Genomic DNA, 144,179 nt, shown 5'->3' with positions numbered 1-144,179 from the left:
GCTTTATTGTGAGCGTGTTATATTATAGGTAAAGATACTGACTTTCCAATGGGAGTTTTAACGTTGTTGCCATATAAAACAGGTTTAGTCATTTATGGGAAGCCCAGCCAGGTCCTATCGAAACTATTCATCCTAGATTTTTTCAATACTGTATATGACATTCCAGATGTTATTATCAATAGTAAATAGATAACTAAACAGATAGATAGATAGATAGATAGATAGATAGATAGATAGATAGATAGATAGATAGACAGATAGACAGATAGATAGATGAACAACACCAGCCACAATCCATAGACATGTATGTTTCTTAAAGAGGACCTTTCACGGGTCCGGACATTATCATATAACTAGCTGGCTGTGTAGGGCATAGTGAAGTCATGTTACAGCACTTATTAGTTTCTCTGTGCACCACTCCGCCACTGTGCCCCCTGTACTGGTTTCCCACCTGGTATGTAAATTCATACCATCGGTACAGCGAGAAGGAGACGGACGGGTTTCTCAATGGGCGTCTCCTTCTCCAGTTAAGAGTGTCACAGCCAGGGAGAAGGAAACGCCCTTTGAGAAACAGGACCATCTCCTCCTCACTGTACCGATGGTATGAATTTACATTCTGCAAAGAAAAAAAGGGGGTCAGTCAGCACATCCCAATGCGCAGGTGCACGTTGCTATGGCTGAAAACCCAACATAGAACAAAACATACAATGCAACAGCTCTCTGCAAACCAAATAAAGTACAAAAATGTATTATAATTGCTAATGCTAAGCTTATAAATTTGAGATGCTTGGCAAATACATTTTGTACAAAAATATTTGAGCCCGTCTGCCACACGTCAAGGCGATCTCTGTAAGATGGGAATCTAACACTAAATTTTACCTGTTATGTGCCATGACGGCTACCATACAATACAGGGAATGTAAGTTCCACATGCATGCTGGGCCTGCTTTAATTTCATCATCTTTGGTGCCAAAATGGCCTCAATTATATCCAAGGAATGCAGGTACTAACATGCATGCCGGGCCCACTCCACACCACTCCTGGTGCCAAATGGCCACCAACGAATGCAATTAGAGTCCACCCTATACCTCTCCTTGTGCCAAATGGCTTCCAGTGTGTGAGGGAGAGCAGGCTAAGCTATATACTCACACTAATTAAAATCAGCCTATGGGGCAGACAGGCTAGTCAGGAGTGCACGACTAAGGAGGCAGCCACACCTCCAGTCAAACTGCAAAGAAAAAAAGGGGGGGTCAGTCAGCACAATATGAATTTACATACCAGGTGGGAAATCAATACAGGGGCACAGCAGGTGAACGGAGCGGCACATGGAGAAACTAGTAAGTGCTGTAACATGCCATCAGTATGCCCTACACAGCCAGCTAGTTATATGGTAATGTCCAGACCAGTGAAAGGTCCTCTTTAACGCTTAGAGCCCTGTCAATCAGCAGAATGAAGGGTCTCCTTTAGTCTCATAGCTACAGAGGTCACAGCAGTTGCATTTGCCACTGGACTTCTAAGCACTCCTCCTGAATTATCTGACTGCATTATAGCTAATTATTATTATACGTTAATACGTGTTCAATGCAGTTTTGTATTGTCTAAGACCTGGGACAGCATACAAGTCCCTTACTGTCTCACTTAATAGCCACAATGGTTAAGAGGGAACATTTTTAGTGATGCGACTGAAAGTTAAGGGACTGGCGACAGTTAAAAGAGGCTCAAGGGAGGAGGAGACAAGCTGAACTTTTTGAACATGGGCCTATGAGCCCTTACCTATGCCTCTGGCACCTTTAATTTTTTTTTTATGCAGCTCAGTCCCATTCACTTAAATCTTCATTCTCCTGATAGGTGGGGATCTCAGTTTTTTTTTACCAATCAGACCTTAAAGGGGTTATCCTAAACTATAACAGACCTCCTAAAATAGTCAACCCGCAGTGGGGATCATAGTTTCTGCATTCCATGGCCAGCTCTTCATTCTGCATCCCACTGATCCCTTTTGGCCAAGAACTATTGAGAGGGCTTGATACATCGCAGACTTGATTGAAATAGGTGAGAGCATTGATTTTATATGAATAGAATCTGTTACAGATCTCCACAAAAATTCTAATTACAGCAAATCCAAAACTTTTGTTAATCATCTCATGTGAATCACTCAAAATGATGCCCACCATTTTACAGATCAGAAGACATAGAAGAAGGCATCTGCCACCATTTTTAATTTAGAAAAAATTGACACTAATTTGTTTTTAACCAGGCTGTTTGTTACCACCAGCTTCTATCCGGTTACCCAAAGTCATATATCACTGTCACTTTGACATTACTAACCTTGTATTGGTGTTAAAGAGTTTTAAAGGAATTGGAAAAAGCCCCAGGAGACCCCAGAGTTTTATACAGTAAATGAGTTTTCAGGGCAATTGGGGCACTTTTGATTCAGGTTGAATTGATTCGGACCAAATCATATCTGATGGCCGATTCAACGAATTTTGGGAACTTTACTCATGTCTACAGATATGTTGACTTTAACAGACTTGTGTGTGAATACGTAGATTTCTGAGAAGTCTCATCAATTTAAATACAAGATCCTCCTTCTCCTTTCGGCCCTTTGGGGTTTATTTAGTGTGTGCTTACATCCACTAGATCACATCTATTAATTATATAATTCTAAGATGATCTATGCAGATATCCTATAAGAACTAATTATATTAAGAATATTCTTTAACGTTTTGGAAACCCATGATTCAATTAAAACAATACCCAAGGCCCTATTATACTGCCCAATCTTTTAGCAGTTCGAGCAACGATGGATGATAACTCAACCATTGGCGCTCATTTGCACCGACTTGATTACAAAGGCCAATGCAAACAGAATGTGGGAGGAATGATTGCTCCTTCAGTCATTTCTCCCTCATTCTCTTCTGTTATCTGCAGAACATTCCTAATATTGGACTCTCTCCACCTAACTCAATGCTTGCTCATTTATCGGCTGATCACTGTTCGATTATGCAGGCCATTTATTGGGAACGAGTGTTTGTATGAACGCTCGTTCACGATAATTTCCCTGAAAATTGTGCGGTCTAATAGGGCCTTCACATTTTAGCTCTTAGAAGTAACTATCTCTGAGCTTCTTTTCCAGAACTTGTTTAAAATTGCTACATTATACACTAAACTAATATAAAAATTAACATAACGTATGATTATTATTAGCGTTGAAGCATCCAGCAGATTCAACGCTACATTGTTTCTACTTTAATGATGCATCCTGCATAGCTGCGTCATGCTTCTAAATTGCTATTCATTACCATCAGCAAAAGTTCAAGCTGAAATGTTTTCTTCCCCCTTAAATTTCGACTGGTAATGTATGCTTGTTTCATTAGTGACCACATTTGTACAAAGAAAGATTGTCTCTTTGTTTGTAATTATGTCACCTAGATAATCCTTTCATAGGTTCCATTATCTTGCAGAATGTCTTAAAATTATACATACAGTACATAAAAAGGAAAAAAAAAAGAAAGCCTAGATTGGCTTGTCTTTTGTGACCCACAAAATAATGGTAATAATGAAATGTTTTTAACAAAATTAAAAGCATAAATTGTATGTCTGGCAGAGCACTTCAGTGACGCAGTTGCACTTATTATTCCCTAAAGGTAAAATCATTTTCTCCCTTCATACAATCTATTTTTTTTATATTTCTAGAGCTGCTAATGCCAGATGTGTCTTAACTATTAGGTTTCCAGTAGATATAACACTTTTCTTTAGCATCCTTTTAGATTTCTATATGTCTGTATTTATGTTTGATTGTTAGATTTGATTGTCTGCATTTTCAAAATAAGATATGACAAAAGGAGTGACTGAATAGCAGGGATGGACCGAATACTCTGCCATTGGGGTAGTGGCTAGAGCTTTTCAGATGCATTGAAGTTCAGGATCTGGAAACAAAAATAAGATACAGTACATGAGCTGAACGCTGCTCAAAGTCACTCGGTTCAAGTGCAATATATATATATATTTTTTTTGGTAAGGTGTAACTGTGGAATTAGACCACAGATTAAACTCTATTTTTGAACAATTAAATTGACTAGAAGCAGATGTGTAGCTAAGCTTTTCCAGCCACAAGGGCAAGGCTTCGGCATGGCGCCCCCACTCTGCACTAGCCACTCAAATTTAGTTTAAGAGGGAAAATTTCAACGACACGCATAGCGTTCACATTTTATTTTACACTAAGCCACTCCTCTAACTCTGCCCAATGCATAACTATACTCATCCAGTCCCAAATACCTCATAAAATCTATTATAGGGTACACAGGGGTACCAATACACTTTGCAATAAATAAAAGAACCAATTGGTCCTACCGAATCCAGAGTGCCGCTGGCGTGCCGTCATGATGTCGACTGGATCCGAAACAAGGTCCCTGTGGTGATGAAGCAAAAAGAATATGGAATGATAACTGCCCCTGCGAAATACCTCTGTAAGATCGAGCCATCCCAATGTTTAACAGGTTAATCTAGGGCATTGTGTTCCCCTTAGTGCTACCACACAGTACTAATGCCCACATTGTGTCTCCTTCATAGTAGATATGCCCTCCTTGTGTACCCTCGGTGCAGTTTTGCCCATACTACGACCCACACAGTAGTCATGTCCTCGTTGTGGCCCCTTCACAGTATTAATGCCCCCTCACTTTAGTTATGTCATTCTTATGCCCCCCTTTGGCCCCTAGTGCCTTCCTTAGCTCCATCCTGTTTCCCTGATAATCAGCAAACCCATTATTCCTAGCAGCAGCACGACGTACTCACACACATCGAACTGCTGGCTGTGCAGGAGGCTGATTCCTGGGCTTTTACTGCTCCTATTACATAGCCAGCATTGTGATGTGCGGCTGCTGGGAAGCGCTGGAGACCAGCAGAACAGTGAAGCTGGGAGTAGATGACTTACTGCTTCACCATGTAAACAAACTGCCCGATGGGTGTTCCCCTGAGCCTCTGCACCCTAGTCACATGCCCTGGATGCCCCTCTCACTATGCCCCTTCTTGAAGCTTCATGGACTTTCCATAGGAAGGCAAAGTACTCACATTAGCACTATTCATACAGACAATAAAATGGTTAGCTGTGATAACTGTCCCTAACTCTTTGACCATTTCTGCAGTGTCTCTACTGACCCACTAACACAATGGGATTGTCTCTACACTTAGCATCTTTGCACTTCTTTTTATTCCTCCTCCTAGAGTAACAGAGCATTGCATCCCCGCACCTCTACATTCTACATAAGATCACAGGGTTCCCTTATGGAGCCATGCACTGATTTATCTGCCTCCCCTTGGTACTGGCTGCTTTTATCTATTCCATGGTGGAGCAGGAGGCCATCCTTTACTCGGCCAACTAAGGGTAATCATCATAGACCAGCCAAACTTATACACAGCAATATAATATCCACTTTATGGAAAAAAAATCTCAAAGTATACCGTAAAAATACAATAAAAAATGTACATAAACAACATCCCCAAAAAAGTTAAAAATAGACTATAGTAACAGTGCACTAGCTCCACCCTAGGAGAGAAATCAATTCCACCATTTTACCATGGCCCATGACCATTACTGTCTGTGGCCCAGACCACACACAGTTCACTTCTGACACAAAGGGAATATTCATGGTCCCAAAATAACTGTTTTTTTCTGAAGGTAGAACGTTCCCAACAAAGACCATTTATGGAAAAGTCAGTAGAGAAATAAGAGCCCATACACCTGCCAAATCCATGTACACAAAATCTTGTGGCACAGATTATGGTTCCTTGATAAAGATCCACCAAATTATTTTAGGGGATAATACTATATATTTTAGAACATGGTGTGATGTATCCATCCCACTGCTTGCATTCTATAGGAATCAGTGATAATTAACCTGTGTGTGCTTTTAAAGGGGTTTTCTGGGAATACAATACTATTGACCTATCATCAATATCTGATTGATGGGGGCCCAACTCCTGTCAGCCACACAAACAGCTATTTGAAGATGCAGTGGAACGCCAGTGAGTGTTCTGGACTCTTCTTAAGCCTGCAATATAATGTTTATCATTACATGGTTTATATATGCAGCTAAGTCCCATTCAAGTGAATGGGCTTGGACTGCAATACCAAGTGTAGCCACGATAAAATGTATGGCATTGGGATTGACATGCTGTGAGGAGGTCTCAATGTTCACCATAGTGTTGTGCCCTTTTCAAACAGACGATCAGTGGTGGTGCTGGAAGACAGACCCCCACCAATCAGATATTGTACTACTTAAAATAAAATGATTGGCAAATGAAGGTACAATAGGGGCTCATAGCAGACTATGGGAAGCTAATCATGTGGGGGGTTGAGTCCGCACAACCTGTCTGTAGGTGCATATCACTATGGCGAAATACATATACAAACGAAAAATGCAAATGTGATCGCACTCTGCATCCAGCATTCTGCCCTGCCTCCATGCTGGATGAGACATTGGTGTACATTTTGGCCAAAGCGTAATAAGCCACTCACCGCGTCAAGGTTGTCTCATTTGAGTGGTCCCTAACGCTAGTTCCTACCTGTTTATGGGCCATGACAGCCACACAAAGTCCAGGGAATGCAGGTCAGCATGCAAGCCAAGCACACTCTGCTTTTAACCCCGTCCGGTGCCATTACAGCTTTCATCGGATCCAGGGATGCAAGTACCAACATGCATGCTGAGCCCGCCATATACTTCTCCTGGAGCCAAATGGCTACTGGTAGGTTCTATATAAGCGGGAAGCTAATCATGAATCCATACAGCACAGATATTTAATATTGCAGCTGCATTAAGCCTTATAGTAATTTATAGTACATTTTCTAAAGCAGTCATACGGATTCATCTGTATTCCCATTTTTTTTTACGACAATTTCCAAAAACATATTTTATTGGTCATCCCCAAAGAAAGTGAAGGTTTCAGAGTCATCTTTCCTTTGGTTCAAAATGTTCTGATACTTTTTAACTACACTTGTAACTACTTTGGTTTTGTGATATATTGTGTCCATAATTTATTTTGCCCCTGTATTTTATTATAGTGTGACCAAGACCTCGCAAGACATCGTGTCTCGGATAAGATATATTTGAGCCTGCTATAAATAAATAACTTAATAAACATTTCCATAAGGTTAAAAATGTCAAGCTATGTCAAGCAAAGTCAGGCATGTTTTCTCTACTTCTCATCAAACAACCTGCACAAAACTGCATAATACAACAAAGACAATGGAAATGCTTTGTTTTCCGATTAACATTATTACAAGTTAACATTTCTGAATCCTGAAGTTACAAATAGCCTCTGGTACAAAAAGTATATATCTTCTAAATCTAATTTTCATTAAAGAAAATACCCTCCAATTAAAATTTCTGTAAGAATAATATCATCCATCATGGTTAAATCTTACTTATGAGACACAATTTTTCAACTCATGGTCAAAATGTCAAAAATATGTTTAAAATGTTATTCTCTGGACTAGTGTTAGAGGTATGACCAGGACTCCACTAGTCTTGATGGTCTGGGCACCTAAAGTTGGCACATCCAATCTAACATTTTGAAAAAGCTTAAAATGATGTAGCCTCATTTTTTTAGTTTATTGATTCTAAACTGTCTCTCGTAGTCTATCTATTCTGGTCACTATATGGCACACCAAAAGTGGTGGAAGTCAATGGAAGGTACTGCACAGGGCAGCTAAGACCCACCTTACTTAGACTACCACTTCCCACTGATTGCCACCGGAGAGAAGCAGCAATCTGAGAGTCAAGGTAACAATTTGACTTTATTTTCTGTATAAAAGAAAGCTCTAGGCAGTGCCAGTGGATTTTTTATTTTTATTAAGGTAAATGGGCAGAAACATTTGCAAGACATGCATTTGCATGTGTTTTCAGTTTAGGTATGTCTCAGAAAGGAAAACCAACTTCAAAAATGAAAAAAAATATCCTGAAATATACCAAAAGCAAATATTTGGAGCCATTAAATGTTTTATTTTTTTCAGAGCTGCCCATAACAAAACATGATCAAAGTCTAGTTAAAAAAAATCTTAAAACACAAAAATGGAAGCATAACATTTATGTTAGCTTAACAAAACAGGTTGAAAAATGAGTCACCATGCTTTTAAGTTAAAAAACATTAGAAATCTAAGGTCAAAGTCAATCAAGGTAAAGGCATTCATTACGAAGAATTTTAGTACAATAGGCTCAGAGCGACTAATTTCTTTACTTGTTTCAAAATGTTTATCTATTCAGTTCCTTTCATTACAATGAGAAATAATTTCAATGTTTGAGGATTAAAGAGCATATATTTCAAGACGTCTTTCAAACTTCCCACTTCATAACACATAAAATCATCACAAAAATAAAATGTTTTTCATTTATACGACTATCTACATAAGAAAAAAATTCCAAAATATCTAGTTTTTACACTGGCTCCTGGGGTACACACAAAAGGCTATTTCCTGTTTTCTAAGTTTACTTTTCTGTTTCGTTGTGTAGATTGGGACAAGGTCAGTGTAACGGCACCCCAGGCATAAAAGGGGGTAAAAGCCGTTTAAGAGATATTCCCTTTCCAGATGCAAAGGCAGCTACTAAAGAGGCCAATTGCCCGAACTGGAAACCATATAAATGCTGCATACAACCGAATAGGAAAAAACATATGAAAGGTTTACACTCCTAGCAGTCGGAACTGGCACAGCATACAATCCCCCCAAGAATGAGACCAAGCTCTGTGTTGAGGGTAAAGCAGTGGACAGCCAGAGCTGTGTGTTTATTGTTCTTATATACACATTCTACCACATTAGTACCACCCACAGGGTTTTGTAAAACAACCAGTAACCCCGTGCAATACACTCAGACACTCCCACACAAAATCCTCCCCTCTGCCTGTGATACAATTACCTTACACAATGGGTTAATGTAATTATCACAGGCAGGCGAATACACAGTTTTACACAATGTCTTCTGTCCTGGAGACAATTGGGAAGTAATCCAATTTATCTCCAAGGGCAGAGGCAAAACTCCATTAGCCACATGGTAGCAAAAGACAATAAAAGACATAAGAATATTTAACTGTGCAGCTATTGCATAAAACATAGACATTTAACATATCCCCAGATAGCTCAGGTCTGAGCGCATATTATTAGGTGAATGGCACTCAGACTAAACGAATACAGTAGAATCGCCATGGAGCCAAAGTCTTTCACATAGTCTTTCATTATCCGAATGGGCTCCATGGCATAGTATCTAGGGTATCATTGTGCAAATAGAGCAAGTACCAAATGACCCGGCTTTCATGTCTTTGCAGGGGAAAATCAAGCATTTCAACATGGGGCCATAGTCCAAAGGAAGCAGGCGGGAAACCAGGCTTCTCCAATGCAATGTGGTCTCGTCACAGTCAGCTTCTAGCAGCCTAACTATAGTATAAATATAGGTAAAGTAGAGTATGCACAGTACACACAGATAAGTCCCTGCCATTTTTTTTTCCTTGTAAGGAGGGGCTGTGTTCCATATCTTCCTGGGGTTTGTATGTAGCTTATTAATATTTTTCTGACCATTAACTCTCATCAAAGTGCTATGTCTATCTTAAAAAGTGATGGCAAGGACAAACCTTTGGGACCCCCGCCAATTATGAGAATGCAGAAGCTGCAGCGCCGATTTCAGGAACTGCAACATTCTTTCGAGGACCTTATTCACTTGAATGGGGGGAGCCAGAACTCATCAGTGCAAGGAAAGATTAGTTGGGGTCTCAGAGGTTGGATAGCCACTGATCTTAAAACGATAACGTATCCTAGAGAAATGCTCCTGTTTTCTAACTTTACTTTTCTGCTTTGCTGTGCAGATTGGGACAAGATCAGCAGTGCTCACATTATCATTAGAGAGATGGTGATTTCATGACAGATGGCAGTTCCACTTCTGGCAGCCTAGATATAGTATAAATATAGGTAAAGTAAAGTATACACAATGCACAAAGATAAGTCCCAGCCATTTCATTTTCCCTGTAGGAGGGGCTGTGTTCCATATCTTCCTGGGGAATGCATGTAGCCTATTGATATTTTTCTAACTATGAACTCTTTTCAAGTGGTATGTTTATCTTATAAAGTGATGGCAACAACCAACCTCTGGGACCCCCACCAATTCTGAGAATGCAGGAGCTGCAGTGCTGATTTCAGGAACTGCAGCATTCCTTCGGGGTTCTCATTCACTTGAATGGGGTGAGCCAGAAAGCCTAAGTGCAAGGAAAGATTAGTTGGCGTCTCAGAGGTTAGATAGCAACTGATCATAAAATGATAACATATCCTAGAGAAATTGAATCACTGGTACCTTTAATACCCATTATCTATTTAAATTCTTATGCAGGAAGGTTGTGTGTCTCCAATAAAAAAAAGTGGCCACAACAATAATGCAACTCAACAGTAACAATTACACAAAAAAAATTCGCTCAGTTGCATTAATTAGACTTGATTCTAATTAAATGGGTTGTCTAAGTTAATTCAAAATTTCCCAGAGGTCACCAGGTATTATAAAATAAATAATCGGCCTATACTTACCTGTTTTTGTCCTGATGTTTTTCAGCTCCTCTGACGTTTTCTCGTTCTCTTCTCAGGCTGCAGAGTCCAGTGATTGGCTGCAGCGGTCATGTGCCATGTACCTATATATCATGGTGGCATCCTTGTATACCAACACTGGGAGTTGGAATGGAGATGCGGCACTGAAAACATGTAAAGTGGGAATTTTAGGATGATGACACATTTGGAAGTGACAAATATTTTTTCAGCATCACTCCATCACTAGTTGTTATTTTAAAAAATATGATGAGTTTTATCTTTCTTTTAACTTACATTCATGATATACTATCCACCCTTCAGGTATATATCTCTCACTCCTCAGACGTCAGCTCAGCCACTCAGGGACTGATTTCTCTCTGTCTCTGCCGTTTGGATTGTCTAAGTCTTTCCCTAGACATCTAATCCAACTCTCTTCTATACAACTGTCCTTATATAACAGTCTACCCTTCTGTCTGACTGCCATCTTTTCAACTGACTCTCTCCTGTTCACTGTCACTTTCCTCTCCCTGACCACTACGGTATGGTCACATGCTGGATTTTGAAAATCCACCAACAAAATTCAGAACCCGTGCATGTTTTTGTGCATTTTTCACATTGTTTTTTATGTGCTTTTTAAACATGTTTTTTTTTAAACAGTGGGTGCATTTTCAGCTTGTGGTTTTTGACACCAAAAAAACTGCAAATACCATGCAAAAAAACACACAGACACATTCCCAAATTCCCATTCATTTCAATAGGAGATTTAACGTATATTCCAACCAAAGATAAGGCACGCTGCTTCTTTTTTCAGCACTTCCTTTTCCTATTTATTTCAATGGAAGAGTCAGTGTGGATTCTGACCCAAGGTAGTGCATGCTGCTTCTTTTTTCAATGCTTTCAATGGGAGGTTGTTTTGAGGCATTTTTGGAACTGATTTTGAGGTGGAAATGCTCCAAAATCAGCACCAAAAAATGTGAACTGGCCCTTAGTCTCTTTCCTCATTCTCACTCCCCTTCCACCATGTAATTGCCTCCACATGTCTTCAATCATGCTTTTGCACTCTCCCCCTCGTTGCTAGGGTGACACAAATACTTTACTCCAAACTAGGGGATATCTCCTCCCAAGCTTTTCTATACATTCTGTACCCACACTCGAGTGTATACATTCAGTCACAGATATGTCAGTCAATCCCATATCAACTTATAGACAATAACCTCTATTGATATAAGTGTAATTTTACCCTCTTACACTTGGCAGGGAAGAAACAAGTACTATAGGCTGATTACTTATTGTATAACATTTAATGGCATGAGGGAAATTTTTAACAACCTCTTTGATGAGAATGAAATATTTGCAAGGGTTTACTACAATCTAATGACAAATATTACAAAATTATTTTTCTACTAATATATATATATATATATATATATATAAAGATACTTTATTTTGCATTTATTTATATTTTGTTACTATTATTTAGTTAATACTGGCATACATAAATAATCAAAGAAACAACTAAAATTACACGCCGAATGAGTGGGATATGAGCACAACAAAGCATTGAATACCTAAGTACAATATCTGGTACTAGACAGCTTTGGACTATAGTGCTTTTGAAAAAAACCAAAAACATTATGATGGCCCACCCTACAGCTAAAGTACAGTATTAGCATTTCTTTTTTAACTGCATCATCGCCTCCGCTGTTATTACTGTCCCTCTGGAGCATCATACTCATTAATATCAACCTTTAGTTTATTTCCGCCATTACACCTTTATGTTATTATGAGAGTAATAAAAAGTTTGGGAATTTACTGAGAGTCATTATTGTGGATTTCAGTGTAATAAAAGGAAAACTTTGATTTCACACAGAATATTTTCGATATTATACAAAAAATCATTGAATTTATTTATAACACTTTGCTTTGCTTATCTAGCATCTTTGGGATTAAGTTGCAGTACCGGACACAGCCCATGAGTGGCATCGTTTCTTCAACAAAGCAGACATTATTTTGTAATCTCAATCAACCACTTCACATCTTTATTACACTTACAAAGTACATTTCCCTAAAGTAATAACAATGAGCATAACAACTTGCGTCGCAGGCAGTTACTTAGGGTGATTGATGGAAGAGGACAGGAGGATGTAGAATTGAATGAGGCTGTATTGTGAGGTTTGCTAGGAGAAGTTCAAATAATAAAAAAAAAGGGAATCTGGAGCGCTCACTGGACCGACTAAAGTTAATTAAAAGACAATAAATACAAGTACAGGGTAACGTGTTTCAAAGGGGGTCTCCCTTCTTTATCAGACCCAGTTTTGATATAGGGTCACATGGTTACTTTTTGAACACTTGTTGCGTGTATTATCCCATTCCTTTGACATCACTGCATTATGTTTGTACTGCGGCATCACTGTGTGCATGATTTTTGTGATGTAAGTTCATTTAGTTACAGTAATTGCCTCATTACTTTTTTTAAAAAAGCTTGAGGAGCGTGTTTTCCTACAACCGTGCAACAAAATCGTGCAGAGTGCCACACAAAAAACATGCACTAGGTGCGGTCCATAGCAGGCCCCCCATAAACCTTTCCCAGTCCCTCCGGGCCAAAAGGCTCCTGCAAGGGACCGTGACAAAACAGGTAACCCCCAGCCAAAGCCGAGGTACACCCAGGCAACCCTCAACCGAAGCCGAGGGTACGCCACGTCTCTGGCTCCGGTCTCCAACCTAGGCACCACCCCAGTTGTAGCACGGAGCCTTAACAACTAGGCTGGTCTCTCCCCAAAGGGAGAGACCAAGGGGTTTGGCAGGGGGTGCGGAACCGGGATGGCCACATGCACACACCCTAGACCTCAAGTAAGGGCGCAGTACCCAAGAAATCCTAGTGACACACAACGTGAAAAGTAAACACACAGTGAATTATAAAATTTCCTCGTCTTTTCTGGGCTGAAGCTGAGCAAAGAGTGCGCTCAAAATGTGTGAAAGTGAAGTGCTTGCAAATGTGCCATCACTCAGTGGGCTCCCACCCCCAGTGAGTTCCGGCACCCCAGGGTCAGCACTCCTGGGGTACATCTGCACCTCAGGCTTTCAAACATCTCAGCCCCTGGCTTAGATCCAGCAGAGGCCTTGGCAACCTAGCGAGGGTACCTTTAAACCCAAGCCATACACCCTAGGCTTGCTGTGTGATTCTCTGCTCTATATCCTGGCAGGGCTCTGGCCACCAGGAATCTAAGAACAGATACTACTGTACACTTGATCTTAGCCAAAAAGTTGAGAATTGCCTCATTACTGTGACACTACGACATATATGAGCCTGCATTTTAGCATCACTGTTCGCATTACTGCTGTGCTGTGCCATACATGTGTTCATTAGGAGAAGACACATAGCTCACAGTAGAGAACGGCAACATAAGCGTTTATGTTCTGAATGTTTTGTTCTTCAGTGTTGAAGTTGGTCATCGTTTCATTTGTGGTTAATCACCTGCTAATAACAGTACAGTCCCTTGCCAAGTCTTATGTTTCTTATATATTCCTTTATATATGCTTTTTTTTTCTCAGCTGTAAGTGTGCTGCCAGAGTTATGTATTTTGCATTTTTTAAGCAAAAAAGTGCTAGAAAATGCTTTATTAACATTTTTATAGCCTTTTAAGTGCTTTTAACGTGTTTCCCCATATAATGTGTTTTACCACTTTGTGTTTGTTTAAAGAGGACCTTTCATCTGGCAAAACATTGTAAACTAAGTATCATGATATATACAGCGGCGCCCAGGGATCTCACTGCACTTACTATTATCCCTGGGCGCCGCTCCGTTCTCCTGCTATGCCCTCCGGTATGTTCGGTCACTTGGTTATAGTAGGAGGAGACTGCCCTTGTTCTCCTGGGCGTCTCCTTCTCCTAGGCTGTAGCGCTGGCCAATCGCAGAGCAGAGCTCACAGCCTGGGAGAAAAAAACAGCCTGGGAGAAGGAGACGCCCAGGAGAACAAGGGCAGTCTCCTCCTACTATAACCATGTCCCCTAAGTCTCCGCCTACTATAACCAAGTGACCAAACATACCAGAGGGCATAGCGGGAGAATGGAGCGGCGCCCAGGGGTAATAGTAAGTGCAGTGAGATCCCTGGGTGCCGATGTACATATCATGATACTTAGTTCACAATGTTTTGCCAGATGAAAGGTCCTCTTTAATGCTGTTTTCGTAGGCCTTGCTTTTTTTTTATTTTATAGGAAAGTATGTTAGACCCCCACCACCACCAACCCCTGTAATGTCACTTTATCTGTAGAGCAGTATGGGGAAAATACATTGTACATTACTACAAAAAATGCCATGCAAAAACCCCATTAAAAACACAACACATGTGGGCTCTTGCATTCAAGCAGAGCAAAAAAAAAAAAAAAACTGTTTATGTTTAACCCCTTCTGAACCTTCACCATATAATGTTAGGTGAAAGATCAATCTTTAAACATGGTGCTGGGCAGGTGCCTTAGCTGCTGGGTACCTGCTATTTTACACAGAAGACACCCAAAGGCAATGTCTGTTATTGGCATCTCTAGGGAGCTATGACAGCCTTAAGCCCTGTGATGGATCCGAGGCCCACCACCACAACCTGTGGCAGGTCTCCATAGGAACTTATTGAATGTTAATTCATTCCAGTCTAAGGGAAAAGCAATTAGACACTTGCATGTTAAAGTTCCCTAGGAGGGCTTTAAAGAAATTTAAGAAAAAAGAAAGAAAAAAGTTTATTTTAATAAAAAAATAAAAAAAATTAAATCCCCCCTGTCCCCCATATTAGAAAAAAAATATATAAAATAAACAAAATAAACAATAAAAAATAAAGGTCATTAGTATTGTTCTTTCCCAAAATGCCCTTGCTACGGTATTAAAATCTAAAAATATTTTCACATTGTGAATACATTTTTACAGTGGATGTTATAATGGGGAAAAGGAATCAAAATGGCCAATTCGACTTTTTTCATCCTGTCACCTCCCCAAAAAATTTAATAAAATGGTATCAATAAAAAATTACAGATTGCCCCCCAAAAATGAGTTCTAATACAACTCCATTGACAGATATGGTGATGCAAACAAAAAAAAAAATTATTTCAAAGTTTTTCTTTTTAAGTATTAAAACGCAAAGAAAAACGATGTAAATGTGGTATCATTGTAATCATGCCGATGTGGAGAATAAAAGGTAACAAGTCAGTTGTACCACACATAGAAAACTGTAAAAATAAAACCCATAAAACTATAGTGGAATTGCATTTTTTTTCAAATTCCACTCCATTTGGATTTTTTCCAGCTTCCAATTACATTGTAAGTTATATAAACTGATTCCATTACAAAGTACTACTTGTTCCCCAAAAATAAAAGATAGGGAGCAAAAAAAAAGAAGTCAAAAATCGCCGGGAAAATTTGGAAAATGTCATGCAGTGAAGGCAAAAATGCCAGACCTAGAGCATTGGATATACAAGAAAAGGGAGACAAGTGGAGCGCCAAAGTGTAGAGAATAGATAGATAAAGGAATGACAAGAGGCGACATAAACAACAACCATCACTACTTTTAGGTTTTAGGGAGCTTAAGGTGCCACCCCACAATTCATCCAGACGAAAAGTGAGCGTGGAGAGGCGTCAAGGATAGATTAATTAAAGGATGTAGGTGTGGTATAAAGCCACATGAGTAGAGAATATATAAAATTATATAAAAAGAATTAGCACACCCTTTGTAATGGTGAATTCAATATAGAACAACTGTTGTGGTCTTCATTAAAATAAAATACACACAAACTTGTGTGCTACTAACATCACCAGGGAGGATGGTGCAAGGTAAGTTTTAGACACTTGACACCGGACCCTCCTTCGCCGAGGTCGCCTGTAGAATGGTTGTCCCTTCAACGTCCTATTGATAGATGACCCAGAGGACTTCTCAAGTAATACGAGGTGACTTTTTATAAAAAAAATAGCTCAACGCATTTCGGGGCTTTCAAAAACCCCTTCCTTAGGAGCAAAGCATAGTGCACATACATTCACAGTGTTTTATATATACCCAACACATGAAAACAATTAGGTTGACGTGGTGGGAGGCTAACTTCCGGTCAAATGACACGGAACCGGAAGTGCGTTCCACCCTAGGAAAACTCATACACTCAAATTAAATTAAAATACATCTAGGGATTATTGGGGGATTAGTTGTAGCCCAATATAAACTAATACGAGTACAATATAATAAAAATAAATAATTCATAGGGCCAGAGATTGGAGGAGCGCCTCATACATGTACTTCCGGTCACATGATACCAGAAGCGGGAAGTGCGTTTCACTGGTGGAACGGACCGCGGACGAGGTATTGTTAAGTCCGCCCAGGTTCTGGTCACGTGGTGCTAGAAACTGCATGTGCGTTCCACTGGTGGAACGCACCATGGGTGGACAGGCGTCGGGACCAATCAGGAGGTCCCCAGATTTTCAATGTAATCAGTGTGCTCCACAAGCCGAGCGGAACAAGTCCAGGATGGTGCTGGGATCATTTAAAGACCCATACTGGAGTTGTATAAAATATATATAGAAAATTATAAATCATAAATAAAACTATTGAATAAAAATATGCATGAATATGTGTTTTACATTCAAGTTGAGCCACATAAGATTAACTTATGAAAAAGTATAAATTAAAATTATTTGGGTAAAAACACACAGTGGGTCCATATAAAAATATATAAATATCAAATATAAAAACCTAATATATCAGTGAATATAAATATGAATATACATATTATCAGGTTTAACACTGACAAATGTAAGGTTATGCACATGGGAAGGAAGAATGCAAGTCACCCGTACATACTAAATGGTAAAATACTGGGTATCACTGACATGGAAAAGGACCTAGGAATTTTAGTGAACAGCAAACTAAGCTGCAGAAACCAGTGTCAGGCAGCTGCTGCTAAGACCAATAAGATAATAGGTTGCATCAAAAGGAGCATAGATGCCCATGATGAGAACATAGTCCTACCACTTTACAACTCACTAGTCAGACCACACATGGAGTACTGTGTACAGTTCTGGGCTCCTGTGAACAAGGCAGACATATCAGAGCTGGAGAGGGTAGGGAGGAGGGCAACTAATGTTATAACTGGAATGGGGCAATTACAGTACCCTGAAAGATTACCATCATTAGGGTTATGCACTTTAGAAAAAAAATGACTGAGGGGAGAGCTAATTACTATGTATAAATATATCAGGGGTCAGTACAGAGATCTCTCCCATTATCTATTTATCCCCACTGACTGTGACGACGGGACACCCTCTACAACTGGAGGAAAGAAGGTTTGTACACAAACATAGAAGAGGATTCCTTACGGTAAGATCAGTGAGATTATGGAACTCTCTGCCTGAGGAGGTGGTGATGATGAGTTCACTAAAAGAGTTGAAGAGGAGCCTAGATGTATTTCTGGAGTGTAATAATATTACAGGCTATAGCTACTAGAGATGGGTCCAGGGGCGGGCTGGGCCGGGGGGGCAGGGAAGCAATTGCCCCCCAGGCCGCCCTAAATAAACGGTCTTTAAAAAAAAAAAATTATATTTTTTATTCTTCAGGGCCGCACCGCCGATCACCATAGGAGGCGCGGCCCTGGATGTAATTGCGGCCGTGCTGTGTGCTGTGGGGCAGGGGAGGGAGAGGTGTGTCCCTCACCTGTTCTTCTGATAGGCCGCAGGCACTAATGCCTGCAGCCTATCAGAGGCCGGCTCAGGCAGCGCGATGACGTCATTATCATCGCGACGCCTGAGCCATACCAAAGTTTTGTTCAGGCCAAAAGGGGTAAGGGTGTTAAACCTATAGATCCAGTACATTTCTCTTTTGCAAAGCTGGGAGTAGGATTGGGGAACGAAATCTATGGGGGTCAGTTTTAGGCCAAAAGGGTTGCCCCCATGTACCTCAGAAAAGTGTTTTGACACCCCATGCTTCAAATATTCTCGCTGGATGTTAGAACAATGTTGGTTAAGTCTCTCCCTCACTGTTTGAGTAGTAAAGCCAATATATTGTAACCAACAGGGGCACTCTAACATATACACAACATACCTGGAATTGCAATTCATATTCTGTTTAAGTGGAATGGATTCACCAGTGTTGGAAACAATCACTGTGTCTACATGGTCCGAGATACTGAGACAACATATACAGCGTCTGGAGCCACACTGGAAGGAGCCTGTAGGTAATGCATTGAGATCACTAGTAAGGGAACCCAAATTGTGGCCAGTGTGTTTAGGGCAGGAGGGTGCTAGTATATTTTTCAGGGTGTGGGCCTGTCTATAGGTAATACTAGGTTTAGTGGGGAGTGTTTTGCCAATGATTGGATCTTGACAAAGGATAGACTAATGTTTTTATGTTTTTGAAGGATCAATTTAATGCGGTTATGGAGAGAGTTATACCTAGTAAAGAAGCTGTACTGTATATCCAGTGGTTCAGTTTTGGAAGTGGTTGATCGGGGTTTCAAACAGTCATCCTGACTTTCTTTCAGAATAAGGACACGTATTAAATCTATAGGGTACCCTTTATCTCTCAATTTCTTATGTCATACTGCTAATTGTTTAGCTAGAATCTTGTTATCCGAGCAGTTCCTCCGTCCCCGTTTAATCCAAGTAGCTGTTCGCATCCACTTCCTTAAAGTGTGTGCTTATTATAATTTTGCCTCCTTGGGCCTGAAGATTGAGATCCAAGAAGACTATGGAGGTTGGGTCAGAGTGGGCAGTGAATGATAGATTCCAGTCATTGCAATTCAATTTATGGATGAGAGATGTACTCTCCAAAGGGCTGTCGTTCTGTCCTTCCAAGGGCCCAGATATATTTGAATTGCCTGTTGATTTAAATCAATATATCCGTCATTTTATACTGAAAGACCTCACCCCCAACTCTATGACCACGATCAATATGAACCCTCCAGTGGACGAGACAGATGCTAATGCGGTAGACACCCTAATGGAGGAACTTTTTGATTGTCCTATTCCGTATCAGTTAAAATCCAAATCTACATTCTATCCAATAGAAAACAGGGGACCCCATCGCGAAACATTCTATAATATGGTCCATAATGACCTAAAAGCCCTAGTTGGTCCTGGTCAGGCAGAGACAAAACCAATATGCAATCTAACTGGAGCACAAATAAAGGCCATCTCCTCCCTAAAATCCAATAAAGAAATAGTCATTAAGAACACGAATAAGGGTGGGGGAATCGCCATCCTAGATTCCAATGCCTCTAACAACGAGGCCTTGCGAATCCTATCAGATGAGAACTACTATGTCAAACTTTCAAGTGACCCAGGTGACGACTTCAAAAAGACTGTAGCTTCACTTATTAACAGAGGGTTTGCTGAAAAAATACTTGCGAAAAAGAAACCCAATTCTTTTAAACAGCATTCCCCTCCACACCATATTTCTATTTTTACCCAAAATCCAAAAAACCCTGACCAACCCCCCTGGCCACCCGATCATTTCGGGGGTCGATTCATTGACCTCAAATTTACCTGCATATGTAGACCAGACCCTACAGAGATATGTCAAACATCTAGCGTCTTACTTGAGGGATTTCAGCCACTTCTCAGAGATATCAACTGGGAACCAGGGATGCTGTGGGTTACGCTTGATATATTAGCCCTGTATAGCAATATTCAACACCATTTAGGCATCAGAGCAGTGGAAAATTTCCCTAATGAAGACATGATTTTACCATCTAGTCAAAAAACATTAATCTTAGATTCCATTAATCTCCAAAAGTGGGGAACAGCTATGCGGACTAAGTTCACCCGTCATATGCCAACCTGTTTATGGGAGCTTTTGAATGTAGGGAGGGTCTCCTAGACCATGATGATATCTTCTTTTACAGCCGATTCATCGACAATATCATCTTTATTTGGAGGGGGGAGCCCTCCACCCTGTCCGTACTCTTCCATAAATTGAATTGCAATGACTGGAATCTATAATTCACTGTCCACTCCGACCCAACCTCAATAGTCTTCTTGGATCTCCATCTTCAGGCCCAAGGAGGCAAAATTATAACAAGCACACACTTTAAGAAAGTGGATGCGAACAGCTACTTGGATTTCAGTAGCTGTCATTTCCATAGATGGAAAAAGAACATTCCCTACAGACAAATGAAATGGGTCTGGAGGAACTGTTTGGATAACAAGGTTCTAACTAAACAATTAGCAGTACTACAGAAGAGATTCAGAGATAAGGGGTACCCTAAAGATTTAATACGAGACTCCAGATCCGTATTCTGAAAGAGAGTCAGGACGACTGTTTGAAACCCCGATCAACCACTCCCAAAACGAAACCACTGGATGCACAGTACAACTTCTTTACTAGGTATAACTCTCTCCATAACTTCCTTAAATAGATCCTTCAAAAATATTGGTCTATCCTTTATCAAGATCCAATCATCGGCAAAACACTCCCCATTAAACCTAGTATTACCTATAGAAGGCCCACACCCTGAAAAATATACTAGCACCCTCCTGCCCTAAACACACTGGCCGCAATTTGGGTTCCCTGAATAGTGGTCTTAATGCATTATCTACAGGCTCCTTCCGGTGTGGCTCCAGACGCTGTATGTGTTGTCTCAGTATCTCTTGGAGTGCTCCTGTGGGTTACAATATTTTGGCCGTACTACCCAAACAGTGAGGGAGAGACTTAACCAACATTGTTCTAACATCCATCGAGAATATTTGAAGTATGGGGTGTTAAAACACTTTTCTGAGGTACATGGGGGCAACCCTTTTGGCCTAAAACTGACCCCCATAGATTTGGTTCCCCAATCCTACTCCCAGCTTTGCAAAAGAGAAATGTACTGGATCTATAGGTTTAACACCCTTACCCCTTTTGGCCTGAACAAAACTTTGGAGTATAGCCACTATTATATGGAATAGAAATACAATCCCTTTTTCGAACCAGACATCTTTTCATGATACCAGATAGGAAAGACTTGTGGTGTAGGGAACCTTTTTGGCCTAAAACTGACCCCCATAGATTTGGTTCCCCAATCCTACTCCCAGCTTTGCAAAAGAGAAATGTACTGGATCTATAGGTTTAACACCCTTACCCCTTTTGGCCTGAACGAAACTTTGGAATATAGCCACTATTAAATGGAATGGAAATAAAATCCCTTTTTCCAACCAGACATCTATTCAATCATGATACCAGATAGGAGAGACTTGTAGTGTTGACCCAACAGACCCAACAATATATTATTTCAACAATTCACCATCCCATTTCTGTTGCGATTTTCCACATGATTAATATTATGCCAATTGTCATTTAATCACCCCATTGTCATTCCCAACAAGTTCCAATTACGGAGTGAGAAATACGGGGCAAAAGTGGGAATAAAAAATGGGATTGATGAAGGGGTAACCAGAAAAACATGAACCCCTTCCACACGGTTTTACACCCTTACTTGAATATGTTTATCTACGGGGCACTTATTTAATTAACCCCCCATCATTTATTGATTTATTTTATCCATCAGTTGGACAAATACTTATATACGGTCTGATCTACGTACCAATGTTGGTGGCCATACTCCCTGTCCTTCTAAACCGTTATTTTTCCGGGTAGAACCTCCCTCGCTTCCCATTGTGGAACACAAAGAGTTACACTATTTGGATGATATCCTCCATGTGTTTCATTTTAATTCCCCTTTCCACATCTCCCCTCCCCCCACTTCCAGCAGCCATTAAGTTTAACCATTAAATATGTACAAACAAAATGAAAAAATGGCGTGGAGTTAAACAGGCAGGAATTGCTCAAACCCATATGCAGTTGTGCATGTATATACAGGGGAGAAAATCCTGCACTTGTGCCCCTGTTGTTAATGGCGACCCCTAGCAAAAATGCATATAGTGGAGGATGCATGCAGCGGACTACAAGTACCACAATAAACATCCTACACAAGATAGCGATTATGTGGTTGTGATAACCAATATATCAATATAATATTTGCAAAGACAGTTGCACTCTGCGGTCTTACTAAACCCTCATACTGATGTTAAAATTGAGAGATTAGCCAACATATCCTACTGTGGAGGACATGTCTGAGCCCAAGCACCGCGCCAAGGTTTCTCAAATAGCTCGGGTTCTAACACTCACCTACCTGTGCCATATGGGCAATACCATGGCCCGCTGCGGGCATCCTCCACTGTATACATTTTTGCTGGGGATCGCCATTAGCAACGGGCCACAAGTGCAGGATTTGCTCCCCTGTATATACATGCACAACTGCATTTGGGTTGGAGCACTTCCTGCCTGTTTAACACCACACCATTTTTTCGATTTGCTTCTATATAGACAGGCTTGGAGGTGTATAAACTCCAATTTAAATGAGGCTGTTTTCCATCCACAGGCTACATTTAGGTGCACCTGCGTGTGTGCAAACATGGTATTCTGCAGCCCATTTTTCAGACAAGCAATATTTTGTATTTCTTTTATTCACTATAGCGCTGACATATTCCGCAGCACTTTACTGACATAATCATCACTCGCTGTCTCCAATGGGGCTCAGAATCTAAGTTCCCTATCAAGATGTCTTTGGAGTGTGGTAGGAAACCGGAGTATCCGGAGGAAACCTACACAAACACCAGGAAAACATACGACTAGACAGCGAAAACAGACACATGAGGCAGCACACAGATTAGTCATCAGAACTGAAGTCACCGAATACCTGGTTAAGGGTACATCAACGTGGGATATAATTTACAGCGGAAAAGAAGTCTGCGGCAAAATCTGTATGAGCTACACAAGGATTTTGATGTGGATTTTTTGCGGCAAAGGGTTTTGTCAATTGAGTTTTCTTACTCATCCACTTTGTTGGTACTGTAAAACACTGTGGATTTGTTGCAAGCAAGTCTGCAGCAGCAAATCTGCGACTTTTCAGTCCTTCCTTGTTCAGACCCTAATACTTATTATTATTATTAGTAGTAGTAGTAGAGCCCTAATGTCAAACACTATACAAATTTAAACTGTTTACATACTTTTCTATTTCCACCTTTTTAAAATCCACAGATTTCCAGACCAGCAGGAGTAATAGAGTAAGCACAAAATGTGTGATTTTTTTAAAATGTATTTATACTGTTAGCCTTTCTGCACACACTCCATTTAGATGTAAAAAGTTCTTGCCGTTATTTGTGCTGCACAGAAAACTGTAGCAGTAATTAAGACGGAAGTTTTATGAAAGCCATATTGCCAAGTATTAAACGTAATGATAGCTGTAATAAAGTGATTGCATGTTCAATCTTAACAGTACAAAGTAATCAACACAGAGTCCGTTCTAATTGTAATTTTCCCTATGGCATTTTCTATTGCAAAGATTATGCTGAAAATGATTCTAGTGATATGAAAATGGTCTGCCTTCTTGGAGGAGGTTGTAATTTTCATAGCGGTAAGTAATTATATTATCTTGAGAAGCATGTGTGCATCTTCAATACCCAAAGAAGATAAGCAGAAAACAGCGTGTGGAGAATAATGGGATGCATGGGTCATTTCGCAAAGACATATGATCAAATATATGACAAAATTCAACCATACATATGTACAGTGGATATAAAAAGTCTACACACCCCTGTTAAAATGTAAGGTTTTTGAGCTGTAAAAAAGATAAATCATTTCAGAACTTTTTCCACCTTTAATGTGACCTACAAACTGTACCACTCAATTGAAAAACAAACTGAACTCTTTTAGGTGGAGGGAAGAAAACAAAAAAAATAATAATGTGGTTGCATAAGTGTGCACACCCTCTTATAACTGGGGATGTAGCTGTGTTCGGAATTAAGCAATCACATTCAAAATCATGTTGAATAGGAGTCAGCATACAGCTGCTATTATTTAAAGTGCCTCTGATTAACCCCAAATAAATTTCAGCTGCTCTAGTTGGTCTTTCCTGAAATTTTCTTAGTCACATCCCACAGCAAAAGCCATGGTCCACAGAGAGGTTCCAAAACATCAGAGGCATCTCATTGTTAAAAGGTATCAGTCAGGAGAAGGGTACAAAATAATTTCTAAGGCATTAGATATACCATGGAACACAGTGAAGACAGTCATCATCAAGTGAAGAAAATATGGCACAACAGTGACATTACCAAAAACTGGACGTACCTCCAAAATTGATGAAAAGACAAGAAGAAAATTAGTCTGGGAGGCTACCAAGAGGCCTACAGCAACATTAAAGGAGCTGCAGGAATATCTGGCAAGTACTGGCTGTGTGGTACATGTGACAACAATCTCCCGTATTCTTCATATGTCTGGGCTATGGGGTAGAGTGGCTAGACGAAAGCCTTTTCTTACAAAGAAAAACATCCAAGCCAGGTGTCACGGCGCCGTCTAGGAGGCGGGCACGTCCAGAGTGCGCGCGCATCATCAGTGCGTCCAGCGTCACCCGCGCTCCTGATAATACTATGTGTGCATCTATCTGCATTCATGCTAATGGTTTTAGGGCTGAGCACCGAGCTGATCACTCGGTGCTCGGCTGTGTAGTCTGTGTGAAGTCATGTGACGCTGGCCACGTCACATGACCCCTCTAGCTCCCTATTTAAACAGGCAATCTGCTTGCCACAGATTGCCTGTTATTTAGGTTCCACCTGCGATTTTGTCTTTCCTGGCGTACTGACCCCTTGCTGAACTCCTGACGATCCTCTGCTGACTCCTTTGGTACTTCACGACTCTCCTGGTATTTATGACCCCGGCTTCTCCTGACTATTCCATGCTTGCTCCATTTGTACTTTGTAGATTTCCTGGTATTGACTCGGTCTGTTCACGTTCTGTTGTTTGTCTGTCTGTCATCCCTGCACTTATTCCAAGCTAGGGATTGCCGTCCAGTTGTCCCCTGTCATTAGGACTCGCGAGGCAAGTATGCAGGGCCAGGGGTGAGGGTGGAGCGCAGTGGTCACTTCCCTCCCCCTGTGTGTGTGTGTACGTGACCGTTACAGAATAACAGGCCTACTGAAACCACTGTACCATGAATCCTCTAGTGACCTTGACTGAGCATGTGTCAAACCTGACGCAGATGGTGCAGGAGCTAGGGGAGAAGATTCTTTCCCTAGAAATAGGACAATACGCCACTGCTCCTCAGGCCTCTGGTCCGAACTTGAGCCCTCATATGGAGCCACCGATCAAGCTTTCAGAGCTCTTCTCTGGAGTTCGGAGGAAGTTTCACTCCTTTAATGAGAGCTGTATATTGTATTTTAGTTTACGCCCCTTGTCTTCCGGGTCGGAAAGCCAACGGGTGGGCATTGTTATTTCCCGCTTACAGGGGGATCCCCAGGAGTGGGCCTTTTCTTTACCCCCTGATGCTAGTTGTTTAACCACAGTAGAGGGTTTTTTTCAGGCTCTGGGTACCCTGTATGATGAACCAGACAGGGCCCTGGTAGCCGAAACTGCGCTGAAAGCATTGGTTCAAGGCAACCTCTCTGCGAAGGAGTATTGCACCCAATTTAGAAGGTGGTGTGTTCCCTCAGGGTGGAATGAGCCAGCTGTTAAGTGTCAATTCAGGTCAGGCCTATCTGATAATTTAAAAGACCTACTAGTGAGTTATCAGCTCCCTGAGACTCTTGAGGAGACTATGACCCTAATCAAGTCCGACTCGACCGACGTGTGAGAGAAAGACGACAGGAACGACAGTTCTCTTCTCAGGTACTGGTCCAGTCTGAGGGTTGCACCAGGAGTGGTGTGGAGGTCTCCTCTGAAGAACCTATGCAAATTGGGATGACCAGAGGGGATCAGCGCCGCAGACGTGGGATCTGTTTCTACTGTGGAGATCCTGACTAGAGTTGAGCGAACACCTGGATGTTCGGGTTCGAGAAGTTCGGCCGAACTTCCCGGAAATGTTCGGGTTCGGGATCCGAACCCGATCCGAACTTCGTCCCGAACCCGAACCCCATTGAAGTCAATGGGGACCCGAACTTTTGGGCACTAAAAAGGCTGTAAAACAGCCCAGGAAAGAGCTAGAGGGCTGCAAAAGGCAGCAACATGTAGGTAAATCCCCTGCAAACAAATGTGGATAGGGAAATGAATTAAAATAAAAATAAAAAAAATGAACCAATATCAATTGGACAGAGGTCCCACAGCAGAGAATCTGGCTTCACGTCAGCAGAGAATCAGTCTCTTCATGCCATAGCAAAGAATCTGGCTTCATGTCAGCAGAGAATCAGTCTCTTCATGCCATAGCAGAGAATCTGGCTTCATGTCAGCGCAGAATCAGTCTTCATGTCATAGCAGAGAATCAGGCTTCACGTCACCCACCACTGGAACAGGCCACTGTCACACATTTAGGCCCCGGCACCCAGGCAGAGGAGAGAGGTCCCGTAACAGAGAATCTGGCCTGATGTCAGCACAGAATCTGTCTTCATGTCATAGCAGAGAATCAGGCTTCACGTCACCCACCACTGGAACAGGCCACTGTCACACATTTAGGCCCCGGCACCCAGACAGAGGAGAGAGGTCCAGTAACAGAGAATCTGGCCTTATGTCAGCGCAGAATCTGTATTCATGTCATAGCAGAGAATCAGGCTTCACGTCACCCACCACTGGAACAGGCCACTGTCACACATTTAGGCCCAGGCACCCAGGCAGAGGAGAGAGGTCCCGTAACAGAGAATCTGGCCTTATGTCAGCGCAGAATCTGTATTCATGTCATAGCAGAGAATCAGGCTTCACGTCACCCACCACTGGAACAGGCCACTGTCACATATTTAGGCCCAGGCACCCAGGCAGAGGAGAGAGGTCGCGTAACAGAGAATCTGGCTTCATGTCAGCACAGAATAAGTCTTCATGTCATAGCAGAGAATCAGGCTTCACGTCACCCACCACTGGAACAGGCCACTGTCACACATTTAGGCCCCGGCACCCAGACAGAGGAGAGGTTCATTCAACTTTGGGTTGCCCCGCAATATAATGGTAAAATGAAATTAAAAATAGTATTGAATGAGGAAGTGCCCTGGAGTAGAATAATGTATTGTTAAGGGGAGGTAGTTAATATCTAATCTGCACAAGGGATGGACAGGTCCTGTGGGATCCATGCCTGGTTCATTTTTATGAACGTCAGCTTGTCCACATTGGCTGTAGACAGGCGGCTGCGTTTGTCTGTAATGACGCCCCCTGCCGTGCTGAATACACGTTCAGACAAAACGCTGGCCGCCGGGCAGGCTAGCACCTCCAAGGCATAAAAGGCTAGCTCTGGCCACGTGGACAATTTGGAGACCCAGAAGTTGAATGGGGCCGAACCATCAGTCAGTACGTGGAGGGGTGTGCACAGGTACTGTTCCACCATGTTAGTGAAATGTTGCCTCCTGCTAACACGTTCCATATCAGGTGGTGGTGCAGTTAGCTGTGGCGTGGTGACAAAACTTTTCCACATCTCTGCCATGCTAACCCTGCCCTCAGAGGAGCTGGCCGTGACACAGCTGCGTTGGCGACCTCTTGCTCCTCCTCTGCCTTCGCCTTGGGCTTCCACTGGTTCCCCTGTGACATTTGGGAATGCTCTCAGTAGCGCGTCTACCAACGTGCGCTTGTAGTCGCGCATCTTCTTATCACGCTCCAGTGTAGGAAGTAAGGTGGGCACATTGTCTTTGTACCGGGGATCCAGCAGGGTGGCAACCCAGTATTCCGCACACGTTAAAATGTGGGCAACTCTGCTGTCGTTGCGCAGGCACTGCAGCATGTAGTCGCTCATGTGTGCCAGGCTGCCCAGAGGTAAGGACAAGCTGTCCTCTGTGGGAGGCGTATCGTCATCGTCCTGTGTTTCCCCCCAGCCACGCACCAGTGATGGGCCCGAGCTGCTTTGGGTGCCACCCCGCTGTGAACATGCTTCATCCTCATCCTCCTCCACCTCCTCCTCATCCTCGTCCTCCTCGTCCTCCAGTAGTGGGCCCTGTCTGGCCACATTTGTACCTGGCCTCTGCTGTTGCAAAAAACCTCCCTCTGAGTCACTTTGAAGAGACTGGCCTGAAAGTGCTAAAAATGACCCCTCTTCCTCCTCTTCCTCCTGGGCCACCTCCTCTTCCATCATCGCCCTAAGTGTTTTCTCAAGGAGACATAGAAGTGGTATTGTAACGCTGATAACGGCGTCATCGCCACTGGCCATGTTGGTGGAGTACTCGAAACAGCGCAACAGGGCACACAGGTCTCGCATGGAGGCCCAGTCATTGGTGGTGAAGTGTGTCTGATCCGCAGTGCGACTGACCCGTGCGTGCTGCAGCTGAAACTCCACTATGGCCTGCTGCTGCTCGCACAGTCTGTCCAGCATATGCAAGGTGGAGTTCCACCTGGTGGGTACGTCGCATATGAGGCTGTGAGCGGGAAGGCCGAAGTTACACTGTAGCGCAGACAGGCGAGCAGCGGCAGGGTGTGAACGCCGGAAGCGCGAACAGACGGCCCGCACTATATGCAGCAGCTCTGACATGTCGGGGTAGTTGCGAATGAACTTCTGCACCACCAAATTCAGCACATGCGCCAGGCAAGGGATGTGCGTCAAACCGGCTAGTCCCAGAGCTGCAACGAGATTTCGCCCATTATCGCACACCACCAGGCCGGGCTTGAGGCTCACCGGCAGCAATCACTCATCGGTCTGTTGTTCTATACCCCGCCACAACTCCTGTGCGGTGTGGGGCCTGTCCCCCAAACATATGAGTTTCAGAATGGCCTGCTGACGTTTACCCCGTGCTGTGCTGAAGTTGGTGGTGAAGGTGTGTGGCTGACTGGATGAGCAGGTGGAAGAAGAGGAGGAGGAAGCTGAGTAGGAGGAGGAGGAGACAGGAGGCAAAGAATGTTGCCCTGCGATCCTTGGTGGCGGAAGGACGTGCGCCAAACAGCTCTCCGCCTGGGGCCCAGCCGCCACTACATTTACCCAGTGTGCAGTTAGGGAGATATAGCGTCCCTGGCCGTGCTTACTGGTCCATGTATCTGTGGTTAGGTGGACCTTGCCACAGATGGCGTTGCGCAGTGCACACTTGATTTTATCGGACACTTGTTTGTGCAGGGAAGGCACGGCTCTCTTGGAGAAGTAGTGGCGGCTGGGAACAACATACTGTGGGACAGCAAGTGACATGAGCTGTTTGAAGCTGTGTGTGTCCACCAGCCTAAATGACAGCATTTCATAGGCCAGTAGTTTAGAAATGCTGGCATTCAGGGCCAGGGATCGAGGGTGGCTAGGTGGGAATTTATGCTTTCTTTCAAATGTTTGTGAGATGGAGAGCTGAACGCTGCCGTGTGACATGGTTGAGATGCTTGGTGACGCAGGTGGTGGTGTTGGTGGTACATCCCATATTTGCTGGGCGGCAGGTGCCAACGTTCCTCCAGAGGCGGAGGAAGAGGCCGAGGCGGCGGCAGCAGCAGCAGAAGAGGCCGAGGCGGCGGCAGCAGCAGAAGAGGCCGAGGCGGCAGCAGCAGAAGAGGTAGCAGGGGGAGCCTGAGTGACTTCCTTGTTTTTAAGGTGTTTACTCCACTGCAGTTCATGCTTTGCATGCAGGTGCCTGGTCATGCAGGTTGTGCTAAGGTTCAGAACGTTAATGCCTCGCTTCAGGCTCTGATGGCACAGCGTGCAAACCACTCGGGTCTTGTCGTCAGCACATTGTTTGAAGAAGTGCCATGCCAGGGAACTCCTTGAAGCTGCCTTTGGGGTGCTCGGTCCCAGATGGCGGCGGTCAGTAGCAGGCGGAGTCTCTTGGCGGCGGGTGTTCTGATTTTGCCCACTGCTCCCTCTTTTGCTACGCTGTTGGCTCGGTCTCACCACTGCCTCTTCCTCCGAACTGTGAAAGTCAGTGGCACGACCTTCATTCCATGTGGGGTCTAGGACCTCATCGTCCCCTGCATTGTCTTCCACCCAGTCTTGATCCCTGACCTCCTGTTCAGTCTGCACACTGCAGAAAGACGCAGCAGTTGGCACCTGTGTTTCGTCATCATCAGAGACGTGCTGAGGTGGTATTCCCATGTCCTCATCATCAGGAAAAATAAGTGGTTGTGCGTTAGTGCATTCTATCTCTTCCACCCCTGGGGAAGGGCTAGGTGGATGCCCTTGGGAAACCCTGGCAGCAGAGTCTTCAAACAGCATAAGAGACTGCTGCATAACTTGAGGCTCAGACAGTTTCCCTGATATGCATGGGGGTGATGTGACAGACCGATGGGCTTGGTTTTCATGCGCCATCTGTACGCTTTCTGCAGAAGACTGGGTGGGAGATAATGTGAACGTGCTGGATCCACTGTCGGCCACCCAATTGACTAATGCCTGCACCTGCTCAGGCCCTACCATCCTTAGAACGGCATTGGGCCCCACCAAATATCGCTGTAAATTCTGCTGGCTACTGGGACCTGAGGTAGTTGGTTCACTAGGACGTGTGGCTGTGGCAGAACGGCCACGTCCTCTCCCAGCACCAGAGGGTCCACTAACACCACCACGACCATGTCCACGTCCGCGTCCCTTATTAGATGTTTTCCTCATTGTTCCCGTTCACCACAATTTTGAGAATGGCAAATTTGGGAATGGTTTTTCAACCCAGAAAAAAAGTGTGCTTTTACAGTCACTACAAATAACTTGACCAGCTAAAACAGTACAGATTTGGTTAAATAGAGATGTGAGGCCTGTTTTTTTTTGCGCTGTGTGACAGGTATAGGTTTAATCACAGAATCAGACTTCTATCAGCACGCTAGCGTGTGTCTTAGGTTTTTCTGAATGACACTATCAGTACCTTCAATGTAAGATATTCTTTTTGGGATAGATTTCAAGTAGGCCTCAAATACTAGAAACTAGTTATTTTGAGAATGGCAAATTTGGGAATGGTTTTTCAACCCAGAAAAAAAAGTGTGCTTTTACGGTCACTACAAATAACTTGACCAGCTAAAACAGTACAGATTTGGTTAAATAGAGATGTGAGGCCTGTTTTTTTTGCGCTGTGTGACAGGTATAGGTTTAATCACAGAATGACACTTCTATCAGCACGCTAGCGTGTGTCTTAGGTTTTTCTGAATGACACTATCACTAGCTTCAATGTAAGATATTCTTTTTGGGATAGATTTCAAGTAGGCCTCAAATACCAGAAACTAGTTATTTTGAGAATGGCAAATTTGGGAATGGTTTTTCAACCCAGAAAAAAAAGTGTGCTTTTACGGTCACTACAAATAACTTGACCAGCTAAAACAGTACAGATTTGGTTGAATAGAAATGTCAGGTCTATTTTTTAGGCGCTGGGTGACAGGCTCAACTTGCCCCTGATGTAATATATGGCCAAAAAATAACCACACTGTTAATGGTTAAATGCACTTGGGTGACACAGGCCCAGCCTGCACCGGATGTAGTATATGGCCAAAAAATAATCAGACTGTCGATGGTTAAATGCACTTCGGTGACACAGGCTCAGCCTGCAGCTGATGTAGTATATGGCCAAAAAATAACCAGACTGTTGATGGTTAAATGCACTTCGGTGACACAGGCTCAGCCTGCAGCTGATGTAGGATATAGCACAAAATAACCACACTATCGATGGTTAAATACACTTGGTGATAGCTTGTGCTGGCGCACCACAAGTCACAAAATGGCCGCCGATCACCCCAGAAAAAAAGTGATCTAAAAACGCTCTGGGCAGCCTCAAAAAAGTGAGCAAGTCAATAATAGCACTTCAATGATCCACAGCTGCAGATCGATCACAGAATGAAGTCTTTTGGAGGAGTTAATCTGCCTAATCTCGCCCTAACGTCGTAGCTGCAACCTCTCCCTATACTGATCATAGCAGAGTGACGTGCGGCGCTACGTGACTCCAGCTTAAATAGAGGCTGGGTCACATGCTGCACTGGCCAATCACAGCCATGCCAATAGTAGGCATGGCTGTGATGGCCTCTTGGGGCAAGTAGTATGACGCTTGTTGATTGGCTGCTTTGCAGCCTTTCAAAAAGCGCCAAGAAAGCGCCGAACACCGAACCCGAACCCGGACTTTTACGAAAATGTTCGGGTTCGGGTCCGTGTCACGGACACCCCAAAATTCGGTACAAACCCGAACTATACAGTTCGGGTTCGCTCATCCCTAATCCTGACCATTGGATCAATCAGTGTCCAAAGAGGATCCTTTCTGATAAGGCTTCCAAGACAAGACCACCAAGGGACCAGGTACTCCCTGTTATTACTAAGAGTAAGCTTTTAGTTCCTATAACAATTTCTCTGGGTTCTAATAAGTGGTCGGGTCAGGCCTTTATAGATTCGGGCTCAGCGGCCAGCTTTATTGACCAGGGGTATGCTACTAGACAGGGTATTCCAATTTTTGTTTTACCCACGCCCATCCATATCATGGCCATCGACTCCACTCCCCTGGTGGGGGGTACTGTGAGGTCATGTACCTCAGAGATTTCCTTAGCTGTGGGAGTGTGCCACTTAGAGAAATGTTCCCTGTTAGTCCTAGAGAACTTACCAGTCGAGGTGGTATTGGGGATGCCGTGGCTCCAATTACACAATCCTACGATTGATTGGACCAGAGGGGAACTGGTGAGTTGGGGATCTGAGTGCGGCTCGTGTTTGGCTAGAATATGGGTTGGGTTCTCTGTGGAGACTGAGGTATTACGTGAAGTCATAAAGGAGTATGCTGATGTGTTCTCGTTGTCGTCCACACCTTATGATTGCGCCATAGTCCTGAAGAAGGGGGCAAGGTTTCCTAAGGGGCGTATTTACAATCTTTCCAAACCTGAACGTGAGGCCATGGAAGATTACATTAAGGAGAGTCTCATTAAGGGGCACATTAGACCCTCGGTTTCTCCCATGGGGGCGGGGTTTTTCTTTGTTAAGAAGAAGGATGGTGGTCTTAGACCCTGTATAGATTACCGGAAATTAAATGAGATCACTATCCGGAATACTTACTCCCTCCCATTGATTCCGGATTTATTTAACCAGGTATTAGGGGCGGCCTGGTTTTCTAAGATTGATTTAAGAGAAGCATACAATTTAATCCGAATCAAGGAGGGGGACGAGTGGAAAACAGCATTCAATACCCCGGCTGGTCACTTTGAATATCTCGTTATGCCTTTTGGACTCAGCAATGCCCCGGCTGTGTTCCAAAATTTCATGAACGATATTCTTAGGGAGTTCTTGGGAAAATTTGTCATTGTATATCTCGACGACATTTTGATCTTTTCCACTGATTTTAAGAGTCATGTGTTTCATGTTAGACAGGTGTTGGAGGTGTTGAGAGAGAACCAATTATCTGCTAAACAGGAAAAATGTGTTTTTGGGGTGCAGGAGATTATATTTCTCGGACATGTTCTGACTCCCCATGCCATAAAGATGGATCCTAGCAAGGTTTTAGCGATTAAGGGATGGGTAAGACCATCATCCTTAAAGGCCTTACAACGTTTCCTTGGATTCGCTATTTACTACCGTAAGTTCATAAAGAATTTCTCGGTAATCGCTAGACCACTGACCGACCTCACTAAAAAAGGGGCGGATCTGGAAAATTGGTCTACTGAAGCCTTAGATTCATTTGAAACCCTAAAGGATGCTTTCAGTAGCGCTCCCGTTCTAACCCAGCCAGATCAGGAAAAAACTTTTATCGTGGAGGTGGATGCTTCTGAGGACGGGGCAGGAGCAGTCTTCTCGCAAGGTCCTGCTACCCTCACTAACCTGAGACCTTGTGCTTTTTTTTCCAGAAAGTTTTCCCCCTCTGAGAGAAATTATGACATAGGAAATCGGGAGTTACTGGCCATTAAGTGGGCATTTGAAGAATGGAGACATTTTCTTGAGGGGGCAAAACATTGTGTTACTGTTGTTACCGATCATAAGAACCTAATGTTTCTCGAGTCGGCTAAAAGGTTAAATCCCCATCAGGCTAGATGGGCATTGTTTTTTACTCGCTTTAATTTTTCCATAACTTTCAGACCTGGAAGTAGAAACGTGAAGGCCGACGCACTCTCTCAGAGTTTCTGTGCGTACCAGCCTACAGAGACTCCACCTGAAACCATTTTACCAGCTAAGGTCTTCGTAGCAGCCTTGTCTCAGGACATCACGACTCTCATCAAGGCTGAACAACACCTAGCTCCGCCATCCACTCCTACAGATAAGTTGTTTGTTCCCGTACAGTTTCGTCTCCAACTGCTGGGTGAGTGTCATGACTCTGTTTTTTGTGGACATCCGGGCATTGAGGGCACTAAAGAGCTGGTTTCCAGATCATTCTGGTGGCCTACTTTAACTAGAGACGTCAAGTCTTATGTGTTGGTCTGTGAGGTTTGTGCGAGGTCTAAGACCCCTAGGACTCGCCCGGCTGGAGACCTACGACCCTTACCCATTCCCAGTAAACCCTGGTCTCATATCTCGATGGATTTTATCACTGATCTGCCACCTGCAGAGGGTAAAACTGTGGTTTGGGTAGTGGTCGATAGATTCAGCAAGATGGCTCACTTTATTCCCCTGCCTAAACTCCAGAGTGCGAAGACCCTAGCATCTTTGTTTGTGGAACAAATTGTACGTTTACATGGCATTCCAGAAAATATTGTATCTGACAGGGGTGTGCAGTTTGTGTCCAAGTTTTGGAGGGCCTTCTGTCTGAGATGCCGGATTTCTCTGTCCTTTTCATCTGCTTATCACCCTGAAAGTAATGGACAGACTGAGCGCCTCAATCAGTCGGTGGAACAATTTCTCAGGGAATATGTTGCAGATGATCAACAGTTGTGGGTGAAATACCTTCCATTAGCCGAGTTTGCTCTGAATAACCGTGTTAATTCCTCTGCTGGGGTTTCTCCTTTTTTTTGTAACTATGGCTTTCATCCTCATTTTCTTTCTGGGTCATCCGTCTCCTCCTCTAACCCTGAGTCGGATAGACTCTCCTCTGAACTGTGCACAGTATGGGCTCGGGTTCAATCGAACCTGGAAAAGGCTCAAGATACTCAAAGAGTCAAGGCCAATAGGAGACGTTCCACGGGGGTGAACTTTCAGGTGGGTGATAAGGTGTGGTTGTCCTCTAAAAATCTTTCACTCAAAGTTGCTTCAAGAAAGTTTGCTCCTCGCTTTGTAGGGCCGTACAAAATCGTAGAGGTGATTAATCCTGTATCATTTAGGTTAGAATTGCCCAACTCGTTCCACATTCACGATGTATTTCACAAGTCCCTACTAAAAAAATACATCGAACCTATTGTACCGTCACAAGCCGCGCCTCTGCCTGTTCTGGTTAAGGATTCTGTGGAGTATGTGGTATCTAAAATTGTGGATGTCAGGAGAGTGCGTAATTCCTTGCAGTATCTGGTGCACTGGAAGGGCTATGGACCTGAGGAGAGGTCTTGGGTACCAGCTAGGGAGGTTCATGCCCCTAGACTGGTTAAGAAATTTCATGAGGATCATCCCGAGAAGCCGTCACCTGAGTCCTTGGGTCCGGTGGCCCCGCGTAAAAGGGGGGGTACTGTCACGGCGCCGTCTAGGAGGCGGGCACGTCCAGAGCGCGCGCGCATCATCAGTGCGTCCAGCGTCACCCGCGCTCCTGATAATACTATGTGTGCATCTATCTGCATTCATGCTAATGGTTTTAGAGCTGAGCACCGAGCTGATCACTCGGTGCTCGGCTGTGTAGTCTGTGTGAAGTCATGTGACGCTGGCCACGTCACATGACCCCTCTAGCTCCCTATTTAAACAGGCAATCTGCTGGCCACAGATTGCCTGTTATTTAGGTTCCACCTGCGATTTTGTCTTTCCTGGTGTACTGACCCCCTGCTGAACTCCTGACGATGCTCTGCTGACTCCTTTGGTACTTCACGACTCTCCTGGTATTTATGACCCCGGCTTCTCCTGATTATTCTCTGCTTGCTCCATTTGTACTTTGTAGATTTCCTGGTATTGACTCGGTCCGTTCACGTTCTGTTGTTTGTCTGTCTGTCATCGCTGCACTTATTCCAAGCTAGGGATTGCCGTCCAGTTGTCCCCTGTCATTAGGACTCGCGAGGCAAGTACGCAGGGCCAGGGGTGAGGGTGGAGCGCAGTGGTCACTTCCCTCCCCCCAGTGTGTGTGTGTACGTGACCGTTACACCAGGCTACATTTAACAAAAACACATCTGCAGTCTCCCAAAAGCATGTGGCAAAAGGTGTTATGGTCTGATGAAACCAAGGTTTAACTTTTTGGCCATAATTCCAAAAGATATGTTTGGCGCAAAAACAACACTGCACATCACCAAAAGAACACCATACCCACAGTGAAGCATGGTGGTGGCAGCATCATGCTTTGGGGCTGTTTTTCGTCAGCTAGAACTTGGGCCTTAGTTAAGCTAGAGGGAATTATGAACAGTTCCAAATCCCAGTCAATATTGGCACAAAACCTTCCGGCTTCTGCTAGAAAGCTGGACATGAAGAGGAACTTCATCTTTCAGCATGACAATGACCCAAAGCATACACCCAAATCAACAAAGGAATGGCTTCACCAGAAGAAGATTAAAGTTTTGGAATTGGCCAGCCAGAGCCCAGACCTGAATCCGATTGAAAATCTGTGGGGTGATCTGAAGAGGGCTGTGCACAGGAGATGCCCTTGCAATCTGCCAGATTTTGAGTGTTATTGCAAAGAAGAGTGGGCAAATCTTGCCAAGTCAAAATGTGCCATGCTGATAGACTCATACCCAAATAGACTGAGTGCTTTAATAAAATTAAAAGGTGCTTCAACAAAGTATTCGTTTAAGGGTGTGCACACTTATGCAACCATATTATTTTATTTTTATATGTTTTCCTTCCCTCTACCTAAAAGATTTCAGTTTGTTTTTCAATTGAGTGGTACAGTTTATAGGTCACATTAAAGGTGGAAAAAGTTCTGAAATGATTTATCTTTGTCTCATTTTTTTACATCACAGAAACCTGACATTTTTACAGGGGTGTGTAGACTTTTTATATCCACTGTATAAACCTCACAACTGCATCTTGGTTAAATGGTACTTAGCGCCAAGGTTCATATTAGATGACCTATTCTTGGTATCTACAGAAATTCCTTAAAAGTCTCAATAGGACAACTCCTTTTCAAATTTTATAGTATTTCAAAGGAAGGTGTCGCGCTGCCTCACTTGACTGTGATTCAAAGGACTTGATCAGGATACGATACGACAGCTTTTAGGTGATGCCAAACAACGAGGTTCCACAGGAGGATAATCTCGGTCACAAAACCACCCCTCTGTAGATATAAAGGTGAAGGCACATAGTGAAGGTCCACCAATGTTTCCACCAATGTTTCCAATGGTAATAGCTTTTATTATACTCACAACGGTATAAGATCAATAGGCATAAAATAGAATAAAATCTCCGTGGTTATAACACCGCTCGACCCAGGTTTCGCCACACCAGCTTCATCAGGAGCTCCGACCGAGATTATCCTCCTGTGGAACCTCGTTGTTTGGCATCACCTAAAAGCTGTCGTATCGTATCCTGATCAAGTCCTTTGAATCACAGCCAAGTGAGGCAGTGCGACACCTTCCTTTGAACTGTTTGTTGAATGTGAATAAGCCCGCTTCACACGGTAGTCTGCGATGCCAAAAAAAGAAGAAAACACAGTGGTGAACTCTATCTTTTTTATTTTTCTGTTGTATTTTTTGTTATTTTATTGAAGAAATTTTATAGTAGGGCAACCCTTGACACCCCTCTATTAGCCAAAGAGTAGAGCCACAGCGAATAGCTGCTTACTAGAGTTGAGCGGACACCTGAATGTTCTGGTTCGCCGGTAGAGATGGCCTTGCGGTTCGCCCGGCGGTCGTTTCGCAGCGAACTTTGCGTGTTCACGATTCGCCAAACATGAGAACATATGGAGATATTCGCGCCGCCATATTCTTTTACATTGTGAAGAACTTTGACCCATGACACATCCATCAGGTGGTACAGGACAGCCAATTCAGACATTTCAGCACATGGACATACCCCCTACCTTATAAATAAACCTGAACTGTCCGCCATTTTATATTCAGTGTTTTGCCAGTGTAGGGAGAGGTTGCTGTGTGGAGCAGGTACAGGCTGTTAGGGACACCAAATGCTAGCTTATACGGCCGCAAAAGTCTTTTTAAGGACTGGCATAGGTGTGCTATCGATAGGTGGGATACACAGAGGGGTGTAATATACTTTTATAATGAGTCAAAAACACATGGATCTATATAGTGATCACTTGGAAGTCAGGGGCCTAGGGGCTATGGGCTTACTAGGGCCATTTTTATATAGGGTAAGGTTCTGGACAGGGTCGCTCTTATCAGGGCGGGTGGTCTGTGGTTAGGCTATCAGGGCCAGAATAGCACCCCCCTGTAGGGCAATATCAGGGACAGTTCTTTGCCCACCCTGTCCTTCAATACCACATCATCATCTAGCCCAGGGATAGATATTTTTTGCTTTCCCCCTGGGATTCATCAATGTGCACTGGAATCCCCCGGATTGTGGTAGGAAATATGGTTTCTGATTTGGTGCCACCGAGCACCTGATTTAGTGCCGCCGAGCACTTTTTATTGCCTACCACATCTATGCTTTTTGCTTAACTATAATAATTTAATTTATTTTCATTTTAAGGGGATATCTTTTCCATTCACACGTCCGCAAAATGGGTCTGCATCCGTTCCGCAATTTTGCGGAACGGGTGCAGACCCATTAATTTTCAATGGGGCCGGAATGTGCTGTCCACATCCGCATTTGCGGATCCGCACTTCCGCATCCGTGCTTCCGTTTCCGCCAAAAAATAGAACATGTCCTATTCTTGTCCGCAATTGCAGACAAGATTAGGCATTTTCTATTATAGTGCCGGCGATGTGCGGTCCACAAATTGCGGAATGCACATTGCCGGTGTCCGTGTTTTGCGGATCCGCAAAACACTTACAGACGTGTGAATGGACCCTCATAGTGACATTATTAAAGGTTACGTTTTATCTTTATGTATATTCTAATGGATTGCCTTCCGTGTACAATGTTATAATATACTTTCTATGTTAGAAAGTATATTATAGTGCATTTGTATTGTGCGGCAGTTGTGTGCGCTTCTGCTGCGATACTGCAGGTATATAGAGGGACAAGCGTTATTGGAACAAATAATTTCTACTGGTGTGACCTAAACTTGACCCCGAACCCAGACCCTATTAAAGTCAATGGGGACCCGAACTTAACTTTATTATTCTCCGTTATAACATGGTTATAACGGAAAATAATACTATTAGCTTTTTCATATCTGAGTTTTCACAATCGTGAAAACTCAGATCCGATGGTATATTCTAAAACAGAGGCAGTCCCATGGTGATGGGGACGCTTGAAGTTAAAATATACCATCGGATTGGAGAAAACTCAGATCAGATGGTATATTGTAACACAGAGGCGTTCCCATGGTGATGGGGACGCTTGAAGTTAAAATATTCCATCGGATTGGAGAAAACTCCGATGGTATATTCTAATAGAGGGGCGTTCCCATGGTGATGGGGATCTTCCTCTTTCTCTCCTCCCCCCCCCCCTCTTTTTCTCTCTCTCCCACCTTCTCTCTCTCTCTCTCTCTCTCTCACTCCCTCCTTCTCTTGGATTCCGATGTAAATTTTACAAAATTCAGGTCAAATTTGATTCTTTTAGAATTGATTAATTCTAATTCTCCAAATGGCCTGAAAATTTGTGAATGACTCTCTGACACTTTCCAGTCCAGGTATCAGCAACATTTGGCACTCCAGCTGTGATGAAACTATGACTCCCTGCTGGGAGTTGTAGTTTCACCACATCTGGGGTGCCAAAGGTTGCTGACCCCTGCTATAGTCTCTCACCCTTTTTTTTCTCTCTCTCTCTCTCTCTCTCTCTTTCTCCCCCTCTCCCTCTTTCTCTCTATCTCACTCCTTCCTTCTCTCAGTTTCGGATGCAACCTTTAGAAATTTCAGGTCAAATTAATTATTTTTGATTTGTTCATCTCTAATTGTGAGTATTTCTCCATTTACGCGAAGTGGTCCAATAAATGAGAATAGCGACTTCTTTTCACTGAGGTTTCAATGTATCAACAATAGCTTCAGAAATCAACTTTTAGGATCTAAACTGAATAGTAACCAATTAGTTAAAGCATTGGCTCTAATTGGTTGCTACAGCCCACAAGGCTACTTTATGCAGTTCCGAGGGGGCGGGGCATAAATTTGAGGTATTTAAGAGAAATATATCATATATATTTTACTAATTAAAACCAGATAGTGTTACATTTTCCTTTTTCTAAACTGCTTTTATTTTCTGACTTTAGATTTTTTTAATGCTTTTCTGTACATGATTATGAGGGAAGCCATATTGCACAAGTTGCTGTTGACAGCATTTAGAGGTATGCTTTACAGCAGTCATATACAGCTTAGGTACAATGGACAGGAGATGTTTATTGACTTCTATGGGACTACTATGGGTTGCACTTATGCTCTGTGATCAGTGCAAAAGTCATTGTAGATAAGTTGTGACCATTACCTATTGTGAATAACAGGGCCAATGTTATCTTTCATTGCAGTCCTGCCTGTGATGATAATGTAAGGACTGTTGAGGGGCCATCTCTACAAATCAGAAATTGGCAGCCTGTTATAAGGCTTAGTTCCTGCTGTGAAAAATACTGTATTTTCCTTTTTATTTATTTTATGCACTTATATAGCTACTATATTCCGCAGCGCTTTTACAGACATAAGCATCCAACTGTCCCCAATGGGGCTCACACTCTAAGTTCCCTATCAGTATGTTTTTGGAGTATGGGAGGAATCCTGAGTGCCCGGAAGAAAACCCATGCAAACACAGGGATAACATACAAACTCTATGCAGATGTTGTCCTTGGTCGGATTCGAACCTAAACCTCAGCGTTGCAAGGCACCAGTGCTAACCACTGAGCCACCATGCTGCCCTTTTTTTAATATAAATAATGATACGACACGTTCCCTTTAATAAACATGGAAGACAGTTTATGCACCGCGTCAGGCCTGCAGTGGTTATACATTATACACATACAGAGTGGTCTCATGTTTTTCCTGGAGTGTTCCTTTAAACAATAGATTGCTTCAAGTGTTGTATTTTATTTAACAAGCGGATTTCCAGTTCAAATGAAATATACTGAACGTTTTCGGCATTTAGCCTTCTTCAGAACACTGGAATAATTTACAGACAAAATAGTGCAAAGCATAATATAGTATAATATAATATAACATGATATTGTCACGAGGGTGTCGAGGACCACGCCTGACTCCGTTATACCCGGGGTCAGGAAGTCGCAGCGGTTGGCTGCACGCTCTATTTCAGATAGGGCTGTTTTCCTTATGGTAGCTTTCTGGGTTTGCTTAGCAAACCCTTTTGGCTCACTCAGGGATCCGTAGCTCCTTCTCCTCAGCTGTTCCTTGTCCAGCACTCCCAGACCTCCTTATATTCCTCTCTCACACTTCTCTGGTTGCCAGAGATAGAGCTTCCTGCCTGGACATCTATTCTGACCTTCTGGAGCTGTGTTGCTGCGTTCGCTGGTAGTTGGTCCAGAACGCTACCCTCCGGATCCCTGTTGGACCTTTTTGGTTTATTGTGCTCGCCCACCTGTGTGTATGTGTTTGTATGTTTTGTCTGTCCTCTCCCTGGTGTTTCCCTCTTAGTGATAGTGGTGTGGACTAGCGATCCCACCGGCCTGTTCACTATCCAGGGCTCATATTAGGGAAAGCTAGGGTTTAGGCACGTGATCGCCGCACGGGTGAGGAACCCGTCTAGGGACGTCAGGGCAGTCAGGTGCCAGCCGCAAGGTGAGTTAGGGGTCACCACCTTTCCCTCTCCCTTGGGCAGGGCTTTCCCTGTTTTCCTCCCTGTGCGTGACGTCGGTCATTACATTATCTCTGGCCCTTATTTTGTGTAGGTAAAAAAATAAAAAAATAAATTTTTTTTTTTTTTACCTACTTAGAATCCAGTATGGATCAAATTGCTGCTCTGTCCAAACAATTTCATGGCCTGTCTTTGGAGGTGGTAGGATTGAAGGCGTCGGTCCTCCAGCAACAGCAGCAATTACAACTGACTGCAAGCCCAGCGGTTGCTACTGGTAACCAGGTTGTTGCGGAACCCAAGGTCCCTCTCCCTGACAGATTTTCTGGGGGAAGGGACAAGTTTTTGACATTCCGTGAGGCCTGTAAGTTATATTTTAAACTGCGCCCTTACTCCTCTGGTAATGAAGATCAGCGGGTGGGGGTTGTTATTTCCCTGCTGCAGGGGGATCCGCAGTCCTGGGCGTTCTCTTTACCTACTGATTCCCAGGCTCTTCGGTCAGTGGATGAGTTTTTCGGGGCCTTGGGTCTCATATATGATGACCCTGACCGAGTCGCCCTGGCTGAATCAAGATTACGGAGACTCTTACAAGGAGAGCGGCCGGTAGAGGAGTATTGCTCTGAATTCCGTAGGTGGGCTACGGATACCCAATGGAACGACCCGGCTCTCAGGAGTCAGTTCTGCTCTGGGTTATCCGAAAGGGTTAAGGATGCGCTTGCATTATATGAGACCCCCTTTTCCCTTGATGCGGTTATGTCCCTTTCTATCTGAATAGATAGACGCCTTAGGGACAGGTTGAAAAAACCGGAGCAATTGGTAACCCCTCCCAAGCAGCAGTTAGTCTGTATGGACTTAGACGAGCCTATGCAGCTAGGAGGAACTACTCGTCAGGTCCGTCCTCCTGAGGCTCGCCGTAGGCGTGGGGTTTGTTTTTTTTGTGGGGAGAGGGGTCATTTCATTAATGTCTGTCCTTCTTTCCTCAGAAACAAAAGACCGTCGGAAAAACTACTAACCCCAGGCTGTGTGGAGGATGTCAGCCGGGGGGTATACGTTTCCTCCATACGTACATCGCAATTTGTGTTGCCAGCGGTTATTATTTTTGGTGATAAGACAGAGACTATTTCTTTCTTTCTAGACAGTGGAGCAGGGGTAAATTTGATAGATGCCCATTTTGCCCGCACTTTGGGTTTGTCTCTCTGTACTTTACAGAGACCCATTCCCATATTCGCTATTGATTCTGCTCCCCTGTCTCAGAGAAACCTCACGCACATTGTTCATAATTTACACCTTCGGGTAGGGGACCACCATAACGAGATGCTTTCAGGTTATGTTCTGGAGGGGCTTCCCACTCCGGTAGTGCTGGGTCTTCCCTGGTTGGTAGCGCACAATCCAGTGGTGGATTGGCAGGCCAGGGAGATATTGGAGTGGAGTGAGCAGTGCAGAGAAAATTGCTTAAATAGCAATTGCTTAGTCGCCTCCATAACTACCGTACCTACATTTATTTCAGACTTTGAGGATGTTTTTTCTGAAAAGGGTTGTCAGAAGTTACCACCTCATCGTCCTTATGATTGCCCGGTTAACCTTATTCCCGGCGCAAAATTACCCAAGACCAGGTTATATAATCTTTCGGGTCCAGAGAGACAAGCCATGAAAGATTATATCTCCGAGAGCTTGGCTAAGGGACACATCAGACCCTCTTCTTCACCCGTGGCTGCAGGGTTTTTCTTCGTTCAAAAGAAAGATGGGGGCCTGCGTCCTTGCTTAGATTTTCGCGAATTAAATCAGATAACCATCCGAGACCCATACCCTCTTCCTCTCATTCCTGACCTGTTTAATCAGATTGCGAGTGCTAGGTGGTTCTCCAAACTTGATCTTAGGGGTGCCTACAATCTGATTCGTATTAAGGAGGGGGATGAGTGGAAGACAGCGTTTAACACCCCTGAGGGGCATTATGAAAATCTAGTTATGCCTTTCGGTCTGACCAATGCTCCTGCCGTCTTTCAACATTTCGTTAATGACATTTTTAGTCATCTAATCGGCAGGTTTGTGGTAATATACCTAGATGATATTTTAATTTATTCGTCTGATCTGAAAACACATGAGGTGCATGTCAGACAAGTACTGCAGGTCCTACGGACGAATGAATTATATGCTAAAATTGAAAAATGTGTCTTCGCCGTTCAGGAGATACAATTCCTGGGTTATTTTTTATCTGCGTCAGGTTTCCGTATGGATCCTAGGAAGGTCCAGGCAATTTTAGATTGGGATCTTCCTGAGAACCTCAAAGCACTACAACGGTTCTTGGGCTTCGCGAATTTCTATAGGAAATTCATTAAAAATTATTCACTTATTGTAAAACCGCTTACTGACATGACTAGGAAGGGGACTGATTTTTCTAAATGGTCTGACGCCGCTAAAGTTGCTTTTTCCTCTCTAAAAGAGAGGTTTACCTCAGCACCTGTACTGGTCCAACCTGATGTCTCTCAGCCTTTTATTGTTGAAGTCGATGCGTCAGAGGTGGGAGTGGGGGCGGTGCTGTCTCAGGGTCCGTCTCCTGGCAAATGGCGTCCTTGTGCTTTCTTTTCTAAAAAACTATCTGCAGCAGAAAAGAACTACGATATTGGCAATAGGGAACTATTAGCTATTAAACTGGCATTTGAGGAGTGGCGTCATTTCTTAGAGGGGGCAGTCCACCCCGTCACTGTGATTACGGACCACAAAAATCTTCTGTACCTCGAATCAGCTAAGCGTCTCACCCCTAGACAGGCTAGGTGGTCGCTATTTTTTACCAGGTTTAACTTTGTGATTACCTATCGTCCTGGGGCAAAGAACACCAAGGCTGATGCACTATCTCGTTGTTTCCCTGGAGGGCGTAATGTGAGTGATCCGGTACCCATTCTTCAAAGAGGAGTGGTTGTTTCTGCGGTACACTCTGTTTTGGAGGGGAAGGTGTTAGAGGCCCAGGGGGACGCCCCGGTCTCCTGCCCCTCAGAGAAATTATTTGTACCGTTGAACTTACGTTTCGAATTGTTAAAGGAACATCATAATTCGGCACTTGCTGGGCACCCGGGTAGTAAAGCAACCTTGGAACTATTGTCTCGTCGTTTTTGGTGGCCAAGGTTGCGTCAGGATGTATTGGATTTTGTGTCTTCTTGTTCTACCTGTGCGCGCGCAAAAGTTTCACATACACGTCCTGCAGGGTCTCTATTACCACTCGTCATTCCCAATAGACCGTGGACACATCTGTCAATGGATTTTATCACTGACTTACCTTTGTCTGCAGGTAAAACAGTTATTTTGGTAGTAGTGGACAGGTTTAGCAAAATGGTACACTTCATTGCGTTACCCGCACTACCTAATGCTAAGACTCTTGCTCAGGTATTCGTCAGTGAAATCGTGAAGCTTCACGGGGTTCCCTCCGATGTTGTTTCGGATCGGGGTACCCAGTTTATTTCTAAATTTTGGAAAGCTTTTTGTTCCCGTTTGGGGGTACACTTGTCCTTTTCCTCAGCTTTCCATCCTCAGTCGAATGAACAGACTGAGCGTACCAACCAAAACCTTGAGACATATCTAAGATGTTTTGTGTCTGAAAACCAAGAGTTGTGGTCATCATATTTACCGTTAGCTGAGTTTGCCATAAATAATCGTCGTCAGGAATCCACTGGCAAGTCACCATTTCTTGGTGCATATGGTTTTCATCCCCAATTCTGTACTTTCAAAGAGGGGGGGTCTTCTGGGGTTCCCGAAGAGGAACGGTTTTCGTCATCTCTTTCATCGGTATGGCAGAAGGTGCAAGCTAACTTGAAAAATATGGGAGGTAAATACAAATGCATGGCTGATAAGAGACGGTCGCCAGGTCCAGACCTAGGAGTGAATGACTATGTGTGGTTGTCTACTAGGAATATTAATTTGAAGGTTCCCTCTTGGAAACTGGGTCCTAGGTTTATTGGCCCTTACAAAATTGTAGCCATCATCAACCCCGTGGCTTTTTGCCTGGAGTTACCTCAGACTTTTAAAATTCATAATGTTTTTCATAAGTCGTTACTCAAAAAATATGTTCCACCTCTAGAACCATCACCGCTGCCACCCCCTCCTGTTGTCGTGGATGGTAACCTAGAATTTCAGATATCCAAAATTGTTAATTCTCGTCGGGTCCGCCGCTCTCTTCAATATCTGGTGCATTGGAGAGGTTACGGTCCCGAGGAAAGAATGTGGGTTCCTGCGTCTGAGGTAAACGCCGACAGGTTAGTTCGGGTTTTTCATGCCTCTCATCCTGAGAGACCTGGTCCTGAGTGTCCGGAGGCCCCTCGTAGAGAGGGGGGTACTGTCACGAGGGTGTCGAGGACCACGCCTGACTCCGTTTTACCCGGGGTCAGGAAGTCGCAGCGGTTGGCTGCACGCTCTATTTAAGATAGGGCTGTTTTCCTTATGGTAGCTTTCTGGGTTTGCTTAGCAAACCCTTTTGGCTCACTCAGGGATCCGTAGCTCCTTCTCCTCAGCTGTTCCTTGTCCAGCACTCCCAGACCTCCTTATATTCCTCTCTCACACTTCTCTGGTTGCCAGAGATAGAGCTTCCTGCCTGGACATCTATTCTGACCTTCTGGAGCTGTGTTGCTGCGTTCGCTGGTAGTTGGTCCAGAACGCTACCCTCCGGATCCCTGTTGGACCTTTTTGGTTTATTGTGCTCGCCCACCTGGGTGTATGTGTTTGTATGTTTTGTCTGTCCTCTCCCTGGTGTTTCCCTCTTAGTGATAGTGGTGTGGACTAGCGATCCTACCGGCCTGTTCACTATCCAGGGCTCATATTAGGGAAAGCTAGGGTTTAGGCACGTGATCGCCGCACGGGTGAGGAACCCGTCTAGGGACGTCAGGGCAGTCAGGTGCCAGCCGCAAGGTGAGTTAGGGGTCACCACCTTTCCCTCTCCCTTGGGCAGGGCTTTCCCTGTTTTCCTCCCTGTGCGTGACGTCGGTCATTACAGATATACACCCAATAATCAAATAGAAAATGTTCTAGTCGAAGCATCAAATCGCACAGTGAGTAATCCCGAGAGACCATAAACAATAATAATCTTTATACAGCAATCTGCTTAATGGAGGAGGGGTGTCCTCTGTTGGGTCCAGGTGGTTGGCTGGATAAAATCCATATACATAAGTATCTAGCCGTACGCAAAGGAAGATAATTAGCATATTCACTGTCTGGCATATTCACTGTGTGGGAAAGAGATTCAAAACATAGCATATTAAAACAACGAGGCAACAATATTAGGTGGGGTATCGTCAATAGCAACACATTGTGGTAATATAATGCAGCGATAGGTAACCGGTAGCTGCCTTGTGGGGGTATTATCTGTCGTAGTCGTAGTAAACAATGAACAGCAGAGGAGAAATGCTTACCTGGATGAGCAGCACTGTGTGAAGAAATAAAGGTAAGGTAAAGTACCCACAGCCAGTGGCAAATAGAGTAAAGGAACCAAAAGTGGTCCTGGTATGTTGGGCTCTGTGGAATTTATCAAAGCCACAAAAAATGGTGCACAAAAGTCTCAAATTCTTGCATGTTGATGTTTTGCTCAAACAAATTGTATCGTTTTACACCTTTACATCGCACGCGCCATATTTGAGAAGGGTGGGGGGTAATTAGTGGGAAGGCCATGACCTACATGGCCCAATAGATTTACTCTAATTTAAACCAGAAATGGATGTGAGTCATAGTGAAAATCTACACTAGATCATGTCTTGAGTAGATTTAAATTTCTGGCACACAAATTGCCACAAAGATGCAGCAAATTTATTAAAGGGGCTGTCACATGAAGTCACCTTATTCCCTATCCACAGGATAGGGGATATGTCTAATCTGCAGAGGTCGTCTAATTGCTGGAGTCCCCACTGATTACAAAAATGGGGCCCCATGCTCCCTGTTTGAATGGAAGGACATTCATCTCTATGGCACTGCAAGCACTCGGCTATCTCCGGCAGCTCCATAGAGCTGAATAGAGCAACATGGAGCATTCATAACTACTATTCAAACTGGAAAGAACTGGGCAGCCATTCTCATGATCGGCAGGAGCCCCAACAGTTAGACCCCCACAGATCACTTATGCCCTCTCCTGTGGATAGGGCATAAGTCATCTTCATAGGACAACTCCTTTAAGAGGCCTATATGAAAAAGTCTGAATTGTAGAAATACCTGAATGCTTCCTATATTTTTCATCTTTCATCATTGCTGTTAAAGATTTCAATGCACTCTTCTTTACAGGTCTTTCAAATACAAAGGTCTCCAGTTGTGAGATTCAAGCTCTTTCCATAGTGTCTCTTTCAAATTACCGTCAGTGCCACAGAATTTAAATGGAGTGGCGGCAAGCATTCACCTCGCTTGTGCAGTTGTGAAGGAATGGGAACTTGGGACCCCCTGTTCTATTGATTAGTGGGCATTCTTTGGATTGGTGATAAACTTATATGGGGAGAAAACCACTTCGAATCAAGACTTCACCAGGCCAAATTGAAATTCTGATTTTCCAAAAAGACAATGATCCCAATTTGAGGCAGCTGTTTTGGGGGTCAATACAAAGCATGGTATTGGTTGGCTGGATCAGATGTCTTAATTGCAGCTCAGGGGGGGGTTCCAATGTTATTGAAGAGCATTGCCTAAAAATAAATCTTTATATACACCAACCCAACAAATTCAGATTCACTTTATTTTTTTTAAAGAACTCATGTTACTCTTGTATAAAACTGCTTTCCGCCTTGCTACTCTTCCATGAATCCTATTGTTTCCAAGACTATTTCTTACTGTGAATGAGTCATGAGCACTGACCTTAACTAAGGCTAGAGGTCTGCAGTTCTTTGAAGATAATGTCTTTCACTGTGGTGGCTGGATGGCATTCCAGAGTCCTACATTTTTTTTCAACCTTTTCCATACTGGTATCTCACCTTTTTCATCTAATCTCTTTTGGACCTAAAACCAGCAGTACATATAGCAATGTATTTGAGTAACAAACTTCCTTAACAAATATACAAAAGATTAAAGGGGTTCCACCATGATTAAACATTCATGTAAACTCTTAGATGAAGGCAAAAGCGATCAATTTTTCAGTTTAAATCAAGGAGTGGCTGCAATTGGTCTTCATTATCACACTAGTGTTTGTACTTTTTGGAAGTCCTAGATCTTGACCTATTTTGACTTTGTCCTTGCGTCTGACTGCTGATTCTATTTCTGATATTACCACCTGGTATTGAATCTGCCTGTTATTTGACTCTGTGATTATATCTTGCATTAGTGCTGACATTACATTCTGGTTCTGTGGCTCTGTGGGTATTTGTACCTCTATTTGTTTGGGCCCATGCAATTAGTTAAATTAGGGACTGTCGACCAGTTGGGGACCATAATTTATGATGGATTTCCAAGTAGGTAGGGATTATGGTGTGGTACAGGGCTTTACTTTTCCCTAGCTAACATGACATCTCCTGTGTATACATATTGCTGTTATATACTTGTTATAGCTCTCCGGTATTTATTTGAATCCCTATGACAACATCCACCTAATTTGTCAAGTGCTTGTGAGAAGAAGCCCCTTTTAATGTACTTATTGTCTGCCTGCACAATAGCAGGAATCATCTGCTTCCCAGATATAAGCTGACTGAGCATGATAGACCACTGGCACTGGACTCATTAGGTGAATATTCTAAGAGAGAATCAAAAGAACAGCAGAGGGTGTCATAATAAGTATGTAATGGCAATATCTAGACACAGGAAAAAATATATATTATTAGAGAGCCTCATATGCTTGTTGCAACTATTAGCCGTTCAGAGGCAGCTCTAGACTTTGTGAGGCCTTAGGCGAAACTCGAACATGAGGCCCCCACGAACACAAGATATGCAAGCGCTAATAAAGATTAACTACAAACAAAAACACTTGGTATAGTATCCTTAGTCTGTCTATTACATCTCCCCCTCCATGAGGCTGGCAGCACATCTTACCCCCCCTCCCAATTGCACATTTCTCAGTCCCCTAAACCCCCCCAATAAGGCTTGCCTGGCAGCACATCCTACCCCCCCCCCAAATTGCACGGGTAAGATGTGCTGCCAGGCAAGCCTCATGGAGGGGGTTTAGGGGACTGAGAAATGTGCAATTGGGGGGGGGTAAGATGTGCTGCCAGGCAAGCCTCATGGAGGGGGACTGAGAAATGTGCAATTGGGAAGGGGAGGGTAAGATGTGCTGCCAGGCAAGCCTCATGGAGAGGGACTGAGAAATGTGCAATTGGGGGGGAGGGTAAGATGTGCTGCCAGGCAAGCCTCATGGAGGGGGTTTAGGGGACTGAGAAAGGCCCCCCCATTGCACATTTCTCAGTCCCCTAGACCCCCTCCATCATGAGGCTTGCCTTGCAGCAACATCTTACCCCCCCCCCCCCCAAATGCACATTTCTCAGTCCCCAACTTATTCTCTCTCTTAATATCAGATCAGGCGACAGCCAGGGAGGGGGGAATCGAAGGAGGGCTACAGCGGCCAGCAGGACAGGGAGTGGGACACACACCTGACCACCTTGGTCCTTGGAGGATTCTAATTCTTCCACAATCCACAGTGACAGACAGTCCAGTAAGTCCACCACCACTGACACTGTCTTCAGGGCGGCGCTGGCGGCAGCCAGAACAGTTGGGTCGGCGTCGGGTCACCGGACAACAGACACAGGCACACAGCCGGTGGCGGTGAGGTGAGATGGCGCTTCTTCTCTCCCTGCCTGCCTGCGCAGCGCTCTGAGGGAAGGGGGCGTGTCTGCTGTTGCATAGAGACGTGCCTGTGCGGTGGCACGCTCTGAGCCGGCCAGCAGCCTCTGCTCTCTTAAAGAGGCAGAGAGCAGAGGGGCTCGAGCGGCCTGGCCGCGGCAGCTCGTCTTAACTTAGTTACTACTAGTGTGTGTGTGTCTTAGGTGACGGGTCCGTCCGGTCCGGAGGAGCAGACAATTAAATTGCAGCGGTGTCAGGTGCTGGTGGGAGCCAGAGCGAGGCCCCCACCAGCGCGAGGCCTTAGGCGGCGGCCTAAGTGGCCTAATGGAAGAGCCGCCTCTGCCGTTTATGATATATTATGGTGGTGGTACTGAGAGCTTTTTTTATATCTTTGTTACCAGGCCCTGCAGTATAACTTCTATACTTCTATCAGTGGCCTCATTTATCAGGTAAAGTCAGAAGGTTGGAGGTGACCCTCTGAGCTCTTAAGTCTTCACAGTAATTGTGATGCCCTTGTCCCTTGTAGCCCAGCCAATTACAATGCTAAATCAAGTGATAATGTAACTTCAACAGTGTTGAGTGTAACCCTAACCTTTTGTAGTAAGCTGAGCTACATTTACATCCTAGCGCTTCACCTATAGAAGAATAATTACTATCTTCTTCACTGTATTCATAATAGAGCTGCTAATATAACATCATTATTAGAAACAATCCATAAATTAAATAGGGTTGTGGAATTTGTGTTTCCTACAGTTCTCTTGCAACCCATAAGACACAGGTTTACTACAATGTAAAATTTCTGCTCATTTGAAAAATATAGAAGTACTGTATGTAAAGAGCAATATGTTATCTGCTGAGATGGATATTCAGAGCCTTGAGGCTAGCTGAAAGCTGATACATTTCCATAAAAAATAATACATGAGGAAATTTTGCAGAAGTTTGCATAAAGCAGAAGTAGAAATGGGCCAAACTTCGAAAACATCAAAACTCCCATTTTGGGCTGGACTCAAAAGTTGTCTAAGATTGTTGTCCTCTTCTTCGTACAATATTGTGTCGCTGGAGAGGGAGAGTCATGTACTGGTATAAGTACGTTCAACTTGAGAATGTAGACCTCACTGTTTAAAGCACTTACGGTATATAGCTCCAAACTGTAGTTACACTTTAAAAGATGGACTATGGACCATATACAGATACTGTGTTATCGCTAATGCAGGGACTGTGTAGTGGTGCATAGCACAAGGACTTTATTGTATATGGAGTAAAGTATCTTGAAATTTGTAATAATAAAAATAATAGAAATGAATAATACATGGACGCCTACTCTATGAGCCAGATTTCCCTTTAGAGAAGCAAGCCCACACATGAGTTACAGTATATGGCAACCCTTTCCCATTGTATTGCCAGAAGCAGCTTTCTCTAGAGATTACAGCTGATCAGCAGGGTTAGATCAACCAAACTCATACTCAACATACCATTGGTATTTCTATGTTAAAAATAGACGAGGCAGCCCTTTTTTACTTTCTTGCCTCCTTAACCTGATGAAGACTTTGGTATAAGGTCTTAGCCTCATGTGAATAACGATTCTGATTCCTCTGAGCTCTTGTGGCCCAACTCTACATTTCTTTGGGTGCTATATGGAAGGGCTCCAAGTATGACGTTTTTTTAATTTGCTTTGTTACACATTGTTTGGATATCAGGTTACACCTCCAGGTCAATGATCCTTGTCAAATTTGGGAGTTTGCAACTGTGGTCACCTCGATAGTACAAGCTAAATATTGAATAAGCAAACTTGCTTTTATTGTCTGTGATCTGTGTTACACCATCAGTCGTGATGATATTACCCTGGAGGACTGCCATCCTCTTTCTTTTTTATTGTTTTTTTCATAAGCCTCCTCAGACAGAGTACAATACGTAGTCCTGCACGGTGTCCCCTTTAAAACACCGTAGTCTCAATAAAATTGAAACATTCTGCTAAGGAAATCAGTGTGATCATGACCTGGAGATAGACAGAGAGGGAAACTGGATACTAATTAAACTATTATCTTGGTCATCCCATGCCTGATTAGAAAAAAATACTTACAGATTACAGCATTGGTTTGGTTAATACATGGATGGTCCCCTTCTCAAGGTTTGGGAATTAAGTTCCCACGTGGATTTGGAATCAGGTCTCCAGTCCTCTTCAGAGTCATCTCATTAAGCAGAGTGAACACATTACACAGTTCCATATTAAAGATCGAAAATTACAATTGGAAGAGAACGAAGGCCGGTAGAAATGTCACAAGTCCAGCAGGATAAAGTATGTTAAGGAGGAGAGGGTGGTCAGCTGTGTCGACTTTAATTTAAATGGGGTTTCTTTGCAATAACTTAGCTGCCTTATTTGCATCTCACCCCTTTTGAAAAGTCTCATTATGCTTTCAAAAGTCTTTTCAGGCTTCTTTATATTAATTATAGAAATCATTAGAATAAAAAGTTAACATAATGGTTTTAAGAACAAGCCTCACAAGCGGAATATGTGCATATTTAATCCTCTGCGCTGATGAATTTTTAATCATTGTTCAAGTCCAGGTTTTTTATCTTAAAGCCTAACTTGATAACAAACCTAGCAATTGGTAGAACTAATTGGTACAGAATTAGTAAATAATTTATATAATTAGAAAAAAAAATGTATGGCTGTTTAAAAGGTGTGCATAGAGCGTGGGTTTAATGATGGCAGAACGAGCCTGGACCAGGGTACGGACACTGCTTCATGGTACACTGCTGACATCCAGAGGCCAGTGCTCAACATGCTCCTCTCATTCTATTTACAGACCATACAAGCGAGAAGAAATTTCACTGAATCTCTTCCCTTAAATTAGCATTAATTGGAATTCATTTGCATTGGCTGTGTGCATCTTTAATAAGGGACAAAAGGCTTTGGAACATGATAATATTTCCTGGTTCGTATGGCAGAATAGGTTCAATTGGAATTAAACGGCATGAAAGCAGCACAATAATGATACTGCTGGTCACAGGTTATTATGGGAAGGCTGGCAAACACATTTACAACATGTCCAAGGTCTAGCACTTTAAAATTCCTTCAATCTAACACCCCAATAATCCAGAAATTCGGATAATTCACCACTTCTTTTTTAAGAATTACAAACAGTGCTTTAGGTTATGTTAGCATTTTATATTTTTGCTTTTTTTCCCTGGAATTTATCTATTCCCTTTCTATGGCTGTCTATATTACATTTCCGCATTAATTCTATTTTTTTTAATTTTTTTTATGAAAAACAGTGCCAATGCATTGAAATTATTTTATTCATATCTGTTTTTTAAAACGTCCATTTTATTAAGCAAATGGCTGTTTTTCAATAGGCAAATGTTCCCACAGATCTATATTGGTACAGTTTTTAGCCCACAGCAGTCAATGGGTTAAATTTTTGCATATTCAAAATGTACTTTTTATTACAACCATATTTTAGCAACAACAAGAAAGCAGCAAAAAACTAAACTAAAAAACAAGCAAATCTGGATTAAAAATGGACAGTTTATCGCAAAATACAGAACAGATACAATACGGAACCAAAAATGAAACAAATTGCAAAAAAGAAATTGATCTGTATTGCATACCCGTATTTGATCCATATCTTTATATGCAATAGTGAAGAAGTCCTTAGAATGTTTTATAATCAACCAAAGGCATATTCATACTGCTGAGATAGACCATGCAGCTGCTATGAAATGCTTAGAGAGTTGTGGCCCAGCACTGGTTGGTCCAATCCCCTTTATGATTTGTGCTCACCGCTCCTCATGAACTGTCGGAGCGGGGAACACCAAGGTTTTTGGAAAGTGAATTAATGTGGGGGAAAAAAACCCAAAATAGTAAAGTTATATAGGGAGTCATTTACGATCAGAAATACACCAACATTAGATTTTTTTCTGGTGCATATTGAGGCACAAAGGTTATTTGCGGCGCAATCTGCGACTTTTCCCCGCTCACACCAGGTCTAAAAAATGAGTGCTATGTGGGTGGGGAATTATTTTCTATGCCTTTTTTAGACATAGAAAATAGTCCAAATGTAAGACAGCAAGGAAGCTATCTTATATTTAGACCGGCACTAGATACTCCGAAGTTCTGTAGAGGCCGGCCCCTCTACATAACTTCGGTGGACCCACCACCAGTGCAGGGGCTTATAAAGACCAGCGTCTAAAACACTGGTCTTAATGAATAACCCCAATAGTTCCTAAATAACATGGCTGTCAACTGTCCAAGTAACACTGCCAATTCTATGGATGGTAGTTGCATGCTTTGGAGATGCATAGGTTTGAGCATTAAGTCAAGTCAGTAATGACAGGTGTTGCACCCATTGTGACTGCACAGCTCAAACACCCATGTGGTCCTGTCCATGCACATATACAGTAGGGTCCTCGAACATAGACACATACCAAAGAACCTTTGTTATTAGCTATTATGATTTGCTTTGCTATATATTTTAACACTGAGGTTAAACGGCATATGGTAAATGGGGGGGGGGGCTGTTGCAAATGTTTATATTGGGGGGTCAGTATCTAGGTGATGTACCTCTTCTAAGGCTACGTTCACACTTGCGTTCGGAGCGGATCCGTCTGGTGTCTGCACAGACGGATCCGCACCTATAATGCAAACGATGGTATCCGTTCAGAACGGATCCGTCTGCATTACATTTCACAAAAAAGTGTGAAAGTTAGTCAGACGGATTCGTCCAGACTTTGCATTGAAAGTCAATGGGGGACGGATCCGTTTGAAAATTGCACCATATTGTGTCAACTTCAAACGGATCCGTCCCCATTGACTTACATTGTAAGTCTGGACGGATCCGTTTGGCTCCGCACGGCCAGGCGGACACCCGAACGCTGCAAGCTGCGTTCAGGTGTCCGCCTGCTGAGCGGAACGGAGGCCAAGCGGAGCCAGACTGAGGCATTCGGAGCGGATCCGCATCCACTCAGAATGCATTGGGGCTGGACGGATGCGTTCGGGGCCGCTTGTGAGAGCCTTCAAACGGAGCTCACAAGCGGAACCCCGAACGCAAGTGTGAATGTAGCCTAATTCTTTTAGTGTGTCTTGCCTCAAATCCAATATTTACTATTTACACTAGAAAGTGCAACATTCATGCCCAGATGGTCGAGTGCCTTGTTTAATCATCTAAAGAGCAATTTGCGCCATTTTCACTGGTGATTCCATAGATTTTTTTAACACTACAAAAAAAACCTATCTCAATGAAATTTGTCATCTGACATTAAATTTAGAACAGACGACAATATTATGTCATTCACTTCAAGAAGAAATTATGAGAACAATCTAAATAACACGCTATATAATATAAAGGGGTTATTAACACCTTCAGATATTTTTATTACAGTATTTGTATATACATTTTTCAGCATAGACTTTTTGATTCATGTCCTCAGAGTGTAATCATAGGCACTCATGGGCATGTGACTTGGGGCTTCATTGTGGGTTCGCCCTTCGTCACGCTTTTGTTTACAAATGAAAGATTCTTCACATTCTGTTTTTCCATCTATGACAGTCTCTATTTCTAATTCCAGACCTTTCCGACACAGTGTATATACAATAGTAATAATGTCTTAATACAGTGATTATTATTTACAGCAGTTCATGTGCACAGTTAGAACGTAACCCGGGTGCAGTAGTGCTTCAGGGTGCAGGGCAGGGTCCCCCTGTTCAGCTGATGAAACTCAACAAGTTGTGTGAGATCTGTAAACTTTGTGTGTCCCTCATCTAAAGTGTAAAACAGCTCTCCTCCGTCTTCAATCTGTTGGATGAAAGGAAAAATAGCAGAATTATGAATTTAATAAAAGTGAGTATAGTAAAAGGGGCTATCCAGTAATATATTTTTCATGTCATCTCGCTCGCAGTGAGAAGTATTACAAGTATAGGCTGATGATAATTATTTTATCCTTACAGGGTGAGTGTTGCACTCCCAGTATAAGGATCCATTTACACATCCGTAGTTCTGGGTCCTATTCATTTAAAAAAAGATAGAGCATGTGCTATTCTTGTCCGCAATCATGGACAAGAATAGGCATTTCTATCGTAGTGCCGGCCATATGCGGTCCACAAAATGCAGAACGCACACGGCCGGTATCCATGTTTTGCTGATCCGCAATTTGCGTACGCAAAACATTTACAGACGTGTGATTGGACCCTAAATCTGTAGAGGGCACTTCCGGGATCACGTGCCCTACATTGGGCACATGAACCTAGCCCCGTTTTAACCCACAACGCTAGTGGGTTGTGCGTGCGCACTCAGGTATCCTCAGGAGAAGTGCCCCAGACTGCCCGAGTGTGCACATGCAACCTACGAGCATTGTGGGCTGAAACTGGGCTAGGAACACGAGCCCAAAGTACAGAATTGCCCACTATAAATTTAGACCAGAAGCGCAGTAAGGATCAAACAATTATCATCAGGCTATACTTGTAATACTCGCCACTGTGGGTGAGATTACACGAGAACTATATTACCAAATAACCCCTTTGAAGCAGGTGGGTATTCCCATCTTGCACATGTATGGCGTATCCACACAAAATCCCATAAATGAGTAATAAGTGCAGGTCCCACTCATTGCCGATTGTCTAAAGTCACTGCACTTATAGATTTTAGCGCAGTGGTGGCATCACTTGACTCATTCCATAAGTCTTATAGACTTTAATGGAGAGGGCCATATTAAAGGGATATTGTAGATTGTAAGCCCTCACGGGCAGGGCCCTCTCTCCTTCTGTACCAGTCTATAACTCGTCTTGTTCACGCTTAGTGCAATTGTCTGTATTATTTATGTATAACCCTTATCATATGTACAGTGCTATAGAATGAATTGCACTTTAATGATAAATAATAATAATATTCCTACCTGAAGTAATTATGGCATATTACTAAGGCTTAACCTGTGGGATCCCCATTGATCCTGAAAATGTCAGACCTTCACTGTTTTATTCCTCTACAGCAGCATTCCTGGCAACCCGGATGTGCAGGGAAACGCAGGTGACCCAATTTTCTTGCACAGCAAGTGACTATGGCACCGCTGTGCAGGGAAAGACTGTTATGAGGTCACAGTGCTGAACCAGTAATGCAAATCCTTCCATCTAAGGATCGTGGTTGTGGAGGGAGGGGTCTCAGAGGTTGGACCTCCACCAATCCTAAAGTGTTTCTAGTTATATAGGAACACCTCTTTAACGGGTACAGGTACAGCAACTATACAGAATTGTTGAGGGTCACACAGTGAGACCTACACTTAGCAAGCATTTTCAGTTTATTTTTTGAGATCAGTCAGCTTCCTAAAAGTTGTAATTGGCCAGATTTGGTCAAATCGTCCTTCAGATTTGATTTGGTCATGTATGACACTCTGAGGTCTCCTAGGTCTGTATCCAACTCCTTTCTAGCTTATTAACCCCGGGTACTTTTCAGGTTTTGCAGTCATAACTTATAGAACTTTATTTTCTCATTGACATGGTTGTAAAAAGCCTAGTTTTATGCAGGATACATTGCATATTTGTGGTGCTGTTTGAGAGTACATATAAATTACTTTGCAATTTATATACTTTTTTTACATCACAAATATAGGAAAAGTGATTTTTGACACAGCTTTTTTACCTTATTATTTACACTGTACAGATTTCACACTGAATAACCTGTTAAATGAGCTGGTCCGGTTGTGTCAGGTTGTTTCACTCCTGTGGATACCTACTGAGTGTAGTTTTTGATTTTACATAAAGTATGAGCAATAAAATATATTTATATAAAATAATCACTTTTGGGAAATTTGTAATGGATTTGATTTGTATAAAATCAATTTACTCATCTCCAGTTATTTTCTCACAGAAGATTGCTTTTAATTTATCTAAACACAAAATTAGGAAATAACGGTGTCTAGTAACTAAGCTTTGTAGCAATGAATAAGAAATAAGGACTAATTATGGACTTGTTTGATTAGCATTGTTTACTGCATAGTTCCTGTTAATAAAGGAAAATACAAATGCAATTTCATAGTTCAGGGATATACAGGCATGTCCCTGTATTCTGGGCTCTACGGGCTATGTATTGAGAAAGTAGGAGTTCCTAGCTACTGTTGTTAGGTAGGGCTGGCCCCACCCCTTCCTCTCAAGGAGGAAGTAAGTAATTCTAGGGTGAGCTGTAGATGTGTCTGCGGCAAAGATCATTTTTTTTCTTCCAGTTAAAATCAGAGGGCAACATGTCATCAGTTTTTATCTGCTTATTGCAGATTTATTTATTTATTCTATTTCCGGAACATGATTATGGGGGCGGCCATCTTGCCTGATCAGGTCTTAACCACCTCAGCCCCTATAGCTTAAACACCCTTAATGACCAGGCCACTTTTTACACTTCTGACCTACAGTACATTCACCGTTTATTGCTCGGTCATGCAACTTACCACCCAAATGAATTTTACCTCCTTTTCTTCTCACTAATAGAGCTTTCATTTGGTGGTATTTCATTGCTGCTGACATTTTTACTTTTTTTGTTATTAATCGAAATTTAACGATTTTTTTGCAAAAAAATGACATTTTTCACTTTCAGTTGTAAAATTTTGCAAAAAAAACGAAATCCATATATAAATTTTTCTCTAAATTTATTGTTCTACATGTCTTTGATAAAAAAAATGTTTGGGTAAAAAAAAAATGGTTTGGGTAAAAGTTATAGTGTTTACAAACTATGGTACAAAAATGTGAATTTCCGCTTTTTGAAGCAGCTCTGATTTTCTGAGCACCTGTCATGTTTCCTGAGGTTCTACAATGCGCAGACAGTACAAACACCCCACAAATGACCTCATTTCGGAAAGTAGACACCCTAAGGTATTCGCTGATGGGCATAGTGAGTTCATAGAACTTTTTATTTTTTGTCACAAGTTAGTGGAAAATGATGATTTTTTTTTTTTTTCTTACAAAGTCTCATATTCCACTAACTTGTGACAAAGAATAAAAATTTCTATGAACTCACTATGCCCATCAGCGAATACCTTGGGGTGTCTTCTTTCCAAAATGGGGTCACTTGTGGGGTAGTTATACTGCCCTGGCATTCTAGGGGCCCAAATGTGTGGTAAGTAGTTTGAAATCAAAATGTGTAAAAAATGGCCGGTGAAATCCGAAAGGTGCTCTTTGGAATGTGGGCCCCTTTGCCCACCTAGGCTGAGAAAAAGTGTCACACATGTGGTATCTCCGTACTCAGGAGAAGTTGGGCAATGTGTTTCGGGGTGTCATTTTACATATACCCATGCTGGGTGAGAGAAATATCTTGGCAAAAGACAACTTTTCCCATTTTTTTATACAAAGTTGGCATTTGACCAAGATATTTATCTCACCCAGCATGGGTATATGTAAAATGACACCCCAAAACACATTGCCCAACTTCTCCTGAGTACGGAGATACCACATGTGTGACACTTTTTTGCAGCCTAGGTGGGCAAAGGGGCCCACATTCCAAAGAGCACCTTTCGGATTTCACCGGCCATTTTTTACACATTTTGATTTCAACCTACTTACCACACATTTGGGCCCCTAGAATGCCAGGGCAGTATAACTACCCCACAAGTGACCCCATTTTGGAAAGAAGACACCCCAAGGTATTTGCTGATGGGCATAGTGAGTTCATAGAAGTTTTTATTTTTTGTCACAAGTTAGTGGAATATGAGACTTTGTAAGAAAAAAAAAATCATCATTTTCCACTAACTTGTGACAAAAAATAAAAAGTTCTATGAACTCACTATTCCCATCAGCGAATACCTTGGGGTGTATTCTTTCCAAAATGGGGTCACTTGTGGGGTAGTTATACTGCCCTGGCATTCTAGGGACCCAAATGTGTGGTAAATAGTTTAAAATCAAAATGTGTAAAAAATGACCTGTGAAATCTGAAAGGTGCTCTTTGGAATGTGGGCCCCTTTGCCCACCTAGGCTGCAAAAAAGTGTCACACATGTGGTATCTCCGTACTCAGGAGAAGTTGGGCAATGTGTTTTGGGGTGTCATTTTACATATACCCATGCTGGGTGAGAGAAATATCTTGGCAAAAGACAACTTTTCCCATTTTTTTATACAAAGTTGGCATTTGACCAAGATATTTATCTCACCCAGCATGGGTATATGTAAAATGACACCCCAAAACACATTGCCCAACTTCTCCTGAGTACGGAGATACCACATGTGTGACACTTTTTTGCAGCCTAGGTGGGCAAAGGGGCCCACATTCCAAAGAGCACCTTTCGGATTTCACCGGCCATTTTTTACACATTTTGATTTCAAACTACTTACCACACATTTGGGCCCCTAGAATGCCAGGGCAGTATAACTACCCCACAAGTGACCCCATTTTGGAAAGAAGACACCCAAGGTATTCGCTGATGGGCATAGTGAGTTCATAGAAGTTTTTATTTTTTGTCACAAGTTAGTGGAATATGAGACTTTGTAAGAAAAGAAAAAAAATCATCATTTTCCACTAACTTGTGACAAAAAATAAAAAGTTCTATGAACTCACTATTCCCATCAGCGAATACCTTGGGGTGTCTTCTTTCCAAAATGGGGTCACTTGTGGGGTAGTTATACTGCCCTGGCATTCTAGGGACCCAAATGTGTGGTAAATAGTTTAAAATCAAAATGTGTAAAAAATGGCCGGTGAAATCCGAAAGGTGCTCTTTGGAATGTGGGCCCCTTTGCCCACCTAGGCTGCAAAGAAGTGTCACACATCTGGTATCCCCGTACTCAGGAGAAGTTGGGCAATGTGTTTTGGGGTGTCATTTTACATATACCCATGCTGGGTGAGATAAATATCTCGGTCAAATGCCAACTTTGTATAAAAAAAATGGGAAAAGTTGTCTTTTGCCAAGATATTTCTCTCACCCAGCATGGGTATATGTAAAAAGACACCCCAAAACACATTGCCCAACTTCTCCTGAGTACGGGGATACCAGATGTGTGACACTTTTTTGCAGCCTAGGTGGGCAAAGGGGCCCACATTCCAAAGAGCACCTTTCGGATTTCACCGGCCATTTTTTACAGATTTTGATTTCAAACCACTTCTCACGCATTCGGCCCCTAAAATGCCAGGGCAGTATAACTACCCCACAAGTGACCCCATTTTGAAAAGAAGACACCCCAAGTTATTTCGTGATGGGCATAGTGAGTTCATGGAAGTTTTTATTTTTTGTCACAAGTTAGTGGAATATGAGACTTTGTAAGGAAAAAAAATAATAAAATCAGCATTTTCCGCTAACTTGTGACAAAAAATATAAAATTCTAGGAACTCGCCATGCCCCTCACGGAATACCTTGGGGTGTCTTCTTTCCAAAATGGGGTCACTTATGGGGTAGTTATACTGCCCTGGCATTCTAAGGGCCCTAATGTGTGGTAAGTAGGTAAATGACCTGTGAAATCTGAAAGGTGCTCTTTGGAATGTGGGCCCCTTTGCCCACCTAGGCTGCAAAAAAGTGTCACACATGTGGTATCGCCGTATTCAGGAGAAGTTGGGCAATGTGTTTTGGGGTGTCTTTTTACATATACTATTTGCTGGGTGAGAGAAATATCTCGGCAAAAGACAACTTTTCCCATTTTTTATACAAAGTTGGCATTTGACTAAGATATTTATCTCACCCAGCATGGGTATATGTAAAATGACACCCCAAAACACATTGCCCAACTTCTCCTGAGTACGGCGATACCAGATGTGTGACACTTTTTTGCAGCCTAGATGCGCAAAGGGGCCCACATTCCTTTTATGAGGGCATTTTTAGACATTTGGATCCCAGACTTCTTCTCACGCTTTAGGGCCCCTAGAATGCCAGGGCAGTATAAATACCCCACATGTGACCCCATTTTGGAAAGAAGACACCCCAAGGTATTCAATGAGGGGCATGGCGAGTTCATAGAATTTTTTTTTTTTGGCACAAGTTAGCGGAAATTGATATATATATTTTTTTTCTCACAAAGTCTCCCTTTCCGCTAACTTGGGACAAAAAATTCAATCTTTCATGGACTCAATATGCCCCTCATGGAATACCTTGGGGTGTCTTCTTTCCGAAATGGGGTCACATGTTGGGTATTTATACTGCCCTGGCATTCTAGGGGCCATAAAGCGTGAGAAGAAGTCTGGAATATAAATGTCTAAAAATTTTTACGCATTTGGATTCCGTGAGGGGTATGGTGAGTTCATGTGAGATTTTATTTTTTGACACAAGTTAGTGGAATATGAGACTTTGTAAGAAAAAAAATTATAATTTCCGCTAACTTGGGCCAAAAAAAGTCTGAATGGAGCCTTACAGGGTGGTGATCAATGACAGGGGGGTGATCAATGACAGGGGGGTGATCAGGGAGTCTATATGGGGTGATCACCCCCCTGTCATTGATCACCCCCCTATAAGGCTCCATTCAGATGTCCGTATGTGTTTTGCGGATCTGATCCATGTATCAGTGGATCCGTAAAAATCATACGGACATCTGAATGCAACCTTACAGGGGGGTGATCAATGACAGGGGGGTGATCAGGGAGTCTATATGGGGTGATCACCCCCCTGTAAGGCTCTATTCAGATGTCCGTATGTGTTTTGCGGATCCGATCCATGTATCAGTGGATCCGTAAAAATCATACGGACATCTGAATGCAGCCTTACAGGGGGGTGATCAATGACAGGGGGGTGATCAATGACAGGGGGGTGATCAGGGAGTCTATATGGGGTGATCACCCCCCTGTAAGGCTCCATTCAGATGTCCGTATGTGTTTTGCGGATCCGATCCATGTATCAGTGGATCCGTAAAAAATCATACGGACATCTGAATGCAGCCTTACAAGGGGGTGATCAATGACAGGGGGGTGATCAGGGAGTCTATATGGGGTGATCACCCCCCTGTAAGGCTCCATTCAGACGCCTGTATTTGTTTTGTGGATCCAATCCGTGGATCCGTAAAAAACATACGGACATCTTAATGCAGCCTTTTAGGGGGGTGATCAATGACAGGGGGTGATCAATGACAGGGGGGTGATCAGGGAGTCTATATGGGGTGATCACCACAGTCATTGATCACCCCCCTGTAAGGCTCCATTCAGACGTCCGTATGCGTTTTGCGGATCCGATCCATGTATCAGTGGATCCGTAAAAATCATACGGACATCTGAATGGAGCTTTACAGGGGGGTGATCAATGACAGGGGGGTGGTCAATGACAGGGGGGTGATCAGGGAGTCTATATGGGGTGATCAGGGGTGATCAGGGGTTCATAAGGGGTTAATAAGTGAAAGGGGGGGTGTAGTGTAGTGTAGTGGTGTTTGGTGCTACCTATTACTGAGCTACCTGTGTCCTCTGGTGGTCGATCCAAACAAAAGGGACCACCAGAGGACCAGGTAGCAGGTATATTAGACGCTGTTATCAAAACAGCGTCTAATATACATGTTAGGGGTTAAAAAAATCACATCTCCAGCCTACCAGCGAACGATCGCCGCTGGCAGGCTGGAGATCCACTCGCTTACCTTCCGATCCTGTGAACGCGCGCGCCTGTGTGCGCGCGTTCACAGGAAATCTCGCGTCTCGCGTGACTGTACGCAGGGCTGCCGCCTCCGGAACGCGATCCTGCGTTAGGCGGTCCGGAGGCGGTTAATAGCATTTGGAAAGCATTAAGAAAATTGCTTTATGGGAGCTCCATGGGCCATAGACACAATGAACAGGAGGGAACCTCACTGTCTTCTACGGGAGAGTTTTCTAGGCATGCTCAGTGACCTTAGGTCATTGTACAAGGAAAGAATAGATAAGCTGTGACATCACCTATTGTGAATGGTGGATCCTGTCTTATCTTTCATTCTAATACTGCCTATAATTATATCACTTCTATGTATGGTTACTGCAGTAAAGTCATCTGTACAATGGCGCCTATTATTAGTTGCCAATGCGAAAACTGCAGGATTTTATGGTTTTTGTTAAAATATAGATATTGACATGGAAAATGAAAAATAATATCATCAAAGATTCTTTAAAATATGTTAATCATAAAAACATGATTTAAACAATAAGTCATTTTATGATTACACATTTCCTTAAACAGGGATGTAAACGAGTGACAGCATGTGCTAGCCCTTGAGGGAAAGAGTTACTGAATGTAACTGAAAGTTTAGCAGCCACACAAAAAGGATTGTTATGCATTTCTCAGAGAAAGGTAACACCTACATTGAGGCTACAAAATTCTCTGCATACTGGTGGGAGAAATAAGGTTCAGGTTCCCCATTAATGTTGATCGCGAATATTCTAATCGCTAATTTTTATTGCGAATATCGGCACTTCGAGAATTTGCGAAGATGTAGAATATAGTGCTATATATTAGTAAATGCGAATATTCAAATAAATTTTCATCAGTACCCTCCCTTCTTGCTTGTGGGCCAATGAGAAGGCTGCAATGTCTTTGTCAGAGCTTAGCAACATCCCCAGCAACCAATAGGAAAGTTGCCTACCCCTTACTAAACTCCCCAGCAGCCATTTTCTGCTGTTTTTTTGCAGTTCTGAGAGAGAGAGCAGTGACATTGCTGTGCTCTGTGCTTTCATCTGGATCCTATTCCTTATCCAATTACATTAGTTAGTTAGCTTATATATATAATACAGATAGTTAGTGGGAGATAGTCAGTGTAGGTTAGATAGTTATATAGTGTAGCTGATAGGTTCCAGTGCAGGGTGTTAGGTAGTGTGATAGGAATTACTGTTTCTCTCAGACCTAATTAAATTGTGAAGTTGCATGTATTGCGCAAAAAATATGCACATTATCAGTGCCGATTTGAGCAATCGCGAAGTAAATTACGAGATCACGAATTCTAGAATTTTAAAATTTATTGCAAATATTATTAGAAAAATTAGCGATATATGACAAAAATGAATATTGCCTATGACGCTCATCACTATTCCCCATCATAAAGGGGATAAAGAAAGTTCCACCCCTTAGGTTGGTAAAGGAGAGATTGTACAGCCTGAAATGAGAGAGAAACTAGCCTATGGGCCTCCCATATACAGCCTTGTGAAATTGCATATGCTAACTGTAAAGACTGAATTTTATGTGATCAGTGTTTGGGTGAACCACTTAATGGACTGCCAGTAGACTTGTTGCATAAAACCAGGCCTCATCATTGTGTGCACCAACACCTGCATTGTGGTCACATCATTCAGAGATCCTGCCTTGCACCTCAAAACTCATCTACACCAAGGCTACTCTACTTAACATTAGGCAGAAGCCTCAAAACTAGGGTGTGTCTATCCTTTTTATTCTCCCCTTCCGGGGTCGCTGAACAGGATATACAGAAGGTGGGGAACATGTTACTTACAGGTAGAATCTGGAAATGCTTTATCTTCTGCCCATAACACAAAGAAAGGACAAATGATTTTGGAGTACTTTGGCTGTCCCGGACCAAAAATACACTAAAAATGGAAATTTCATATGATTAACACATAATTAAATCAAAATATTTTTTTTAATATCTCAGATTTTCTCTGACATTATAATCCTTTCCTACAGTATAATTTATTTCTTAATGTAATTCTGCATTAGCAAAGGAACCTGTCTCTAGTTGAGGCCCCTATAGATAACAGGAAAGGAACTATGTTGGGGCTTATATTAGCAAATGTTTTCTCACAGAACCTATTGGGGACCAGATTTATCAAAAGTCACAGAGGCACGGTAGGCCTATAGGTCTCCCTGGCGTTATTGTCATATATATTACAAACTATTATATTGGTGGCTCATGCCTATTGCCGCTCCAATCTCCATGGTGGGCACAGGCGCCAGTCTGCTCATCTGCCCCTCCACTACAGTGGTTCGGACCAGCTGCCATTTCTCTCCTCCTTCTCAGTGGGCTCAGTCACTGGAGCTGCCTGGCTTTCCTTCCTTATTGGCTGTGTCTCTAACTGCCCCATGGGGCGCACGCACACATCTCCTCTGGATCTTAATGGGCCACCACTCACTTAATCTTCCCCAGCCTATGAACAGTCATTTTAGAGTACTTAAGGCACCGTCCCCTGTGTAAGAATGCCTGAGCAATAGGTTCTAGTACACTAGTGTCTTGAAAAGATGTGCTGTTATATGTTTTCCTGCCTGTGTACCGACTTCTGTCTAACCCTGGTCTGCCCGCCTGACATCGGACTGTTTATCAGTTTGCAGATACTATGCCTAACCTGACCTCGGTTTGACCCTGACTATGGTTTAGCTTGTTACCAGTCCTCAAGTAGAGAGTTCTTATTCGGATAATTGAACTCAGAGGTGTTTTCTATTATTTAGTTTTTCCATGTGGAAAATAGTTAAAGAAACAAATTCAAAAATTTACATTATTTTCCATAAATAGAAAGAAAAGTTCTTCACATGCAATATTAGACTGTGGTATTTAAATTATAGAATTTGCATGCCAAGCTTCTAAGGACATTTTTAAATTGTCTAACTCGACATAGAATAACGGCTTTCAATAGCGCCGCACGGCATTTCAAAACTTTTAAAAGAATCAGATGGGTTTTATAAATAGAACTTCTTTGGCTTAGAAGTGGAAGGAGATAATACTGAAAAGTATGATTATGCTTTCAGAGAAACTTCAATGACTGGAGTATTGATTCATCTCTATAGGTCCAAGCTGTCAAGTTTGTGTAGTACACCAGCTGGCTTCCACTGCACAAGAGCTGAACTTCAAAACGCCTCTCTGATCCAGAAATGAAAACATTAACTCAGACACTTTTCTTACAGATTTTACAGTATATTATCCAGCAGCAAGACTGAACAAAAAGAATGTCTATTTCTGGGGGAAGTGGTAGAAAAATAATTTTGAATGGTACCCAGTAAACTATATAATAATGGAGGACAAGACAATACGATAATCAAAAACATACCATCTGTTTATCACACCTAGTATAATAATAGTTGCCCAATCTCCCCACTTTTAAGTAACTTGGTTAATAATCCGTTGTGCCACTTCTTCTTAAAAAATTCCCCCTTTGGATTTTAATTGATTGATCATTTTGATCTTGGAAAGATAAAGCAATATGCATACAGTATCTATGGCCAGATTTTGGTATTCTGTTCCAACATAGGAACAGAATACCGGAATCAACAGATCTGGGATATCAGTGGCACCTGACTTGGCACCCAGTTGAGAACAGTTTCCATTCACTGGGAATGTTTTGATAATCAGGACTAAAAACAGATGATTCTCAGGAATATAAGGATTTCAGTGATAGGACAAAATAAAAAGAGTCTTATGACGTGTTCTTGTGTCATATAAATAACTAATCTGGGAAAACATGTATTGGACTCCTTGACAATAAATTGTTCCCAAAGGGGGGAAATTATTAAGACTGGGGTTTCATATATCAGAAGTGTTCTGGAGTAAGATACGCCAAATGTATTAAGAAGTGCAGGTTTCGATACATTTCCTGCATCTTGTGGCGATCCCTGCAGAAGAAAAGCAAGTCCAAATTAGCTATGAACTGATGTAAATTTGCACTATAATTTACACAAGTTTGGGGTACAATTATAGTAAATCTGTCAGAATGTGGGAGGCACTGCTCCCTCTTACCAAGCCAAAACCACTTTAAAAAAGTGGCAAGGGCAGAATAAAAGTTTAAAAAAAAGTCCCATATTTTTGCCAAATCCAGCTTTGGAAAAAAATCTCCTTTTTTGTTTATGACAGAAAACTGGTGCATAATAAATTCCTCCAATGGGTTCTATTACAGTACCAAACATTCTCTGATTGGCTGTATGAAAATTATTTTAAAAACTGGGGAAGCCCTCAACATCCCGAAAGTAACTTACCCATTTACAAGACCTTGCTGATGTATCAGTTTCTGTGCTTCATCTCTTGATATTTTATGGTGGAACCAGGGTTGTGACATATGGATCGCTATATATCATAATGAATGAATAAATATAATGGTAATCATCAAGCAGGTCAACATCTGATATCTGCCCATTTAGATCAGTAAACAAATATCAAATATAAAAAAATACTGCTAGTCTAATTATAGTAATATTCCCTTCCTGTTACATCCACAGGATATGACATAAGTGTCCGATAAGAACAGTTGCCATGGAGTAAGCACTCTCTACTATTTTCAGAACTCTCAAAAGTGAATGAAGACAGCCTGACATGTACGGCCATCTCTTAATCCACAGCAGCTGTTCTCGAGATAGGTGCAGGTCCCAGAGGTAGGACCAACACATGTGGCTATGACATAAATGTTCAGATGGGAATAACCCTTTAAAGTGAATGACCTTTTTTGTAAATCATGTTTCTATGTTAATTATATTCTTTTTAGAATATCACCATCTATATTTTAAACAAAATCCTAGAATCTTGCAATTTGAACACTAATCACTAAGCCTAATAATGTATCAAGACTCTGTTCTGCAGAGATCACTTTCAGTAGTCATCTCATTATCATTGCCCCATATACCTGTTTATATGTGTGCACTTTCCTTGATTTTTTTTCAGCTTCACTGTGTCCTGGCAGGATGTTTACAAGCAGAACTTCCTGTCTTTATCAGACTCCTGTTGGGTTCGCTAACCAATTCCAGCATTATTAGCTGTAATGTTTCACAGGGCTTGCTCTGCCTAGCTAACATGGTGAGATGAGGTGTAGGGGTGTTTCTACTGCATAAATAATGGGAAATAACAGTGTGACAGGCCAAGTAAGCCCTAAGAACATTACAGAGCAAAGCATGCTGGCTTTGGTTAGAACCCCAGCAGGAAGCTGATGAAAACAGGAAGTTATACATGTAAACATCCTGCAGAGATACAGTTAAGATGAGAAAAAGGGAAAGTTCTGATATAAAAAAAACTGGTGTATAGGGCAAAAATATTCAGTGTTTGGGGTACTCCGGGCAGAAAAAATATTTCACACTGAAACCAGAGAACTCCTTTAGGTGTAGTTGAGCTGGAATACCAGATACAGCCCATGGGCAGATATGTACTACCATTTGAGGAATAAACCTATCATGTGTTTTTACAACCCTTTAATGAACAAAAGTATCATGATGTAAAAACAAATAAATCCTAAATAAATATGAGTAGAAATTCTGCTTCTTCCCTTCGTAGTACAGCTATTATTTTTATAACATTAATGATTTACAGTAATTAAAATTTTCAAGTATCTGTATTCATTGTGTAAGTGGTATCTTTACTATTACAGCTTTGATGGTATTACACAATCTAAATATTATTACACATAATAGCACAAAGGCAAGCAAATCTTAATGGAATTATCCAGAAATATGTTGTATTTTTTTAATTTTAAAAATCCACATAAAGTGAAAAAAATATTTAATTGGTTGACTCATGAAGACAACACCTGTCCATATGGACATCAAAACATATATTGTTAACATACCTATGTTCAGTTTTGAATTTTGAGACGTTGTAGGGACAACATGGGCACTGATCCGTCCACAGCTTTTCCTCTGTATAAAATATAAGAAAACTGTAATATAAAGTGCAAAAAATATGTACTTATCTGATCCCTGCAGCTATGTTCTGGCTTCTTCATTCCCACAGGTTGTTGTGGCTCTCAGGTGTCCTAAGATATCATGTGACCACTGCTGCCAATGACTGGCTGCAGTAGTGATGTGTCTCCCATGCATCATGTCACTAGGTCACGTGATGCATGGGAAACATGTCACCACTGCAGCCAATGACTGGCTGCTGTGTCCACATGACCCAAGTCAACCTGGACCTCCGTAGATCAGGCAACACTGTGGGTTCTACCCAAGAGACCAGCAAACTCCTTGTGGGTTTGTGTGGGAGTATTACTTGTAAAGGTTGCTAAATTTAATATGTCATGTGTAGTGTTGAGCGAACTTCTGTTTTAAGTTCGGCGTCTAAAGTTCGGCTTCCGGTTAGCGAAGAATCCCAATATGGATTCCGAATTCCGTTGTGGTCCGTGGTAGCGGAATCAATAATGGCCGATTATTGATTCCGCTACCACGGAGCACAACGGAATTCGGAATCCATATCGGGATTCTTCGCTAACCGGAAGCCGAACTTTAGACGCCGAACTTAAAACAGAAGTTCGCTCAACAATAGTCATGTGCAAAAAAATACACAATTCTTACCAATTTCTAAATGCATTTTCTCTCCAGAAACAGTGCCACTCTCATCCCAGCCCACTGTCCTTAAATTGGCTGGACTTCAATACCAGACATAAATCATTGACAATAGTGGTGCTGTATTTAGACCTTTTTGATTTTAGGAAAGGCCTTAAACAATAATAGTGGTCAGGGATAGAAAAGCCATAGACCATACAGGGAAATTTCTTGATGGGCTGATGCACAGTGGGGTCCCCAAGATCTCCTCATGGCCTCCGGTCAGGTACATAGTGATCTGATGTTGTCAGCATTAATTAATGCTAAGAGCATCTGGTACTTATGGCCCTCCTGCATTCAACTATATCATCTCCTTAGGACCTGAAAGAGTTGAATGCTGCAGTTGGGATGGCAGTATTGTGCTGCACTGTGTATTTGGTTCTGCTGCGGCAGTATTTTTTGCTGCACTACAGTATTGTTGGCCCTACCTTAGTATGTTAGCCTTGCCTACTTATATTGGCCCTGCCTTTTGTCATTTTGAACCCACATACAACATGGTGCCGCTTTTAGTTTTTTTTTAACAGAGACACTTTAAGTTCCCAGTCCGCCTCTGGTAGTGGTAGTGAAAGGAATATACCAATACCAATATACCAATATATCAGCTTATATCTGGTAAATTAAGGCAATAAACATACTCTTCAGTGGCCTGCTGAGAGATATACATATTTAGTAGCTACGTAGACATCAAATATACCCTCCATAACAGTCCTTCTTGAAGAGCAATGGACAAAGCTTCTGTGGGATTTTCGATGACTCTGGTTTTATGGCCTGAGAAGTCCATTGCCACAAGAGAGTTTTCGGATATGCTTCTCTACAAATACAGAAATACATATGTCAATGAAGTCATGCAGGCATAAAAGTAGTAGTCCAGTGCAACAATGGATAGACTCTATAATAAATACATTGGAAAATTACAGGTATGCTTATAATCACACCATTACATAACATCATACAATCATACAAACCATCACCACCAGTGAGCCGATACTCCCATTCAATATGCCCCTAGTTTGACACATGACAGTGAAGAATATATACAGAAATGAGACTCTAAGAAAACAATTTATAGCACATATCTTCCTGTATTATGTAGGAACCGTACAGAGTGCTTTTGGGTCCTTAATGTGAACCCATAGACACTCTGTATGCCTCTGTAGAGGTCTAGATAATAGATATTCAATGGATATTTCCTTTTTATAATGTTATGGCATAGAATATGCCATAACATTATAATTGTTAGGAGTCTGACCTTTGGGACCTTCATTGATCCCAAGAATGAAGGGTCTTCAACTTTTTCCCTACACAGCCGCACTACTATCTACCTACTGTGTGGAAAATTACAGCTCCATTCAAGTGCACAGTAAGTATAAAGGAGCACCTCTATGCAGGGAAACAGATTGAAGAAGCCGCCATGCTTCTCCTTTGTCATGAGGACTGGCAGGTTCCTGACAGTCAGTAGCCCATTAATCAGGATGTGAGGGAAGATTCTGAAAACATTCTAAAACTTCTGGTAGTGAGAAAACATTAAAGGGCTTGGCCACCGTTTTGGGGGGCAAACCCATACTACCTGATTAGACCTGCAAAAGGGAAGCATACTTACCTGCTCCGCGCTGCTGGGTCCTGGCTGTGGATGTAGACAACAGGGAACTCGAACAAGGCAACCAAGGAAGAGGAGAGACGGAGTCAAGACCCAGCGGCACGGAGCAGATAAGTATGCTTCCCTTTTGCAGGCCTGGTCAGGTGGGGGTTTGCCAAAAAACCCCTCAAAAGATGGGCAATCTTTTTAAGAAAGTCATTAATGCAAACCCAATGTGGAGCAGCACAGCAAAAAGCTTTAATCACGTAGGGTGCAAATCTGAAAAGGTTAGACAAAAAACCAGCTCGAATGAAACCCCAAATAGTAAAAAGAGCAGCAATCCAAAATAGCTTCACAAAAACATGCTTTATTCACCCGATGTTCAGCAACATTTCAGTCCCCCAATGGAACCATTCATAAAGGCTTAGGATAGCCATCAATGTTTAACTGGCATTACTATAAACAGAATGAAGGGACCATGGTGCAGTACTGAACTACATTACCAAAAACAATGGCACGTACACACAAATCAGTGTGTCTGTGTACACAGCGAAACAGCAGGTTTAGTTATACTCTGTATTCTACATTACTATGGAGGTAAACTAGTTTTATTGTTATCCTATACAAGATTTTCATTACCTGATAATGGTTAGGGGCCATGGGACTTCTGCCCCCTCCTTCCTTTTTTTTTCTCCCCCTTTTATCTTTAGTAGTGGTAATGTCATTAGGGTCACCCTGGGGCCGGCACTGAATGTCCTACAGATTTATTGCCCAAAACCTCCAAAAAAGAACATACCCACAAAACCACACATAAAGTTACAAACATTATATCTTTATTGTGATAAATATATATCAAAGACAATTACAAAAAGTTGCAGGACATACTGAGATATGGAACAAAAAAAAGGCTCCTGGCCTTCCCCAAAGTGGCTAGTAGCCCATGTTTATACGATATTATTACTCAGTTTTATTTATGTAATGGGTTTTAATTTATGGTCAATAACCTTCTTTATCTGCTTTTTGCCACTACCTGTAGGTAACTATTTTATGATGTTTAATTATATCACTTCACTGTGACTGTTTGATCTCCTTTGGTTACTTCTCATTCCATATCACTGGCAATATTTTTTATGTTGGTTTAGTTTACTTATAAAGGTGGGTGTACCATTGTGGAGGATCACCTATCATTAATGATTTATATGTCTATTCATGTGTACTTCCACAATTACCACTATATTGCCTGTGGTAGGTTTGTTAATTGATTGGGAGATCACACATGACACAGGTGGGTTTTTCAGCAATTTACATAGCTGTTATCAAGGGTGTGGTTGCATTCTTTTGATTATTTCACCATTGTACCCTTTTTTTTTGGGGGGGGGGGTGCTTTTTTTGTTCCATATCTCAGTATGTCCTGCAGCTTTTTGTAATTGTCTTTGATATATATTTATTACAATAAAGATATAATGTTTGTACCTTTTGTGTCGTTTTGGGGATATGTTCTTTTTTGGGGGGTTTGGTATGATCCCACACGTGTTGCATTGTTTTTTATACCTGTAAATGTATTGCACAGCAACATGGACAGCAGCAATCATCTTTAATTGGGTACCATCTATTAGCGACGGAAATAAAGGCCTTGTGGATTGGCTATGCTAACGAATGGCGGGAAAGCTTACCATTTATCAGTCAGCAGTTCAGCATATCGGGTGCAGCTTGAAGAAGACAGAACATTTGCATCCTACCCTTCCTATTTATCTGACCATCGGCTTGCTTTATTAGTGTGGAATTGTTGCCCAGATAATTCTGGGAGGATTATGGATGGACCCATTGATGGACTATTTTTTCTGGTGAAAGTTTATTCATTCATGGTTTGAATTATCTATTTAATTATTTATCCAATTATTTAACAATTATTAGTTGGTAATCCCCTAATAAGGTGTCTTGGTCCATTTATCAGAAGAAGATGGTACTGTATTTATTTTTAGGTAGTTGTTATATGGTAGGCCTTAAGGGTGACTTGTGCCACCATGATGCTAGCAGACAGTTGCAGACACTTATGCATTATATCACAATACATACCATCGCTGATAGACTGTGCCCATTCAGATCATCTTTTTGTTGAGGTTTGAGATAATTTTGGTAAATCTGTTTACCATACTGAAAATGAACATAGATATATTATTAGAAGGAATGAACTCTTCATCCAGTATAGAGTACTGAAACTGTTCAGATTTGGTAGCTACCTAAAGAGGACCTTTCATAGGTTTAACAAATTTAAATTAAGTACGTGTCCTAATTATTAACGGCCCCATGAGTATTCTGCCTTTTTTGTTGTTTTTTGATGTAATTGCATTCCTTATGGTGACCTATATGCTGAGTATTGCTTGCCAAGGGTTAGCAACCACATTTGCTCACTCGAGGTAAATTGTTCTGCATCTGTCTTATTTAGTAAGACCATGCTGGGCCAAACACCTCTCACCAGGTTCGTGATTATAGAAAATCATCAGAGTGATGCAGAAGACTCCACCTCAACAGAAGAGAAGAGACCACACTCATACTCAATTAGCATATAGGGCACCATAATTAACAGGGCTGCAACTCCAAAACTGGGGTTAAAAGGAAAAAACTGATGCTGGAAGGAAATAGATCTGGTACTCAGATTTCATTTGTAAAAGTCACGACAGGTCATGTTAATATCAGGTATCCAAGCATTTTTTTTCTTAAACTCTTCCTTTCCTCTTATGCTATTTTGTGCAATGATGCACTAAAAACTGAGAAATATATATACAGTATCTCACATTTTTGTAAATATTTTATTATATCTTTTAATGGGACAACATTTATATGATACAATGTAAATTAGTCAGTGTACAGCTTGTATAACAGTGAAATTTGGTGTGCCCTCAAAATAACTTAGTGGAAGAGGATTCCAGTGGAAACCTGTGAAGCTCTAGTGAACTCCATGACCAAGAGAGTTATGGCAGTGTTTGAAAATAATGGTGGTCACACAAAATATTGACACTTTGGGCACAATTTGGCAATTTTCACTTAGGGGTGTACTCACTTTTGGTGCCAGAGGTTTAGACATTAATGGCTGTGTGTTGAGTTATTTTGAGGGCACACCAAATTTACACTGTTATACAAGATGTACACTGACTACTTTACATTGTATCAAAGTATCATATCTTCAGTATTTCAAGCCTTTATTTGTTATAATTTGGATGCTTATGGCTTACAGTTTATGAAAACCCCAAAGTCTCAATTTTGAGGTGCCCTTTGCTCAGGGGGTATGGATTAATTAGCTGACTAGAGTGTGACACTTTGAGCCTAGAATATTGAACCTTTTCACAAAATTCTAATTTTAAGCTACATTAATGTAATTCCTTTTAAGTTGCATTACTGAAATAAATGGACTTTTGCACGATATTCAAATTTTTCGTGTTTCACCTGTATATATACAGTACAGACCAAAAGTTTGGACACACCTTCTCATTCAAAGAGTTTTCTTTATTTTCATGACTATGAAAATTGTAGATTCACACTGAAGGCATCAAAACTATGAATTAACACATGTGGAATTATATACATAACAAACAAGTGTGAAACAACTGAAAATATGTCATATTCTAGGTTCTTCAAAGTAGCCACCTTTTGCTTTGATTACTGCTTTGCACACTCTTGGCATTCTCTTGATGAGCTTCAAGAGGTAGTCCCCTGAAATGGTTTTCACTTCACAGTTGTGCCCTGTCAGGTTTAATAAGTGGGATTTCTTGCCTTATAAATGGGGTTGGGACCATCAGTGGCATTGAGGAGAAGTCAGGTGGATACACAGCTGACAGTCCTACTGAATAGACTGTTAGAATTTGTATTATGGCAAGAAAAAAGCAGCTAAGTAAAGAAAAACGAGTGGCCATCATTACTTTAAGAAATGAAGGTCAGTCAGTCAGCCGAAAAATTGGGAAAACTTTGAAAGTAAGGGCTATTTGACCATGAAGGAGAGTGATGGGGTGCTGCGCCAGATGACCTGGCCTCCACAGTCACTGGACCTGAACCCAATCGAGATGGTTTGGGGTGAGCTGGACCGCAGAGTGAAGGCAAGAGGGCCAACAAGTGCTAAGCATCTCTGGGAACTCCTTCAAGACTGTTGGAAGACCATTTCAGGGGACTACCTTTTGAAGCTCATCAAGAGAATGCCAAGAGTGTGCAAAGCAGTAATCAAAGCAAAAGGTGGCTACTTTGAAGAACCTAGAATATGACATTTTCAGTTGTTTCACACTTGTTTGTTATGTATATAATTCCACATGTGTTAATTCATAGTTTTGATGCCTTCATAGTCATGAAAATAAAGAAAACTCTTTGAATGAGAAGGTGTGTCCAAACTTTTGGTCTATATATATATATATATCTTGTGACACTCAAGGTCACTTAGCTCTCCAGGATCGCCATCTTCTCAGCTTAGACGGTTGGCACACTTCAAGAAGCCACTCCAATGCTGCAGACTTGGGTGCAAACACAAATCCTTGGCCGTCTGGCCACTAACTACACAGTGGTTTCCCTCTCTATTTGGATCTGGGTCTACCACCCAGCTCTTTAAAACACAACTCGGTGCCTATCCCACACAGGGTCAGAGGGTCCCGGTTCCCACAGGTCTTGGCGCAGCCTGTTGCTTCCCCAGGCTGGGACCCCTGATCTGGGACCCATCTGTTCTCAATGTGTAATGTGTCCCAGAAGATCATCCATTTTGCTCCTCCTCATAATCCTATGTCTGACTGTAAGATAACTGGCTGCAGCAGGAGCCTCCCCCTCAGTTTTGTCTGCAGTAGGACACAAATATTGTTAAGCACCACCCTTGGCTAATCTATATCCACTGAGCAATTCATCTGGCTAAAAATTAAGAGATCAGCAAGTAATTATACCATGTTCTTCTGGTTTCAGGAACATACAGAAAATCCTGCAGACCGACAAACAATACGTATTTAACTTCTGTTTACTTTTATTATTCTTTACTAGGCTTAGGGCCGAGGGTCGAAAATCCAGAATGAAAACCCGATTGTTACCGATCGTTGACCTGTGTTGACACGCCACTATCACCCGACAAATTAGCAAATTTGTTGGGTGATTAGTGATGAGCAGCAGGGCCAATATTCGAATTTGCGATATTTCGCAAATATTTGGGCGAATATTCGTCATAAATTTGCGAATTTGCGAATTTGCTATTTTCTTGATTGCGAAAATCGGCAATGTAATATTCGCATAATGTGCTCGCAATACAAGCGTGGGTCACTTTTGCTACATTTTTCAAGCTGCTAGAAGTTTCCTGAGACTGGAGAAAATTCTCGAAGTGGCGATATTTGCGATTAAAATTCGGGATTTGAATATTCGCGATCAACACTATGGATGAGCACAACTTTTATGTTGAACTAAAAGTTCTCATTAGTGGGCAGCACAGCACACTATGTAAACAGTAGATGTGCTGCCAAATAAAAGCTGGTTTCTGCTGCATGTAAATAGCACTTCACGAGCGCCAATCAACATGCTGCCCAAGTAAAAAGACCTTAAGTATCCCATGTCATCAAGTCATACATAAAGCTGGCAAACCATAACAGCAGGGGATAATATTACTGTCATTGCTTACTGATTGTTTATACCATCAACCACACTCACTTGGAAACTCTCTGAAGCGTACATGGCACCCTCCTGTATACAGTTTATATACACACTTTATACCATTTACATTTCATGTCCTTCAGTTAAAAATTAAAGGAATGTCATTCAGATGGCTGTGGGGCCTGACAAATGGAATTCCAGAGGAGGCAGCACTGTGCCAAGTACAACTATGTCAAGAGTTGAAAAACTATTTTAATGACCATCAATCCCACAGATCAGGTCAAGATAATAAAGAGTTTGATCTAAAATTCCAGAGTCAGAGGACAACGGGTTCGAGAATTGTGATGGGATGGTTACTCAAATCTGAATTTATTTATACAAAACCCAAGTAAATCCCTTATGTAATGTAATGGAGTAGCTTTTCAAAGGAACTAGATTCTATATTTTTTCCCTATAGCCCAAATATTACATATGCTCTGAAGCAGACTAAAACATTGGGCAATCACTGAGCAATCTAGAGGTGCTTAAAGGATCTTGGCAATAGCGTTGGTGCCAGTGAGGTAACTGGGTCATGTTCCACCATTTTGCAGAATCCATACTTATTGGAAGGGTCCCTTGACAGTAGGTTGATCGCAAAGTATTCCCCTGTTGAGACCCTCATCACTCATCTGAAATTGGTGAGGAAACCTAATAGTAAGTGTGTAATGAGGTGCCACCACAGGGGTAATTAAGCATTACACCATGGCCATTCAGAACAGTTGGGTTCCTGTCTAACGCAGGACCAGACAGGTCCTCTAGAGCAAGAGATGAAAATGCTTTTCCAAGCCTCTTTAAGTTTTAAGTAAGGTCACCTGCATTCAAGTCCTTTCAAGCTGTGCCCATGGTTGGAATGACTAAACTATCACTAAACAAGCCATTTTGGGACAGGTAGTAATAGAATTTGCTTGCTGCCCTTGCAGGTATATCTACTATTTACATTTTGGGGCATGGCGTCCTTCTGCACTTCAGAGATAACAGGCTGAGGATGCTACAGGGAACATGAAGCTCAATAGTGTACAGTCATTACAAGCTGAAAGTGGTGACCTACTGACAACTCTGCTAAGTGGCTCACAAGAGTGAATGCCACCATACCACCATCAATTGTCCCTTCCAACTAGGTAAAAATCAACCCTAAGTGTACCGCCACACAATGAGGTTTCCTGATATAGTTCTGGAAGCAAAAACCAGGACTCACTCCTAATTTTAGCTTCCACAAAAGCTGGAGACCTGAATGTGTGGACATACCCTATTCAATGTGGCTAATCCTCAGCCTAATTCTGTAGCTGATTCTTTTCCATGATGTGGGCAAAGTATACGTTTTCTATAACCTGTGAAAGATGTTGCGAAAGTCCCTCACGTGCAAACAGATCTTAATTCAAACACTAAATTTTCAACACAAAGAGGTCAATGGAACATCACCATTGTCTGGACTATGATGCCAATGGCTTTGTAATTTCTATTCACGTTGGTGAGCTGCACCTCTCATCTATACAATAAAAGACTTTACTGCAAATGCCTTTTGTAATGCCATAGTGGGAATAACTGAGACATGGCTGGATGATAGCTATGACTGAGAAGTTAATGTACAGGGTTACAGTCTGTTAAGAAAGAATCGCCAAAATCGGAGAGTGGGAGGGGTCTGCCTTTCTGTAAAGTCCTGTCTAAAGCCCACAGTTTGAGAAGATATAAGTGAGGGACATGAACATGTAGAGTCACTGTGGGTAGAAATACATGGAGGCAAAAACAATAATAAAGAAAATCTGCTACTAAACGAGATAGACGAGGCAGCAGATCATAATGAGGTCATTATTATGGGGGACTTCAACTACCCAGATATAGACTGGGAAACTGAAACCTGTATATCTCATAAAGGAAGTAGGTTCTTGGCAATAACCAAAGACAATTATATTTCCCAACTGGTTCAGGACCCGACTAGAGGGATGGCCATACTGGACTTAGTATTAACCAATAGACCTGACAGAACAACAGAGGTGCAGGTTGGGGGACACTTGGGAAATAGTGACCATAAAGTAATAACCTTTCAATTGTCATTTAAAAGAGTTTTTCTTCAGGGAGGAACAAAAATACCAAACTTCAAAAAAGCTAAGAGAGGACATAGGCCTAACTAACTGGGACAAATTCCTCAAAAATAAAAATACAGCCACAAAATGGGATATTTTCAAAAGCATCCTAAAAACTAATTGTGAGAGGTACATACCGTATGGGAATAAAAGGTTGAGGAACAAGAAAAAAACAATGTGGTTAAATAGAGCTAAAAGAAAGCATTCAAATCACTAAAACAGGAGGGTAGCAAGGAAGCAATGAAAAACTATAAGGAAAACAAAAGAATATGGAAAAAACTAATAAAATCAGCCAAACTAGAGACCAAGAGATTAATTGCCAAAGAGAGCAAAACTAACCCTAAAATGTTTTTCAATTGTATAAATGGTAAAAAGTATAAATCTGAAGGTGTACAGAGTAATGAGGGGGGAGTTGCAGAGAGCGATGAGGAGAAAGCAAAGCTATTAAATATTTTTTTCTCCAATGTATTCACTGAGAAAAATAAACTGTCAGATGAAATACAGAATGTAAAAGCAAATTCCCAATTAAAAGTGCCCTGTCTGACCCAGGAAGAAGTACAACGGTGTCTTAAAAAGATTAAAATAGACAAATCGTCAGGACCGGTTGGCATACACCCCTGTATCCTAAGAGAATTAAATAATGTCATAGTCAGACCCTTATTTCTGATATTTGCGGACTCTATACTGACAGGGAGTGTTCTACAGGATTGGCGCATAGCAAATGGTGCCAATATTCAAAAAGTGTCCAAAAACAAAGCCCGGAAACTATAGGCCGGAAAGTTTAACATCTTTCATAGGTAAACTGTTTAAAGGTTTTCTAAGAGATGCTATCTTGGAGTACCTCAATGAAAATAAGCAAATAATGGATGTCGTATATTTGGACTTCTCCAAAGCATTTGACAATGTACCGCATGAAAGGTTAGTATATAAAATGAGAATGCTTGCACTGGGAGAAAAAGTCTGTATGTGGGTAAGTAACTGGCTCAGTGATAGAAAACAGAGGTTAGTTATTAATGGTACACACTCAGATTGGGTCACTGTCACTAGTGGAGTACCTCAGGGGTCAGTATTGGGCCCTATCCGCTTCAATATATTTATTAATGATCTTGTAGAAGGCTTGCACAGTAAAATATCAATTTTTGCAGATGACACTAAACTGTCACGGCTGGTGGTGGGGGAAACCCCCAGCCGTGCGGTGCCAGGAGATGGTAGGGTTACCACTTGGCCAAACAACACAGAATTAGGGAGCAGGTCACCTCCTGTTACGTCCCTAACTCTGACCCTGTCTCCTACCTGCATGGGCCGACCTTGATGGTAGGAGGGCCCATACTCAGGAACCTCGGATCCCTGCTGACCCTCCGCAGATCCCTGACCTAGGAGCTGGGTGAGACGACCTACTCCTCCTTGGCACGGAGGAGCAGGAGTCTCAATGGCCAAGCAACAAGGGGAAACAGTAAACACCTTATGGCAGTGACAGGCAAACGCAATCAACACAACACTCACCTGTCACAGAGCAACACAACCAGGAACCCATGTGCAGGTGCTGTTAGTTCAGGACACCAACAATGACAGCACACACAGACATCACACAGGGACCCGGACCATAAGCTGCAATGATACAGAAACCCCACACACACCTAGATAACACCGTGTAACAAAGGTTTTATGACCAGAAGGGAGGCCCCCACTGGTAGATGGTAAAATACACAGGAGGCTGCTCCAGCTAGCAGGGCTGAAGCAACCTACTGGAGCCTGCAAGAGACTCAGGCTATATAGGCCAAAAGGCCACACCCACCGGTCAACCACACCCAGTGACATCACACACACTGGGAAGGAAGTTAACCCTTCCAGCACACAGAAGGGAAAACTCACATATAAGGGGAAGTGCACACAAACTAAGAAACACACAAACACACTCACCTGTTACCGCCAGCAACGGCATGCGTGGCAAAAATGTTCTGGGGAACAGCCAGCAGGCCGAGACCCTGCCACCACATGCACACAACAACAACGTTGCCGCGGACAACCGTAGGTAAAGGAAGGTGTCTCCGTGCATACAACACATGACCTAGTGCACCACAAACAGACAAAGGGAGTGCACATAAAACACGTTGCCAAGGGCAACCGCACGCATGCTTGTTATCCGCGGCAACCGCACCTGAGGCAAACCACCAAGTGCCCCCAGCTGCGGTTGATACAACACCTAAACCGCGGGTAACTGCATGCGGCTCCCAAGGAGTCACGACCATGACCAAGGGTCGTGACATAAACTGTGTAAAGTAATTAACATGGAAGAGGACAGTATACTGCTACAGATGGATCTGGATATATTGGAGGCTTGGGCAGAGAAGTGGCAGAAGAGGTTTAACACTGACAAATGAAAGGTTATGCACATGGGAAGGAATAATGCAAGTCACCCGTACATACTAAATGGTAAAACACTCGGTAACACTGACATGAAAAAGGATCTAGGAATTTTAGTAAACAGCAAACTAAGCTGTAGAAACCAGTGTCAAGCAGCTGCTGCCAAGGCCAATAAGATAGTGGGCGTAGATGCCCATGATAAGAACATAGTCCTACCACTTTACAAATCACTTGTCAGACCACACATGGAGTACTGTGTACCGTTCTAGACCCCTGTGAACAAGGCAGACATAGCAGAGCTGGAGAGGGTTCAGAGGAGGGCAACTAAAGTAATAACTGGAATGGGGCAGCTACAGTACCCTGAAAGATTATCAAAATTAGGGTTATTCACTTTAGAAAAAAGGCAACTGAGGGGAGATCTAATACCTATGTATAAATATATCAAGGGTCAGTACAGAGATCTCTCCCATCATCTATTTATCCCCAGGACTGTGACTGTGACGAGGGGACATCCTCTGCGTCTGGAGGAAAGAAGGTTTGTACACAAACATAGAAGAGGATTCTTTACGGTAAGAGCAGTGAGACTATGGAGCTCTCTGCCTGAGGAGGTGGTGATGGTGAGTTCACTAAAAGAGTTCAGGAGGGGTCTGGATGTATTTCTGGAGCGTAATAATATTACAGGCTATAGCTACTAGAGAGGGGTCGTTGATCCAGGGAGTTATCTGATTGCCTGATTGGAGTCGGGAAGGAATTGTTTTTCCCCTTAAGTGGGGAAAATTGGCTTCTACCTCAGAGTTTTTTTTTTGCCTTCCTCTGGATCAACTTGCAGGACAACAGGCCGAACTGGATGGACAGATGTCTTTTTTCGCCTTATAAACTATGTTACTATGTTTAGGATAACTGTAACATATACTGTAGATGTAGCAGAGCTTACAGTGTCCCTTAGGTTTACCTGCAGCTCTGTGGAGAACTACTGAACACAATGGGGCACATTTACTAATCCTCTATAAAATGTAGACAAGGTAAACTTAGATAGACGGTATAAAGATATGCCACACTGTATCATGTCTGGTATAAATCTAGACACTTTTGTTTAACTTTACACCAAATATTGGTTGCCTTACTTTTTGCCAATTTTAGTTTACGTTGTGGTCTTTTCCGGTAATCTACACCCCATTGCCAAGCTGGAAAACCAAAACTGATCAGCTAGGCACAGCGGATTATACTTCTTAGCGCAAAATAATGATTTCAAATGAAAAGTGCACTAGTTTTCTGTTATTAAATTAGTTGGGCCGTGGACCTCCCACCCACAACCTGCTTCCTGAAGCCAACATCCCGCCCATTTTTGTGTAAAAGTGGCTAAAGTGTCGAAAAAAGGTAGAAAGTCGCAAGTTTTGACACAAATCACGATGCGGTCTCAAATAAACGGCACACTCCAAATACTTAGATAAACCACATAAATGAGTGCAAAACGTACCAATAATAAGTCATAAAATATAAAGTTTATTAATAACAAATGCTAAAAATAATATTCACAGTACATGATTGTGAATAGTTGGGGACAAACAGACAGTTACACACCACCTCAAATACGGACTCTCCAACTATAACAAAATGCAACTGTAATGGCGACCTCAAGAGATGTTAATGACAAATCCCAAATACAGGGTATGGCGGTCGAGTCTGTATAAAGTGCAGAAGACAGCAATCAGGATCAGAAGTAAGGAGAGCGAATTAAAATGCATTTCAATATGATTCCTAAGCCAGTTCTGAGCTATCGATATGCCCCATTTTTCAAAGAAACATAGTCTTATTACTAAATGCATTTTACTTCTGATCCTGATTGCTGTCTTCTACATAGACGTCACTAGTGCGCATGACTGTTCTGCCTGCCGGTCTGCTTCCGCCCACTCTCTGCTTGGATGCGATGGTGGCGACGGCGATCCACGTCATCACGTTGTGACCGCCCTCTCCTCCATCGGCCTCAGGGGAAGGGCGGAAGCAGTATTACATGGCAGGTGTCGATAGGTCATGCGCCGCTCCGGTGATGAGGACATCTGTAAGTATGTGTTTAGGGTTCTGTTCACCCATAGGTAAGCCTTCCCTTTTTAAACATGCCTTTTCCCCCCTACCTTTCACTCCTCCTGAGGAAGCGATCATACGCGAAACGTCACCCTCTTATCACCTCTCTTCACATCGGTATGTTGCCATTTATGTCGCATTAGTAGTTAGCGAGTTTACATGTTTGTAACTTTGCTGCTCTTTATATGCACTGGTCCCTTTCTGCCACATCCTTATACTCTTGTGCACTTTATACAGACACGACCGCCATACCCTGTATTTGGGATTTGTCATTAACATCTTTTGAGGTCGCCATTTCAGTTGCATTTTGTTATAGTTGGAGAGTCCGTATTTGAGGTGGTGTGTAACTGTCTGTTTGTCCCCACCTATTCACAATCATGTACTGTGAATATTATTTTTAACATTTGTTATTAATAAACTTTATATTTTATGACTTATTATTGGTATGTTTTGCACTCATTTCTGTGGTTAATCTAAGTTTTGACACAAACCAGCTGTCACGGCCATGGCTATGACCGTGACTCCTGAACCGCATGCGGTTGTCAGCGGTTTTCATTGGTGTTCAATCACAGGTGAGGGCTGTGGTATTGGCCTCACCTGTGGTTGCCGCTGGCAACAGTATGTATGTGGCAGCGTAGCAGGCTGAGCTGTGCCATGCAGCTCGCTACGCTGCGCATGCGGTTTTGTGTGTGATGTGTGGATGTGTGCACTGTGTTTTATGTTATTGTGTGCACGTTCCCTTTAAGTGGTGTTTTCCCTTCCCTGGTGTTGGAAGGGTTAATCCCCTTCCTAGTGTGTGTGATCACTGGGTGTGTCCGACTGTGGGGTGTGGCTTCTTGGCCTATAAAGCCTCACTGCTTTTGCAGGCCTTCAGGTTGCTTCAGCCATGCTTAGCTGAGAGCAGCCTCATGTATTTATTACCTGCCAGTAAGAGCCACCCCTGTGGTCATAAACCTTAATGTCATAACCATATTGTGCTTAAGTTATTTCCAGTTATGTGTGATGTCTGTGTGATGTTTTATATGTCTCCCTTTGTGCAGCTATGGATCTGGGTCCCTGTGTGGGGATGCGTTTATGATCTGCACCCTGCTAACACAGGGATCCAGTCAGCAAGGCTGTGGCAGGTAGGTGGAACTCTAGTTCACCTGCCATATCCATAGAGCTGTTTATGTCTCCCCTTTTCCTGCAGCTTGGCCGTTGAGACTCCTGCTCCTCCGTGTCTAGGAGGAGTGGGCTTGTCTTACTCAGCTCCTAGGTGAGGGTCATCTTGAGGGCCAGCAGGGACTTTTAGGTTCCGGAGCATGGGCCCTCCTACCATCAAGGTTGGCCCATGTAACTAGGAGCTAGGGTCAGGTTAGGGATGCCTTAGGAGGTGACCTGCTCCCTAATCCTGTCTACATGGCCAAGCAACCTAAACATCATCGGGCTGCACACGGCTGAGGATTTCCCCCATCCTCAGCCGTGACAGTATGACCACAGTCGCTCTTACGTGGCGCTCCCTCGAAAGAGGGTAAAGCATGCACCGCTATCTACGGATAGGGTGCATGCGCGTTCTCCGGAGGGAGAGCGTTATGGGGCTTTCACCATTTACGGCGCGGTGAGTGGCATTCCCCGCCATTCCTTGCTCACCGTTGTCCGTGTTGGTGTCCCCTTTGTTTGTCTTTCCCCTCCCCCCCCTCCCCCCCTCCCATTGTTTTCTAAGCCTCACCAACCTTCCCCTTTTTTGTTGGGAGGGGCTTTGAGGGGTGGGAGTATGTTCCCTCGAAAGAGGGGGAAGCATGTACCGCCCTCTGCGGAAGGGTTACATGCGCGCTCTTCGGAGGGAGAGCGTTCTGGGGGTTTCGCCTCTGATGGCGCGGTGAGTGGCGTTTCCCCGCCATCCCTTCACCGTTGCCTCGTGTGGCGTCCCCCTGATTTTACTACACGGGGTGTGTGTCTGGTATGCGGTATGCATACCTTCGAAAGAGGGTGCAGCATGCAGTGCCATATCCATGTGGCCTGCATGCGCGTTCTCCGGAGGGAGAGCGTTCCTGGGGGTTCTCCGTTAACGGCACGGTTGGTGGCGTATTCCCCGCCACCTTTCCTTCCGTGTCCGTGTTGGGGATCCCTCGTCCCTCTCCATGTTCCCATCTCTGGTCGTTTGCTGGCAGCACTCCGTAGGTGGTCCGGCTGCTTGCTGGTTAGGAGTGTCTGCTGGCAGCGACTGGAGTGGGGACGTGAGTGGAGAGTCCCCTCGTCCATCTCTCAGTGGTTCTTTTCTCTTTGTTGCTGGTGCGGGCTGCAGTCCTCGTCGGACTGGCTAGTGTGAGCCGGGAGAGGATGCAGCTGACAGCGACCCCTTTTTAGAACCGGCACTGAGAGTGGACGTCCCCTTCTCCTATCCCCTTGTCTGAGTCCCTCACGTGTTTTTTTTTGGTGGGGGGGCTTTGAGGGGTGGGAGTGTCACGGCCATGGCTATGACCGTGACTCCTGAACCGCATGCGGTTGTCAGCGGTTTTCATTGGTGTTCAATCACAGGTGAGGGCTGTGGTATTGGCCTCACCTGTGGTTGCCGCTGGCAACAGTATGTATGTGGCAGCGTAGCAGGCTGAGCTGTGCCATGCAGCTCGCTACGCTGCGCATGCGGTTTTGTGTGTGATGTGTGGATGTGTGCACTGTGTTTTATGTTATTGTGTGCACGTTCCCTTTAAGTGGTGTTTTCCCTTCCCTGGTGTTGGAAGGGTTAATCCCCTTCCTAGTGTGTGTGATCACTGGGTGTGTCCGACTGTGGGGTGTGGCTTCTTGGCCTATAAAGCCTCACTGCTTTTGCAGGCCTTCAGGTTGCTTCAGCCATGCTTAGCTGAGAGCAGCCTCATGTATTTATTACCTGCCAGTAAGAGCCACCCCTGTGGTCATAAACCTTAATGTCATAACCATATTGTGCTTAAGTTATTTCCAGTTATGTGTGATGTCTGTGTGATGTTTTATATGTCTCCCTTTGTGCAGCTATGGATCTGGGTCCCTGTGTGGGGATGCGTTTATGATCTGCACCCTGCTAACACAGGGATCCAGTCAGCAAGGCTGTGGCAGGTAGGTGGAACTCTAGTTCACCTGCCATATCCATAGAGCTGTTTATGTCTCCCCTTTTCCTGCAGCTTGGCCGTTGAGACTCCTGCTCCTCCGTGTCTAGGAGGAGTGGGCTTGTCTTACTCAGCTCCTAGGTGAGGGTCATCTTGAGGGCCAGCAGGGACTTTTAGGTTCCGGAGCATGGGCCCTCCTACCATCAAGGTTGGCCCATGTAACTAGGAGCTAGGGTCAGGTTAGGGATGCCTTAGGAGGTGACCTGCTCCCTAATCCTGTCTACATGGCCAAGCAACCTAAACATCATCGGGCTGCACACGGCTGAGGATTTCCCCCATCCTCAGCCGTGACACCAGCACTTGCGACAACATTTTCTGACTTTAGCAAGCTGGAAAACGAAGGTTTTGGTGCAGATACAGTGGATATAAAAAGTCTACACACCCCTGTTAAAATGTCAGGTTTCTGTGATGTAAAAAAATGAGACAAAGATAAATCATTTCGGAACTTTTTCCACCTTTTAATGTGACCTATAAACTGTACAACTCAATTGAAAAACAAACTGAAATCTTTGTTGAATACTTTGTTGAATACTTTGTTGAAGCACCTTTTGATTTTATTACAGCACTCAGTCTTTTTGGGTATGAGTCTATCAGCATGGCACTTTTTTTAAATATATTTTAACTCTTTTTTTATTTAAATTATATAAAAACATATACAAAAATCACAAAGAATACAAAAATCCATATTACACCAATGAATATTATAGTAACATTTTACCCCAAATACCCACCCCACCACCCTTGGAGAGAGAGAGAGAGAGAGGGACGAGGAAAAAGAAGGAGAAAAAAAAAACAAAACATAAACATCCGGCCCTAGTATAACCATTTTTTCCATATTTCATCAATTTGTTCAGTTTTTTTCAGTATATCTCTCGGTCACCCGTTCCACTTTAATCAGATTAGCAACTGCTTCTCGCCACTGTCCCACTGTAGGGGGGTCTCCATTTACCCATTTCCTAAGTATAAGGAGTCTAGCTTGAAATAGTACTTTACCCAAAACCAGTCGTATCTCTTTATTTAACTTCAGATGTTCAGTTGCCCCTAATATGAAAACTACTGGGTCTTCAAAAACTTGAACATTCAAAAATACTAATACGATCTCTGCTATTTCTTTCCAATACCTAAAAAGTTTAGGGCATCTCCAAAAACAGTGTATAAGGTCTGCGTTCTCTCCCCTACATTTTGGGCACTTATCAGAAGATCTCACACCCATTCTCTTTAAAACCCAAGGAGATCGGTGTAGCCTATGCACTATAAAAAACTGAGATATCTTATGTGAGCCCCTTTCCGACACCATGGTATAACTTCTAAGAGCATCTTTCCATTTTTCTTCCGTAAAAAATAGAAGCTCTTTTTCCCATTTTCCTCTAGCAAGTATTGTAATCCGTTCCATCAAAATCCCATATCTTTTTGCAGTTGTTCCTCTTTTTTCTCCACCATTGGTTAATTTATCTATTCTATCGGATTGTTCCTTTCTGAATTTATCTAAATGCACCGATGTCTTCAAAGCATTTTTAAGCTGGAAATATTTATAGATATCCTTTTGGGGGATCCCAAACTCCCTAACCAAGGTATGAAAATCCTTCAGTGTATCTTCCTCAAATACTTGACCTAAATATTTCATCCCCTATTTTTCCCAGTCTATATAAAGCCTAATCGTTTGCAATTCCTTTAAATTAATATTTTTCCAAAGAGGTGTGTACTGCAAATAATCTTTAATCTCTAATATTTTTTTTACTTCCACCCATATATACTCCATTGAATTCAATATTCTATTTCCTATAGTATTTTTCCCCAGTGTACCTGACTCCAATACCTCTATGTGATTCCATTTCACTCTCCAACCCAATTTATTTAATTCCTGCCTTTCCACTAAACCATTCAAACTCCCTTTTATCTGACTATATTGTGTTATTAAATAATAAAAAAAAAACAATTAGGAACAGCTAATCCACCCACTCTTACTGGGAGCTGAAGCACTTCTTTCTTTATCCTAGGGATAGCACCTTTCCAAATAAAATCCCCCATTAGACTATCTAATAACCTAAAAATCTTCTTCGGCAACCTCAATGGGGCATTTTGTAGGACATACAGTATTTTTGGAAGAAAAGTCATTTTTATTAGGTTTACCCAACCCTGAATTGACAACGGTAATCTTTTCCAAATATGTATTTTAGTTCTAAGTTCTTTTATTACGGGCAGTACATTTAACTTTTCATATTCTTCTATATTTCCGGAGATTTGTATACCTAAATATTTAAAACTCTCATGTTTCTAAAGCACATGCACCCTTGAGTCCCTCTGTGATTGCCCATCTCCTAATAGCATCATATGGGATTTCCCCCAGTTAATATTTAAACCAGAAAAAAATAACGAACTTATTATATCTATTTCTCTATTAAACTGATCCCCAGTGTTGTGCATAAATAATAAAATATCATCAGCGTACATTATTAATTTTTCATCTCCTTCCACATATTAAAAAACCTTTACACTCCCTATAATTTCTTATTATACTTGCCAAGGGCTCAATTGCAATAGCAAATAGTAATGAGGAGAGAGGGCATCCTTGCCTAGTGCCCCGGTAAAGGGCAAGAGGCAGGGACAAGCTCCCATCCACCATCACCCTAGACCTCGGATTAGAATATATAAGTTGAATCCATCTTATAAATCCCTCCCCTATACCAACCCTTTTCAAAACTGCCCATAAATACTCCCACTCGATACAATCAAATGCCTTTTGGGCATCCAAAAAAAGCTTTCTCACTAATTTATGTTCTATTAGCTTCGATATTAAGGTACAACCTTCTTATATTTGAATAAATCGTTCTTCCGGGTATAAAACCTGTCTGATCTTCATGGATTATACCTTAAATCACCTTAGAAAGCCTACCTGCCAGAACCTTTGCCAGAATTTTAACGTCCGTATTTAACAAAGATATTGGTCTATATGAACCGGGGTCTAATTGTTCTTTACCCTTTTTTGGAATCAATGTAATAATTGCTTCTTTCATGGAATCTGGTAAGTCACCTATTTTTTGAGCCTCACACAGTGTCATTTTTAATTCTGGTATTAACACCTGCGCAAAGGTCTTTCAAAAGGGAGTCCATCACACCCTGGTGTTTTTGCAGGTTTCACCTTACCCAAAACCTTCTTTATTTCTAAAATAGATATTTCTACAAATCTATTTTCGAATATTGTACCCTAGACTTATAAAGTTCCTGGAAATAGTCCACAAAAACTTTTTTAATTCCTTCAGGTGAACTAATTATTTAGTCCGTGTTGTCTCTAATTGCCTCTATCCATGATTTCCCTCTCTGATTTTTTACAATACCCGCTAAAATTTTACCAACCTTTTCTCCCTCTGAGGCTAACCGAAATCCTTGGAAGAACAATTCTTTCCTACTTCTCTCTAACTGATGTATTTTTAGCTTTTCCTGTTCCTCCTCCCATTCCTTCCTATTATTTTCAGTAGGGTTCATTATACATACTAATCTTGCTTCTTCTAGTTTTTTTCCAATATATTGCCTTTTTCTTTAGTACTTTTCTTCCAATAATTGACCCTTTTAAACAACAATCCTCTTAAATATGCCTTGGCAGTATCCCAAACTATCAATCTACTAGCGGAGATATTATTCTGCTGAAAAAAAAAATGATACCATTATACTTTCTTTATCTGAGATTAATGATAACCAATGAGGATTAAACTTAAACATTGGCAAGTTTATCTTTCTGTTCAAGTCCAATTCCATTACCACAGCACTATGATCGGATAAAGCCATAGGCAAATACTTTATCTTTATCCTATTTTGGGACATTAGATTTTTATTTCCCAAGACCATATCTATTCTTGACCAAGTTTGATGTGATTTAGAATAACAGGAATACATGATTTCTTCCCGGTTCAGATAACGCCAAACATCAATCCAGTTAAATTCCAAGGCCAATTTAAACAAATCTACATTTTGTGTTCTTCTCCCTATGCTAGACATTCTATCCCTGAGTGGATCCATTACGGCATTATAGTCTCCTATCGCAATCATTATACATTCTTGTCTATACAACATGAATCTACCACAGTCATCCGCCTCGTATGCAACACACTCAAATTTAATCTTATCATGTATCAAAATTGAGACCCCTCTAGAATAAGTAGTATATACCGAATAGTACCCTTCCACTATCCATCTCTTTTCCAACCACCTTAAAGATTCTTTATCTAAGTGTGTCTCTTGGAGGCAAACGATGGCTGGCAAAAACCTCTTCATCCACTCAAGGATAGCGTATCTCTTTATTCTTTCTCGTAAACCTCTCACGTTCAATGAAAGAATCTTAACCATCTAGCCGAGAGGGAAGAGAAAAAAAAAATCCACGTCCCCTCCCTCTCTTCTCCAAAATACCTTTTCCCTCCCACCCTTCTGAATAGCCCCCACTCTGCTGGTCAGCAGTCGAGGCAGCTCCATTACTTAGCATAATGGCTCCATATCCCCCCTCCACCCCACCCCCCTCAAAGATCCATCTCGTCCGCCCATTCACTGACTTCTACTGGTGTCTGAAAGAATTCAACCCTTCCTTTATATTCCAATCTTAATTTTGCCGGAAAGAGTAAGCTATACTTCAAACCTGCTTCCCTTAATCTCTTTTTAACGGTTATAAACTCTTTTCTACGTGCATTAGTGTCAGCTGAGTAATCTGGGAAGAGTCTTATCTTTTCACCATGTATCTGGTATTTTTCAGAGGTTCTAGCGTCAGACAATATTGTATCTCGATCCTTAGCAAGTAAGCATTTCACTAACATATGTCTGGGGTAGTCCCCTGGGACCCTCTTTTTTGTAGGAACCCTATGTGCTCTTTCAATAGCGAACAAGGGGGAGAGAGTGCCCTCCTTGCAGTTCTCTTTTATTCATCTCTCAATGAATTCTATACAATTATCCCCTTCTTCCCGTTCTGGGATCCCTACGCATCTTATATTTGTTCTTCTCTATCTATCTTCTTGATTTATTAATTTTTGTTCCATCTTATTATTTATCTGTTTTAGAAATACAACCTCCTTCTCTAATTTCTCAACAGAATGCTCCAAAGCGGGAATCCTTTTTTCCATCTCATGTAATCTCTGCCTTATTTTCTCCAACTCATCATGTATTAAACTGACATCAGTTTGCACTGCCCCAATCTGTGTCACTATACTCCCCATTACATTTTCCATCCTCAAAATATGTCCTTCATTATCTTTACATCCATCTCTGCAGGTACTGCAGGGGATCCCCGCTCTCCCGCGCCACCCGTAGTCCCGTTCTCCTGCATCAAAACATGGGTCTCTGTATCTATAATTTTTTCTTTCTGAAGATAACTAGAACCTGGGGAGTTAGGGATCAGAAATTTATTTAAACCCTGTTTTTTTGGCCCACTCTCTAATCCTGTTACTGATCTCCTACCATTAACACCAGTAGGGCCACGCTGTTCCTCCTTTTTCTTGGGGGACATTTTTAAACTTGCTCTTCTCTCTTTTTTTCCCTTTTCCTTTTCCCCTCCCCCTCACTCACCACTATCACAACAATTCCCCAACAATTATCTCAGAGGTACAGAAGTACAGTTGTCTTAATCAGAAACATTAAATCTGATATCATCCAATACAACTACAGTTTGCAGTATATTAAAATGTTGTAACAAACAGTCCAAATAGACAAAACCATACATTTCACCTTAGTCCAGATATTATTAGTATTATTAGGGAGAGAAAAAGAAAAAAAGGAAAAATTATTTAGGACAAAAGATGGTAATAATAAGAGGGGGGGGGGATCCAGTAGACAAATTATCGGCACATTTCCTAGTATCCAGAGGTAGTCACATAAAATAAACTCCGAAAAATCAGTGTCCACCAATCCGAACACTTTTAGTCAAAGAGGGGGAGATGGAGAAACCACAAATTCGACAAGACAGGTGCCAGCCTGATACCTTTGATGAGAGAGGTTAGCCTAGGTTAGAATTAATTAGTCCCTGGTTAGTCCGGGAGAGTTTGTAGGTATTAGGATGGGTAAATCCCATGAGAGAACTTCTACAGCGGGTCAGAGTCAAAATCAGGATTACAATATGGGTATAAATATATATACAACGGTCACTGTACGCTGTACTCCACAACCGTCTAGATGTCTTCACCCCTTTTTTTTTTTTTTCTTTCTTTCCCTCTTCTCTCACTTTTTCCTTTCTTCCTTCCACAAAGGACGCTCAACCCCCACATACAAATGCTGCAGAGTTTTGCAAAACAAGCCTCTAATTTCCACTCTCCACACACCAGCTTCCAACCCCTCTCTTTTTTTTTTCACCCCTTTTGGCAATATCGCTGCTTCTATATTGTAGGATAGGGGGCATCAAAGCGGCAGGGCTCCTCTCTGGACAGCCGCTCACCTCCAATGAGACCCCTCATTGGCGTTGAATCCGTTCACGCTTTGGGCCACCCGGTGGTGGGGGTAAACAACCCCACAAACCTAGACAGGCACTACCTTCTCCGCACACTGCCCTCAATCGTTCCAGCTCCAGCTCACATCCAGTTCCACAACCAAAGCACCACCGTGTCCTTCACTCCTCCGCTCCTCCGTGCCGAAAGACTCACCACCCAGATATCGGCCGCGGCGTCCCCAGCAGACACATCAGAACGGCAGCAGGTGAAGACTCACCACCCAGGTATCGGCCGCGGCGTCCCTAGCAGACACATCGGAACGGCAGTGGGTGGGCAGACGGGACGACCAGCGAGCAGGGGGAAGGGGGCGGAGCCTAGCGTCAAACGTCAGACGCTCGCATGCGCTCAGCATGGCTCATTTTGACTTGGCAAGATTTGCCCACTCTTCTTTGCAAAGACACTCCAATTCTGTCAGATTGCGAGGGCATCTCCTGTGCACAGCCCTCTTCAGATCACCCCAGAGATTTTCAATCAAATTCAGGTCTGGGCTCTGGCTGGGCCATTCCAAAACTTTAATGTTCTTCGTTCATTTGGATGTATGCTTTGGGTCGTTGTCATGCTGAAAGATGAAGTTCCTTTTCATGTTCAGCTTTCTAGCAGAAACCTGAAGGTTTTGTGCCAATATTGACTGGTATTTGGAACTGTTCATAATTTCCTCTAGCTTAACTAAGGCCCTAGTTCCAGCTGAAGAAAAACAGCCGCAAAGCAGGATGCTGCCACCACCATGCTTCACTGTGGGTATGGTGTTCTTTTGGTGATGTGCAGTGTTGTTTTTGCGCCAAACATATCTTTTGGAATTATGGCCAAAAAGTTCAACCTTGGTTTATCAGACCATAACACCTTTTCCCACATGCTTTTGGGAGACTTCAGATGTGTTTTTGCAAAATGTAGCCTGGCTTGGATGTTTTTCTTCGTAAGAAAAGTTTTAAGTCTTGCCACTCTACCCCATAGCCCAGACATATGAAGAATACGGGAGATTGTTGTCACATGTACCACACAGCCAGTACTTGCCAGATATTCCTGCAGCTCCTTTAATGTTCCTGTAGGCCTCTTGGTAGCCTCCCAAACCATTTTTCTTCTCGTCTTTTCATCAATTTTGGAGGAACGTCCAGTTCTTGGTAATGTCACTGTTGTGCCATATTTTCTCCACTTGTGTTCCATGGTATATCTAATGCCTTGGAAATTCTTTTGTACCCTTCTCCTGACTGATACCTTTTAACAATGAGATCCATCTGATGCTTTGAAAGCTCTCTGTGGACCATGGCTTTTGCTGTGGGATGCGACTAAGAAAATTTCAGGAAAGACCAACTAGAGCAGCTGAACTTTATTTGGGGTTAATCAGACGCACTTTAAATGATGGCAGGTGTATGCTGACTCCTATTTAACATGATTTGGAATGTGATTGCTTAATTCTGAACACAGCTACATCCCCAGTTATAAGATTTTTTTTTGTTTTCTTCCCTCCACCTAAAAGATATCAGATTGTTTTTCAATTGAGTTGTACAGTTTATAGGTCACATTAAAGGTGAAAAAAGTTCTGAAATGATTTATCTTTGTCTCAGAAACCTGACATTTTAACAGGGGTGTGTAGACTTTTTATATCCACTGTATGCCATTATCCTCATGGTGAGATTGAAGCATACTTCGTACAACATTTTAGACAATTTTATTCAACTCTTCTAGCAATGAGGTATGGCTTAGTAGGAAAGGGGTGTGGTCTACCTGAAATGGGAATGGATTAAGATGTAACAAATTCTACAAAATTCTGTCTTAAAGGGATAGTCTGGCTTCATGATATTGATGATCTATCCTCAGGATAGGTCATCAATATCAGATCGTTGAAGGTCTGATTCCCAGCACCATAGCCGATCAACTGTTATAAGGGGCCACAGATCTTGTGCGGCTTTTCAATGTTTAATTGTATGACATCTGATTTTTAGCGGATTTGCAGGGTATTTACAGCTTACTCTCCCATTAAAGTGAATTGGACAAACAGCTGTAATTACACTGCACCACCAGTACAATGTAGACAGCATGCAGGTAAACACTGAAGGTTACGCAGTAGCCCCTTCAACAGCTGATTGGCAGGGGTGCCAAGAGTAGGACCCTCACCAATGAGATATTGATGACCAATCTTGACCTATCATATCATGAAACTGAATAAACCTTTTAAGTAAGACAACTAATAGGTGGTATAATCCTAGACTAGACAATCTAGAGATGCACCAACTTTATCATCCAGTATCAGCCACTTTGATAAATTTGGTTAAATTTTAGACTGTCTGGTCTATGTTTATAAAGTCTAAACATTTGACAGTATTAGAAAATATGCCCCACTATGCCCCACTGTGCATTTACAAACCCAGCCCTGCTATATCCGTACATCTAGACTGCATATTATGGAAGCATGTTACCTTATACAGTCTTATTGCTGTCACCCAGCAGCTTTTACTCTCTTCATTCTCCGCGCACAGCATTTTCATTTCCTTGGCTCCTCCTGTCTTGTTAGGCTAGAAGGCCACAGCACATTTTGATTAATGTTTGTCTTGCAGGCAAAACCTGTTGAAATAAAAGTCACTAAAATCCTCCTATTTAAACATCCAAGACACAAATACACTTCCTTGTGTTATAATCAGCCTTTCAATCTTCCTGCATAAAGGTTAGTCCTTTATTGCATAGCCACAGGATATAACACATATGTCTCATGAGTGGGAGTCCCAATCCTGCGATGTGCATTGGAGAGAGTCGGGATCTCTTTACTTGTATGGCACATGTGTGGCTGCCTTTCCAATCATTCTGCCACTGGATGCAGCCCTCACACATAGGCTTTTTCTAACATTTTTCAGCATTTTTGTGCTTTTGTTGTATATTTTGCACCAGCATTGTTTGCTGAAAAAATACCAGCTCCAGATGTTCGCTGAAGGTCTATGGAAAATTTGTTTTTGTTTTTTTGTCTTTCTAGCTTCTTTTTTTTTAAAAACGCAGCATGATATAGTTTTATGTGTTTTGGTTTTTATTTAAACACCATGCAGAAAATGATAATGATAAGTCATACTATTTGCAAAAAAATGGCACAAAAACTACAGTTAGCTAAACGCCAGCACTTTTTCTGGCATTTTTTACAGTCAAATTTTTCACTTTTGCAACCATTTAGTTTCTTTTCACAATGTATCTACAATTAAAAAAAAGAAACAATTTTGCAAATGGTCTTCATTTAAAACATCCCAACATTTGGTGTATACAGCTGTCATTTGCTATTGATGCAGCTAAGTCGTTATGGTTACAGACTGCAATCAAACCCTGTGTGTAGTCTGGTCCTGCAGTAAAGCGTTCCTTCCCGGCAATCGTCTGCTCGCTAGCGGAGGAGACTGCTGCTATTACATGCAGCGATCTCCTCCTCAGTATAGGGAGGAGCAATTGTTATGCCATCACTCTTCCCTATATTGAATCATTGTTTGCCGGCAGGAAATCGTGATTAGACACCACGATCTGCCGCCTGCAAACAATGATTTTTTAACCTGTCAAAAGATTTGGATTGCCTGATAAACTTGCTTGTTCTTCGGGAAATTGGCGGCAGTATTACACTGCCAGCTGATCGCTAACGAGTGTTACTACGAACACGCATTAGCGTTCATCTGGTGAAAATTTGGCAGGTGTAATACACCCTTAAGGGCACTATACTGGAAGTCCCCTGGTATTCCCCCATTATCCCCTATTCAGGGATCTTGACTTTGCTGCAGGTAAACCAGAGGCTGTTACCTCCTAGGATAGCTGTGTGATTGGCAGCTGACCCAAGGAGTTCAGGGACATCAGTGTAGGGAACCAAGGGGTCAAGCAAAATTGTAGTCAGGAACAGGCGGAGGTCATGGCTGGCAGAGTGTGTACAATACTGGAAACAGTCTGAGGTCAGGGCAGGCACTGAGGGGAGGTCGGGCCAAGGTCAGAGAGGGGAGAGTCAAAATAGAAAAGGCTGAGTCAGAGAGCAGGCCTCAGCCTACATGGAGTGACTGAACTACCCTGACAGCGGATGAAGCCCTTTAAGAAAAGGAGGAAAGTGTGTGTGGGGGGGGGAGGTCTGTGCTGCCAGGAGTATAGAAAACAGAGTCTGTGAGGCCGCTGCTGTAACAAAATGAAGGATACCAACAGGGGAACACAATAGAGAAGGAGGGGTGACACTACTCTTCTCATAAAACACATTTCTGCTGTAAATAACTGAGCCATCAAGATCATAGTACAAGAAGTATGATAAAGTACCTTTAGGCAGAACCCATAGTCTGTTGGTGCTCCATACATCTTTCTTGCAGACAGTAACATATATATGTTATTCTGGCTCAAGTCACTGAAGAACTGCAGGTGTCTGGGGTCCTGGGGACAGGAAAAAATCTCAGCTTGTCAGTATAATATTTTTGTGAAATTTTCCGTCTTTTGGGACTAATGTATATACTGACTCTGATACATTTAGCGTAAATTTCCGGTCCATAACAATTCATAGCAATACTCCTGATTCATAAGTTACTGCTGTCCGGTTCGGACATTTGGTGATAGCAGAATATATTTCCAGGTCCAACATTTATTTGGGGTCAGACTCAGAGCTCTTTTTTTCTGATGCAGAACCCAAATTTCCTGAGCAGACATAGGCCCTGATTTATCATGCCTTCGCCCCAGAATTCTGCACTTGCAAAAAAAAAATTGCACCTTTTTGCATTTTTACACCACCTTACTCCAGTTTTGAAATGTGTGGTCATCTTCAGTCACCATTGAGAGAGATGAGGAAATCACTTCATAAGGCTTTTCCTTTTCTGTAAGGCCTCATGCACACAGCGTTTTGGCGGCTCGGATGCGGACTCATTCACTTCAATGGGGCCGCAAAAGATGCAAAAAGCACTCCATGTGCTGTCCGCATCCGTTGCTCCGTTCCGTGGCCCCACAAAGAAAATATAACATGTCCTATTCTTATCTGCGCGTTGCGGACAAGAATAGGCAGTTATATTAAAGGCTGTCCGTGCCGTTCCACAAATTGTGGAACGCGCATGGACGCCATCCGTGTTTTGCGGATCCGCGATTTGCGGACCGCAAAACACACCACGGTCGTGTGCATGAGGCCTTATTAGAGAGTCTATCAGCAGGTTTACCATGTGTTACAGGAAAATATGGTTCCCAGCCAGACCTTCAGGTCTAATGACCACACAAATGCGCCTAATAATTGGTAGAATTGCTGAATGCAGACAGCCGGCAGCACTTCACATTGAAGTACCAAAATACAGATGTAGCAGAGCTAAAATTTACTCTGATAACACATGGCACAGTGTTATCTTGGTTATCTTGTGACAAAAACCATTAGTTATCTTTTTCATGCTATTCTTTACTTAACGCGTTAACCATAAAGTTTAGCTCGACTGCATCTGTAAATGTTCATGTTCACACTATTCCTGATAATAAAAGCTCTACAAAATCTATGTCTGTCCTGCTCTCCCCAGCCCCTAACTAGTGCTCTCATCAGTTCAGCATGGTTCAAACCCCTAAAGGTTCCCTTTAAATTCATTACATAACTATATGCCATCAGTTTCTAAGCTCCCTCTAGTGGTGGCTGCAGGCAGACAGAATTTTATCATGTAACTGTGTTTCTATTCATAGGGCCAGATTTATCATTGCACTTACATCTTACTCCACTTTTACATATGTCCAAAGTCACTTTTGGCTAAGTCAGATTTATTAATAGTCCTTTAAGACTGTAATAAATGTGGCTTAACAGTAGCAGTTTATCCTTCAGTAAGAGGCTTTACAAAAGTCGCACGTCTTTACGAAAAAGTCGCATGTTCTATTAAAAAGTCGCATAAGATAAGTATGGTCCTCACTTGCCACATTTTAAATTGTCGCCATAGTAAATCTGTCTTGAGATTCATTTACATAAGAAAACACGCCCACTTTCAGAAAACTGGCGAGCATAGTGCAGAGCCAATAAAAGTCGCAAATTTTTGCACAGTTTTAGCAATTGCGCAAAAATTTTCAACTTTTTCACTCCACTTGAGCTAATGATAAATCAGGCCCATAGAGGTTTTTTAGCTTTGTATCAGAATAACTAAGCTCCATAAAGATGTATAAGCAAATTTGGAATATTTCAGACTTTTTTTAAATTACAAAATATAAAATTGTGTTACAGGTGGCCATCCCCTTTAAGTGTTCTTTGCAGGCCCCCTGATACCTTTACAATTATGAGAATATAATTATACCTAATGTTAAAGATGCTTCAGAGATACATTTTTAGAAAACTGGGTAAATCCCTGTATTTTACATTATCAGGCTAATTGCAAATTTCCCAAACTTTCCACCCATTTCTTTCTGCATTTTCATACACACAACATTTGGAAGACATATACAGCAGAAGCTACGCAATAATACATAATACATATGTGGTTATGTAATGATACATAATTTATAAAGTGCTCATGTATATCTGTGCATAGGTAAATAAATGGATTGTTATTAGTAGAAATAGCAGTTTTCCTGAGTGCACAATTGTGAACGTCAGTCCTGGAAGAAACAATGCTGGCTGACTCCAGCATAACCCTGACTCCATGCATTATTAAACAGGCAATGAGTATTGTTTTCTGCCAAGTTTGGATGGTAATAGGACAAAACCTCCCTTGCATTATCATGTATTCATGTTAAAGTTTTACTAATAAAGTTAGTGGTCATGTTTTGCTCAACTTTTACCCCTTCAGACAAAACATCAATATGGGTCTTCTACTGTATGCAGCGAGAAGCTACCAGGATGTGCACAGTTATGGGAACAAACATGCTCATCTGCTAGATGTTTATGTGACTGTCATATTCAAGTATAAAACACTTGTAAGTAGAGGAGATATTTGCTAATAATTGACTGAAGGATATGTCAAATGTACTATTTAAAGTTCATCAAGTGGAGATGCTGTAACAGAACCTGAAGGGTTTTCCTGTTTGCACAAAAAAAAAAAAAATGTATCATGTATGAAGGTCGCTGTAATTTCGTAATGCATTTTTGTTACATGTCCACGCAGCTCATTCTTATTTCCTGTGATGTTATGTCCATGGGGTGTCAAAGAAGCAACAAGTGCAGTGATAGGGGTATGTCTATGTAATGCGTCATTCACACATCCTTGTCTGTGATGGCATCCATGACAAATGGGTCAGTGGTTCATCCGTGAAGATGTCTGTGAAAGATCTGTGTTTTGGCCTCCATGCGTCATCTATATTCCATGGACACTGCTAGGCCGAAAAATAGTTTCCAGAGCCAGTGGCGTCATAGAGAAGTAAGGGCCCCATAGCAAGGATCTAACCAGGCCCCCCACACAGGACAGAAGGGTTTCTGCCTCAACCCCTTTCAATGACCCTTGGGCCATTTTTCCAGTGCCTCATTTGCTAACAGTTGCTCCTTTAGAGGTTAGAGTCCTGACCAGGTTTTCATCTCCAGTAGAAGAGGAGATAATCCAACTAAGACTGGGCCCCCTCTTTCCCTGGGCCCCATAGCAGTCGCATGGTCTGCCGCTATGGTAGTTATGCCCTTGCCTTGTGTTGTGTCAGTGGTTTTGACAGACCTATTGACTTAAATAGTTGTGTTTAGTTCACATCACGGACCCACAGTCTGATGTTTAAAAAAACACATCAAAATCAATGGTTGCATGTGCTGTCCCTGTTCTCCACTAGGTCTGTGACTCATTGAAGTGTTAAACTAGCTGGGTGGGAGTAGTTATAAACTAACTGGGTATTGTTAGAGGAGGGGGTGGACGTGTGGCTGAGGATGGGGAAATGCATCACGGATTTGGTTGGATACAGCAACAGGAAGTGCAACATACAGGATAGAAACAAAGTAATCATTTGTGTGGTGAAAACAGGTCAGGAGAGTCCAAATTTAATTTTAAAAAAGCGCGGGGAAGATGTACATGAGCTCCTGCACCCACCCGATCAGCTTCAGGGGACCGACTATTCACCTTAGCCGGACCCCTGCTGTATGCTTTGGCATCGGTGAAAACACAGATGCCGGAGCATTAACCCTCACTATGCCATGGTCAGCGCTGACCGCGGCATGTGCGGGGTGTGTGGATGGCAGGGAAGGCAGCCCGATGCCTTCCACAGGCATCGGGGCTGCCTTCCATGTAAGCCTGTGAGATCCAGCCCCCTGTATCTCAGAGGCAGGAAGGCTATAAGTTTATTACAGTGTGTAATACACTTAGAGCAAATGCATTACAATACAGAAGTATTGTAATGCATTGTACAGGGGATCAGACCCCCAAAAGTTGTGGGGGGGGGGGAAGTAAAAAAAAATGAAAAAATTAAGTTTTGCATAATAAAAAATATTAAAGTTTCAAGTAAAAATAAAAAGCGTTCCTTTCCCATAATTAAGTAATAAAAAAAATTGTAAAAAATAGGAAAAAAAATACATATTAGGTATTGGCAAGTCCGTATCGACTGGCTCTATAAAAATATCTCATGATCCTCCCTATCAGGTGAATGCATTAAAAAATTAATAAAAATGTGCCAAAACAGCCATTTTTTGGTCACCTTTACTCACAAAAAGTGTAATACCAAGCGATAAAAAGGCGTTTTTATCCCAAAATGGTACCAATCAAACTGCAAAAAATGAGACCCTACCTAGGACAATTGTCCAAATATAAAAAAATATATAGCTCTAAGAAAATGGCAACACAAAAACAAGATTTAATTCTGAACAAAAATAAAAATAATAGACATATTATGTATTGCCGCATCCGTAACAACCTGCTCTTTAAAAATATCACATTATATGCCCCCTCAGGTGAATACTGTAAAAAAAAAATTTTTAAAACGACGCAAAAACAGCCTTTTTTCACCTTGCCTCACAAAAAGTGTAATACCTAGCGATCAAAAAGTCTTATGTACCCTAAAATGGTACCAATAAAAAGGTCACCTCATCCCGCAAAAAATGAGCCCCCACATAAGACAATCACTCAAAAAATAAAAACCACTGGCGCCCATAAACCAATCCATCAAAATTTGTGCTGCAAAAGCCATATGGCGCTCCTCCCATTCTGAGTCCTTCCATGTGCCCCGACAGCAGTTTACCACCACATATGGGGTGTTGCCGTATTCAGGAGAAGATGGGTAACAAATTATGGGGTGCTTTTTCTCCTTTTACCCCTTGTGAAAATGAAAAATTTGGGGCTAAAGCAACATTTTATTGGAAGAAATGGAACTTTTCATTTTCACAGTCAAGTGTTTTTAAATTCCGTAAAACGTTTAGGGGGTCAAATTGCTCAGTACCCCCTTAATATATTCTTTGAAGGGTGTAGTTTCCAAAATGGGGCCACTTTTTGAGGGTTTCCACTGTAGGGGTACGTCAGGGTCTCTTCAAATACAAAATGCTGCCCAAAAACCATTCTAGCAAAATCTGCCTCCAAAATCCATATGGCACTCCTTTCCTTCTGACAACTGCCACGTGTCCATAGAGCAGTTTACCACCACATATAGGGTATTTCGGTAAACTGCAGAATCAGAGTAATGCATATTGAGGTTTAGTTTACTGTTGACCCTTGCTGTGCTACAAGAAAAAAATGATTAACATAAAAAATCTGCATAAAAATATAATTTTGAAATTTCACCTCCATTTTCCTTTAATTCCTGTGGAACACCTAAAGGATTAGCAAAGTTTGTAACATTGGTTTTGAATAATTTGAGGGGTGTAGTTTCTAAAATGGGTAATTTATGGGTGGTTTCCATTATGTAAGCCCCTCAGAATCACTATATAACTGAATTGGTGCTTAAAAAAAGTTTTTTAACATTTCTAACGTCCTAAAAAAATAAAATGACATTTACAAAATAATGCCAACATAAAGCAGACATATGGGGAATGATGACTGATAACTATTTTATAAGGCATTACTATCTGTCTTAGGCCTCAAACCGCGGATCCGCAAACCGCGGATCCGCAAAAAACGGAAGCCGCCCGTGTTTCTGCCGTAATTTGCGGAACGGAACGGGCGGCCGTCAATATAAATGCCTATTCTGGTCCGCACAGAGTGCTGTCCGCATCTTTTGCGGCCCCATTGAAGTGAATGGGTCCGCATCCGAGCCGCCAAAAAGGCGGCTCGGATGCGGACCCAAACAACGGCCGTGTGCATGAGGTACAATGTGTCACGAGAAAACAATCTCAGAATGGCCTGGATAATTAAAAGTGTCCAAATTTACACATGTCAGATTTGAAAAAAATGGTCTGGGCAGGAAGGTGGAAACTCGCCCGGGGTAGAAAGGGTTAAGAAGCCTTGGATGCAAGTGCTTTGGCTAAAGACAGATGCAGTAAATAGGCATCTGTACTTAAAGAGGCTGGGAGGCAGTAAAAAAATAAAAATAAATCATACCTCATCCATTTGAGTGTGAGGAGGCCGCCGCAGCTATCTAGCTTGAAGATCTTGCGCAAAATCTCATACGATGTCACCACGCCGGCCGACGAAGTTATCACGCACCATGCGAGATTTTGCGCTGGATCTTCAAGCAAGATGGCTGTGGCGACCTCTTCAAGCTCAAATGGATGAGGTAAGTTCAATTTATTTATTTATTTTTTAACAACCCCTGAAAGGCCTTAATATTGATCTTAGATGCAGTGATCAGCAATGAATGCAGCATCTGAGGGGTTCAATGATGCAGTGGCGGATCCAGAGCCTGGTCTCGGGAGGGGCACTTCCAGATTACTTTCTGTCCGCCGCCACAAAACAATGGTTCTTATAGAACAGACTCCACAGTGTAGAGTGTATACTGTATATTGTGTGACAGAGTGTATCCTATATGTGTATAACAAACATATTCCACATGAAAACGTACAATTACTTGGCTTGGCCCTTGGGGATCTCGGACACCACTTCAAACACTTTGACCGGGGGGCTCGGCGGAGCTGATGTGTTCTATCCTAATGAGAAAGATTTCATAATAAGGATTTGGAGAAGGGGCAGAGGGATAGCAGAGCAGGGAGAGGCTGGTGCTGCTACTATGGGGTCATACCAATGGGGGAGTAATAAAGCCCACCATAATGCCCCCCCCCAGTAGAAATAATTCTCCTTATAATGTGCAAAACATACCCCCTTGTAATGCCCCAGGTGAGCTAATGTCCCCATAGTGCCCCCATAATATGCCAGTATAAAATACCCCCATATAGTGCCCCCAGTAAATGCCCCCATAGTGCTCCACACCCTCCTTCCTCCTAGTGCCCCCCATAATGTACCAGTATAAAATGCTCCAGTAGATGCCCTCAGTGTCCCCCATGATTTGCAAGTATAAAATACCCCTTCTTAGTGCCACCCGTACATGACCCCATAGTACTCCTCTCCCCCCTTCCCCATAGTACCCACCATAATGTGTCCCAGTATAAAACTGTACTGTACAGAGCACCCTATATAAAATACACCTTCTTTGTGGCCTCAGCCCCTATAGTGCCCCTAATAATGTTCCAGTAACAAGAGCAACCCCCAATCATGTGCCAGTAATAACAGCCCCCCCCATGTGCCAGTAATAACAGCCCCCCCCATGTGCCAGTAATAACAGCCCCCCCCATGTGCCAGAAATAACAGCCCCCCTGTGCCAGTAATAACAGCCCCCCCATGTGCCAGTATTAATAACAGCCCCCCATGTGCCCAGGGCCGTCTTTACCGCAGGGCAAAAGGGGCAGCTGCCCCGGGCCCAGTTGCTCCTGGGGGGCCCAAGCAGCATTTTACTTGGATTTTACTTGGGCCCCCTATATTTTGTTGCCGCCGCCGCCCGCCGGCCCTGTAACATAACAAAGTCATGGTCTGGACTATAGAAAGAGAGAGTGAGGAGGGGGCGGGGCCCGGGGCCGCTCTGCGCTCCGCTCTGCTGCCTGGCCTCCTGTCTCTTTAACAGAGCAGACCAGTGGCTGCTGGAGCATGACGCAGCTGCCGCACAGGCAGAGAGAAGAAGGAGGCGGAGCCCCAGCCGGCAGCCACAACAGACACAGCCTGAGCCAGCCAAGCAACTAACAGAACTTACAGGTATGTGGTAGCCATGGGGGGGGCTCATATAGGACAGGGGGGGCTCATATAGGACAGGAAGGGGCTCATATAGGACAGGGGGCTCATATAGGACAGGGGGGGCTCATATAGGACAGGGGGGGGCTCATATAGGACAGGGGGGGCTCATATAGGACAGGGGGGCTCATATAGGACAGGGGGGGCTCATATAGGACAGGGGGGGCTCATATAGGACAGGGGGGGCTCATATAGGACAGGGGGGCTCATATAGGACAGGGGGGCTCATATAGGACAGGGGGGGCTCATATAGGACAGGGGGGGCTCATATAGGACAGGGGGGCTCATATAGGACAGGGGGGGCCTCATATAGGACAGGGGGACAGTGTGTGCTTTCCTGCTACTACATCAACCCCCCCCCCCCCCCCCCCAGGGATCTTGGGGGCATTAAGGGTTGGACTTTAACTCCTTGCTGCTGATGTTGAGTGTGCCAGTGTGTGTGTCCGTCCCTGTGTGTGTGTGTGTCCGTCCCTGTGTGTGTGTGTCCGGCCATGTGTGTGTGTGTGTGTCCGTCCTTGTGTGTGTGTCCGTCCCTGTGTGTGTGTGTGTGTCCGTCCCTGTGTGTGTGTGTCTGTCCCTTTGTGTGTGTGTGTGTGTGTGTGTGTGTGTCCGTCCCTGTGTGTGTGTGTCTGTCCCTGTGTGTGTGTGTCTCTCCCTGTGTGTATCACCATGCCCACAGTGTTCCTATGTCTTGACGCAGCTGCTTCAGAACGTTCTGTGCGGGACAAGAGGAAGAAGATGGAAGAGGAGGCAGCGCCAGCATGGAGTCCGTGCGATAGACACAGGGAGGCACACTAAGGACGAAGGTAACACTTCCACATGATCTACACTAGTGTTATCTGTGGTTTTACATAGGACTGCAGGTAACACTACCACATGATCTGCACTAGTGTTATCTGTGGTTTTACATAGGACTGCAGGTAACACTACTACATTATTTAGCACTAGTGTTATCTGTGGTTTTACATAGGACTGCAGGTAACACTACCACAAGGTTAGCTCGCACAGGGCGCCTGAACACCTAAGGCCGGCCCTGGCTGCGCACCCCATCGCCAAGGGATGACGTCACTGATGTAATATGCCTCTTATATGTGGAGAGCGGTGATGTCACAGATGTAATATATCACCTATATATGGACAGCGGTGATGTCACTGATGTAATATATTACTTATAAGTGATATATTACATCAGTGACATCACCACTCTCCACACATAAGTAATATATTACATCAGTGACATCACCGCTCATCACATATATGTGGAGAGCGGTGATGTCACTGATGTAATATATCGCCTATATGTGGAGAGCGGTGATGTCACTGATGTAAAATACAGTCGTGGCCAAAAGTTTTGAGAATTACATAAATATTGGAAATTGGAAAAGTTGCTGCTTAAGTTTTTATAATAGCAATTTGCATATACTCCAGAATGTTATGAAGAGTGATCAGATGAATTGCATAGTCCTTCTTTGCCATGAAAATTAACTTAATCCCCAAAAAACCTTTCCACTGCATTTCATTGCTGTCATTAATGGACCTTCTGAGATCATTTCAGTAATCGTCTTGTTAACTCAGGTGAGAATGTTGATGAGCACAAGGATGGAGATCATTATGTCAGGCTGATTGGGTTAAAATGGCAGACTTGACATGTTAAAAGGAGGGTGATGCTTGAAATCATTGTTCTTCCATTGTTAACCATGGTGACCTGCAAATAAACGCGTGCAGCCATCATTGCGTTGCATAAAAATGGCTTCACAGGCAAGGATATTAGGGCTACTAAGATTGCACCTCAATCAACAGCTTATAGGATCATCAAGAACTTCAAGGAAAGAGGTTCAATTCTTGTTAGGAAGGCTTCAGGGCGTCCAAGAAAGTCCAGCAAGCGCCAGGATCGTCTCCTAAAGAGGATTCAGCTGCGGGATCGGAGTGCCACTAGTGCAGAGCTTGCTCAGGAATGACAGCAGGCAGGTGTGAGCGCATCTGCACGCACAGTGAGGCGAAGACTTTTGGAAGATGGCCTGATGTCAAGAAGGGCAGCAAAGAAGCCACTTCTCTCCAAAAAAAAACATCAGGGACAGATTAATCTTCTGCAGAAAGTTTGGTGAATGGACTGCTGAGGACTGGCGCAAAGTCATATTCTCCGATGAAGCCTCTTTCCGATTGTTTGTGGCATCTGGAAAGAGGCTTTTCCGGAGAAGAAAAGGTGAGCGCTACCATCAGTCCTGTGTCATGCCAACAGTAAAGCATCCGGAGACCATTCATGTGTGGGGTTGCTTCTCATCCAAGGGAGTGGGCTCACTCACAATTTTTCCCAAAAACACAGCCATGAAAAAAGAATGGTACCAAAACACCCTCCTACAGCAACTTCTTCAAACAATCCAACAACAGTTTGGTGAAGAACAATGCATTTTCCAGCACGATGGAGCACCGTTCCATAAGGCAAAAGTGATAACTAAGTGTCTCAGGGACCAAAACGTTGACATTTTGGGTCCATGGCCTGGAAACTCCCCAGATTTTAATCCCATTAAGAACTTGTGGTCAATCCTCAAGAGGCGGGTGGACAAACAAAAACCCACTAATTCTGATAAACTCCAAGAAGTGATTATGAAAGAATGGGTTGCTATCAGTCAGGAATTGGCCCAGAAGTTGATTGAGAGCATGCCCAGTCGAATTGCAGAGGTCCTGAAAAAGAAGGGCCAACACTGCAAATACTGACTCTTTGCATAAATGTCATGTAATTGTCGATAAAAGCCTTTGAAACGTATGAAGTGCGTGTAATTATATTTCACTACATCACAGAAACAACTGAAACAAAGATCTAAAAGCAGTTTAGCAGCAAACTTTGTGAAAAGTAATATTTGTGTCATTCTCAAAACTTTTGGCCATAACATTATATGTGGAGAGCGGTGATGTCACTGATGTAATATAACATTATATGTGGAGAGCGGTGATGTCACTAATGTAATATAACATTATATGTGGAGAGTGTTCATGTCACTGATGCAATACAGCGCTCCAGATGGCGAGCAAAATGGTCGCCAATGTGCCTTAAAATTTGCAGATGGCGACAAGACTTGTCATAGACTACAGGCCTGAGGTCTATTTGGTAGTGAAATCCCAGCGCAGGCAGGCGTGATGATGTCATCACGCCCGCCTGTGCCAGGACGCGGTGAGGTGTGCGCGTCTGCGTTGCACCATCCCTCGCCGTACCAGCAGCTAGTGAGCGCCAGTGAAAGGAAACAGGTGAGTATAAGATTTTCGCTTTTTTTTTAAGGTGTGGGAAGGCGGGATCCAGGGGGCCCAAGTAAATTCTTGCCCAGGGTCCAATCAATATTAAAGACGGCCCTGCATGTGCCAGTATTAATAACAGCCCCCCATGTGCCAGTATTAATAACAGCCCCCCATGTGCCAGTATTAATAACAGCCCCCCATGTGCCAGTATTAATAACAGCCCCCCCATGTGCCAGTATTAATAACAGCCCCCCCCCCCATGTGCCAGTAATAACAGCCCCCCATGTGCCAGTAAAAGTATTGTATATATATAAAAAAAACAAAAAAAAAACACATACTTACCTCCATGTCAGCGATGCGATGCAGGCCTCTTCCGGCCTGTGTCCCGCGCTGTACGGCTCAGGCGGCCTCTGATAGGCTATAGGCACTAGTGCCTGCAGCCTATCAGAGGAAGGGAAAGGGACACGCCTCTCCCTCCCCTGCCTCAGCATAGCCATCTGTATCGCTGTCCTGAGGACGGCGATACAGATGACTATGGAGATGAACGCTTCCACAATGCAAGTGTTTATCTCCCTGTGCCTCGCCGCCGCCAGCTCGGGGGGGGGGGGGCAATTGCCCCGTTGCCCCACCCCCTAGATCCGCCACTGCAATGATGGAGAGGGCGCTTACTCTGTATTTATCTACTCTGTATTATGTATAAGCTATCTAACTATCTATCTAATGTAGTGTGGAAAGCACAGAGCACAGCAATGTCACCGCTCTCTCTCTCAGAACTTTTAAAATCTGTAGAAAATGGCTGCTGGGGAGGTTCTTATATAGTAAGGGGTAGGCAACTTTCCTATTGGTTGCTCAGACAAATACATTGCAACCTTCTAATTGGCCCACAAGCAAGAATGGAGGTTACTGATGAAAAAAAATCTAGAATATTCGCAATCGCCATTCACTGTAATTGTATCCATTATTTACTAGTGTTGGGCGCGAATATTTGAGACACGAATATTAATCGCGAATATCGGCACTTCGAGAAATTGTGAATATTTAGAATATATATCATCAGTAACCTCCCTTCTTGCTTGTGGGCCAATGAGAAGGCTGCAATGTCTTTGTCTGAGCTTAGCAACATCCCTAGCAACAAATATGAAAGTTCTAAGAAAGACAGCAGTGATGAATATTTGCCTAAATATTTGTGAAATATCGCAAATTGGAATATAGCCCCTGCCGCTCATCACTACTATTTACAAAGAAATGTCGAAGTTATTCGCCACAAAGCAATTTATTTATTTTTATTCGGCAAAGCAGCCAAATCGAACTTTAGACAACTTCTCTCATCTCTAGTGGTACTGCCTTATTAATGGAGCTAAGCTGCAATATAAGACATATCCCTTGGACAGGTGTGGAGCTGTTTTTGGAAGAAGGCAGTCATCTTTTCTTGTCTTTGAAAATTCTTTAACCACCTCCCGACCGCCTAACGCAGGGATGCGTCTTGCGGGCGGCCGGGTTATTCCTCCTGGACGCATATACGCAGTGCGGGTCGGCAAAAGGCGCACAAGGAGTTGGTCACCAGCCTGCCAGCCAATGATCATCGCTGGCAGGTTGGTGACTTTTAAAATAACGAACCAGCAGCCATATAACACATTATATTTATAAATATAATGTGTTAAATGGCTTCTGTGCTCTCTGCTGGTCCTTTTCGTCGGTTGGTCCCAGCAGAGAGCACAGATCACAGTGAGTACACCAAGCACTACATATTTAGCCCCCAGATCACCCCCCCCCCCATCACCCCAATTAACCCCTTGATCACCCCTGTCAATCACTAGTGAAAGGGAAAAAAGTGATCAGTGTAAACTGTCACTTTTTTTTTTCCACTAGTATTGACGGTTAGGTTTAGGATAGTTTAGGCCCCTTTGTTAGGTAGTTAGCTTCAGTTAGCGCCCAGCCCACCGCACCGCAGTCACTGATTCGCTGATTAGCGTATCGCTAATCAGCATTGGTACTTTATAGTATCTGTAAGTGATCAGAACTGATCACAGTCAGATCTATAATAGTATTAGTGTCACCTTAGCTCGCCTGATCGGTCGCCCACACGTGCGTTCACCCACGCCCGCCCCGCCGCAGTGACAAAAATATATATATTTTTTTAGCACTGCACAATCACTACACAAGCGCTGCGGCGATAAAAAAATCAGTTTGGATATTTTTTATCAATCGCAGCGGCTTCCTGTACTTCGCTAGCCTCCCATTTGTAAGACAGGCTTGCTTTTTTTCTTGGGTAGTCTCAGGGAATACCCCCTAAATTTAGTTGACCAAATGGCAAGGAAGGGGTATTCTTCTGAAGAGGCCTACAGGCTTCTGACCCAGTCGGATGAGGAATGGGAAGCCTCATCTGACGAATCCAGCGGGTCAGAATACGAACCTGTAGAAAGCAGTGGCAGTCTGACCCAAAGTTTGGATGATGAGGTTGAGGTCCCTGATACCACCAGGCGTACCCGGCCCCGTGTTGCTAGACCACAGGTTGCGCAGGATCCGCTTCAAGGGCAGCAGAGTGGGGCTGGCGCTTTTGGATTACGTGGGGAGGCATACACCAGCAGCGCAGCCCTTCCTGGACCTAGTACCAGCACTGCCGTAGAACATGGTGAAGTGGCGAGCACCAGAAGGGCAGTTTGCAGCCAAGATGCGCAAAGGGGCCCAAATTCCAATGAGTACCTTTAGGATTTCACAGGGCATTTTAACGCATTTGGATTCCAAACTACTTCTCACGCTTTAGGGCCCCTAAAATGCCCCACAAGTGACCCCATTTTAGAAAGAAGACACCCCAAGGTATTCCGTGAGGGGCAGTTAGCGGAAATATATATATACAGTGGGGGAAATAATTATTTGACCCCTCACTGATTTTGTAAGTTTGTCCAATGACAAAGAAATGAAAAGTCTCAGAACAGTATCATTTCAATGGTAGGTTTATTGTAACAGTGGCAGATAGCACATCAAAAGGAAAATCGAAAAAATAACTTTAAATAAAAGATAGCAACTGATTTGCATTTCATTGAGTGAAATAAGTATTTGAACCCCTACCAACCATTAAGAGTTCTGGCTCCCACAGAGTGGTTAGACACTTCTACTCAATTAGTCACCCTCATTAAGGACACCTGTCTTAACTAGTCACCTGTATAAAAGACACCTGTCCACAGAATCAATCAATCAAGCAGACTCCAAACTCTCCAACATGGGAAAGACCAAAGAGCTGTCCAAGGATGTCAGAGACAAAATTGTAGACCTGCACAAGGCTGGAATGGGCTACAAAACCATTAGCAAGAAGCTGGGAGAGAAGGTGACAACTGTTGGTGCGATTGTTCGAAAATGGAAGGAGCACAAAATGAACATCAATCGACCTCGCTCTGGGGCTCCACGCAAGATCTCACCTCGTGGGGTGTCAATGGTTCTGAGAAAGGTGAAAAAGCATCCTAGAACTACACGGGAGGAGTTAGTTAATGACCTCAAATTAGCAGGGACCACAGTCACCAAGAAAACCATTGGAAACACATTACACCGCAATGGATTAAAATCCTGCAGGGCTCGCAAGGTTCCCCTGCTCAGGAAGGCACATGTGCAGGCCCGTCTGAAGTTTGCCAATGAACACCTGAATGATTCAGAGAGTGACTGGGAGAAGGTGCTGTGGTCTGATGAGACCAAAATAGAGCTCTTTGGCATTAACTCAACTCGCTGTGTTTGGAGGAAGAAAAATGCTGCCTATGACCCCCAAAACACCGTCCCCACCGTCAAGCATGGGGGTGGAAACATTTTGCTTTGGGGGTGTTTTTCTGCTAAGGGCACAGGACAACTTATTTGCATAAACGGGAAAATGGACGGAGCCATGTATCGTGAAATCCTGAGCGACAACCTCCTTCCCTCTGCCAGGAAACTGAAAATGGGTCGTGGATGGGTGTTCCAGCACGACAATGACCCAAAACATACAGCAAAGGCAACAAAGGAGTGGCTCAAGAAGAAGCACATTAAGGTCATGGAGTGGCCTAGTCAGTCTCCGGACCTTAATCCAATCGAAAACCTATGGAGGGAGCTCAAGCTCAGAGTTGCACAGAGACAGCCTCGAAACCTTAGGGATTTAGAGATGATCTGCAAAGAGGAGTGGACCAACATTCCTCCTAAAATGTGCGCAAACTTGGTCATCAATTACAAGAAACGTTTGACCTCTGTGCTTGCAAACAAGGGTTTTTCCACCAAGTATTAAGTCTTTTTTTGTTAGAGGGTTCAAATACTTATTTCACTCAATGAAATGCAAATCAGTTGCTATCTTTTATTTAAAGTTATTTTTTCGATTTTCCTTTTGATGTGCTATCTGCCACTGTTACAATAAACCTACCATTGAAATGATACTGTTCTGAGACTTTTCATTTCTTTGTCATTGGACAAACTTACAAAATCAGTGAGGGGTCAAATAATTATTTCCCCCACTGTATATTTTTTTTTTTACAAAGTCTCATATTCCACTAACTTGTGACAAAAAATACAATTTTACATGAACTCACCATACCCCTCACGGAATACCTTGGGGTGTCTTCTTTCTAAAATGGGGTCACTTGTGGGGTATTTATACTGCCCTGGCATTTTAGGGGCCCTAAAGCATGAGAAGTAGTTTGAAATCCAAATGCTTAAAAATGCTCTGTGAAATCCTAAAGGTACTCATTGGAATTTGGGCCCCTTTGCGCATCTTGGCTGCAAAAAAGTGTCACTCATGTGGTATCGCCGTACTCAGGAGAAGTAGGGCAATGTGTTTTGGGGTGTATTTTTACATATACCAATGCTGGGTGAGAGAAATAGCTCTGTAAATTGACAACTTTGTATAAAAAAAATTAAAAAGTTGTCATTTACAGAGATATTTTTCACACACAGTATGGATATATGTAAAAAAAAAACACCCCATTGCCCTACTTCTTCTGAGTACGGCGATACCACATGTGTGACACTTTTTTGCAGCCTAGGTGCGCAAAGGGGCCCAAATTCCAATGAGTACTTTTAGGATTTCACAGGGCATTTTTAAGCATTTGGATTCCGAACTACTTCTCACGCTTTAGGGCCCCTAAAATGCAAGGGCAGTATAAATACCCCACAAGTGACCCCATTTTAGAAAGAAGACACCCCAAGGTATTCCGTGAGGGGTATGGTGAGTTCATGTAAAATTTTATTTTTTGTTACAAGTTAGTGGAATATGAGACTTTGTAAGAAAAAAAAAAATCTATTTCCACTAACTTGTGACAAAAAATAAAAACTTCCATGAACTCACTATGCCCATCAGCGAACACCTTAGGGTGTCTACTTTTCGAAATGGGGTCATTTGTGGGGTGTTTCTACTGTCTGGGCATTGTAGAACCTCAGGAAACATGACAGGTGCTCAGAAAGTCAAAGTGCGTAAATTAATTTTTTTGCACCATAGTTTGTAAACGCTATAACTTTTACCTAAACCAATAAATATACACTTATTGCATTTTTTTTTATCAAAGACATGTAGAACAATACATTTACAGAAAAATTTATATAGAGATGTAGTTTTATTTGAAAAATTTTACAACAGAAAGTAAAAAATATCATTTTTTTGCAAAAATTTTGGTCATTTTTGATTAATATAAAAAAAAGTAAAAATGTCAGCAGCAATGAAATACCACCAAATGAAAGCTCTATTAGTGAGAAGAAAAGGAGGTAAAATTCATTTGGGTGGTAAGTTGTATGACCGAGCAATAAACCGTGAAAATAGTGTAGTGCAGAATTGTAAAAAGTGGTCTGGTCATTAAGGGGGTTTAAGCTAGGGGGGCTGAGGTGGTTAAAGTCACAATAGGGTAAGAAAAATCTGCTTTACCTTAGATGTTCCTTTTGTGGAATAGTATAGTCCAGAGCGTCGTAGCACAAAATACTGTTTCTTCCATGACTTCTTCCCTTTCTCTGACATGTACAGGTAGCTGTGGACTTCGGGGTATGTGGTTGCACTAAGAAAAGTCTACATAAAAAAGATAAGTAATAATCCTTGTAATATCAAGTGTACATATGTATCCACCAAGTATACATAGACAGCTCCAGTGTTCGAAGCGGCTCTGTGTAGGGAATATAAAGGTGGAGTCACTGATACAAGAATCAGCTCACATACCATGCTAGGGACAGTGTTGCTGAAAACTTTGCTGTTATTTTCCTACATCATCAGTCATATTGATATTAACCACTTTACTGCACTAGACCACCAGGGATTCTTTAATTAATCCCCTCACTGACCTAGACCACAAGGGATTCTTTTATACACCCCTTCACTAATCCTAATCTACCAGGAAAACAGAAATCAGTACCACTGTTCTAGACCACCAGGTGTACTGACATTAACCCCTTTACTGTCCTAGACCACCAGGAATGCAGAAAATAACAGTCACTGCCCTGCCCTACCATGATGCTGTTTAATACTATATGCCTGGATGCCATGTGGTATTGTATATCAGGCTACTTTATAGATAATTATTAGAGTGCTGTATTTTAATATTTATTTTGTGCAGTTCTGCATTTTTCATCTTAGAGGCAACAACATCCAGATCCATAACTGCTCTTCTTGGAGGCTAGGAGTCAACCTTGACAGTGATGCAGCTGAAAGTCACAGAAAGGTAACAGGTGACATTGATGAGGAGAAATTGCATGGGAGAAGCTGACTTTTTGCACCATGGCCCTCAAGCCTTTAGCTATGTCCCTATAAAATACACCTCTCAACGGGGGCCCAGGAGCTTCAGGTTTGCCTCTGGCAGTACAATATATTTTATTACAGTTCAGTAGTGAAATAACAACTGGAAATGATTAAAAATAATGACATTGTGCACATACAGTAGCCTCAAACTAAAGATAAGTATGCGCTTCTTGGAGATCATTACTAACCTTTAAGGTATCCAAAGACTTGGCTGTGCCATTCACTTCATTGGAATAAGACAGCATTAAATCTGGAAAATAGTCCTATTAACATGAAATCATTAAATGCAAATACAGTAATGTCTCAACTGGTATACATTAATATACACACATATATACAGTATATACATATACACTAAAGTTGAAATGTAGCCTTAGGCTAACTAGCTCAACTCCATTAATTCTATGGACGTATGTCTCCAATTTCATATAAAACATGTCATACCCCGCAAAGGCTAAGGTATTCTCCGCCTGAATCATTGCTTCTAGGGTCGAATATCTCCCTTTATGTGGTGTCCAATGTAGCCTGTAGGACAGCTGTACAGACCCCATGCCTTGGTGACTGACGTTGACCCCATGGCCAAGTGAATGAGACTGACCATTTATGAAAGAGAATGGTGCCACATATAACCAAAAAGCAAATTCTGTCATATTCATATTTTAATATTAGTTCCAATTCTGGCCATTACTCATCAATAATGAGCGGCAGGGGCAATATTCGAATCCGCAATATTTCGCGAATATTTGGGCAAATATTCGTCATATATTCAAGAATTCGTGATCTCAAGTCATTATCTTCTTGATTGCGAAAATCGGTAATCTAAAAATTTGCAATAAAAATTTGCAATATGAAAATTCGCGATGAACACTACTCCTAAAGTCAAAGATATTGCAGCCTTCTTATTGGCCCACAAGCAAGAAGTAGTGAGGGATCATGGGTACTGATAAAATAAAATCTAGAATATTCGCGATTGCCAAGATATAGCACTACATTCTTGATATTCGTGAATTCTCGAAGTGCCAATATTCGCAATAAAAATTCACAATTAGAATATTCGCGATCAACACTATTACTCATATCTTTTGTAATTACTGCCCTCTAGCTTTGTCCTTACCTTACCTTAGCACCTCTTACCTTTTTTATATTTGTCCTTGGAGGTGCTGGACTAGTAATTGGACATCATGCTATCCTTTTTCTATAGAACTACTTTTGTACAAATAAGGTCAAAATCTCCTCACAGAAACGGATTAAATTAGTTTGGCATGACCGATCCCTTACGAAGCCATGCTGATATGGCGTTATTTGCTTATTTCCGTTGAGATGCTCTAAGATAGCATCTCTTAGAAAACCTTTAAACAATTTACCCACAACAGATGTTAAACTTACCGGCATATAGTTTCCAGGCTCTGTTTTTGGACCCTTTTTGAATATTGGCACCACATTTGCCATGCGCCAATCCTGTGGGATATTCCCTGTCAGTATAGAGTCCACAAATATCAGAAATAAGGGTCTGGCTATGACATTACTTAATTGCCTTAGGATACGGGGGTGTATGCCATCCGGTCCTGGCGATTTGTCTATTTTAATCTTTTTAAGTCGCTGATGTACTTCTTCCTGGGTCAGACAACACACTTTTAATGGGGAATTTATTTTTACATTCTGCATGTCAACTGACAGTTTATTTTCCTCAGTGAATACATTGGAGAAAAAAAATATTTGACAGCTTTTCTTTCTCCTCGTCGCTCTCTGCGACTCCCCCCTCATTACTCTTTAAAGGGCCGACACCTTCAGATTTATACTTTTTAACATTTATATAATTGAAGAACATTTTAGGGTTAGTTTTACTCTCTTTGGCAATTAATCTCTCGATCTCTAGTTTGGCCGCTTTTATTTGTTTTTTACATGTTCTATTTTTTTCCTTATAGTTTTTCAGGGCTTCCGTGCTACCCTCCTGTTTTAGTGATTTATATCCTTTCTTTTTGTCATGTATTGCTTTCTTTACAGTTCTGTTTATCCACATTAGTTTCTTTTTGTTCCTTAACCTTTTATTCCCATACGGTATGTACCTCTCACAGTGAGCTTTTAGGATGCTTTTAAAGATATCCCATTTTGTGGCTGTATTTTTATTTTTGAGCACTTTGCCCCAGTTAGTTAGGCCTATGGCCTCTCTTAGTTAGCTAAATTTAGCTTTTTTGAAGTTTGGTATTTTTGTTCCTCCCTGAAGAACCGCTCTTTTGAATGATAATTGGAAGGTTATTACTTTATGGTCACTATTTCACAAGTGTCCCCCAACCTGCACGTATGTTGTTCTGTCAGGCCTATTGGTTAATACTAAGTCCAGTATGGCCGTCCCTCTAGTCGGGTCCTGAACCAGTTGGGAGAGGTAATTGTCTTTGGTTATTGCCAAGAACCTGTTTCCTTTATGAGATATACAAGTTTCAGTTTCCCAGTTTATATCTGGGTAGTTGGAGTCCCCCATAATAACCACCTCATTATGATTTGCCGCCTCGTCTATCTCGTTTAGTAGTAGATTTTCTGTGGACTCTGGTATATTAGGTGGTTTATAGTAAACTTCTATTAGTAATTTATTGTTGTTTTTAGCTCCATGTATCTCTACCCACAGTGACTCCACATGTTCATGTCCCTCACTTATATCTTCACGGAGTGTGGGCTTTAGACAAGACTTTACATATAGGCAAACCCCTCCCCCTCTCCGATTTTGACGATCCTTTCTAAACAGACTGTAACCTTGTACATTAACTGCCCAGTCATAGCTATCATCCAGCCATGTCTCAGTTATTCCCACTATGTCATAGTTCTCCTCACACATCACTAATTCCAGCTCCCCAGTTTTATTAGTCAGGCTTCTGGCAATAGTATACATATATTTGAGAGGTTTATGTATATTTTTTACCCTACACCTTTCCTTCTGAACTGTTCTAGTCCCTCCTTTCATTCCTCCCCCAGTCCCACTACCTTGCCCCCAGTCTCTATCTTCCCTATCTTCCCCTCCTATAATGTAATTTCCCTCCCCCCCAGTCCCTAGTTTAAACACTCCTCCAACCTTCTAGCCATCTTTCTCCCCAGCACAGCTGCCCCTTCCCCATTGAGGTGCAGCCTGTCCCTACGATAGAGCCTGTAGCCGAGAGAGAAGTCGGCCCAGTTCTCCAGGAACCCAAACCCCTCCTTCCTTCACCAGTTCTTCAGCTACTTGTTAATCTCCCGCTGCCTTTCTTGTGTGGCTCGTGGTACAGGCAGTATTTCGGAAAATACTACCTTTCAGATCTTTGCCCTAAGCTTTTGACCTAAATCCCTGAAATCATTTTTAAGGACTCTCCACCTACCTCTAACTTTGTCATTGGTTCCGATATGGACCATGACCACTGGATCTTCTCCAGCCCCTCCCTGGATCTTCTCCAGCCCCTTCTAAAACAAATGTTTTCTATGAAAATTTTGTTTAAAAAAAAAACATTTCGGATGGAAGAGATGTACACAAATTTGGAGGGATCTGCTCATTTTGTACAGTCTATAATGTGGAATAAGGATACATACAGAGAGGGGCACTGTCCAGGTAATTAACTCTTATAATGTGTTGTCTCATAGACTTTTCTTGTTGTGTTGGAGCACTTGATCGGATTCTACAGTGCGTCTACGAGAATTATGGATTTGGCAGGTTATATGAGGATATGTCCCTGGCTATTTACTCTGAGATAACACATAGAAAAATAACATCTATTGTAACAATAGCCATTGCTAACCAAAAAGTATTGTCATGTAGGACATTGCTGGATACTTTGTTTCTTTCTTAACCCCTTAGTGACAAGTCTGATTTGGGCCTTAATGGCCAAGATTTTTTTTTTTACTGCTTCCCAAGAGCTTTAACTTTTTTATTTTTCCCTTATTTGGACGTATGAGGGCTTGTTTTTTTTGTGGGACAATTTGTAGTTTTTAATGTCACCATTTTTGGGTACATATAAATTACCGATAAACTATTTTTCTCCAATCCCACCCCCATAAAAAAGTACTGCCACTGGGTTTTTGCAATGTTCAGTTTTTCATCATACATAACATGCTAATTGCTCTCTGGGTCAGTACGATTACAGTTTTTACAGCGATTACAGCAATACCAATTTATTTATATTTTTTTACTATTGTTGCACAACAAAAGAATATATATATATATATAGAGAGAGAGAGAGAGAGAGATTTTTTTTTAAATGTTTTTACAGCCTCCCAAGACCCACAACTTTATTATTATTGGTTCTACAGAGCTGTGGGGGGGGCTAGATTTTTTGTAGGAGAACTTATAGTTTTTATTGGTATCATTTTGGGGTACATTACACTTTTTGATCTTTTTATTCTGTTCTTTTGGTGGTGAATAGGCATTACAACAGCAATTCTGGATTTTTTCTTTTTTGTTACAGTGTTCACTGTATGTGAAAAATTACATGATAATTGTGTAGTGAGGGCCTTTAAGAAGTTAATATGTCCGGCATTCTGATGTACTGTAGCAGAACCGAGATCAACTTTAGATGTTTTGCTTTGTGTATCCTTGAAGGGGTAACCAGGAAAATATATTGATGACCATGATGTCTGGAGGGGTCAGACCCCCGAGACCCCCACCGATCTGCTGTCATGGTGTCTTCCTAGGCCAGTGACTCCTTGCAGCTCGAGGGAATGGAACTAAACTGCAATACAAAGCACGGCTGCAACACTATGTACCATATGGTGCTTGGAAAGCTGGCAGAAGCCCGCAGCACTCACCAGAGATCTGGTGCATCCCTGAAACAGCTGATCAGCAGTGATGTCAGGATTCTGAAGATAGATCATCATTATCTTTTCCAGGATAAACCCTTTAAAGCTTGTACAAAGTAGACATAGACATGTTTGTTAGCATCTCTTCTGTAAGGATGCCCATAAATATTAAATAGGATAAGGCTGACAGTTATCTTTCCTGCCCCATAATACACACGTACTCTTGGCTAGGATGATTCAAGAGGCTCCCATACACATTAGGTGGCCACCAAATCCCACCAAAATCTGAGGGTTCTATCAACAGATAACCTATGTGTATGACCAGCCTAAGGAAGTTGTGCCAAGTTTTAAACCTATCCTCTATTCACAGGAAAATGAATTAGTGTCTGATTGGAGGAGGCGGAGGTGGTTCGACTGCTGGAATCCCACCAATCATAAGAATAAGGGTTCTGTATTTTTCCAAGTGAATGCAGAGGCAATCAAACATTCAAGCTGGTGCTACAGTGGGATGCGAAAGTTTGGGCAACCTTGTTAATCATCATGATTTTCCTTGGTTGTTACGATAAAAAAATGTCAGTTAAATATATCATATAGGAGACACACACAGTGATATTTGAGAAGTGAAATGAAGTTTATTGGATTTACAGAAAGTGTGCTATAATTAGGCAGGTGCATAAATTTGGGCACCACAAAAAAAGAAATGAAATCAATATTTAGTAGATCCTCCTTTTGCAGAAATTACAGCCTCCTGTAGGTTCCAATGAGAGTCTGGATTCTGGTTGAAGGTATTTTGGACCATTCCTCTTTACAAAACATCTTTAGTTCATTCAGGTTTGATGGCTTCCGAGCATGGACAGCTCTCTTTAAGTCACACCACAGATTTACAATTATATTCAGGTCTGGGGACTTAGATGGCCATTCCAGAACGTTGTACTTGTTCCTCTGCATAAATGCCTTAGTGGATTTTGAGCAGTGTTTAGGGTCGTTGTCTTGTTGAAAGATCCAGCCCCGGCGCAGCTTCAGCTTTGTCACTGATTCCTGGACATTGCTCTCCAGAATCTGCTGATACTGAGTGGAATCCATGCGTCCCTCAACTTTGACAAGATTCCCAGTCCCTGCACTGGCCACACAGCCCCACAGCATGATGGAACCACCACCATATTTTACTGTAGGTAGCAGGTGTTTTTCTTGGAATGCTGTGTTCTTTTTCCTCCATGCATAACGCCCCTTGTTATGGCCAAATAACTCAATTTTAGTTTCATCAGTCCACAGCACCTTATTCCAAAATGAAGCTGGCTTGTCCAAATGTGCTTTAGCCCACCTCAAGCGGCACTTTTTGTGCTGTGGGCGGAGAAAAGGCTTCCTCTGCATCCCTCTCGCTTACAGCATCTCCTTGTGTAAAGGACGCCGAATGGTTGAACGATGCACAGTGACTCCATCTGCAGCAAGATGATGTTGTAGGTCTTTGGTGCTGGTCTGTGGGTTGACTCTGACTGTTCTCACCATTCGTCGCTTCTGTCTATCCGAGATTTTTCTTGGTCTGCCACTTCGAGCCTTAACTTGAACTGAGCCTGTGGTCTTCCATTTCCTCAATATGTTCCTAACTGTGGAAGCAGACAGCTGAAATCTCTGAGACAGCTTTCTGTATCCTTCCCCTAAACCATGATGGTGAATAATCTTTGTCTTCAGGTCATTTGAGAGTTTTTTTGAGACCCCCATGTTGCTACTCTTCAGAGAAAATTAAAAGAGGAGGGAAAATTCCAATTGACCCCCTTAAATACTCTTTCTCATAATTGGATTCACCTGTGTATGTAGGTCAGGGGTCACTGAGCTTACCAAGCCAATTTCTGCTCCAATAATTAGTTCGAAAGGTTTTGGAATCAATAAAATGACAACAGTGCCCAAATTTATGCACCTGCCTAATTGTGTTTCAACAATTATAGCACACTTTCTGTAAATCCAATAAACTTCATTTCACTTCTCAAATATCACTGTGTGTGTCTCCTATATGATATATTTAACTGACATTTTTTTATCGTAACAACCAACGATTTATACAGGAAAATCATGATGATTAACAAGGTTGCCCAAACTTTCGCATCCCACTGTATATTCATCTCTATGGGACGGGTGTATATTATCAAGCACTTTACTTTACTTCTCTTCATAAAGTTGAATGGAGTGGCAGCACACATGCTCAACCACCTGCCCATTCATATGGGGAGAAGCAGGACTCCCATCCATACTCATGATCGTAGGGATCCAAGCCGTCAGACCTGTACCATTCATTGCGTATTGCACTTACCGGATCCTGTTGTGAGGAGTCACAACAGCTATAGAAGCCTTGCTGGTGTTTGCCCTCACCAGCTTAAGGGGATGCCTTGCTGCTGCCTGGTCCCCTCCTCTTCTCGTCGCCACGAGCTTCAGGGGTAGTCGATTTGAAGGTTGAAGAAAAATAGGACCACTTTCCGGCGCTGTAGGCATATAGATCGATCCGCACGATGGCTTGAATGTTTTTTCTTTTTATTTCATGATAATAAAGCTGTTTACGCGTTTCAAGGGTGTCCTGAGGAATAGGGCTATAAGCCCTTGAAACGCGTAGACAGCTTTATTATCATTAAATAAAAAGAAAAAAACATCCAAGCCATCGTGCGGATAGATCTATATGCCTACAGCGCCGGAAAGTGGTCCTATTTTTCTTCAACCTTCAAATTAATAGCTAAATTAGAGAGGACTAAATGGGTTTTCTACTTCGGAAAAACCCTGTCCTGATACGGCACCCCAGCCTCTGATTGCCTGGGTTCAGCAACTGTGGTGAACTGTCATTTACATGGGGAAGTTGTCAGCCAATATTTACTGCTGCAATTACATGGTGATACCGAGTCCTCCAGATGTGCTTGCTCTTTATGGTGGCTTTTGGCCAACAGAGGGTAGCCCCAATCTGAATGCAGAGAGGCATCTTTTAGACATTCAGATTCCCAAGCAAAGATTTTGGATAAGGGTTTTCTTCAGCGGGGAACCTATTCAATATCAGTCTACCATTCTCAGATACAAAAAATGTGTACGTTAAATGGATGCCTCAGACTGATACGATACAGTGGCATCCGTTCCCTATAGAGTTCCATTGTAAAAAATATATATATACATTTTCTTTACCGGACCGTGCAAGATACAAGAACTTGGTGTGCTGTGTTTTTGTATCCTTTTTTTTTCTAACGTGTACGTCAAACGGAGGCATAAAACGTGATGTGAACCTACCCTTATCTCTTCTTGTCTACAGATCCTTGGGAAACCCAAAAATGGAAACATGATTACAACTTGATGAACCATCACTAGATGCAAATGTAACAGGACAAAATGTTTTCATCCAGGTTGTACCCCCTATCCTCCTCTGTATATAGGAGCCTGTAATGTCCTTATCATAATAAAGGAGTGTATTTTAGTGAATGACATGATCAAACCAAATGTCCTCAATGTCTATTCTTCACAAAAGGTTTGACAAGAACCATAGTGGTTTTAAATGGTAAAAGTCTCATCTTTACCCTTTCCTGACAACTGTTGGTCACAACAGATGAATAGTACACTATGATATAGCAATAGATTCCTCCAGTAAGATGGAGAATGAAGGGAATCGGTAAAGAGTCCCTTTTTTAAGCATTCATTCACAGTGAGGATCCTACCTCTGGATTTTTGAAAAATTCATATTTTGCATAATATTTCCTGAAGCACAATCTGCAGTCTTCCTCCATGTCCCACTTTGACTGCACATCAATCACCAGCTCATGATCTTCTATAATTCTTTCTGGAAATATAGAATATTGTATTTATGCTACTGTCAAATGCTGACTGAATCCATTTATAATAGGGTTGTACATGATATTTTCCTAATAAAGACGGAAATGACAAAATATAATTTAGGCATTTTACATAGGGGTTATATAGGGGGTCAGTAGCTGAGACCTACACTAATGCTCTATAATGTCTTGACTTTTGTGAATGCCCAAGCTAAGCTAGTTGTGCTATAAAATGCAAATAATTAAAGCATACTTTCAGTTATAAAATGACTTTTCGGAAATAAATAGTACATATAGGAAATTTTGTAATATAGCTTATTAAAGAAAAGGGTTTTTATCTGCTTTCACCAAGCTGCTTTGCTCTTCCTTGGTTTTAACATTAAAGTCTATGGAGAGAGGAGGAGGAGGCTACTGGATGAGAGATGTACAAACTGCAGTTTCTTAGTTCTGCTACACTTAGCACTTTTTTACTACACTATATCTTGTTCTACCTTTATCCCTATACATGTGCAATGTTTCCTACCATTTTAACCAATGTCATAGATAGATGGAGTCTGGTGGAGAATGTGCCCCAGGTTAGAGGAGTAGAGGGTGCTCAAGAGGTCTGCAATGGCCAGGGTACTGAAATACTGGTCTAGGGCTGATAACCAGCAAGGACAGCCTAGCCCAAACTTTGACCAGGGAAATGAAAATGACAACAAAATGTTATATTAAGGTAGCATGAAAATGCAGATGTGTATTCAGTTTCAGTTCTGTGTTGTCATTTTTATATGAACAAAGCCACTTACCTAGACACAATGTGGACAGTTGCTCAAACATTGTCCAGTTCTGGTCATCGACATAGTGGTTCTTTTGGATCAGAAGTTGGCACACATTCATAGCAGTGGTATCATTTGGCAATTCCAAGGCTCTACTGGTTCCATCTTCACTGAAGACTTGAATCACCTGTCATGATATCACAGACATGTTATACTGTACAGGTGAACACTTTATGCATTCAGTTAATACATTAACCATTGCCTTATTCCAGGTACAGATGGAGCAGTTCTAAACTGGAGTGTGATCTCAGGTCACTGCATGATGAGAAGGGACTGCTGCCAGTCTCTAAGATGCATGTGTTGCTGGGGTCAGGAAGGCTGTTTAGTGCCGTAATCATCTAACCCTTGAAAATGGTGTTTTTGCTGCATGATTTTATGTGCGCTGTCGATGATGACAATTATGGCTGTTAATATGTACAGTATTACATTGCGTTATAAGGGAGAAGGACCTGTTGTCACAAGACCATGCCTGTCCAGGTCCTCAAGTTAGTAATGCTGCACGATTGCAAAACCTGATGTGTTCTGTCCTGTAAAGGAGTAATGCTTCTCTAGTTCATATGGTCATGCCAAACCAACATGGCTCTGGGGTAGTCAAGCACCAGATTTCATGACTGAGAGGAAGTAACAGTGATTGGTCTGATGCCGCAGTAGAATGCATGAGCACTGGAATGCTGCACTCTTCATGTGGACCTGGAAGCAGATTATGTCAGAAACATCCTTCCCTCCAAACAGAAGGGAGAGCTGGGTGCACACTACTGTGTAGCAGACTCCCTTGCCATCAAGTGTGGACTCAGTCTTCTTCCCCAGGCCTGTCCCCTTCCCCGCCAATGCCAAACCTACTTTCTTAGTCCTGGCGTGAGCAGGGAAAAGTCGCAGATTGTGGCGTAGGGTATGCATTTCATTTCAAAGGGTAAAGAGATAAGTGGTTGATAGACACCTCTAGTATGGGGTAACAAATTTTCAGGAGTTAAAATTAAGGGTATGTGCCTGAACATTCAGTGGAAAAGTCTTTTTATGGCAAAAACTGCAGCAAAAACAACATATATTACAGAGAAGAGGCTGCAGCATCAATTGCCATGCCGCAGATTTCAAATCCGCGCCACAGATCAACTTAGGATGCAGTTTTTGTAAGCAGCATGGAGCTGATATTTCTTAAAATCTCATCCACTTTGCTGGCACTAAACAGCTCTGTGGATATGACAGTAACTAGAGGTCTTGAAAATATGAGGGATATAGACAGACAGAATGGTGGAATACTGTATGACTTTGCAAAAAAAATTAAAATTATGATAAACTGGACATTTATAGGAGGCTTCATATGCTCCATTTGCCAAGAAAGGGAGATTGGGCACCTTCATTCTTGGGATCAGTGAGGAATACCATCAGTCAGACCTCAACCAATTCTATTGAATTAATATGACATACATCTCTTAAAGAAGATACTTCCTTTAGGGTATGTTCACATAGGATGTAAAATACAGTGGAAAATGGCAGTGTGGAACTTTCTGTGAATCTGCAGCAAAATCCACAGTGCAAGCCGCTGCTATAGATGCATGAATAACATGCGTTTTTGCCATGGAAATGGCAGTGGATTTCAACATCTGCATTGCGAAGGGTGGAATTTGTGGTGAAGATCCACAGCATAAATTGACACGCTGCAGATTTCAAGTCTGCACTGCTGGTCAACTTTACAATACAGGGTTTTGTGTTTGTTTTCGAAGCAGATGGATGAGATTTCTTGAAATGCCATCCACTTTTCTAGTACTGTACAATGCTGCAGACTTTCTGCAAATCCGTAGCGTGTTCACCCGGTGTGAGGATGCCCTTAGGGGACGGCCACACGCATCATAAGCATTGAACTGCACACAGAAAATCCACATCCATGCACCAGAACCTGCACATAACTTGATACGTGGTACAGATTTTAAAGGGATTGTACAGGCTTTTACTATTGATGACCTATCCTCAGGATAGGTCATCAATATCAGATCGGAAGGGGTCTGACACCCGGCACCCCCGCTGGATAAGCTGTACAAGGAGACGGCGCACGCAGTGTGCACATGCTGTCTCCCTTCTCTCTTCCCGTCCGCTGCTGCTTTGCCAAAGACTGCAGCGGTGAACAGGAAGAGAGAAGGGAGATAACACATGCGCACTGCGCTCACTGGCTCCTCATACAGCTGATCGGCAGGGTGTCGGACCCCTGCCGATCTGATATTGATGACCATTCCTGAAGACAAGGGCATAACTACCATAGCGTCAGACCATGCGACTGCTATGGGGCCCAGGGGAAGAGGGGGCCCAGTCTTAGTTGGGATTATCTCCTCTTCTACTGGGGGTGAAAACTTGGTCAGGACTCTAACCTCTAAAGGAACAACTTTTAGCAAATGAAGCAATGGAAAAATGGTCCAAGGGTCATTGAAAAGGGTTTAGGCGGAAACCCTTCTGTCCTGTGCGGGGGGCCTGGTTTGATCCTTGCTTTGGGGCCCTTACTTCTCTTCTTACGCCACTGACTCATCAATAGTAAAAGCCTGGGCAACCTCTTTAAATCTGCACCGTATCAATTTACATTGCGGATATCTGCTGTGCATTTCATCATTGAAAGGCAGAAGGTGAAATGTGCGTCAAATCCCTCACATTTTGGCACATAAATCTGCAGCAAAATTTACCCAATTTGGTGCAAATGTTGCCACTGCAGATTTCTCCCACATGAAGAGAGATTTTGGTGGCTATTTTTGTAAGTTCCATATGCCTAGTAATCTGGGTAACACTGACCCTACGTATGCATTTGTATTAATATAATTAATTCATCAAAGCTGTGTTTAATTTAGATCTAACCCTACATAGGCAAAGCATTTACTTCTCATAAAATGTGTACGTTTGTCATCATCGTCTTCTATTCTGTGACTTTCGCGTTCTCATTTCTCAATCCCTGTCATTGTTGTGGATTTCCTTGAAAACCTCACAATGCAGCCCTTATCTGGCCCGAGTTCCGGGTGACATGTATCAAGCTGGGAATGGTATAATTAGTCACACTCAACACACACTATAAGGTTTTTATTGTTAAAAGTCTTTTTAGCATCTTGCTCTATCTGTTTTCTTTTTCTGCCTTGTTTAACTTTGATGATTAGAAATTTCTGTACAACTTGGGTGTTTTCTCCGTGTTTGTCTTTCCTCACTTTAGATGGTTAAGTGAAGTAACCCATATTATTACATTATTTGAGGAAGATTGTACACCTAGATATGCAGCACTAAAAATAGGAATACTCATGTACGGTATATGAACTCCCATAAATCAGAAAACTCTTGTATGAACAGACAGGAAAGTAAAACACTCACACAGTTTTCCATTAAGTTATTACAGGGAAGTAATACGTACTTGTTCCAATCACATTTTTACTAAATTTTGGCCGTACACTATTACTTAGGGGTCCTTCCACCATGCATTCTCTGGTACATTATAATAACAGCCCCTGAATAGAATGGTAGAAATTCCACCCTGTCCAGCGGGATAGCGATAGGGATCACAATATAGTATTTTGCCCCTCTTTACTGATCACTGTGCTCCTGCACACCATAGTTTCCATTCTTAAGGATCAGATGGATACTTTTGCTTGATCATAAAAATAACTCTGCAACTGTTTAATTGCACAGTCCTCTCTATATACTCCATGCTGTCATCTCTAAGTTCTGTCAAGCACCAATGTGGACTCCAACGTGGTGTGTAATCCACTAGACAGAATACTAGATCCTTCACTGCCATAGACCACCATGGATATCAGCATTGACATCTTCAATGCCCTAGACCACTAAGAGTGTCTGAACTGACCCCTTAAATACCCCAGAGAACCTGGGATTTTCCTTATAGTCATTAGAACACAAGGGAAGAGGGTATTAACACCTTGACTGCCATTGACGACTAGGAATATCATCATTGACATCTTCAATACCCTAGACCACTAGAAGTGTTGAAATTGACCCCATCAATACCTCAGAACAATGGTGATTTTCCTGTTAATCCATTGGGACTTGATACTCAGGGCTGCTACCATTAACTCCTAAACAAAAGACCTTGAGGTCTCCTATCTCACCCTGATTGAATTGCCACTTTCCATGTAAACAACCAATATACGAAAAGTTGTCAGTCTCTGTGTGTGTCTGGTTACAGGACTCCCTGCCTTTCTATATGTGAGGTTGGGGGATAGTAGGACTCCAAGACTCTCCTTATAAGACCTGCTAGCTTTTATAAGTCTAACAAGGCTCTTGTGTGGAAGATCAAGTCTGCTAAGTAAAAGGATGCAAAGTCGCAAACTCACTCATCGTATCAGCAAGACTTCTTACAAGCAGGACATATGGTTTGCTCAATCTTTCATAGCAAATACAGAAGTGGAGGAGGCATCCTGCAGCTCGAATTTGGGATTGGTCGAACCTGAGGTCTCCAAGAAGAAGGGAGAGTGAAACTGCGCGCCTATCAACTGCAATATGGGACAAGACAAGATAATCACTAAAGTAATACGTTACAGGGCAGTGGCTGTAGAACCACTATGCAAACTAACCAGTTTGACTCAAGGCTAGTCTTAAGATCATTATCCGGGCAGTCCTCTGGTTTCACCCATCAACCTCTGTACAGTGATCTAGGCTTAGCTGCAGGGGACACACTAGACTGGAATAGTCCAAGTGTGGATGGCTGCTGAGCCACAGGGGTCAGAGACACAGATGGAATCACTCAATACTCAAGGTCAGGAAACAAAAGTCAGGACAGGCAAAGTATGTGTGATTCTGTGAAACTACAGGTAAGGGCATGTGGCAAAGGGTCAATACGGTAAACAGGCAATGGTTAGGTCAGGTCGCCGAGGCACAGAATCGGGCAGAGGTCAGTATATGAGCAGATAAACATACCAGCAAACCTTCGCAGGGAATTAGCACACTAAACAACCTAAAGATCATGCAACTTCCCATAAGTTAAGGTATCTTAAATACCCTAAGCTTACCAGCCATTGGTTGGAAAAGACTAGTGTGCATGTGCACTGGTCCTTTAAAATCCATAGAGCGTGTGCAACCTAGGAACAAAAACAGGTAGTCCTGAGAGGAAAGTGCAGGCAGTGGTCTGCACCAGGAAGAGCACCGTGGGACCGTTGGAGGGCTGGAGGGTTCGGACCACTGACACAGAATGAGAAGAGCTTGGGTAAGTGATGCAGTGCCCGTGCCCTCTCGGGGGAGCAGGACAGTGGCAGACACATGCCGCCAGCACAACAACATATTTTGTTATTTCTTTAATTTTTTTTTTTAGCTCTAACAAGTCCTTTCAAAGTGAAGGTTCACTTCAACATTTGGTAATTATACATAGCAGTTTAAGAAAGTGTCTGTACTTAGAAAAAATCACTGATCAGAAACAAATATTTAATTTGATCTAAGTTGTCCCCTATAGGGTGAGTGACGACTATGAGCAACAAATTATAAGCAAAAACAGCGTACACCGTAGTGTAGACCAAAAACGAACCGTGCACATTTAGGAAGGATGCCCAAAATGTAAATCCCTTAAAAACAACAAAGCGAGGGGGTTAGATAGATCATTGTGCCATGCCATAATTATTAAACAGTGATAACGTGAATGCCACACATGTAGACTTAAAAGCACAATATGTCACACAAGAGGTCATGACACTGACAACTTCAAATGCAAAGTTAGAAGTGCATGACTGAAAACATACCATTCCCAGTCATGGGAAACGCAAGACTGCAGTCATAAAGTCCCTAGAGGGTCCCGACTCCTCTATTATAGGGAATAAATAGGTTTTATTTTAGAATAATTAACAGATGAGGAAGATGAGAATTATTTCTTCCAGAATAAATATGAGTGTTCAGGTATGGCCACAAGTTCAGATTTCCTGACCCAGTTTTGGAAGCTAAAACCAAGAGTGGGTCATAAAAGCAGAGGAAGCTTTTGTGATCAATTCCATCATCTGCATCGGTCTCACCACTCTAAATCTCAGCTTTAATGGGTATTCCCAAAATTACAATTTATCACTTATCCACAGGTTAGCTGATATATCCCTGATCAGTGGGGGTCTGACTGCTGGGACCCAAACCAATCACAAGAATGGGGGTCCCATGCCCCCCAATTATTAGCACAGTGCTCAAGCATGCACACAGCTGCTTCTTTTTAAAGTCTTCTGATTTAAAGACATATCACCTATCTACCGACTAATCCATGCTCAGTTCAGAACTATGACATACATGGGTATTGGGACCCTTAATTGTGGTCACATTGTGGTCACATTACAATGGGATGTAGAAATTTTCTTAAAGATCTGACTACTGGGCAGGGTTAATTGTGGCATCCATTTCAATGGTCCCTCAAGATACAATGGGCCGTACATACATTGGTCTTTCCTGAGGCTATTGTACAGTACCATGACACCACAACCAACATGCAATGCCACAAACAGTATGGATCTGTGACATGTGCAATTAGCTGAAAAAGATCAGGTTATAAGAATCTGCATTTAACTGGAAAAAATAAACATTTATATACGTAGGCTTTTCTAGTAGCATGTCTCTACAGTACAGTGTGGTACTACATGTTCTGTATCGCTCTTTACCAGGGCCAGGATGAGCTGCCCTTTGGACATCAGATGAAGATGTTTCCATTCTATTTCTCTGGTACATTGTGTACTGTTCAGGACTCTGAAGAAGCTCCTGTCCTCTACATTGAAAATTATTTATATCTTCAAGCAACTCTTACAGACTGTTTTATGTAAGGACTTGCTTTATCTATATTATTACCTGCTAACATTTCTTTAATCTTCATGTTGTAATTTTTTGGACTGACCATTTGGGGGCTTCAGAACCAATTTTATTTTTTTCCCGTAGAGTTACAGTCTCAAGTTATAAAAGTTTAACCTTGCACGGGTCTTCCGGGAACCAACTAAGGGCGGGTTTGCACTGGCGTTATTGAATTCCATTATACAGTAGGTCCCGTTATAACAGAGTTATTACGGAATATAATGGAATTCTAGGACGGAATGCAAAACGGAAGCCGTTAAGAGGCATGAAGTCCCTACAGGGTCCCAACTCCTCTATTATAGGGAATAGAAAGGTTTGATTTTAAAATAATTAAAAGATGAGGGAGATGAGAATTATTTCTTCCTTTTGTCGACAGGATTATTTTTTCCGTCATGTATAATGTAACCAAACAAAACCGTTATGTGCCTCCATAGACATTTATTAGGACGTAGCAAAATGGAATGTCTCTTAAAGGCTTCTACTTTGCATTCCTCTTAGAATTCTGTTATATTCCATTATAACTCTGTTATATCAGAACCTATAACGGAATTCAATAACGCAAGTGCAAACCCGCCCTAATATTGTACTAAAATGAGCTGTAATCATCAGCTAAAATTGTTACATCTTATAGTAATGGTTTCAACATTTTTGATACTATGTTGATTTTTTTAGTGCAATTATTATGCCATTAGGGTGCTTTCAAACGTGCCAATGTCACCAGTATTGGATATGCAGCCACATGGAAAACTAAGTAAGTTTTACCCTGAATTGCTGTGGCTTTGCAGTGCAGTTTTTGCCACCTGGCTTCTGTGGATGAAACCAGTTTAGGAGTTGATAACTATATTCCGGTGTAAGGTCCATAGAACATACCGGTAAATGATTATAAACTAATGATACACCATGGTCAGAATCATTCAGATTGTTACAAACAAGTAAAGAGCATATGCACCTCAGATTAAAAATGAAAGGAAAAACAAAATCAAGAAGACTGGCCTCCTTCAATCCAGAAAACAGGGCATTTGTGGTTCTAATTGGAGGAGGAAATGTGGTACTGTAGCTTCCATAACATTCATTCATTAGAAGAGAACCACACAAGAGTGGTCACCTCTCCGTCAATGGCCTGGGCAGGTACCAGCTTGTCTTCCTTATGGGTGGGGGTCCCAGTGAAAATATCTTACATTTTAGGAAATCCCTAATTCCAGACTTTTATGAAAGATATAATAAAACAAAAAGGAGTCGAGTGAACAGGGATGTAGGACGGAAAAGGAGGGAATAGGATATGAGGCACCAATGGATATTTGCAATGAATGGTAGTGAAAGGTCTAGATGTGATGACTCCAAGAGAATAAGGCAGTTCCCCAAACCATGAAAATCAGTGCACACCAGTGAACCGCTGGAATGATAAGAGATAAGAAAGAAAGGCGGTTATACAGTGCTGTTCCAGGTATATCCTGGGAGCACAGTGGGGGCGCCAGAGGGCCAGACACGGGTCTGCAGTATTCAATTATCGTCCAATGCCAGAGTGGTAAACGAAGTTAACTCTTAAATTAAATAGAGTAGTAAGGTAAGAGTGTACCAGGAAGTGAATAAAAAGTCTCTAAGTGACAAACAAATAGACAGTATAAAATTAGTAATTGTGGTATAAAATCATATATAAAAATCCATTATAAGATACATGGATTGTATTTAAATATACTCAACTTGGTGTATATCAACAAATCTCAGTGTATCTCCTTTATGAGCATAAAATAAGCACTGGCAAAGTACTGTCCCGAAACGCGTCGAGATTTTTATGTATTAAAGACCTCTACTTTGGAACTTGGAGCCCTGGTGTCATCCTTTGGGGGACGTAGAAGTCACATCCACCATTACAAGGCGATCTCGGCGGGGGAGGTACAAGTATAGGTGTTATGTGCTTATCCTATACTTCCCTCCCCGATAAAGTAAGTCCTTTGCCAGTGCTTATTTTATGCTCATAAAGGAGATACACTGAGATTTGTTGATATACACCAAGTTGAGTATATTTAAATACAATCCATGTATCCTATAATGGATTTTTATATATGATTTTATACCACAATTACTAATTTTATACTGTCTGTTTGTCACTTAGAGGCTTTTTATTCACTTCCTGGTACACTTTTACCTTACTACTCTATTTAAGAGTTAATTTCGTTCACCACTCTGGCATTGGACGATAATTGAATACTGCAGACCAGTGTCTGGCCCTCTGGCGCCCCCACTGTGCTCCCAGGATATACCTGGAACAGCACTGTATAACCGCCTTTCTTTCTTATCTCTTATCATTCCAGACTCTTATGACAGGTTTTCGGCCATTTAAAAGCAGAGATATCCAATGAATCCATAAGTCTGTTAGTCTACAAAGTCCAATAGTCAGACATAGATGTATGCCACACAGTAGTGGGACAATGTGGACTGCCACAAGACCAGAAGAAAAGATGAGGAGACTGAAGACTTTAAATTTTGGGGAATTGGGCCCCCTGTTATTTTTATCTGTGGGAATCCCAGTGGTGAGACCCCCAGCGATCAGATTCCTATCCTCGGTCCTATGGATAGGAGATAAGTTTACATCTTGGTACAAACCCTTTAACATGAAAGCCTATGAGTGATGAATGGCGACGGATGGCGTCCATCAGAGTCATCGGTCGCAGCAATCCACTACAAAAACTATACTTCAAAACTATACATTTTTACCATCGGGCGATTGATGGCTGAGCGATGGTTAAATAACAAAAAACATGTAGGTAATTTTTTTTTGTCTGGCATTTAGCATCCATTTAAGGCATCCAATAGATGTAGACTTTTACTTATGACGTTCGAGTATCATCCTGCACTGTACATCTTGGGATATATCGGATTTAGAGGCAAATAAAGGAAGGACACATCTGTACTTCTACAAAGTAGTTTGAGTTCTGATGAGATTATTTTTGATTATTATTAATATTATTTGATTTCTTAATAAGTTGTTCAAACTGACAAACCCACTACCTGCTATACCTATAGAGAATCCAGGGGAAGAAACAGTGCAAGACCAATATCCAACAATATTAAGTGCAAGGAAATAACTGCAAAAAGGTTAAAAAGCGACTTTACGTTCCTCCTGTAAAGGGACAGAACTTAGATTGATAAGCGTGAAATCAGCAGTGAGATGTCCTACCCTTTTCTGGAGCACCAGGGGGGTGATTGCAGGCAGTGTTGCTCTCCTTGCATACAGGCTCATGTTTGCGCTTCATAAAGTAGTTTACACTGGGAGTAATAGTCCAGGATGTGCAGTCACGTCAGATATGGCACTAACACTGCACAGCTCAACTACTCTGATTCTAACTCTACTCCAAGCCAATTAAAAGTAGTTGTGGGAGAGCCCCAGCCCCGGGCCAATCGCAGGCGTCTCAGCGTTCCTCTCTTGTCCTTGGAAGCACATTCTGATACTTTTGTTTGTAATACTTAAGAAAATCAGATGCCATTCACTGCAGATCTTTAACGTCAAAGCCTCAATTGTCAGAGAGTTATGCTCAGACATCGAGAGCCATTGATGCAGGACTGTTAACCCTTAATGTGTATGAAGAGTAAAATGTCACTTGTGTATCACACCTTGTCATATTGCTGGATAAAATAACCATATTACAGTGCTCACATAGGATCCAGGATATATAAGGTCTCATGTAGAGATTCGGTTTGGATCAGGTACTCCAAATTTTTTAAAAAGCTTGGTTCGGACCCAAATCAATTTCGGGCCAAACCAAAGTTGCTCCAATTGGTATATTACACCCTCTAGTCGCCTAGGACTCATATGGGGGTCATTCACCAACCAGAAACATGCCTATATTAGGCGTATTTCGGGTCCTTGCAGCGCAAAGGTCCTTACACCTCAATCTGCTCATGTCAGGTCTAAGAAAGTGGACGTGGCATGGGCGGGAAGGGTATGGGTTAGCAGACCCGTCTCGTTTACCATTTTCTACACCTGTCTTACATTTAAAAGCTATGCAGAGGCCGGCCATTTCTGAGTTACTGTATGTGGCATCTGGCTGCGGTAAGAATATGTATAATTAAACTGTTGTAATTTCTGCGGAAACAGATAGGAAAAATGTTGAATAGTAGCTTAGTCCTTTTATTTCCGCACCAAGAAAAAAAGCAATGGAATTTTTTATTTTATTTTTTTATTTGTATGGGGCAATAATAAAAACAATAAGTTATTTTTTATTTTTTTTTAATGACCCCACAGTTTGTAAAAAAAAACACCTCTACCAAACAGTTGAGATGGCACTTTATGGCAAAACCAAAACAAGTTTTTGGACAGATTTACACATCAAAAAAACACTGTAAAGTGGCATGTGTCCACAGTTGTCATAACGCACATCTGGTTGTGGTCATGTTCCTTCTGAGACATCTTTGAAGTGACATCAGTAGATAATGGGCCAGATTTATCATTAGCTCAAGTCAGAATAATGGAGTGAAAAAGTAGCTGATTTTTGCGCAATCACTTAAACTGCGCAAAAATTGGCGACTTTTATTGGCTCTGCACTATGCTCGCCAGTTTTTTAAAAGTGGGCGTGTTTTCTTATGTAAATGAATCTCTAGACAGATTTACTATTGCGACTATTAAAAAAAGTCGCCAAAAAGTCGCTAAAAAATGCGCAAAATCACTCCAGTGAGGACCATGCTTATCTTATGCGACTTTTTACAAGAACATGCGACTTTTCGTAAAGACCTGCGACTTTTGTAAAGTGTGCTTACTGACGGATAAACTGCTACCGTCAAACCACATTTATCACAGTCTTAAAGGGCCGATCATAAATCTGACTTGGCTAAAACTGACTTTAGCCATATGTGAAAGTGGAGTGAGCTGTCAGAGTAATGATACATCTGGCCCAAAAACTTTTGTGTCTGTGACTTTTTAGACAGATTTACTAGTGCAGCAGCACTAATGGTTTTTCCGCATTGGATCCAGTTTATTTTTTGTGCTATGCTACAAAGTATTGCTGGTTTGCATTCAGACACAAGAAAACATTGCATTTCTCACACTTTCATCTGGACACACCCCTGCTTGACACTGTGAAGTGGCATGTGTTCACTGTTGTCATAACCAGTGATGAGCGGCAGGGGCAATATTTGAATTTGCAATATTTTGCGAATATTTGGGCGAATATTCGTCATATATTCGCGAATTCGTGATCTCCAGTCATTATTTTCTTGATTGCGAAAATCGGCAATCGGAGAATTCTCGATAAAAAAATTCTAAATAAAAATTTGCTATACGAAAAATTCGCTATAAACACTACTTCAAAAGTCAAAGATATTGCAGCCTTCTCATTGGTACACAAGCAAAGAGCAGTGAGGGATCATGGGTAAAATCTAGAATATTTGCAATTACGAGGATATAGCACTATATTCTAGATATTCGTGAATTCTCGAAGTTCAAATATTCGTAATAAAAATTTGCGATTAGAATATTCGCGATCAACACTAGTCATAACAGACATCTGGTTGTAAGAGTCGTGGGATGTAGTGTTTCTTCCGAGACATCGGTGGTGAAGAGGAGGATGCTGGTCTTGCTTTAAAGTGTGGGCAACTGCCAGGTGGAACCTTTTGAAAGCCATTAGTATCTCATTCCGTAAGTCAGCCTTTCTCGTTAACCAGCCAGGAGTTTGAGATAAACAGGTCAAGGATATATCCAAACAGTTCAAAGTACCATCCCCTTGACTCGGACAGTGCCAATGCATTTGACACCCAAGGTTGCATGCAGGTTCTGGCTCAACTTGAAGCTGGTGAAGTAGTTGTAACAGAAGACAACTGCCAAGATTGTTTACCTCATGGCTTTGCACAACACTGTCACCAATTTGGCACCTAGAGTCAAGTCTTTCTCCTGCTCACTTAGGGCAATATTGAAAAATGTAGATGACCCTTAATAGAGTAGTAGGCCATGGATGATTCCAGAGGAGCTGGCAGAACAATTTAATGCATCACTTGTCTGGTTTGTTGGCAATAATTATTATTATTTATTAGTAAAGCACCATTAATTCCAGTAGAGAGTTTTAGAGTATAGGGGATGCATAGTAGAAATCTTGTAGGCGATTGTGGGTAGAGGTGATAAGAGGAGAGGAGAGAAGAGAAGGAGGTCTTGTGAGGATTGGAGATTACATGTGGGAATGTATCAGGAAAGTAGCTCAGAGATCTATGGAGGGTACTGCGCCTGCGTGAGATTTCACATAGCGGAGGGGGGTGGTGGCAAAGAGTTCGGGTGTGGGCAGTTACTTATGCTGGAAGAGGCGTGCTTCGGCTCTAAAGGAAGGCGGGCTGGGCACCGTACGGGGGAGTTACTGGGCTCCAGATTAGGATAATAACGCCCCTCTGGGCACCTTGGACACTCATTTGCATAACATAAAAAGTGGATTTTATCGCTAATGAAACCATGAAACAAAAAATGAAGACTACAGCAAGAAATAAGGTATTTTATTGTACATGGCAGTAGTAACACCTTAATATGCTCAAACCAGGTGACAGATTCTCTTTAAAGGAAAGGAGCTGTAATGTTTTATAACCTACAATATCCACTCTCGAATCATAATTTAGAAAAATACAGGAGTATCTAGGAGTAAATAAGAAGGAAGTCATAGAGGAGCTCAAAGAAGAGAAAGAGAGTATGTTTTGGAATATGCAGCCCACACATCACAAGTAAAGCACATATGTCCTAACAGTAGGGGTCCTCATATTGTATGCAATGAGTTAGGATGTACAGGAGCAATCCAAATATCTCAACCTCCATTCATTTCATGTAAGCCAAAAGGGTTGGCCAATTTTCTTGAGATGTGTGGCCCAATAATATTTAGGGATGTTAGAAACTGCTCAACCATCCTCAAACTTTGGGGTCAAGTGCACTAGTCTTGATATCCTGTGTCCCTTGCCAGTCAAATAAAGAGATTGCCTGGTATATTAAGAGGAAGAGCTTCTGTCTTGAAGGCGTTCACTTTATAACCAGAAAGATGTCCAAACACCTAAGAGAGAATGTAAATTAGGTACAGTAATATGGGGATTAGTCAGGGATACATTGGCTAAAGTCTCAGTTTTTAATATCAGCCCGAGGGATTACCCAGTGTTGTCAGTTGCATATCATTGTGGTGCACCTTTTGCAGTAACGTATGTATTTGTATATTTTCATCCACACACTATTCCATCTTGTGTTAGATGCCTTTGTAGTGCAGGGGGTCCGCTGCCGACATCCTCCATTGTTTTTGCTGGGGATTGCTGCTAGCAACGGATCACATGAGGAGGAATTGCTCCCCCGGTTATAAACACGCTACAGTGTTTGGGGTTTTTGAGCATTTCCTCCCATTTAGGCCACTATATTTTAGTGATAGAACAGAACATCATCAGCAAAAAGAGAACTTTTAAATGACTTGCCTCGTGCCAGAACCCCTTAGATAGAATGTAGGCATTCTGCAGCTGCCATAGGCTTAAAACATAAAACAAAAATAAGGGAAGAAAGAGGGCAACCCTCCCGAGTTCTGCTAAATAAATTCTAAATGGGAGGAATGTTGCATGAGGAAATCTTATGGCTGCCTTGGTAAGGGAGTATAAAGATCGTACAGACGGAACAAATGGACCAGAAAAGTCAAAGGCTTCTAAACTGGAAAACATGAAAGGCCAATTCAGGTGGTCAAAGCCCTTTTCAGCATCTATGCTTATAAAAGAGCACTCTGAATAAATTTATTGACCATATCAATAAGCTCAACTGCCCTCCTATTGTTATTGCCTCCCTTTCTATGGGTAAGAAAACCTACTTGATCCTTATGAATAATGTTTGGGAGCCAGATAGATAAACGATCACTTAAGACTTTTGTAAAAATCTTAAAATCCGAATAACTAGCGTAGTCTAGAGGGTCTTTTCCAGGAATCAAAATCAGAGTAATATACAAATGAAACAAATTATGAGGGACAGGGGAACCTGACATAAAGGTATTAAATAAAGCTAGCAAATGTGGAGTTCAGGATGGAAGGTCTTGTAATAAAGACATGGCATTCAGGGCGACTTACTCTTGGCAAACCCTGTATGATGTCATCGAACTCATCAACAGATATAGGAGCATGGAGGGAAGTCACAGCTTCAGAGGGCAGAGTAGGGAGATTGCATGAGCAGAGAAATTCTCTCAGCAGTGAATCCTTAGCAGTATGGTTGGTGGGAAGAGCATCATAGAGAGATTACAGCTTTGAGAAATAATCATAAAATAAATCAGATATAGACGTTAAATGTCGTCTTCCCTTCTAGAAGTATACTGTGTGGATTGATCAGAGTGTTCCCTAAGCTAACAAGGAGTGAGCTTTATTACCTTGTCCGTAGTATCACTGATGAGTATATAGTAATTGTTTCTCTGTTTCATACAGGACTAGGTCTCTAAGTTGTGATATCGTTTCCGGCAATCATTGAGAGGGTTGTTGAGATAGAGCATGTTCTATCTTTTGTAATCTAGACATAAAGGTGTTAGTTTGAAATTTACAGTCTTTCTTGAGACATGAGCTCAAGGCTATGCAATGACCTCCAAAAACAGCCTTATAGACTTCCCAAAGAACTGCATGGGAATTTACCGATCCTGCATTATCAGTAAAATAATTAGCTATGTGATTGTGAAGTTCCTCCCTGAGATGCGATTGTTTGTAGAGAGTCTCATTCAAATGCCAATGACATTGACGGGAAAAAGAAGGGATCAATTTAAGGGAGATAGATATTGGGGCATGGTAAAGACCATGTTATTAGACGCATACTGTATCAGCGCCTATGAACCAGCTTAATGTAGGTATATTGGCAAAAAAAATATTCTATTTTGGTATGTGTGCTAAGTGGAAAAGAGTAGAAGGAAAAAGATGTAGCAGTAGGGTAGTTAATTCTCCATAAATTATATGAACACATTTATGAACAAGCTTGCAAAAGAAGATGGATGAGCAGCTAGTTTCAAAAGGACATGGTTAAGGAAACCTGTTGGGGTGTATAAGTTACAGAGAATAAGAAGGGAACCACAGTATTGACATTGAAGTATGAGATACTGTATCTGTCTCCTGGGTCAACAATAGAGGAGACAATCTATCTAGAACAATTCCACACTAACAGAATAAAAACCTCTATTTAGAAAGGAAGAGTGGACTATAGGAAAGTATTTAATGTGGCTCTGTCACCAGGATCAACCCTATTAAACCATAGTGGCTGGTAGGGCTTATAATGCTGATTAAAACAATACCTTTCTTTTGTCTGTATGCTAAACAGCTGCAGAGATATCTGTGTTTTATTCATATGCAAATGAGAAGTTTGAGCACCAAGTTGTGGGGCTCAATCATTTGAGCACTGCTTTGCAACACCCCCTGTGCTCTGCACACTCACCCCTCCCATTGATTGACAGGGCTAGACATGCAGACCACAGCTATCTCTGCTGCTGTTTAGCATATACAGTAGACAAAAGAAAGGTATTGTTTTAATCAGCATGATGAGCCCTACCAGTATGTCTGGTTTAATAGGGTTGATCCTTGTGACAGAGCCACTTTAAAAATTAAATGTGTCTCTTTGGTCCAGGTGGGTTTCCTGAAGAAAGGCAACATCTGCACGCTAGGACCTTAACTTGTTTACTGTCAGAGACCTTTTGGCATTCGAGTTAAGGCCCTTGACATTTGAAGAGACAAATTTAATCATAGTGAGTGAAATAAAATAAGGTAGCGATAGTGAAAAAACGCATGATGACTCACATAGACCACAAAAATGCAGAGAAGTAAATACAGTATACCAAAGTCGTTGACGTGCATCAGCGAAGACTGCATACTACCTATCATATAGTGGGGAAAAGAAGAAAAGATACAAAAGGGAAGGGGTGACAAAAGACAACATAGACTAACAGTACGTATATACAAATGTGCCATGTTCTAAAGTATCCAAGATACAAGCTCTTGAAAAAGGGCCTAAATTATAAACTACACACCTCTATTAGGATAGGTGACCAGAGATGAAACTTTTTCAGAAGGATGAGTGACTGTGACACAACTGGATGAATACATAAACCACATGGCACATAAGGCCACTACGTGAATCAGGTGAGCTCAATAACCACAGCAACAACCTGCAAAGGGTATTGCTAAACTTAACTAGATCTAAGAGAATGGCACTTGTAGTGCCCATGTCCCCATTGTGGGATCACCTGTACACAGAATCATAGGGATAATGGATCTCTTGAAGCATGGTCCTGGTTCTAAAAGAGATGGAGGAGCCACTCGAATGAGGATGCTTTCGATCTGGACGGACATATTTCCAGAGTCAGGGTGAAAACAGAGGGGCAGATGATATTTCACAGTTAGCTATATGCGGAACAGAAATGTCCAATGATGAACATAAAGGCTTCAAATCCTCACTGGACTGGAGAGAGACAAATTGGTCATTTTTAGTAATGACTAGAGTGAAAGGAAATCCTCAATGATATTTGTATCTCTTAGAAGGGACAACAGAGGATGAATTATTTTTCTCTTTTAAAGCATAGCCCAAGAAACACTTGCACGAGGGTGCCATCAAAGTCAGGGAACTGGGTATGTGACAGAGACGGGCCATAGTTTAGGTTGGCCTGAACCTGGGTGTTGAGACGGGAGCTGTCACCTTGCTGACTGGCGCAGCACATGGAAAAACTGCTTCATCACATTGGGGAGACTAAAATGGCTGCTTCTGCTGTGGCTTCTGCTGTTGGTGGAAAGGGGGTGAGAGGGGCATCCCTTTCAGACACACTGTTGGCAGATGTCTTCTCACCGTAAGCTGGGGCAAGCTGCGTACACAGTGTTTCCTGTTAGTAACGTAATTTGTCCTCCCTTTCAGCCATTGAAAAACATTCCCCCATTTTGCCTTGGTAGTAAGGGTCTAAAAGCATGGCTATCCAGTAATCATCAGACTGCTTGATGTCAACGACATGTCTGTCGCTGCGTAAGCAAGTGAGCATATAATTGGTCATTCTGGACAGCGTGCCAGAGGAGCCACTTCTTTTCGGCTCTGCCCCCCACTGAGATGAATGGGTTTTTTGGCTGATGCCATCCTCATCATCGTCCTCTAGCTCCTCTACCTCCGACTACTATTTCAGTGACAGCTCCTCATCCTCATATTCCTCCTCCATGGCAGATTCCCTTTGTGTGTCCCCAACAGCTATAGGGTGGACTGAAAGATGCATCAGCTGCTATTCTTCTGCCGTGGTCACCTGCTGCAAGAGCTTCAGCATCTTTTCTAAGATAAATATGAGGGGGATGACGTAGTTCATGCCGAAGTTGTCCCTGATGACAAACTTTGTGGCCTCTTCGAAGGGCTTCAGCACCCGACAAGCATCTCAGATGAGCCACCACTGTCGGACATTGAAGCAACACATGCGCCCTGCTGCTGAGGCTGTCTGCTGCATGATAAAATCATTAATGGCTTTACACTGTTTGTACAGACACTCAAGCATGTGCAATGTTGAATTCCAGCTAGTTGGCACGTCGCTAATTAAGTGGTGTAGCGGGAGACCGTTCTGTCTCTGCAGCAGAGGCGTTGCTAGGGTCTCAAAAGATCCGGGGCCCAAGCACCAATGCATATGGC

General features: G+C 42.3%; 1 protein-coding gene across 1 annotated transcript; it reads right to left on the bottom strand.

The window, feature by feature from the left end:
* Nucleotides 1-56,320: 56,320 nt before the first annotated feature.
* Nucleotides 56,321-135,894, bottom strand: GRB14 (growth factor receptor bound protein 14). The gene is made up of 13 exons (XM_040440281.1): nucleotides 135,756-135,894; nucleotides 125,765-125,921; nucleotides 124,863-124,984; nucleotides 116,616-116,690; nucleotides 115,567-115,704; nucleotides 98,677-98,787; nucleotides 96,837-96,932; nucleotides 74,752-74,829; nucleotides 71,794-71,910; nucleotides 70,349-70,418; nucleotides 68,775-68,862; nucleotides 66,307-66,400; nucleotides 56,321-56,766 (listed from the first exon to the last, which is right to left on the bottom strand). The coding sequence occupies exons 1-13, from the start codon at nucleotides 135,816-135,818 to the stop codon at nucleotides 56,620-56,622; spliced, it is 1,356 nt and encodes a 451-aa protein (XP_040296215.1). The 5' UTR covers nucleotides 135,819-135,894; the 3' UTR covers nucleotides 56,321-56,619.
* Nucleotides 135,895-144,179: the final 8,285 nt, after the last annotated feature.

This window comes from Bufo bufo, chromosome 7, assembly GCF_905171765.1.
Source record: "Bufo bufo chromosome 7, aBufBuf1.1, whole genome shotgun sequence".
Lineage (NCBI taxonomy): Eukaryota > Metazoa > Chordata > Amphibia > Anura > Bufonidae > Bufo > Bufo bufo.
This window is presented reverse-complemented; position numbering and strand designations above follow the sequence as displayed.

Coding starts and splice junctions, on each gene's coding strand:
- GRB14 (XM_040440281.1), bottom strand. CDS start 135,818: ATGAGCCTGTATGCAAGGAGAGCAACACTGCCTGCAATCACCCCCCTG. Junction 115,705..116,615: donor AGTCTTTGGATACCTTAAAG/GTTAGTAATGAT, acceptor TTTTTTATGTAG/ACTTTTCTTAGTGCAACCAC. Junction 68,863..70,348: donor AAATTCAAAACTGAACATAG/GTATGTTAACAA, acceptor TATGATATATAG/CGATCCATATGTCACAACCC.